This window comes from Phalangium opilio, unplaced genomic scaffold, assembly GCF_054372755.1.
Source record: "Phalangium opilio isolate 3A_F unplaced genomic scaffold, DU_Popi_V2 ptg000217l_1, whole genome shotgun sequence".
Classification (NCBI taxonomy): domain Eukaryota; kingdom Metazoa; phylum Arthropoda; class Arachnida; order Opiliones; family Phalangiidae; genus Phalangium; species Phalangium opilio.
In genome coordinates, this window is record NW_028324218.1 from 11903037 (window position 1) to 12019959 (window position 116923).

At 37.9% G+C, this 116923-nt stretch overlaps 3 protein-coding genes and 1 long non-coding RNA gene across 14 annotated transcripts; 1 reads left to right on the top strand and 3 right to left on the bottom strand.

The window, feature by feature from the left end:
* Positions 1–19617: 19617 nt before the first annotated feature.
* Positions 19618–21239, bottom strand: LOC149616326 (uncharacterized). 6 transcript variants are annotated; one of them, XR_016375809.1, is made up of 4 exons: positions 20581–21239; positions 20284–20470; positions 20128–20211; positions 19618–20052 (listed from the first exon to the last, which is right to left on the bottom strand). XR_016375809.1 is itself a non-coding variant. In XM_089856359.1 (2 exons), exons 1-2 carry the CDS (start codon positions 21188–21190, stop codon positions 20466–20468), a joined length of 615 nt encoding a protein of 204 aa, XP_089712485.1. In that variant the 5' UTR covers positions 21191–21239; the 3' UTR covers positions 19618–20465. The 6 variants fall into 6 exon arrangements, 1 of the variants encoding a protein (XP_089712485.1); XR_016375811.1 differs by having other exon boundaries at positions 20128–20149; positions 20240–20470; XR_016375808.1 differs by having other exon boundaries at positions 19618–20211.
* Positions 21240–45112: 23873 nt separating this feature from the next.
* LOC149616327 (potassium voltage-gated channel subfamily KQT member 1-like) lies at positions 45113–95703 on the bottom strand. 3 transcript variants are annotated; one of them, XR_016376125.1, is made up of 17 exons: positions 94882–95703; positions 65344–65532; positions 63791–63922; positions 60799–60889; positions 59609–59735; positions 58702–58780; positions 58537–58633; positions 57317–57457; positions 52609–52719; positions 52447–52542; positions 51242–51358; positions 50393–50616; positions 50073–50166; positions 49916–50010; positions 48909–49005; positions 47941–48232; positions 45113–47856 (listed from the first exon to the last, which is right to left on the bottom strand). XR_016376125.1 is itself a non-coding variant. In XM_089857609.1 (16 exons), the coding sequence occupies exons 2-16, from the start codon at positions 65520–65522 to the stop codon at positions 48092–48094; spliced, it is 1803 nt and encodes a 600-aa protein (XP_089713735.1). In that variant the 5' UTR covers positions 65523–65532; positions 94882–95703; the 3' UTR covers positions 45113–48091. The 3 variants fall into 3 exon arrangements, 2 of the variants coding, with proteins under 2 accessions (XP_089713735.1, XP_089713734.1); XM_089857609.1 differs by having other exon boundaries at positions 45113–48232; positions 50073–50148; XM_089857608.1 differs by having other exon boundaries at positions 45113–48232.
* On the top strand, positions 65903–68497 carry LOC149616328 (uncharacterized). The gene has a single exon (XM_089856184.1). It carries the CDS (start codon positions 65903–65905, stop codon positions 68495–68497), a length of 2595 nt encoding a protein of 864 aa, XP_089712310.1.
* A 6628-nt stretch (positions 95704–102331) lies between the features above and the next one.
* On the bottom strand, positions 102332–109010 carry LOC149616329 (uncharacterized). 4 transcript variants are annotated; one of them, XR_016376126.1, is made up of 6 exons: positions 108729–109010; positions 108600–108655; positions 108055–108451; positions 105534–107972; positions 104405–104488; positions 102332–103126 (listed from the first exon to the last, which is right to left on the bottom strand). It is a non-coding gene; the product is annotated as an uncharacterized LOC149616329 (long non-coding RNA). The 4 variants fall into 4 exon arrangements; XR_016376129.1 differs by lacking the exon at positions 102332–103126 and having other exon boundaries at positions 104384–104488; positions 108055–108182; positions 108245–108451; XR_016376128.1 differs by lacking the exon at positions 102332–103126 and having other exon boundaries at positions 104384–104488; positions 105534–105686; positions 106015–107972.
* Between the last annotated feature and the right edge of the window lie 7913 nt (positions 109011–116923).

A 116923-nucleotide genomic window follows, 5' to 3' on the forward strand; every position in this document is an offset into this window, starting at 1 on the left:
CAATTATCACATCGTGCAAATTTTTTCAAGTCTCGCGATAAATTTATTCAACACGGAGCGTGCCAAGAGAAAATTGTTGATAAAAAGGCGGGGCGCTACGCGATTGGTCGGAGATCCCTATTTAAAATTATCCATGAAATTTCAAACTAATTGTCGTTTAAAAATCGTTCGGTGTTATTTCCTGGATGTTTCACGATGCAGATTGGTCTTATAGAAGAATTAATGAAAAATTACTTTATTTTCCACTTCACCATCCCTTTAATGAACGTCTGATTTGTTTCAAAGTATTGCGCCAAAAGACCAATCATATATATATGCATAAAGTGTCATAACATCTAACAAGCATTATTACGACAAAGATTCGATACTCGATTATGAATTATCGCCAATCTAACCAAGTTTGCCAGATTTTGAATAAAGGCTGATTACTCGTGACCTATTCATCCGAATTGAATTTGGTGAACACTTTTCAAATATGAATCGACCCCAAGGATTCCGAAAATCGCATTTATATCCTCGAGAATCCAATATTTTCAAAGTTGATAATTTTGACATTTCCGGTTTCCGGTATAAGTATGCAAAGGACAACCGGGTAAAATATGAAAGAGAAATGCAAAACTTTTATAACGCACTTTATTCCAGAGCGCTAGCTTGAATAGTTTTTGAAATATTGTAAAATATGTGCGAAAAACGCAACGCGCAAAGACTTTTTTAACAGTCTGTACTATACGTATACTGGAATTTTAACTGGTGCTGTATCTGTACTTGTACTGGTGCTTGTATTTGTACTTGTACTTGTGTTCGTATTTATACTTGTACTGGTGCTTGTATTTGTACTTGTACTGGTGCTTGTATTTGTACTTGTACTAGTGCTTGTATTTGTACTTGTACTGGTGCTTGTATTTGTACTTGTACTAGTTCTTGTATTTGTACTTGTACTGGTGCTCGTATTTGTACTTCTACTGGTGCTCTTATTTGTACTTGTACTTTTGCTCGTATTTGTACTTGTACTTGTTCTGATGCTGGTGTTTGTATTTGTACTCCTAAATTTCCCGGAAATGAGACAGGCTTTTAGAGCACGTTCCGCTTAAGAAAGTACTTTCCGCGCATGATCGCAAATGCAATCAAAGACGTCTGCTTAAGAATAGAGTCAAGACATGAAAACGCACTCCGCGACGCAAGCTACTCGTGCTGTTGAAGCCCGTTCAAAGAATTTGTTTTACAGGCAGTATTATTCAAGCAAGGTGCGGGATAGCACGATTATATTTTCATGGGGCAAAATTTCATTTTGGTATATCTCACATTTTATCAGAAAGATTTTGAATTTGTTGAAAAATATACATCTGTCTATCTATATCTATATAAATCAATATCCTGACTGATTGACTGACTGATAGACTGACTAATAATCAACGCCCAGCCCAAACCGCTTGCTCTAGAAGGCTGAAAATTTGCAGGAACGTTACTCATGAGTAGTAGGCACGTACTAAGAAAGATTTTTCAAATCCGCCGCCATCTTTAAAAATGGCGCCCAGAAATGTAAAAACTCTTCTCTATGCAACAAAGTCCGCGCGTTTCCACCGATTTTACAAATATTTAGTACACGGGTTTCCTTTAACCTATAGACGGGCTAAATGGTCTTTTGGGTTCGATTTGTTGCCATGTTTTTAAATAGCGGCCAAAAACTAAAAAACCTTTCTTTATGGAATAATGTCCGCGTGAAAAGTAATAAAAAATGTCCCTAGGGGCTGACGGGCAACGCCGAGTGCCTTCGTTCCTAGGGTGCTACAAAAATATTAGTCATCAGTAAAATCCATCCATTCTTTATATCATTTTAATGGAAGTTCTTATTACACGCGAGCGACGCCGCGGGTAACAGCTAGTCATTTTTACCTACTAAGTAATAGATATGTTTCATGCCGTTGCTATAAATATACGATTTCAATGAGACTTGTCATTTAAGTAGGAACATGTGCTTGAACACACTGTACAAAACACGCTACTGCATAATCATGCTAATATTTTAGTGGGAAAATGAAGAGTTCTTATAGTCTGTCAAACGAAAGAAGAGCCCTGAGAAAGTTGTCCAAATTGGTGTCGCCACCATCGACCCCATAGTACTTTATCAACTTGTTTTCTTTTGTCAATAGTCGTCTGTAATATAGTCTGCTATATACAGATAGGCTTAATCGCAATAGAACCAATACATTTTGCAACATATGTTTAATACGTTTATGTTTCATGGTTTTTTACGATCATCGAGTATTAAAGAATATAAAACAAAATTAACGACAAGACACCAGTTTTATCTTTATTGAACTAGCATTGCAATATATTTTAATGACATAAGTTAAAGTATCTGTATATAGCAGACTATATTACAGACGACTATTGACACAACAAAACAAGTTGATAAAGTACTATGGGGTCGATGGTGGCGACACCAATTTGGACAAATTTCTCAGGGCTCTTCTTTCGTGTGACAGACTATAATAGTCTTTGCAAGCTATGATACACATAATATTTTAAAGGTATATCAAATAATCAAAAAAATTAAATAATTCTTTGGACTTCTGACGTAAAAAAACTCACCTCTGATATCGAAAACAGAGCAGTCAAATGGGAAAGAATATTACAAAGAACTAAAAGTTCGTTAAAAAAATTTAAACTTTGAAAAAAAAAACCTTTCAATTAACGTAGGTTCGTAATGGTCTGGCGTTTCGAATGCATTATGTTATTCAAAGATTATACGCCAGTTAGGTTATAGAATTTTGATTTAAGCAATTTTCTTTGAATTCCACAATCAGTTTAACGCTGGAAAAGTTCATAAATTAAAATTTGATTTGGAATTTAAGATTCATTGTAAAGAGCCTTTTTACCTCTCCGAGTGACGTATGTCACGGAGAGGTTCTAATTTCGACGTGTCTGTCTGTCTGTGTGTCTGTGTGTGTGTCTGTCTGTTGTTATTGACTTTACACCCCAGGGGACCGCGTTCGCAGTTTTCAAATCGGAGCAAACGTTTTCCCAAATTCCGGACCGCATTTACAGTTCCCGGAAATTTGGATTCCACTTACCATAGCTATTATCCATTACCTGTCTAACACCACCATCCTCTAGCCATTTGTCCATTTCATATGGACACCAGTCTTTACCCACTGGCTTCTATAGTCCACCATCATTTTGGCTCTTTTTCCATGCCACATGGACACCAGTCTGTACACACCACCATTTTCTGGTCTTTGTCCATCCCACTTGGACAACAGTCTGTACACACTGGCTTCTACACACCACCATCTTCTGTTCTTTGTCCATCCCACATGGAACACCAGTCTGTAAACACTGGCTTCTAATCCCCACCATCTTCTAGTCTTTGTCCATCCCACATGGACACCAGTCTGTACACACTGGTTTCTACACACCACCATCTTCTGGTCATTGTTTTTGTCCATCCCACATGGACACCAGTCTGCACACCTGGCTTCTACTCCATCATCATCCTTAAGGTTCAAGGTCCGTCCACACTATGGCTTTTTTTCGCGTCGCAAGCTACGTAACGCTCGCGCGCGCGGTAGGTCGCTTCGCTCGGATCGTTTACACTATAGAAATTCGCTAAGGTATACGCCCTCGTTTTGACAAACTTCGCAGCATATCAGAGAGCTTCATTGGCTGAATATTATATCCGGGTTAACTTTAGACCTTAATAAATAATCAAACTGAGAAGGGGGTTAGTCAACAATATTGAACATATAGGGAATCACCATAAAGCTCTTTATTTAACTGAAGTTTTGGAATTAAATTATGGTAATTACCAACTCTTTCTCTCTGCAAAAACTTCGCGAACCCATATCCTTCTTCTCGTGCAATTTCTATTAAGGTGATTTATTAATAAAAACGAAAATAGTTGTTGATTTCCACTCGTTTACGAGAAACACTAGGCCTAATAGCCGGAGACATATTTGTTTTCGTGAAAATATCTCGAATACACGGCGTCTGCGCCAACCAGGAGACCTCTGATTGGCTGCGAGGCTGCAATCCTTGCGAAAATCTTTGACACGCCAAAGATTTTCGCGAGGTTTGCAAGACCTTGCGAGCATGGCTTTGGCGCGATTTTCAGTAGTGTAAACGATCCGAGCGAAGCGACGTACCGCGCGCGCGAGCGTTACGTAGCTTGCGACGCGAAAAAAAGCCATAGTGTGGACGGACCTTAAGACATACGCGGCGATCGGCCAGGGTTACGAGAAACGTCCGGCCTCCCTAAGGTGGGGCTTCCACCAAAGGTTCACGCAATTGCGCTGTTCTTATCCATAGCTGCGATTGGAAACCTTTATATACTACCTATTTTAGTAAGGCGAAGCAACCGGCGTATGCTTCATTTCAAACGACAATATTAGTCAAGTCTCTCAAAAATGTTTAATTGTTCTTTTTTAAAACGATGTAACGTTCAATAAGGCGAATAACTAACGAAGAAAATATTAAATATTAATTATATTTATTTTAATATTTAAGATAATCGTGTTTCTCAATTCAAAATTAATACGGAAAGAGTTAAAAAGCAGTCTATGTTATTGCCTGTGTGTGTCCGTCCGTTATTACACTAGTGCCGCAGTGCGCTGCGTTAGAAGTTCGTTTTGTTTTGATGTGTAAAGAAATCCTACAGAACCATAATATTCCCTTTATCCTTAATATAAAGTGAATATGATGAAATATTTTTCGTAATTATGATGCATTTAGTGCTTTTGTAGCTTTAAAGCTCTGTTTCATTTTGATATTCCAAAGATTTTTTTAATATTATTATTTGAAATGGCTGTTTATATATTACTTAAGCTATACTACATATGTATATAGAATAATCATTGGTTTAGTAATTTCATGAAGAAAGCTAAGATCTAGACTCCGGCGGGTATATCTAGTATTATTTGCAATAAGCTTAGTGAAATATAGAGTAAATAATTGAGGCCTGAGGTGAAGTAAACTTTGGGTTTTGATTTTCGTGTCTGAAACGAAGAGACATCAACGGTTCAGAGTGAGCCGAAAGTTAAATACACTCTTAAATAATCAGGTTAAGATTTTATAATAGAAGAAAAGATCATGGTGGCAATTAGATTAGTAGGGCTAAGCTACAGAGTTTTTATTCTCTTTATGGTGCGCATTGGCTATCAGTGCGTCTAGCTACAATTTAGCTTTGGTATTATTTAACGTTAACACTCATGTTGGCAAACTAAAAATATTGTTGAGGTGAGACGAGACGATAGTGTTTACACTGCTAAAGAGTTGTGAATGTAGCTATCAGAATATAGGGTAAGCAGCTGAAGCGTAGACTTCATTTCCTGTTCTTTTTGCCATTAACTGATTTCCATGTGTCCAAGATTTATCCTTATTGGATGTAAAATGTCGTCTGCTTTACTGTATATTCGCTATGCTTGGAATACTGCTTCAATTTTTCGTAAATTTTACTTCAAAAAAGAGAAATAATTCCATATCTAGGTAAATAACTTTGTAGTAGTAGACCTCTTGACTCGGAGAGGTAATATTTTGGTTTTCCCAACTTGTTTAAGTATACCTTGGATTACGCCTAGATAGATGGAAAGTAAATTCCATTAAAATCTTGGACACTTTCGGCTCGTTGTCATTTTTGCGGTTTTACAAGGATTAGAACAATATCGAAAACTGTACTGAAGGTTTTAAAAAATTTAGGGCGTTGCCCAAGGAATTTGTTGAGATTTTCGCAATTTAGGACTATAGGAGCCGAGTCAAATAAAAATTATTTTTGTAGTGAGTATAACCATTTTACAATAATCTAAATTATTCTATAATAATCTGTACTAATCTATACTATTCTGTACTAATATTCTCTTCAATACTAAATTATACAAATCAATGCTATTCTATAGAAATCTTTTTATATTATACATTATTCAATTTTTTTATTCTATTCTAATCTATACAACTCCATACTAATCTATATTATTCTATACTAAAAATTTTATACCATTCTAAATTAATCTATACCATTCTATATAAATCTATACCATTCCATATAAATCTATACCATTCTATATAAATCTATACCATTCTATATAAATCTATACTATTCTATACAAATCTATACTACACTTTACAAATCTATAGTATTCTATGCAAATCTATGCAATTCTCTACAAATCTACACTATTATTTACTAATCTATACTATTTTACACTAATCCTTACTATTTTAATACAAATCCATGCCATTTTTTAATAATCTAGTGTGAATCCATTCTATATAAATCTATACCATTCTATTATGACCTATACTATTCTGTCCTAATTTGTACTACTCTATATTAATCTACACTACTCTATACAAATCTATACTATTCCATACAAATCTATAATATTATATACAAATATATGCTATTATATTCAAATGTATACAAATCTATACTATACTATACTATACTATACAAATCTATACTACACTTTACAAACTTATACTATTCTATACACATCTATGCTATTCTCTACAAATCTATACTATTCTATACTAATCTATACTATTTTACACTAATCCTTACTATTCTAATACTAATCTATACTATTTTACACTAATCCTTACTATTCTAATACAAACCCATACTATTCAATACAAATCGATACTATTTTATAATAATCTATTGTGAACTATAGTTATGCTAATCTATATTCACAATAACGTAACTCTATAACGATCTAATATTCTAATCTTTAGCTACACAGTTTATTTTAAAGACTTAAAATTTGATTGTTTTCTAGTATGTATGTAGACATAAGAAAATAAGGAACTTAGGAAGCCATATATTATTTTCTTATGATGTAGGTGGTAATGTCTGGAACTACTCATCCGATTCTAAAATCTCTTTCATTTGAATAAAAAGTTACAATATCCCTGAATAATATGGCTGAATTATGTTTTCATAAAACAAGTTTATAATTCCAAAGATCAATAATTATAAATCAAGCTTGGCTGCTTTATCAGCGTGCGCTTGATACAGTTTAATGGTGAATTTAACATATTATTTAAAATTCTGAAATATTATCTCAGTTTAAGGGCGTAAATATCTGAAGATGAGGGTTTACCTTGAAGAGAGAAATATATTATCGACTATTTAAGAGCCAGGTATTTTTTTTGATTTAACTAGGACCGTTCAAATTATAGAAATTGTTTATAAATTAATTATATGTATCGTATCTAATATTTGAATAAGGAATTTACTTTGCATATGTGGATCATGCTTGTTCAAGGATACTAGAGTTTATCGATTCGTAGTAAGAACTCTTAACAATTCTAGAAGTTTGGTTTGCACAATCAAAATTTGGTTTTAAATTGTAATTTTTCTGCAAAACCATAACATATTGTTATTGTTATTGTTGAAGGGGGTGACGCGTCGCCGCGTCGAGCACCGATACCAAGGGTATATTGTGCGCCCCGAACTGGTTAGACTGCGAAGAGTCCTGTCGCCTCGATGAATCGGAGAATCCGATTGACCGAGACAGTAGAGAACTGGTGAGGTTCCATAGTATGCATATCGAAATGCTCAAACCTCATGGCCGCGAGATAGTCGCAGCAACATAGGATATGGGAGGAGGTTTCCTCTTCCTCCCGGCAGAACCTACAGAGTGGGTCATCAACGATGCCCATTAGGTGCAGGTGTCTATTCAGCCGGCAGTGTCCAGTGAGGAGACTGGTGACCAGCCTAATTTTGCTTTTGGTAAGGGCAAGCAGTTCCTTTGCCCTAGTAATAGAAGGACCCGGGACAAACTCCTTGGCTTGTCTCTGCCCATCCATGTCTAGCCAGAGTTGCAGTTGAAGTGCAGACATCCGGCAGTGAATCCTATGGCGAATGATGCCATGGGGGATGGGAACCGCAGGCTCAGGTCCGAAGAACTTCGCCTCAGCCCCCCTTTTGGCATACATATCAGCCCTCTCATTGCCCAGGTATCCGCAGTGCCCTGGCACCCACAGCAATTGAACCTTGTTGCGGGCAGCCAAAGAACTCAGCAGATCCAGGCAGCTGAGCACCAGTCTAGAATCGACAAGGCACTGATTTAGCGCCTTGAGAGCGGCCTGACTATCCGAATAAATCTGAATCGTCCGTCCGCGGTAGTTTTTCTTGTTGCAGAAATCCACACATAAACAAATGGCCATGATTTCCGCCTGAAAAACGCTGGCAAAGTTGCCAAGGCTCTCGTAAAAACCAAACTTCTTGGTCAAGCAGTAGACCCCGGCACCAACTCCAGAGTCCGTTTTAGAGCCGTCCGTGAACCAGACGGACTCCCCCCCAGTTCCAAGGACTGGGGTGGTCTCCCAAACAGCGCGACTGGCAAAGTGCACGCTGAAGGGCTTGTCGAAGTGGTGTGATATAACAGACTTATCTGAGACCATCACAAGTGATGGCTCAGTACTGCTGTACTCACTGAAAAGCTTGGTGTGACTGAAGTCCCAGTGCTTGGGCTTCCACCAGCCGAGGTTGTTGAGCCTACAGGCTCCCATAATAGCTTCTTCCTCAATAAAGAGGTGAAGGGGAAGCATATTGAGAAGGATTTCCAGAGAGGCTGTGGGGGCTGTCCTCATGGACCCCGTGATACCGATGCACGCCAGCCTTTGAAGCTTGCGTAGTTCATCTTGGGCTGTCTTAAGGCGAACCCTGGGCCACCAGACAAGGGCTCCATAGGAGACCACTGGCCTGATGATCCTAGTATAAATCCAGTTTACAGCGCTAGGGCTTAAACCCCAGGACTTGCTGACTGAACTCCTTAAACGCCAAAATAGAATTTTGGCTTTCTTGATGCTCAGATCAAGATGGGATTTCCAAGTAAGCTTGGCATCAAGAGTCACGCCAAGGTACTTGACCTCGGAGGACTTCTTTAAAACCTGTCCAAAGAAGGAAATATCATTGAAGAGGTCATTAGTCCTTTTCCGGGTAAACGGTATAAGGACAGTCTTATTGGGATTGACGGTGAGGTTAACTTCCCTACACCATTCCTCAACATCATGTAAGACAGATTTCATCAGTGCAGCGATAGTTGCAGGGAACCTCCCTGTAACAATCACTGCGATGTCATCCGCATAGCCAAAGCAGTGACACCCCCCCTCCCCGAGTCGGCCCAGCAGCTCATCCACCACCAGGCACCAAAGAAGAGGGGAAAGAACCCCTCCCTGAGGACAGCCACGGTCGGTGGAGATCTCCAAGGATTCCCCGAGAAGAGACGCCGTCACCCTACGGTACGTGAGCATGGATTTTATCCAACGACACAAAGTGTCGTCAATACCAAACCGCTCCGCAGCGCGAAGGATAACTTCACTAGAGACCCTATCAAAGGCCCCCTCAATATCAAGGAAGATGGCCAAAGACATCTCCTTGAACTCGATGGCCCTGTCAAGGCAGTTCAAGATGCCATGGAGCGCCGTCTCTGTAGATTTGCCTTTCTGATAGGCAAACTGAAAAGTGGACAGGGGTGTGTGGGAAAGAACACCATCCCGCAAATACCTGTCCACCAATTTCTCTAAAGTCTTTAGGAAGAAAGAGGTAAGACAGATAGGTCTGAATGCCTTAGCCTCAAGATAGCTCGTCTTCCCAGGTTTGGGAATAAAGATAACCTTCGAGCGCTTCCAGATATCTGGAATATGCGCCAGAGCAATGCAGGCTCTAAATATCCTGCACAGATAGGGGCCAATGGCGTCTATGCCTTCCTGAAGGAGGGCGGGAAAGACGCCATCTGGGCCAGGGGACTTATAGGGCTGAAACGAATTTACAGCCCACTTAAGTCTAGAGTATGTAACTATCTTATTGGCGATGCCCCAGTCCGCCCTGTGTGCTCTTCGAAAGTGCACGGGGGGAGTGTCGGTGCTTGTGGGGTCAAAAGCCTCGGAGTCCGGAAAGTGTACCTTAAGCATATGCTTAAGGGTGTCAGTCCCTGACTTGGTAAACTCACCTTCTGCCACCTTGATGGTGCTGAGCTGGTGAGTGTTATCGTGAGCCAGGATCCTCATGATCTTGGCAGTAGCGGGGGCATCAGAGATGCTACCGCAGAAGTCCCTCCAGGAGTTCCTTTTGGCCTCCCGGATGGCTTTATTATACTTGTTAAGGGTCTGTCTATAAATAGTCCAGTCCCCAGTCCTCCTAGCCCTATTAAAGAGTTTACGAGTGAGCTTGCGAAGCTTGCCAAGTTCCGTATTCCACCAAGGAACGAGCCTCGGCCGGCTGGCAGGCTTCGCCGGACAGTTGTGGTGGTAGGAATTGATAATGGCTTGTTGCATGAGATCAACTGCCAAATCAAATTCCAGCACCGAGGAAAGCTTTGGAGCATTACCTCTGAGTAGGATGCAAAGTTCCTCCCTGTAGCCGGACCAGTCGGTCCGACGGGGATTACGCAGTTCCGTCTTAACCGAAGTTGACTTGACCGCGACCGAGAAGCAGATGTGCCTATGATCCGAAAGAGACGGTTCATTAGACACATGCCAGTTAGAAACCGACAGACTGATATTGCCTGTGGCCAGGGTGACATCAATGACCTCCTTTCTGTTAGAAGTAACGAAGGTTGGCTCATTGTGCCTGTTGAGAATATGCAGGTTCGTACCGACCAGATATTCTAGCAGTTCATCACCACGTCTGTTGCAGTCACTACTGCCCCACGTGACATGGTGGGCATTGGCATCGCAACCCAGAATGAGCCTGTCCCCCTGCCTCTCACAGCGGTCGACAAGAGTGACAACCTCCTGTGGTGGAGGGGAGCCAGTGGCATCATGGGGAAAGTAAGCAGACGCCATGATAAGGCCAGTTGCCTCTCCAGAAGAGGAGGGCATTACCTTAATCACAGCAGTATCCCTAGTGAGGTAGTTCGGAAGCGGAATGATGTCAAGACCCTTCCTGGTCAGAACACACGCCCTGGGGTTGGGTGAGGTAAAGTCATAAGAGATATTACCTGCATTCTTTAAACCAAGGATTTTGCCATTATGAATCCAAGGTTCCTGAATGAGGGCCACATCCAGGCCCTCTAAGGCAAACCTCCGGCAGAGAACTGCCGAGGCTGCTTTGCAGTGATGCAGGTTGATCTGGATCACCTTGATGCTCATGACTTAGGGAGAGAGGCGGCCCCGGCTACCGCTTGGCGGTAGCGTGGAGTCCCGATCCAGGACCGGTATCTCCTTCGCCACCACCAGCAGCACCCTCGGCCCCCAGCTCCATCCCAGTAACAGGAGCGCAGGTCCTCTCGGTATCAGAGTCCTTCAAGAAGTCGGACTCTGTCCCGAGGTCAATGTCTGAGCTATCTGGAAGGGATGGCTCTAAATTAATACTAGCAATATTTGCTGCCAGCTCCCCACTCACGCTGGCTGCAGTATTACCCTCTTCTTCAGAAGCCTCAGAGGCATTCTGGAGAGGGTCCTTTGGCGCATTCAGGACTTTAAATGTCCCGACATCTACACCAGTAAGACCCTCGAAGCCGGCTTCCTTGATGGCCTCCATGGAGGAGCCATCAATTAGGAAGATCCAGCGTCTGGTGCTCTTCTCATCGAACGACTTCAGGCACCGCCAACAGTCGGTCAGAAACCTTCCATTGTAGGCCTTCAATCGCCGGAGAAGAGCCGCCGGATCAGTGGTGCGACGGTCCTTGGTCCGGAAGGACACCTTGAACGGCTTCGGGAGTTCACTGGCCTTCATCACTGAAAGCCGTGTTCCCCCTATGGCACGCTCAAAAAGATCATGGTGGCAATTAGATTAGTAGGGCTAAGCTACAGAGTTTTTATTCTCTTTATGGTGCGCATTGGCTATCAGTGCGTCTAGCTACAATTTAGCTTTGGTATTATTTAACGTTAACACTCATGTTGGCAAACTAAAAATATTGTTGAGGTGAGACGAGACGATAGTGTTTACACTGCTAAAGAGTTGTGAATGTAGCTATCAGAATATAGGGTAAGCAGCTGAAGCGTAGACTTCATTTCCTGTTCTTTTTGCCATTAACTGATTTCCATGTGTCCAAGATTTATCCTTATTGGATGTAAAATGTCGTCTGCTTTACTGTATATTCGCTATGCTTGGAATACTGCTTCAATTTTTCGTAAATTTTACTTCAAAAAAGAGAAATAATTCCATATCTAGGTAAATAACTTTGTAGTAGTAGACCTCTTGACTCGGAGAGGTAATATTTTGGTTTTCCCAACTTGTTTAAGTATACCTTGGATTACGCCTAGATAGATGGAAAGTAAATTCCATTAAAATCTTGGACACTTTCGGCTCGTTGTCATTTTTGCGGTTTTACAAGGATTAGAACAATATCGAAAACTGTACTGAAGGTTTTAAAAAATTTAGGGCGTTGCCCAAGGAATTTGTTGAGATTTTCGCAATTTAGGACTATAGGAGCCGAGTCAAATAAAAATTATTTTTGTAGTGAGTATAACCATTTTACAATAATCTAAATTATTCTATAATAATCTGTACTAATCTATACTATTCTGTACTAATATTCTCTTCAATACTAAATTATACAAATCAATGCTATTCTATAGAAATCTTTTTATATTATACATTATTCAATTTTTTTATTCTATTCTAATCTATACAACTCCATACTAATCTATATTATTCTATACTAAAAATTTTATACCATTCTAAATTAATCTATACCATTCTATATAAATCTATACCATTCCATATAAATCTATACCATTCTATATAAATCTATACCATTCTATATAAATCTATACTATTCTATACAAATCTATACTACACTTTACAAATCTATAGTATTCTATGCAAATCTATGCAATTCTCTACAAATCTACACTATTATTTACTAATCTATACTATTTTACACTAATCCTTACTATTTTAATACAAATCCATGCCATTTTTTAATAATCTAGTGTGAATCCATTCTATATAAATCTATACCATTCTATTATGACCTATACTATTCTGTCCTAATTTGTACTACTCTATATTAATCTACACTACTCTATACAAATCTATACTATTCCATACAAATCTATACTATTCCATACAAATCTATAATATTATATACAAATATATGCTATTATATTCAAATGTATACAAATCTATACTATACTATACTATACTATACAAATCTATACTACACTTTACAAACTTATACTATTCTATACACATCTATGCTATTCTCTACAAATCTATACTATTCTATACTAATCTATACTATTTTACACTAATCCTTACTATTCTAATACTAATCTATACTATTTTACACTAATCCTTACTATTCTAATACAAACCCATACTATTCAATACAAATCGATACTATTTTATAATAATCTATTGTGAACTATAGTTATGCTAATCTATATTCACAATAACGTAACTCTATAACGATCTAATATTCTAATCTTTAGCTACACAGTTTATTTTAAAGACTTAAAATTTGATTGTTTTCTAGTATGTATGTAGACATAAGAAAATAAGGAACTTAGGAAGCCATATATTATTTTCTTATGATGTAGGTGGTAATGTCTGGAACTACTCATCCGATTCTAAAATCTCTTTCATTTGAATAAAAAGTTACAATATCCCTGAATAATATGGCTGAATTATGTTTTCATAAAACAAGTTTATAATTCCAAAGATCAATAATTATAAATCAAGCTTGGCTGCTTTATCAGCGTGCGCTTGATACAGTTTAATGGTGAATTTAACATATTATTTAAAATTCTGAAATATTATCTCAGTTTAAGGGCGTAAATATCTGAAGATGAGGGTTTACCTTGAAGAGAGAAATATATTATCGACTATTTAAGAGCCAGGTATTTTTTTTGATTTAACTAGGACCGTTCAAATTATAGAAATTGTTTATAAATTAATTATATGTATCGTATCTAATATTTGAATAAGGAATTTACTTTGCATATGTGGATCATGCTTGTTCAAGGATACTAGAGTTTATCGATTCGTAGTAAGAACTCTTAACAATTCTAGAAGTTTGGTTTGCACAATCAAAATTTGGTTTTAAATTGTAATTTTTCTGCAAAACCATAACATGGTTCGTATAAAAGAAAAACCCGGCAAAAAAACCCCAATTTATAAAACTCATCACTAAGATCTTCAATTTTTATGAATTTGAATGCTAGAATAATTTCGTTTTATAGATAGTTTAACATATTTATTGTTTCAACTTTAAAAGACTATCTATTTATATTTATTATTTTTAATGAAACATTTTAAGACTTTTTATTACTATTATGCAGTTACTTTTGAATGACAATTTCTACCATGCGCGCAACTGCTAAAGATTAAAAACCCCAAATAACCCAAGTACCCAATAAAACACGGTGGGCTGGGGACTTTTTTCAACCCTGAAAACTAATCTCGAAAGATTGTAGTCGTATCTCACATACGTTGGAGAATACAAAGTTTGAGAATATTCATTTAGGAAAAGTGTGAAATTGCAAATAAGTTATTTCTTAATACAACTGAGGCATGCCGAAAACTTGGTGTGAAGAAGTATATAGTTAAACAAAAATTGTGATTTTTATTTATTCCAGACCACTTATGCGTGCAAATATTTCGGTCCAAATTTTACAATCTGCAAATCTAGGATAATGGCAGAGGATGCCTTTGATTTGGTACAATGCAAATACCGTACGGTCATCGAGAATAAGCCTTGGGTCAGCTTAACGACCAAGAGTGAACTTCTTGATTTCATTAAAGATGAATACCAGTGCAAGCATAAACTTAAATTGGATTTTTACGTTGGAACCCACAGATACCGTAGGAAATATTTTTTCCTTCACATCAAGTCCTACCGAAAGAAATATTCATCAGATCGTAAGTGCATATTTCACTGATTAACTTATCATTCGGCTTTGGTGCAGTAGCGGGTAGTATTTTTCATACACTCGTAGGAAGACGGTCTTAGGTTAGATATATTATTGAGGAACGTCTGCGTACACTGTACGTCAGTAGCTTTGCTAGGGTTTGAAATTTGGGGGGGGGGCTAAATCTGGGCAAATATAGTTATTATAAGAACTTAATAGAACAATTGCATAATGGGTTCATGGGAAAATGTGTAGACCTTTAAAACTATCCGTAAATTTGTGTCAACGTCAAATTATTCGTATTTTAAAGATATACAACCTTTTATTGCTAAAAACTACGGAACCGATTATGAAGGATTTTCTCTCGTCTTAAGTTTATTTTTAGTTTTGGTTAGCTTTTAGTCCACACTATTGGGACTTCCTTCGAAAGAACATGAAACATTTTACTTGTCTCCATCTGTTCTTTTCTTCAAAATTGTACTGTTTGATATTGAACGAATCTATCATTATAATTTTTAATATATTGCTACAGAATTTTAGGTTACTAACAGCGATTTTTTGGTAGGTTTTACGGATTATTTTTTTTGGGGGGGGGGAGGGGTTAAGGTTGGAATTGGGGGGGGAGGGCTATAGCCCCCCAAAAAGGCCTAGCGACGCCACTGCTGTACGTTCTCTCCCCACTTATTAAAGGAGTCTACCTCAGCCTGCCTTATTAACAGTTTTCTTTTTTCCATCAAATCTGCTGAGGTAAATGGTAATAGTCGGTGAGCTGTGGCTATCCTCTTTGTATTGTAAAGGAACCCCAGCTTAATATGAAACCGTTGGGAAAAAACCTTACATTATTAACATTATTGGGTGTATTTAAAAAGCCAAAAATGTGGATTTAATTTCTATATTATTCATAGAGTCATGAATATCATGGAACGCAACTTTATCCACTATAAATCAATACCGAAGCAAATTATTTACGAGGTGTCAAAATGGAGACGACCTCAGGAGGAAATATCACCTTTGACACTCAAAGTTGTTAGTGGATCATTTTTCTTATGGCTAATGGGTCTCCCTATTTCAACCTTTGCATTCATGGCAGAATTGTTTGGAGCTACAAAATTTTTCTTAAGGACATGTGGAACTGAATCAAATGGGTTGCGATGAAAAGCTTGAGATTTTAGTCACTATCTTGCCATTGCAAATACATTGATCAAATGAATATGCAATTTCTACCCTTTCAACTGTGGACTACAGAAAAATGTCTACAGCTTGTATCCGCGCGACATTAAGAATAATTTAAAATAGTTTTCCCAAATATGTTGTTACTTAGTTTAAAAGGCATGAATGAAGAAAAAAATTTTAGAAACCTGGAGGGGGGGGCTCTATACTAGGCTATGAGTCGGACTGAAGTAAATACTATCAGTTCTCCATTCCTACTTATAAAAGTAAATCTATCCCTGATATTTTACAACAATTAACAACAAAAAAAACGCTTTGAAACATCAGAGTCGTTTTTTTATTTAAGAAGTTATGTTTGCAAGGTACGCCGTGTTTTGTAAATTGTAGTTAAGCGGTGTCAATGGTCTCTTAATGTTTTCAAAATTTTGGTGCTACAAAGGTTTAAAAATTTTCATACATATAAATAATACATTTTTGTTATTTACAAATGTAATTGGTTCAAGAGGTATAGCTATTTGATTAACAATATCAGTTTTGACTTTTCTAATTTATTTAACTGGAGTTGAACAGTTGGCAAATATTTCAATCCTTCCAAAATTGTAACCTTTATGGCCTTGAGAGCACTTACAAGTTATTTGTATATTGTTACGCATTGTTTTTAGTTGTCCACTAAATTCTCGGATATGCGCACTTTCCACGTCATACTAACTCAGAAAAGCGACATCTAGCGGCATTTGTGAAATCCTAACTGCCACCCCTCTTTTATTCGTATTGGAAGGCCTAGTATTAGTGAAGGCAGTGCATAGCCTATACCACAAGGAAATTACAAACATCAAGGAGATATATTTCCAGCCTACGAATCGGGTTTACCAAAACATCGACAGCGATATTCTAAATACGCGGGAACTATTTTTTCCCCATCCGCGTTATAGTTACGTTAGAGGTTGTCCTACTCGCCAGTTCTCGCTCATCGCGCGCTTCAATTTAATGTTTAAAGGACGTTTAGCAACATTTCGTAAAAGATTAGGCTTTTACCATTTTAATGTGACTTGTCCTTTAAGTAGGGATAGGAACATGTGCTTGAAAGTACTGAAAACGACACGCTACTGAATAATCATGCTAATTTTAATGAGAAAATGAAGATTTCATAATTGTCTTTGCAAGCTATATTATGCGTTGAATATTTTAAAGGTATATTAACTGATCAAGAATATTAAACAATTCATTTGTTTTCTGACATGAAAATTTCATTCTTTAAGTCATCACTCTGATATCGAAATGAAATGAAATCAAATCAAATGGGAAGCGATATTAGAAAGAACTAAACATTCGTTTAAATATTTAAAATTTTAGAAATTTATCTATAAATTAATTTAGGTTCATAATGGTTTTGCGTTTCGAAAGGTGTTATGTTTTAGGATTCAAATAAGAGTATAGAGTCGTTTTAAGTAAGCCTTTATCTAGGCCTAGAATGATATTTAGAGCAAATATTCTATCGAAATGAAAAGTAAATATTTCCAATAAACTCTCGGACACTCTCGGCTCGTTGTCACTTCCGCGAACGCTATTATAAGGATTTAAACAATCTCAAAACTGTACTGGAGCTTTTAACAAAATTAGGGCGTTGTCTGAAGAATTTGTAGAAATTTTCGGGACTTAAGACTGCAGGAACCAGTTGAAGTAACAACTTAACAAGTAATTTCGTAGTGAGTTTTCGTGAGTTTTATCTAAATCAAAACTTTTTATAACAATCTAAACTAACCTTTGCTGTTCAATAATAATCTTTTCTCTTCTAAAAAAAATCTATACTAGTTTATACAAATCTATACTAGTTTATACAAATCTATACTAGTTTATACAAATCTATACTAGTTTATACAAATCTATACTAGTTTATACAAATCTATACTAGTTTATACAAATCTATACTAGTTTATACAAATCTATACTAGTTTATACAAATCTATACTAGTTTATACAAATCTATTTTATTTTACACAAATTATTTATTTTATACAAATCTACACTATTTTATACAAATACTACTCTATACAAATCTATACTACTCTATACAAATCTTTACTAATCTGTACAAATATATTAAATTTATGCTAATCTATACTATTCTATACTAATCTATACTATTTATACTAATCTATACTGTTCTATACAAATCTATAATAATTTATAACATTCTATAATAATCTATAATATTCTATAATAATCTATAATATTCTATAATAATCTATAATATTCTATAATAATCTATAATATTCTATAATAATCTACAATTTCTACATCTAAATCTATACTAATCTATATTTATACAAACCTTTAGCTATACTTATTATCATAAGGACATCATCTCTCTAAGGGCCCAAGCGCATCTATTAGCAAAAACATCTAGTTCTGCTAGATGTGACGTAGATTTTGTATAGGGACTCCTTCCGTATTTTTCGTGAAATTCGCGGGAGAGAAAAATAATTTTCAAAATCAGCCACGACCGATATCCTAAGCCGGTTGTGGTCTAGACGCGAGCTCTGAGATAACGCTCCCAAGCGGTTGGGAATCAAACTAGAACAGGCGGGTAGGCGATAGAGGAAGGACTGAGGGGAAGAAATAAGTAAGAGAATTTCCACAACCTCCCAGCTCTCTCAGACACAAGAGGTAAATTCGCGCTTAGTAAAAATCACGAAGAGCTGTCGTGAGAAATCTTTGAAGGAGGGAAAAATGTTCAATGCCGGGTTACTCTGCAGCGAATGCGCTCGGCCTCTGTTTAGGCTATACAATTTTTATACCACTTGAGATGAGACGGATGGCTGACCAAATCGGACATACATACATTTCAACCGTAACATAGAATCTTGGGCCCTTAGAGAGAGATAATGTCCTTATGTTATTATTTTATGGATGAAAAAAGTGATTGTGTGCTTGTTTCTATTTAGGTGGTAATGTCTGGAACTACTCATCCGATTCTAAAATCTCTTAATAAAAGCTACAATATTCCTGAATAGTATGGCTATATTTTATTCTCGCAAAAAAAAGTTTATAGTTGCAAAGATCGATATTTGTAAATCAGGCTTGGCTGCTTTATCGGCGTGCGCTATATCCAGGGTGGCTTCGGTATTTGTTCCCAATAGCTTCTATATGATAGTATTATTCCTCTGTAAATAGTATTCTTCCTACTATTTGTAACGTAATGCCTAACGTTTAATAATTCCTTGTTCATTGTATAATAAGTATTTATTTGATGCATGTTTATTATTACACCAGGCACTGCACCAGGGATAAGGGAGGTGAGATGGATTGGAAATGATGATGGGCGACCTGCGGCACCGTATCTCTCCCAGTGTACCTCGCGCACGCCCCTATCTTCGGTACGCAATTGCTAAGTGCTGCGGCGTAGCGCCATTTTATTTGTATGAGAACTAGCTTTTATTTTTAAGATTCGCAATCGCCACTACATGACCCGCCACCACGCGGTAGTGAGGGGAACTGTCGAAAAGGGGGTTGTTGATTTTGGGCCTTGGACTATAAAGATTGTTAGTTGTTAATGATAGTAGAACTGTTGAATATAATTAAACCATTTGAGTTAATTATGCCGAAAATAAGTTAAAAATTTTAATTACAGAAATAAAATACTAATTACAATCAGTAAATCAATTTATTTATTTTTAGCTTTTGCCAAAAAGGTCATTTTAACTAAGCGAGGGAGTAAATGCGTAAAATATACAAATTTTAGTTTTTCAATTAAATTTGAGATAAATTTAAGATCTGCATGTACAACAATATTTAAAAAATAATTACTTTTTTTGCTGTAAACAACAAAATGAGTCTGATTTAAGTTTAAAACTGCCATTCCTAATTGAACTTGGCCATAATATTTGTGATTTTTTTTTAAATCGTAGCCTTTCTCAGTTTTTACTAGAAAACTAATTTTTTTCATTTCTACCAGTTCTGCGGATGAAACATTTTCTGCTTCAACAGGGCATTTTACTTCAAGCAAGATTGAAGGTTTTTGATTTTCAAAAATTACACCGTCAGGGCTAAAAGCTAACCAGGGAGCTGATGCATTTATCACTGTTCCGAATGATTTCAAATCATGCCCATAAACTTCTTTATACCGCTTGGTAGCCAGTTTTTCAGTTTTCTTACCATATTCTGTGTTTTTATTTCCCTTAAAATTATATGATTTTAAATGCTTTTCTATTTTCATTTTCCAAGCACCTTCAGTTCTCTCTACGTAAGTGAATAGAGCATAGCATACTGATCCTGTTATTCGTCTTTTACGTTCCCAAAGCCAGGTCTTACTTTCTTCGTCATCACCTTGAAGTGCCGTTTCTTTACAAAGCTCTATGGCTCGCTCTTTAGTTACTCTAACGTGAGCATTAAACCAATCTCTACACTTCTCATCCAATCTAGCTAGTTCTAAGTTCCATAGTTGCGATGTTAAATATTGGTTTTCAGTCGTTGAATGAGCAATCAAGACATCTTCACTCTGTGAAACATTTAAAACTCTATTCAGAGCTTCAGCTTGGTTTGTATTTTTAGTTAAAATGTCGGAACAAGGGAAGTCCAAGGAAAGGTTTGAAATATTCCGAGCTCTACCTTTTTTGTGGAGAGCGAGAGCAGACTTTGGGGCGCTGGCCAACAGTTTCTTTTGTATAAGAGTGTTTATCTCCTCCGTAGGTTTCTTATGCACTGCTTCTATCTTTTTAAAATGGCAAAAATGTTCAACTGGTATGGGCTTATACATATTCTTGCCAGAGTCTTTTAGTTTTCCCCATTGTTGTTTCATATCTGTACAACTGAGATCCTCAAGGGAAGAAACTCCTTCTCGGTTCAATAGTATGAGTAACGCAATGCAATGTTTACATTTAGAACTTAAACCAGCCTTACATGTACAGGATATTTCAAAGTTTGAATCTTCCTTTAATTTGCAAGATAACTGATGTGGCTGAGCACACTGTAAATCACTAGACTTCAAACATAGACCCACTATACTTAAGCCTTTGTCGTCTCGACTCTGAATACCACAGCATATGATATGTTTATTTTTAAACACTTCTTCTCCTTCTACTAAACAGCGTTTGTGGTCTCCATTTTTGAATTCGACATAGGATAAAATTGAAAAAAGCGATACATAATACTTATCCAAACTTAAAACCTGTTCGCTCGTATCCATTTCGGTATCACTAACCCCCTTTTCAGCCGCCATTTTGTGGAGTCGACGCGCCCCCTATATTCGGTGGCGATTGCGAATAGAGGGAGTGTTTTTTTCAATTTCATTCGGTACGACCCTACCAAACCGCTGAGGATGCTGGGAGGACTACGGTAACGTAGGTGGGGATACAGAGACAACGCTATAGGTATGGGGGTTACCACTCCATTCCTCTTTCCTTCAAGATTACACTGGTGTCAATTCTAGCGACCATCTAGCAACTGGCGGACCAATACACAATAATACGCCATCCTACTAATAGACCATATTCCGTATTGTCGTCGGAAGCATCTTTAAGGTCAGTTTGCAGAAAAATGAGACAACGGGTTGCCGTCAGGATATCATAAAAAATGGTCCTATGGTAAAACCACAACGGAGAATTTTGTAGACCTAACACGTTAACTAACTAATAATAATAAGTACCTATTATATGGTTCCCCACAATTCCTCCCCAGACATTGTATCCCTCCGAATCTGGGGTTTATTTCCACGAAGACAACCAACCAACAATGTTTTTTATTCAGACCTATATTAGCATGACGATGAAACGTTGCTTCGTTCGAAAACCAGATTGTATACAGTTAGTTCGGTTCTTCAATACGTTCTGGAAGAAAAACGCGAGGATAAATTCATTTCAAATTATCACCGTCATGCAGTAACTGGTGCGAAATCCGTTTTAAGGGGCGATAGTGATGCCAATATTGAGAAATGAGTGACTGTTATACGATCAAATAGACGTATTCACACTGCATGAGCAGTTACAATGTTTGGCGGCATGAGTTTTACGCTTCTATGGAGTTAACATGTAAACTTAACTACGATGGACGTGTGGGAGAACTTTTTGTTATTTAATATTAAAATAAAATGCCTAGTAGGTACCAAGAATTAATTTACTATAAGAATGCCTAAGTCGCTAGATTTTACGCTTCTACTCTTACGCCGGTGTTAGTGGACAAGTAAGCCCCACCCCTTTCATGTTCGTCATTGCTCTGCGCTTTCCTATTGGATCCCGTGGAGATAGGTCATACAGACGCGATTGACGTATTCCGAATAGAGAAAAAAAACATCGAGCAAAGTAAACGGAAAATGGAGGCTGCCAGCGGTGCTGAAACGGTTAGGGAATGGTTTTAAATTGCCATTAGGAAGTTACTTAAAGGTTTTGAACCTAACTTAATGAATTTTGAATAATTTGTCTCTACGTGAAAATCGTTCGTTCTATAATTGTTTCTAAATCGAATCAAGTGTACTATACTTATAATTTCGAGAGTTCCAAAAACCAAACTAAGGCTTAACGAAAAAGTAAAAGAGATAGCTGGTGAAAATATAGAGTAAGATAAAATATTAAGTCCCGCCTTGGTTTCCAGCCTCCCCCCACCGATGAGGGGGGATTGTCGACTATCACGCGCGCACCGGACGCCTTTTTAGGTCTTCTTATAGTAAATTCCTTCTTGCTAGTACTTAAAACCAAGAAAGTACAATTAAAATCATGTTTAGAAATGTAGTTTTTAAGTCTTAGTGGAAACGGTGCATTGATATTAGTAGGCTAAGACTCACTAAGCCTCGGCGACGGTATGGTATTGGTATCATCGCTTCATCGGCGATGTGACGATGTCCGCCGAGTGCCGACGATGCCGTGTCGGCGTGCCGAAAGGGCTACTTATAAAATGCTCGTAAGCCTTGGCGCCCAATTTGGGGTGTAGAATTTCAATAACCACCTTAATCTTACATCTATCAATTGAATTCGATAAAATTTCGTAGGAAGTTCAATTAAAACATTTGCAACCAGTAATACAACACTGTTTTATGAAAATAAACTCAAACGCGTAACAAATAACGCAAAAGCAATGGTTACAAAAATACGACTGGCAACAAACATTCTTTCTGCGCATGCTCATCTCTCGAGAATTTTACACCCTTTTTACCCTCGCTCTACCGGTGAAAAGTTCTATTCAGACGCAGCACCTCGACTACTTGTTCGTGAGTTCCAACAGAACAAGTGCCGCCTTAGATTCCTGCCGTCCGTCTCTTTCAGCACGCAATTGGTGTTTACGTTTTCTGAACCATAGCCCCCAGGATCACGCGACTCGCGGACGCAGGCTGCTCGCGCTATAGAAGCCCGCCCAATGGGCCCAAAAACGCGTATCAAGCATTTTAAGCCGAAAATCAGCTTTTAACATGGTCGTCTATGGGAGGAACACCCTTTTTTGGCCCTAATTTGGCAAATAATGGCTCAAATCTCTTGAAATTTTAATCGGATGTGTAAAATAAGGTTTGTGATTTTTGTGCAAAATTTCAAAAGATTATATCGTGTAGTTGTTTTGTAAAAAAAATTAAAACTTAGCCGAAAATCAAAGCCGTCAGCTTTTAACATGGCCGTCTATGGGGGGAACTAAGTTTTTTGGCCCTAATTTGGCAAATACTGGCTCAAATCTCTTGAAATTTTAATGAGATGTGTAAAATAAGGTTTGTGATTTTTGTGCAAAGTTTCAAAAGATTATATCTAGTAGTTTTTTGTAAAAAAATTAAAACTTAGCCGAAAATCAAAGCCGTCAACTTTTAACATCGGGACCAGGTTTTTTGCCCCTAATTTTGAAAATACTGACTCAAATTTCTTGAAATTTAATGAGAGGTGTACTAAAGGAATATTAATGACCGAGCAAAGTTTCAAAGCTCTAAAACCAATAGTTTTTTCCCTGAAATTCAATAAAGCTTTGTTTGTACATGAGCACGACCATTATTCATTTTAAATTTCCCGGTAAGGTTTCGGCACGAAACTATTGGTTTTAGAGCTTTAAAACTTTGCCCGATCATTAAAAATCCTTCAGTACACCTCTCATTAAAATTTCAAGAAATTTGAGCCAGTATTTGCCAAATTAGGGCGAAAAAATGGTGTTCTTTCCATAGACGGCCATGTTAAAAGCTGACGGCTTTGATTTTTGGCTAAGTTTTAATTTTTTTACAAAAAAACTACAAGATGTAATCTTTTGAAACTTTGCACAAAAATCACAAACCTTATTTTACACATCTCATTAAAATTTCAAGAGATTTGAACCAGTATTTGCCAAATTAGGGCCAAAAAACTTAGTTCCCCCCATAGACGGTCATGTTAAAAGCTGACGGCTTTGATTTTCGGCTAAGTTTTAATTTTTTTTTACAAAAAAACTACACGATATAATCTTTTGAAATTTTGCACAAAAATCACAAACCTTATTTTACACATCCGATTAAAATTTCAAGAGATTTGAGCCATTATTTGCCAAATTAGGGCCAAAAAAGGTCGTTCCTCCCATAGACGACCATGTTAAAAGCTGACGGCTTTGATTTTTCCAGCAAAATCCCCGATACACGCTTTAACATAGGAAAATAATTCTTTGGGCGGGCTTCTATAGCGCGAGCAGCCTGCGTCCGCGAGTCGCGTGATCCAGGGGGCTATGTCTGAACGAACCACCAGTCGTAAAGTTTGACAAGCACGTTTGGTGGACTTTGGACAATGTTCGGGTGAATCTGATGTACATGCAGCAAATGCATCTTCGCGTGAACTGATTCCACTGCGAACAATTAGTTTAGTCATTAACTTACAGCACAATAATAATTTAATTTACAATGAGCAACCAATTCTTCAACGTTAGGCAATACGTTGCAATTTATGTAGATTAAAGGAATCTATTAAATTGCGTACCAATTTTTCATGTTATCATTCTTGCAACACCAAATAGTAGAAAAAATACTATTTTGAAGAGAATAAAACTATACCATAGGAGCTAATTGGTACAGTAGCCATCCTGTATATGCTATATATATATTATTATTAATGCGGTTACGTTAAAACGAATGTAATCACTTTCATGGCGAATGTAACATAATATTTAAAATTCTCAATAATCATCTCAGTTTAAGGCCCTAAACATCAGAAGATGAGGGTTTACCTTGAAGAAAGAAAATATATTATCGACTATTTAACAGCCAGGTATTATTTGAATTTAACTATAGGACCGTTAAAATTATAAAAATTGTTTATAAATTAATTATATGTACCGTAACAAATATTTCAATAAGGAATTTACTTTGTATATGTGGAACATGCTCGTTCAAGGGTTTTTATAGAGATTTTCGATTCGTAGTAAGTACTCTTAACAATAATATGTTAGTTTTCGAGAGGTTTTGGTTTGCACGAAGTTTCTCTTCAAAATTAGGTTTCTAATTTTAATTTTTGTGCAAAAATAATCTCGAGAGATTGTAGTCGTATCTCACATACGTTGGAGAATACAAAGTTTGAGAATATTCATTTAGGAAAAGGGTGAATTTGCAAATAAGTTAATTCTTAATACAACTGAGGCATGCCGAATATTACTTGTGAGGGATTATGCCAACCTCTCGGACAAAGTGAGTTTGAAAATTACCGAATGTAAGCTTCATTATTGCCTCTCCGATTGAGAGATTTAGAATATTGTATTTCATGAGGCGGCGATTGGCTAGGGTTAGGAGAAACGTCTTTCCTCCCAATGGCGGGGCGTCCACCAAAGTTTCCTCAATAGCCCCTTCCAAAAAGTTTTGAAAAAATGTTCTTAGTCTGAGTCAGTTCAGTTCTTCCTACAAACAGGGAGTAGTTTCCCCGCATAGCCTAGTTCACAACCTAGATATGACGTTTTTAGCTCCAAGTGCGCATGCGAGAAGAACTTAAACAACAAGATGCACAAGGAGGTCAAACTTTTTGAAAGGGGCTATTGCTGTGATTCGAAACCCTTACAACAAAAACCACTGGTTTTTCCCAACGATAAATTATCTGTGAAAAATTTTTAACAAACATTTTTAAAGGAATGATTATGCATATATTTATATTTCCCCTACCCATAAGTGTAATTCCTCTAACTTAACGCGAGCGAGACCTTGTTTGTTGTAAAAACTGTTGTCAGGTTAAATAAAAAATTCTATCTATATATTTGATTATACAACAAGCTGGTCCAGCAACCAGAACATTTTGCACACCCAATCAATTTATAGGACAATTATTTCTTTAAACCAATTCGACATTTCAATCTCCCGCGAAACACGCAAATGTACGTCACTTCCTCTTTCATTGCATAATTTTATTTCAGCATAAATAACACTAAGGCAGTAAATTAATTACCTACGATAAATTAATTTATTACTTTAAAATTAGAATTTTATTCATTATAAAACTAAGCTTTTCCTGAAGGTTTTGAACCGTTTAATTGAAATTATTTAAACTATTAGTGATGATCAATTGGCCAATATCGTAAATTAACCGATGTCAATACCAATTTATTTAAAATCAATGAAACGAAAATATCAATATCAAACAATTACCCACTGGAAAAGATATCAAGCTATTATTTAATTTAAATTTCTCAGGTTAAGTTTCAAAAGATGATGAATTTTATTATTTTCTGACACCAAAATTGGCAGCTTCTTTGCATAATTCCCGAAGTTTTTCTATTCCAAAATAGAAATGTTAACGTTTTGTGATATTAAAGGAGAAATATAAATATAATTTTCGTTTCTATTGAACTAGTTTCTATAAAGGAACTTTAATCAAATGGCCATTTGTATGAGTACACTTACCGATAATGGATTTTAGTAATCTAGACAATTACTACGTCTTTTAATTAATATTTTATAAATACTACCTGAATATTTTTTTAAATATGAAAGATTATATTTTTATTTTAGATTAATGAGTTAAAAAAATTGGTATCCGTGTTTCAGTTAAGCTTTGATATTGACATCGGTTAATTTACGATATCGGCTAACGATCCTAGTCTGTTTATAACATTAAATCGGAACTTCAAGTGTCACTAGACAGTATATAACTTCAAAATCGAGAGTTAGGAACTTTAAAACAATCTCAACAGGATATCCGTGGTTAAACTTATCATTATATGTGATATTGTAATAAGATAATGTGACGAAGCGGCTCACTGAACGTTGGGCAATGGCCTCAGAGTTTTGCTTGCAATGGTCAAGCTAAAATTCCTCACTAAACGCAATCTTCTAAGGAGCTATTAGTAAAATAATATATTACGAACAAAAATGGTCTCACTTAGACCACAAAAATTATACTTAAATGTCCTAAAATTTTAATGAGAGGTGTATCTAAGAAGGAGATTGACATCCGTTAATTTACAATATCGGCTCGGCTAATGATGCTAATCTGTTTATAAAATTATATCGGAACTTCAAGTAGTAAATAAACAACACTTGAGCTATTAGTATAAGAATATATTACGAACAAAAATGGTCTCACTTAGATCACAAAAATTATACTTAGCTTAAAAAATTAATATTTAAATCAAAGTAGAAAATTCAGTTAAGCAAAGGCTTAGAGCTGCCGACTGAAAATATTAGCTTCCCGCGTACATTACTATAGACTCCCGTCTCCCGATAAAGCTGAGGCGCCCCTAATAGCGCGCGGTTCTTCACAGCTGCAATCTCCACTCAGTATCATCTTAAGCTTAAAATACGAGGTTACCTACGTGCATAATATCGAATCGCCGTGATAGCGAGGCGCCTAGGCGAACTTCGCGAGCCCCGAACATCGCTCGAAAGAGTCGAAAAGCGAACAACCTCGTCCGAGGGATCAGCCACTGGCGTATTCCCCCGGTATTACCTCTTTGGAAGTTTTAATGCCGTAAATTCGGGCGATATGCCTTTAATCCGTTCTAATATTGAAATAAAAACTGTAAAAAGTAATCCCGAGTGTATTTCCGCGTTAAATGGCGTTATACGCTTCCCATCTTACACCCTCAGAAAGACTTTATTACAGAGTGGCTTCTCCCTCGTCAAATTTTCCGTATAGAGTAATATTTTGCAAACGCCATCTAGATGTCGTGTGCAAAATAAAAACGAGTTTTGCTTCGCAGTCCATAAAAAACTGTATTTATACACAATCCTTGGCGACACTTTTTCAAACCCACAAAGGGCCAGTAATTAGAAATTATTAGTATTATTAATTATTATTATTATTAATTATTATTATTATTATTAATAATAATCTGGATAAGATTGTGGAGAAGCTGGAAAACGTGGAGAAAATCTACTCTAAATTCGAAGATAAGATCAACAAACTCGTGAAACGCATTGATTCCCTAGAAGAGGATAATGCTAATTTGCGGCGGGAATTAAAGACCAACAGACCACTGGTTCCTGGAACACATTTCCCTGACCTACCTCGACCACATTTACAAGGTTCAACTGCTGGATTGAATGCTAACGCTTCGCCTTGGTCACATGGAACATTTGCCTCACTTGCTGGAGGGTTACCACCTGTAATGGCTCAACACTCTGGATCTGGCCAGCCTGTGGGCAACTCCATTCGCCATGGCCCAAGCCAGGTTGCACGAGCGCAGAAACCAGCAAAAACTGGAACGGCGGTAAACTCACGGCTGAAGACTGCGGAACGCCCACCACGGGTCAATAAGAGTGCCCGTAAAGCACTTTTTGTCAGCCGCCTAGACAAGGACTTACTCTCCACTGACCTTAAAGAAGCCCTGGCGGAAGAATCGGGTATCAATTCAGCTCTATGTATCCGACTAAAGCCCAAACATCCGGGGGCGAATCATTCATCATTTTATGTCTCTTGCACGGATGCTAGCGAATTTGATAAATTATCTGATTTATCAATCTGGCCATTAGACTGCATCATTACTGACTTTCATGGTGAACCACGGGACGCTCATAAACACGCATCGGAGTTCTGTACTACCACCGAAGACGATGATCACCAACCATCATTACTGTACCAACTAACACCTAATGAAACAAATCTCTATAGCCTATCAAAATGTTCGTGGTCTCCGTACCAAATCAAAAGAGTTTTTAAATAATATTATAGCTCAGGATTTAGACGTCATCTGCTTAACAGAGACGTGGTTAAATAACACTACTTTCACGGGTGACTATTTTCCTTCTACTTACCAGGTTTTTCGGGCCGATCGCCCTGATCCATTATTTAAAAATGTCCGGGGAGGAGGGACTTTGATCGCCATTAAGAAATCGTTGTCGCATTGCAGACGTCAAGACTTTGAAGGAACTCCAGAATGTGTGTTTCTGGAAATTAATCTTGACAATTCGCGCTCAATTATGTTGGGAAATTGTTACTTTCGCCCATCTAATGATGATTTACAATATAAAAACTATAAGGATTGCTTACTTACGGCTACCCTGAATACTGATTGCGACATTCTGCTACTCGGCGATTTCAATCTTCCAGGGATTAACTGGGAGATCTTTGGCGATCACGGTTGCACCTCCCCTGTTAAACATAAAGCAGCCCACGTCTTTGAAATATGCTATAGCTTAAATTTACACCAAATCAATAAGTGTCCAGAAAACAAAAATTTACTAGATTTATGCCTTACAAATATAAACGGTATAGAAACTATTGATCTTGAAGATCCTTTCGTCAGGATTGACCCTTATCACCCGCCCTTTTGCCTGAAACATACCGATACCTTTCGCACTACTTTACCATCTATCAGCCCCGTCTTTAATTATAGGAAAGGCGATTATTTTAGACTTTATAATTCGCTGTACAATACGGATTGGACACCAATTCTGGGATCTGATGATGTTGAATCTTGCGTTAAGTATATAACGGACCGTATACGCTCTGCCATGTCCACGTGTATACCGCGTCGACCTGGTGGAGGAAGATTTCCCCACTGGTACTCAGTAGAACTACAACGGGCAATAAAAAATAAAAAATACCTTTATGGGAAAAAGCTTCGCACTGGGTTATTGCAGGATGCTATCGCATTTCGTAAGAGCAGGGCCATTGTCAAGCGTTTGGTAGCTCGTGACAGAAAATCTTTAACAGAACAGGTTTGCGAAAACGCATTAGCCCACCCTAAACAATTCTGGCGTTTTGTCAATGGAAACCTTAAGGACTTTAGCTCTACTATTACGCTCAATATAGACAAACGGCTCGTTTCTGAACCGTATAAACTGGCTGAATGCTTTAAAGACCTATTTTCAGGGGTTTCCGTAGACAACACTGACCGGAACGAGACCTATTCCCTTGACTCGCATGACATTGCTGCTCATAGTTACTTAAACCAGATTATAACCCAGTCTGACATCTTTTGGGCCATAAAACCCCTGCCAAACAAGTTTTCGACGGGGGTTGATGGTATTCCCGCGTTCATTATCAAGGGATGTGCGGATGTCCTTTTACCCCTACTGGAACATATCTTTAATCTGTCAATACAGCAGCATTGCTTCCCTAGCCTTTGGAAAACAGCTGTAGTGGTGCCCATTTTCAAGAATGGATCATCCACAGATCCCAAGAATTACCGCCCAATTTCACTTTTAAGCGTCTTGGCTAAGATTTTTGACATGATTATGCATAAATTTATGCGGGATTGGTTCGAGTTCTTTCCCAACGAATGCCAGCATGGCTTTTCAACGGGAAAGAGCGTTGACACCAATCACGCTTCCTTTATGGATATGGTGGCTCCTGCGGTCATAAATAGAGGGCAGGTCGATGCAGTTTATCTGGATTTGGCGAAAGCCTTTGATAGGGTTTCCCATCGGTTCTTAAGGGACAAGCTAAAAGCTCTGGGTATGGGTGGCAATCTTTTATCCTGGGTAGTAGACTACTTGAGCACTCGGGTCAATGTCATAAAATGCAACGGTGAACTAACAAATGTGATATATCCTGTCCAATGTGGCGTTCCTCAAGGGTCATCATTGGGCCCACTTTTATTCAATGTTTACATTTTTGATTTGCAATTTGCCGTACATCATTCCAAGCTTTTCCAATTCGCCGATGATAATAAAATATGCAAGAGTATAAATTGTAAATCTGATAGTGCACTATTGCAACAGGACCTTGATTCGTTAGCCCTTTGGTGCTCTAAGAATAACTTGCCAATAAATCCAGTCAAATCAGTCCATGTGACCTACACGAGACGCATTTGCCGAAAAGTGATCACGAATTACGTCATCGATTCTAACAAAATACCTCGAAAAGATCTTATTAAAGATCTGGGCGTACAGTTTGACCACAGACTTTATTTTTATGAACATATTCACTTGTGTGTAAACCGTTGCCGGCGAACACTCGCGGTTTCATACAAGTTAACCAAGAAATTGAATTCTCTTTCGCATTTTCGGCTTCTATTTCTAAGTCTGGTCAGATCGCGACTAACATTTGGCTGGATTGCTTGGGGGGGTTGTAGCGCCTACCTTCTCGCTAAAATAGAGGGTGTTCAAAAAAAATTTGTAGAGTATTGTTTTCGAAATTATCTTAAAAATTTAGAATATAACTATGAAGGTATCCTTAATCACCTTGGACTCCCTACTATAAAAAGTGTCTGTTTACTCGCTGATTTCAAATTAATTTTCAAATTGTTACATAATTTAATGCCAATACCCTCTCTGCTAGAAAAATTAAATTTTAATGTTCCTCGACTTTTAAGAATCAACCCTGATACATTCTATGTTAAAGGCTCAAGCCTAATCCCTATTAACAGGATGCAAAGGTCCTGCAATCTTTTGAAAGAAAAGTTAGACATATTCTCTGTCAATTTTGCACAAATACATAATTATAAATGCAACTGTTAATTTTCGAGTTCATCGTCTTGTATATATGTAATATTTCTGTTATTATGCTATGATGTTATCACTAAGTGTATATTCTCGTGAATCTTTGTATGATTCTTTTTATACACATTAAACACCTTTTCAATTCAATTCAATATTAGTAGTATTGCAATTGGAATTTAGGTTTAATCGATATGAGAAATTTGGTTTTAATTGCGTAGTTCAAACATTTGTGATCACAATTTGATTGAAATGTTGAAATTGATCGCGAGATTTGAATTCAAATGTAGCGAGTGAGATAGCGCGTGGTTTAAAAACATTTTTTAAACCTTTACAAAAAGGTCAACTTAACTTTACACTACGAGAAATGAGATACTATATCTTTACAGCCTTTGCTAAGTTAAGTTGTTAAAAAAAGTGTACCCCCTTGGTCGCGAAACCTTGGCCTCGTAAAATTTATCCACCTCGTAATGTTAAAGGAATAGCGACCGTGTTTTAAAATTATCTGAAATCTAAAGAAAACCTTACTTTTTTGAGCGTTTAAACTCTTCTGATTCCAAAAGTATGCTTGATCAATATTTAAATATGAGGGAAAACACTTCGAAAACTTGAAATTTGGGGGCAAAATCTACGGAGAAGATTTTTGGCGGGTTTTTACCTCTCCGAGTGACGTATGTCACGGAGAGGTTCTGTAACGATCGTGTCTGTCTGTCTGTGTGTCTGTCTGTCTGTCTGTCTGTCTGTCTGTTGTTACACCCACGTGACCGCGTTCGCAGTTTCCAAATCGGAGCAAACGTGTTCGCCATTTCCGAACTGCTTTCACAGTCACGGAAATGGCTCCTCTACTTGAGTTCTCACACCACCATCTTCTGGTCTTTGTCCATCCCACATGGACACCAGTCTGTACATACTGGCTTCTAATCACCACCATCTTCTGTTCTTCGTCCATTCCACTTGGACACCAGTCTGTACATTCTGGCTTCTAAACACCACCATCTACTGGTCTTCCGTCTATTCCACATAGACACCAATCTGTCTCATTGGCTTCTACTCCATTATCATCGTTTGGTTTTAGGATATACGCGGCGATCAGCTAGGGTTACGAGAAACGTCTAGCCTCCCTAAGGTGGGATCGCCACCAAAGGTTTTCGCAATTGCGCTTTTTCCTTACTATTATAATGGAAACGAATCGTATATATACCCCAAAATTTGAAGAAAGCGGGCAAGAGGGGTACCCTTCACTTTAAACGTCAATATTAGCGAAGTTTGAGATGATAATAGGTATAACTTTATTTTAAACGATTTAACTATTATTAATGTTAATTATTGAAGATTAAAATAATTATATTTATTTAAATATTAAAGATAATCTTGTTTCTCAACTCAAAATTAATACGGAAAGAGTTAAAAAGCAGTCTATGTTTTTGTCTGTGTGTGTCCGTCCATTGTTACACTAGTGCGTCGCGTTAGCAGTTAGCCTTGTGTTGATGTGTTAAGAAATCATACAGAACCTTAATATTCCCTTTTTCCATAATATAAAAAGGATGAATATGTGGAAGTATTTTTCGTAATTATGATGCATTTAGTACTTTTGTAGCTTTAAAGCTCTGTTTCATTTTGATATTCCAAAGATTTTTTTTAATATTGTTATTTGAAATGGCTGTTTATATATTATTTAAGCTATACTACATCTGTATATAGAATAAGTCTTGGTTTAGTGATTTCATGAAGAAAGCTAAGACCTAGACTCCGGCGGGTATATTAAGTGTCATCCGCAATAGGCTTAGTGAAACAAAGAGTAAATAATTGAGGCCTGAGGTTAAGTAAACTTTGGGCTTTGATTTTCGTGTCTGAAATGAAGAGACATCAACGGTTCAGAGTGAGCTGAAAGTTAAATACACTATTAAATAATAAGGTTAAGGTTTTATAAAAGAAGAAAAGATCATGGTGGCAATTCGAATAGTAAAAGGGCTAATGGTAAACGGGTAGTAGCTACAGACTTTTTATTCTCTTTATGGTGCGCATTGACTATCAGTGCGTCTAGCTACAATTTAGCTTTGGTGTTATTTAACGTTAACATTCATGTTGGCATACTAAGAATATTGTTGAGGTGAGACGAGACGATAGTGTTTACACTGCAAACCAGTTGTGAATGTAGCTATCAGAATATACGGTAAACAGCTGAAGCGTAGACTTCATTTCCTGATCTTTTCCCCATTGACTGATTTCCATGTGTAGAAGATTTATCCTTATTGGATGTAAAATGTCGTCTGCTTTACTGTATATTCGCTATGCTTGGAATACTGCTTCAATATTTCGTAAATTTTTACTTCAAAAAAGAGAAATAATTCCATATCTAGGTAAATAAGTTTGACTCGGAGAGGTAATATTTTGGTTTTCCCAACTTGTTCTCCTTGATACGCCACACGGCATCTCGCGGAAAAGCCAAGCGCGAGCGCCCGAGACTCCCGAGTCTACTAATGCCAAGCGAATCTGAATAAAATAGGCTAAACACGGCGACACTAACAGGAGTCTCGTGAGTGACATCTAGAGAGAAAATTTCTCCTTACCACGTCATCAAACGAAACAAAATTTTTACTAGGCTTTTTCCAAAAACCATACTTTGATTGCAATTTTATAAATTGCTACGAAACCAAATAAAGAAGTAAGCATATCATAATAAACTAGATTTTTGAAGGATTTTTTTGGCATTTTAAATTTGTGGATGACGAAAACCATGTCACTAACACTTTAAGCTCCATAGAGATTAACATTACGATTTCGGATTGAGTATAAATAGAAAATCCCGTAACTAAGTTGTAACTTCTTTCGTATTTTTTACAATTAGCAATCAGGCTGGAAAAATTGAAGTTTTGATAACGTTGTGTAAATGAAAACCTAGTTGTGAATAGAGCGTGGATAATTCCTAATTGTAATTTTATCGGTAGTAGCATATCAGTAAATTGAAAAAAAAAAAATATGCATATTCATTGGGAAAAAATGGTGTGATAATATTCCACTTAACTCGGAGAGGTACAAATTTGCTTTTAGCATCTTGTTTGAAAATGAACTTGAAGAGTGTACAATAATTTACTCAGATTCTGCACATTGCGAAGTTACCTTTTTCTGTTGGAAACATTTTGAGGAAGAAAACTTTGACACATAAAACTATGGGTACTGCGCAAATATTCTTAGATTATGATGAAGCTATCACCATTTCTAATCCAATCATAAAAGAAACCACAAGCCTGCAGTTCCTAGAGATAGACTGGAAAGTAAGAAAATATTAACTTTGTTATATATGGTCTGCATTAGCACCCGCAATTCCTAGAGAGGGAGGGCGGTGGTGAATGTATATACATTTCCGGTTTAAGTGTTTGTCAAATCGGAGCCTCCGAGATGATCTAGGCCCGTGCGTGTCGATTTTTATGTTGGGAAATATCCAGTTTCATAGAGGAAATATTTTTACCCTATATGAGTACTAGATGGCGCTTTTATTAACGTTGCGACCGGGCTCTTCCATAAATTATCGTTGATATTTTAGGGGCCAGTTATAAAAGTTTATGAAAGAGAAAGGTTTCACCCTTAAATTAATGTAATTGCTTTAGGGACTATTCACTTTTTATTAAATCTTTTGGTTAGATTGTGTGGATAAGGGTATTTTTAAGCTCATACAGCCCACGGAAACCACTCCAACCGCTGCAGCTGAGTCTGCGGCAGCGGACGGGACCAGCGAGCTAGGGGATCTTGCTGTAGAGCTCGCTGGTGTCGCTTTAGGTACAGAGGGAGAGAAAGGAGCTCATTCGGAAGGTTTATCTTCCATGGATGAGTCCACCCTACTGGAAAAATCGGATGCGACCCTTCGGGGTCCAGACGATGAGCGTTCTAGTGATCCTGACGGGGGGGCAGAGGATTTTGAGACTGGGAGCTGACCTGTCAGGGGGGAGGTGCTACTGGACCTCTGGGGACTGATGAGTCGTAGCCAGGTCCCTTCTGAACCCCTTTCTTAGGGAACATGGGGACGCTACGTGCTATCTGCAGCATAGTAAGGCGGCCTCCACGGTACTCTGTAGGAGGTTTGCTATAGAGGGTCTTCATGTGGCCCTCATACAAGAACCGTAGATTTGCCATGGCAAAATCCTCGGTCTCGACACAGCGGGGCGGCTCTTCTATGACCGTACTGCTGTTAGACCGAGGGCGTGTATTCTGGCCCGGAAAGATCTCTGCTGTATCTCTCTACCGCTATACACGTCTCAGGATACGGCGGCCGTGAAGTTGGTACTGGTCTCTAGGCGGGCCGAGATCACGTTCACGGCTGCCTCTGCTTACTTTGCCCACGATGCGGGCTCTCTCCCGACATTAGAGGTGATCAATTAGGTCGATCAATGTGAGAAGAGAGGGGATAAACTTTTCATTGGCTGCGACGCCAATGCTCATCACGTCACGTGAGGCAGTTCTGACTGCAACAGGAGAGATGATCATCTACTGGAATATTTATTTGGCTCTAAACTATATTCTTAATCAAAACAATGCACCTACTTTTGTTACTTCTAACAGAAGGGAGGTCATTGACCTTACGTTAGCCACGGAAAACCTTGCGTCTTCTAAGTCTAATTGGCATGTATCTAATGAGCCGTCTCTGTCGGATTATAGGCATATTTACTTCACTGTTGCGACTACTTTTGTCCCGGTAGGGACGGAGATACGCAACCAAAAACGGACCAATTAGGCCGGCTATAGGGAAGACTTACTCCTACGCTATGGGGATGGTCATATCCCTAAGCTAACTTCATCTAAGGATCTTGAGAGGGCGGCTGGTGTCCTACAGTGCTCTATCATTGAGTACTATCACCAAAAATGTCCTCTTAAGACCGTAAACCGCTCGAGACTTGATCCTTGGTGGAATGCGGATCTTAGCCGGTTTCGGAAATGTATTCGAAGGCTTTTAAATAAAGCCAAGCGTACGGGAGACTGGGGAGTCTCTTAATACCTACAACAGGGCCATGAGCTGCCAAGAGGGACTCCTGGAGGACCTTCTGTGAGCAAGTCTCTAGTGTCCCAGCTACTGCAAAGGTCATGAAGATTCTCGCGCATGATAATGCACATCGGCTTGATACTATTAAGTTGCAAGAGGGTGTGTACACTAAGTCGGGGGCTGAGACTCTCAAGCATATGCTGGGGGTCCATTTTCCTGACTCTACTTCAAACCAACAAGACCTGACTCTCTCTTTTCCCTGTTCCGCACAGGGCGAAGAGGGAGGACTGGCTTGTAGCCAGGCAGGTTGTTACGATTCCTAGGCTTCGTTGGGCTGTCAATTGTTTTGAGCCCTACAAGTCTCCGGGACCCGATGGGGTCTTTACTCTGCTTTTGCAGGCGGGCTTAGACTACATCATCTCTCCGTTATGCAAGATCTATAGACTTTGTATCGCTCTCGGTCACATACCTTGTGACTGGAAGCGCTCTAGGGTCATCTTTATTCCTAAGCCTGGGAAATGTTGCTATCTCGAGGCGAAGGCATTTTGACCCATATGCCTGACCTCCTTCTTCCTCAAAATTCTAGAGAAGCTGGTGGACAGGTACATTAGAGACGAGGTACTCTCGGTAACTCCTCTTCATAATTTGCCTATCAAAAAGGCAAATCCACTGAGACGGCCCTTCACTGGCCTCACGAATTGCCTGGATAGGGCATTCGAGTTTCAGGAAATTTCACTGGCCGTTTTCCTCGACATTGAGGGGGCCTTTGATAAGGTCTAAAGCTCGGTTATTACTGAAGCTCTTAAGAGATTTGGTATCAGCGACACTCTTCGCCGTTGGATCAAATCCATGATTACCGACCGTGAGGTGACGGCGTCCCTCCTTGGACACTCTCTGGGGGTGACCACCAGCATGGGCTGCCCTCAGGGCGGAGTTCTCTCCCCCTGTTGTGGAGCCTGGTGGTTGACGTGCTCTTGAGGTTGCTCGAGGGTGTAGGGGTTGCCGGTACTTCGGTTATGCGGACGATGTGGCGATAGTGATTACCGGGAAATTCCCGTCTACTATAGCCACGCATATGAGCTCTGCTCTCTCTGAACGTGGAGCAATGGTGCCGGGTGATTAACCTCAATGTTAATCCTGGCAAAACTTCCCTTGTTCCTTTTACGAGGAGGAATACTAAAGCCCTGTTCAATGATGTCTCTTTTTTTAGTCAGGTCCTGACAAAGTGTCCTCCGAGGTAAAATACCTGGGGGGACTTTCGATTGTAAACTTACATGGAAGCCGCACCTAGATCGGTGCATCAAGAAGGCCAAAATACTTTTCTGGACAACCAGGAGCTTTGTCGGCCAGGCTGGGGCCTCAACCCAAAGCCGTACGCTGGCTTTACACTGGGATCATAAGACCCATAATATCCTATGGGGCACTTGTCTGGTGGACGAGGGTCCGGCTCAAAACGGTGCAGGCTGACTTGCATTGGTATCACGGGGCCATGAGATCTACCCCGACTGCTTCCCTGGAGGTACTCCTTGACATACTTCCTCTTCATCTCTTCGTTGAGGAGGAGGCTGTCATGGGGCCTACAAGCTCTACAATAATGGCTGCTGGGCACCCAGATTCTGGTATCACAGACATACCAAGCTCTTCCGGGAGTATGCCGCTCTTGAGCCATCGCTGACGATGTGCTCTGACAAAACCGTTACCAGTTTTGATTTTACATAGCCATTTAGCATCCATTTTCCCAGTCGGGCCGTGTGGACTAACTTGCTGCCTCTTCGTACAATTTGATTCACCCATGGTTCTAAGACTGATTCCGGCGCTGGTGCCGGCTACTACTGCCAAACCACAAAGGTCATTTTTTCAGAGAGTCTGGGCACCTATGCAAGTGTGTCACAGGCGGAAATTGCCTCGATCTTTTATTGCGCGGACTACTGCATCAATAGAAGACGGACTGTGAGAATTTACTCTGACAGTCAGGCCACCTTGAAAGCGCTGAACCAGTGTCAGATCACTTCTCAACTGGTGTGCAGTTGCCTTTATCTGCTTGCGCGACTGGCGTCCCTCAACTGGGTCCAGTTGTACTGGGTGCCGGGGCATAGCGGACATCATGGCAATGAGCAAGCCGATAGGTGTGCTAAAAGGGGGCGGAGACCAAGTTTTTGGGACCGGCGCCGGTCGTCCCCATCCCCTAGGGGTAGGCTAGACGGAGTCTGAATGACAGGTTGACTTGTCAATGGCCCCTGCAGGTCTCGGGCTAGGGACCTTATTGCACTCAGCAGATGGGACATTAGCCTGGCCACCGGTCTTTTGACCGGACACTGTCGGCTAAATAGACACCTCCATCTGATGGGCCTTGCTGACGACCCTCTCTGCCGGTCGTGCCGGGAGAAGGAAGAAACTCCCTCTCACATACTGTGCGAGTGCGATTACTTCGCCTCACTTCTAAACATTTCGGGACTCTTCCGCTAGGGGCGACGACAGGCAATGCCATTAGAAGAACGGGGGTTTTAGCATATCATTCCAGTTCATCTGTGTTTGATGGTCTTAGATTGAAGCAAGAGCTATTATATAGGGAGTTACTATGAACAATGCTCCTTACTGTGAACAAGTGTTGTGCAACCGTTACACATTTGAGACAACGCAAAGTATTCGTTTCTGATGCCAAAGTTTCATACTACATCATATTTAATTTAAAGATTCACCTCGGGCGAGATTTTTCCTATTTTAATCGAAAGATTAAAATAATTCAAAGTGCTTTGTGGAGAAGCTTAATGCGTAAAAACATAAGTTCTTATCTACTTATGGTAAAAACTATTAAGGAAACTTAATTGCGGGTATTTACTAAAATGTACATATAGAAACATGGTTCCAATTGATGTATTCATTATTTTATAATCTGTTTTGAATTAAAAAGAAAACTTCTAGCCTAAAGGTTTCTTTAAAACAGGCAAGTGTTCTTCTCGTATGTGCAATTGCATTCTTCTGTCTCTTGCTGTGGAAAACGAAAGACAAAATTGTCCTCAAAGCGAGGAGATCATTTCATATTTCGGATATGATTCTCTTGCTTCTGGAAGTGGTTTCGATTTTTTTCTTAAAAGGTAATTGAAAATCTTTAAAAACCAATGAATTTAATAATATTTAATTAATATCTTTGATTAATATGACAATACTTAATTCCAGCTTTCAGCAGACTATCTAAGAACTTTTCTTGGAAATTTTTGTGCGGTTCTTGGCTACTTGGAGCTCTACTTTTGACCTTCGAAATGTCTGGATATATGAAAACAAAATTCACTCTTAGAGAATACTTGGTAGTTGACAGCTTAAATGATGTTATAAACATGAGAATGAAAAGGATATATCTCAAGCTTCAAGAATACCACTCCGAGACAGATTTTTTTTGCGACATAGCGTCACCAGTGAGATAGAAGGAAAGATAAATAGTTAAACAAAGTTTAAGATTTAATGTTTTTGTATTCCAGCGCACGATGGCATACAAACATTTCGATCCAAATTCTACAATCTGCAGTTCTAGGATGATGACAAAGAATGCCTTTGATATATTTAAATGCGAATTCGATCAGGTCATCGAGAATAAGGCTTGGGTCAGCTTAATAACCAAGAGTGAACTTCTCGATTTCATCAAAGATGAATACGAGTGCAAGAATAAACTCAAGTTGGATTTTTACGTTGGAACCCACAGTTACCGAAGAAAATATTTTTTCATTTACATCGAGTCCTTCCGTGTCAGGCAGGATATAAAAGAAATACTCATCAGATCGTAAGTGCATATTTCAGGGATTAACTTATCTTTTGGGTTCGGTGGCGTAGCGGTTAGGCTACCGCTTTTCATACCCTCGCAACAAAATGGCCCCGCAGGTTGGATTTATTATTGAGGAAAGTCTGTATTCTCTCACTACTTACATAGTTTAAAATTATACTCTGCACCGTATTGGAAAATACATATCAGAGTGTTTTTTTTTAATTTAAAGTTTTGGTTAAGCAGGGTTCGAAACAGGGTTGGCACGCTGGTAACCAGTCCGGTTTTATCCACCTGGATTAAACCGGTTTAAACCACGTTGAAAAATCCAGTGGATTTTTCAAAAAATATGATAATAGAGTACAGTGCAGGCACCATAAAGTGAGATGGAAGGAAAAGTTTGACACACATGTCTTTACCTCTTTACTTCATCGAAATGGTCGATTCCCATATATTGTGGGTTAGTTTGACGCGCCCTCCTCCCACTGCCCCACCCAAAAATCATGAGACTGAGTTGAACTTTTCGCAACGCTAAATTGTTGGGTCGGACCGCGCATTTAGAAAAATCTTTATCAGACCCTGCCCTATTGAAGATCACAAAAAAGCATACCAGGGCCCGACCCTGCCCTATTGAAGATAATAAAAATGTCTACCCGGGCCCGACTCTGCCCTATTGAAGATAATAAAAATGTCTACCCGGGCCCGTTTCTGCCCTATTGAAGATAATAAAAATGTCTACCCGGGCCCGACCCTGCCCTATTGAAGATATAAAAATGTCTACCTGGGTTGATGGTATGATAACCCTATCCGACCCGACCAGCAAAACGTTTTAAGTAATTTTCTAACCCAACCCGACCTAGGATTTTTCGACCCGATATGGGTCGGGTTGCATTGAAAATTCCCGATTAAATTAGGGGCCCTACTCATCTCTAAGGGAAATGATTCTCAATCAGACGGCAAAGCAGAAGACAACTAGCGCACAAAATGTAAAAAGAAGTGCTAAAATTAAGCACTAGAGAGTAGTTTAAAAAAGCCGGATAAATCCAATAAAATCCGGTTTAAACCAGCAAAAAACCATACCAGTGGCTTTTTCAAGAAAAATCCGGATTTTTGCCAACCCTGCAGCTTAGCGATAATATTATTCGTAGAAAAAACTTATATTATTAATATTTTCATTATTGTGTCTAATTAAAAACCCTAAAATTTGGATTTAATTTCCATATTATTCTTAGAGTCATGAATATCATGGAACACAACTTTATCCACTATAAATCAATACCTAAGCAAATTATTTATGAGATGTCAAAATGGAGACGACCTCAGGAGGAAGTATCACCATTGACTATCAAAGTTGTTGGTGGATTATTTTTCTTATGGCTAATTGGTCTCGCTATTTCAACCTTTGTATTCATCGCAGAAATGTTTTGGAACTACAAAATGTTTTATTAAGGTTGCGACGAAAAACTTGAGATTTTAGTCACTTTCTTGCCCTTGGAATAACATTGGAGCTTGAACCCATGCTACAGTAACAATACTTTAAAATTAATCCCTATATATTATAACTTTATTTAAATGTGTGAATATTCGATGTACTACCCTACCTTCGAATTAAATAAAAAAAAATTTACGTTAGAAATTTTATTCATATTTTACTACGTTTTCCTTAAGATTGAACAAGAAACCTCTTTAAAACATCGGAGTCTTTTTTTTATTTAAGAAGCTATGTTTAGAAATTTAATTAAAACTTAGTTTCAATATATTACAATAATAATTCAGTTCGAGGCAAGTTAGAAATTTTTAATACTTATACTTCACTCAATAACTTATTTTTAGTGAAAATTCTTCAATTTTTCATTAGCGTTTTTCTTTTTAATGAACTTCAGAAATTTATTAAATAATTTGTTACGTAGGCAGTTTTTGATCTACGAATAGTTTGATGCTGATTTGTAAATTTCCCTGGCTGAAAATCAGTGCAAATAGGTTAGCTTTAAAATATACGGATTAGAATAAATTTGAGATAGTGTTCTTCGATATTAAAGGGATGTACAATATGTTATGTATAGGGGTGTGGACTATCAAATAGTCCTCTACTATGCATGCGTGAATTTTGTAGCATTGGGAAATGTCATCGGCGCACGTGACATTGCCCAGTCAATACTCCAGAAAATAGTATCACTGGTATCATAAGTTTATAAGATATGTTCCATAAGTATGTCACTACCCATACTTCGTAATGTTAGAGGCTTAATGAGAGCTAGTTCAAGAACGACGTGAGAATTGACTACACTCGGTTTTGCAGTCCATACTCCTCATTAGTCTGTACTAAGCCTTTGACAGCGCCTCACTAGGCGTCGCTTTACGAGAATCTATGACGTTTCACCTACGTCACTTCATGACAAGCTCTCATTAACGAGTGACACACTTATGGAACATATCTTATAAACTTATGCTGGTATCACTACTACTTCATAATCTAGTTCTTGACATTCCCCTACAAAACGGATTGCAACAGAGATAGATGTAATTTTAGAAGTAGGAATGGAGAACGGTTAGTATTTACTTCAGTCCGACTCATAGCTCCTCCCTTCAACACGCAATGAAAATTTTAAATGATCTTATTGGCTCACTTAAACTACGCTTTGATGACGTTGCTGACGGGGACGGCGAAAAATACATAATTCCTTTTTACCTCTGTCGCTATGACCCGCCTCTTCTTTCATACCCATCCCATCCCGGGGAAGGGGTCCGGAACTTTGACGCGCGCCCAGATTACTCTGCTCTCCATTCCAACTTCTAAAATTAAATCTATCCCTGATTGTACGTACATATCAAAGCTAACTAAAACACTATTTTTAAATGTTTTGCAGTGTGGTATCGTCCACAAAATATTTTACAATTGATGTTAATTTGGCAAAGTTGTTTTTGAAACTCAATGTCTTTTAATGTATATCAATAAAAATACAATTCAGCATACGATGAGAACTTTAAATTAAGACGGGTTGATTTGATATTTGTTTAGTTTTTACTGTATTAACTTTAGTTTTATGCACATAAAATCCGTAGGTAATGTTCAAAATGTTGAGGCACGGGAGTTAAGATATGTGTCGTGATTTAGTCAGTGTTGTGATTAGTTTTTTAAGTTAGCAAAGCATAACCATCGTTAATTTTGACAAGTTGTTATTGACATATCATAATATATCGATACACAATTGGATATGGACTTCAAATGAACTTTTGTTTATATGTTTATAGTCTTAATTGATTACCCGGGTAATATTTTAATTTCACGCACGTAAATTTCAAAGGTAATGTCCAAAATATGAACTTTTGAGGCACGGGATATAAGATATGTGTCTTAATTTGTTCTGTGTATTAATTAAAATTTGGAGTTAGCAAAGCATTACCATCTTATTTTATCACAAAAAGCGTGAACTAGCAAATATTTCTTGTTCTTTATTAAATACAAGGCAATAGGGACGTTGTTTTTGTGGATATGCAAGGTACGCCGTGTTTTGTAAATTTTAGTTAAGCGGTGTCAATAGGCGCTTAATTTTTCAAAAATTTTGGTGCTACAAAGGTTTAAAAATTTTCTATCTATTGATAATTCATATTTGTTATTTACAAATGTAAATTTTTTCAAACGGTAAAGCTATTTGATTAAGAATATCAGTTTTGATTTTTCTAATTTATTTGACATTCAACTGGAGTTGGACAGTTGGCAAATATTTTAATCCTTCCAAAATGGTAACCTTACATTGGAACTTCACATGCGCAGGAGTATCAAACCTTTAAGGCGTTGACCACACCTTTAAGTTATTTTTATATTGTATTGTTACGTAATGTTTTTTAGTTGTCCAATAACCTTTCATTATCAAATTAATATCCAATTTGTCGAAAGAGTTTTTGGTCACTTTAAAAAAAGGGTCTCATATCGCTTCATCTTCTCATATTTTTTCTCGGTATTTTTTATAGTTTTAGCGTTGTAGAGGGACAGCAAAAGGGCGGGGCTTCAAGTAGGATCCTCCCATTTACATCAAGAAGGTGGAGGATTTTATGAAGTAGAAGGTTAGTGGGGGAGTAGATATTATTGGGTGAGCGGAGGCCTGACGTTATGTAGGAGGTGTTTATCCCGTATATCTGCTACCAAAAACGGATTTATGTAAGAAGAACGTTGAACGTAGCAAATTCACTACCCTCGCATACATTATTGAGAAACTTCGTCTGCTTATATTTTGACTCCTCCTACAAATTCTGTATATAGCGACTTCTAGAGATCGAAAATGTCATTCTTATCTCTATTTTCGTGGTTAAATATTTTTTTCCGAAATTGCACTAGTGGTAAAAAAGAAAAGTGGACAACAATGCGATATAACTCCCGATTTAGTGGAATTAAGTTTTAAAGTTAAGAATATAAATAATTGATGTTTCTTTTTTTAAGTATCTAGTTTTTCTTTCTTTGTACTAAAATTACTATTGTAGTACAATTAAAAGTTATTATTATTATTATTTCGCATTGTTGTCCACTTTGCTTTTTTACCACTGTGCGTAATTTCGGAAAAAAATATTTAACCACGAAAATAGAGATAAGAATGACATTTTCGATCTCTTGAAATCACTATATACAGAATTTGTGGGTGGAGTCAAAATATAAGCAGACGAAGTTTCTCAATAAAGTATGCGAGGATGGTACTAGAGGCTAAAGCTACGATCCGACGTTCTTAGTACATAAATCCGTTTTTGCTGCTACCCTATTGATAATATATTTCACTATATGACTCCATTAGAGAATCAGTTTCAAATGGAAGTTCAGGCTGTCGTCACTGAGACAAATTCTCTACGCTTTGTTCATGGATACATGTATCAAAAATAAATTGTCAATCTACATTCCTTGGAAATGAATTGAGGCATATCTTGTGTTAAACGTCCAGTCGGTACCGATACTTTCGTTTTAAGTTGATACATGGACCATATTCATTGAAAATCTTTTTGCTGGGTATATATAACATTTCGTAAATTTAGTTTTTATGTCTGGTAGCAGAGAGAATTTATCATAGGGAGTGGAAACTGAGGAATATTATGTAGCTCAAAAATCACGTGATCAACAAAACTGGCCAGGTCTATTTCCGGTATAATTTTTTGTGGGTCTCCCCCTAGGGTGGGTCTAGAATGTTGGGGGAGGGTCTAGGGGAGATGCGCACTACCTTTTTAGGGAAAGGGAAACGTCTGACTTAAAATAACTCCAAATGGCGCCAGTCGCACTCGAAATTGCGAACCCTTATTGGGTAATTGTACAACCAACAGGGATTAAGGGCAAACATTAAAATTTAGAGGAGAGTCAACTGATCGGAAATTTACCTGGCCAGTTTTAGCGTCGCAGCCTACTTGTTTGAGCTACATTGTATTTAGCGCTGTCAAATGCAAGAGCTTCCACTCCCTATTATAAATTCTCTCTGCTGGTAGAAGACAAATTTGATAATTAAGTTAAGTATTTTAACTTTTTAATTGAAGCAATTAAATTCAGAGTGGTTGCCAGTGTATAGACGGATTGTTTTATTATTTTAACCATATGGCATTTAAAATATCGATATCAGATTTTTATGATAATGAGTAAAGTATCGGTATCGGTTTGCTATTAAAATCCCATAATGTAAAGAGTTTACCAACGGTCAATTCACGATAAAATAACCCTTACAATATGCTTTAATATGGAAAAATAAGATTAAATCTAATGTTAAACTCAAAATTAATAGCGAAATAATCATTTTCTTTTCGATTTAGTAGATAAAATCATGATAAAACCTATCATGGGAGTGTTTAGACTTCGACAACACCGGCACAGACCATTAGGGACAAGATTTGATCAGTTTCAATACGATCATTTGATCGATTAACATTTGGACGATAATTTTTAAATGCATTTTCAATCGATTGAAATTTTTACCATCATCGGTTTGAGTTGTATCAGAAGTAATTAGGGGAAGTACGAATCTCCAGCTTAAGCTAGAGTATACGCCCCTTTCCCATAAAAAATACGGTTTATTTTCATAAAATAGGTTTGGAGGGATCTTTTATAATCTTGGCCTCATCGACTGAAATCTGTTAGTGTAATGTAAATGTTACCGTCATGTTCTACAAATGGATTGTTTTGAGAAACGAAAACGGAGCAGGTCTAACTAGCAATCGCTGTGTTTACCCAATTATATGCAATAGATGTTAAGGTAATTACTAGAGCTCGGCATTATCTATCCATTATCCACAAACTGGTGGATAACCGATTATTTATAAACAAAGTTGTGGATATAATACGATTTAACATGTAAGTTCTGTGGATAATTTTCGAGTATGGATAAAGATAAAATGACGTGGATAATGGATAGATAATGCCGAGCTCTAGTAATTACACAAAACGTTTTAAGCAAATATTTACTGCTAAGATGCTCAAAGAAGAATAGCGTGTTTATGATATTTTGAACCCTTAACGAATTAATAAATTTTTTGTCGTTCACATAACCCACAAAACACCTTTTTCCACGCCATTTAGTTAGGGTTCTCAATTGTGCTTCTAATTTGGAATGTTTTCTTCTTACAAATGTTTCTGTATTTCTCAATTTCAGTGTTAAGATGCCTTTTTACAGACACCCTCGGTTCATTTTTTTTTCTATTTAAGGCTTCAGTGTTTTCGAAGTTGAAACACATATTTTGCCAGATTATAAAAATATGACACATCATTTCATAGAATATTTTCTGTTTTTTTGCAATTATTTTTTTGCCCTTAAGTATGATTTTATACCTGTATTATACAAGAATACTAGATATATGTCTCCTGGAGACATAGAGATTATTTTGAGACCATTAAGGACTTCAAACAACCGTGAGGCATAGACATCACCTTGTCTATCAACTCTGTTTACGTTTGAAAGTTGACCAGAAATCTCACGAGACAGCGTTTGGGAAACCCTGATTTAAGGGATCACCACTATTCCTGGCACTCGTTCTTCATTTAGTTGACGATCTTCGATCTGCAATCAGTTTCTTCAGTTCTCTTTTTTATATACAAAGTGTAATATATTATGTTTGTTTGTTTTTTGAGTATTTTTAGTTTCATATTCACATTGTGTATGTCTATAATAAGTTACAACTATAATATACAATATTTACAAAATAATTAAATCTAGTGCTATAGCGATAAAAATACGCTTTACGGAACACACCACGTCCTTGGGTATCTTTTTAAGTATCAAGTTCACTTCTTAAAATTTCTCTTAAAATATTGTATCATTTCAGTGGTTTTCATCTATTTGTCAGTTCAAAAAATACTGCAACTTTTTATATAACCATTTTGTTAAAAATCTCATTTTTGTGTCGAAGCATCTATGGAAATACAATTGTTAACCATTATTGCTTAGTAACCAATGATGGTCCTTTCTTAGAGAGCTAAATTTATAAGAAATATACTTTAAATATATATCTACGCTCACGCGCGGAATTCGTATGGATATGCGTTATATTTCGGTAGTGGTGGTACATCCAATTTTGGATTCCAATCACACGGTAAAAAGTGGTGTTGTTTGGTACAAGATGAACAGTTGCAGACACATGTTGACTATTACATGTTGGTTGTTTCTACAGGTGGTATATCCTCTGTGAGTGCTGGGTGAATTGGTGATGCTGGAACGACGGACACTCGTTCCACTATTGTATGCAAGGCTTGAAGAACGGCGTCCATCTTTCTTTCAACTCCCGAAAGCTAGATATAATATGGTAAAGTGTAAAGTTTGTCGCAATTGTCTCGAAAGAGGTATATGTGGTCACCAATGGTTAATAAAACATGCAGATTGAAAATGAAGTCAGTGCCATCTAGTTAACGAATAAACGAAAATCTTATATATCGGTTATTTAAAAGAATTGTAATTGCGTCTCTGCGCATGCTCAGGTGACCGTTGCGAATTGTGAATGCGTATAGTCTTTGATCAGGAAAGTTTTTATAAAAATAAAATGTTAGGTTATCTTGCAGTTTGACGTCACATAAAATTGACATAAAATTATAAGGTTAATTCAATACCGATTGTTTAAACTAAACTAAGCTTTATCTACGAATGAACATCCACACTAAGCCCGTGGCTTCATTTCGGGTGGGTCCCTTTCTATCATAAGGGATCAATCTCCATCTAAACGGAAAGTTCCCAAATGCACCTACTTCCGGTTACATGTATAAAGCTCAAGAAGTAAATTTTAACTGACAAGAACTATTCCGCAGACCACGTGTCTTTTCGGGACTCAATAAGATTCTTGAAAGGACCATCATATTTCAATTTGTCCTTTCAAGATTATTGGAAACTTTTTCCAAGTGGAAGCGTGCTTTGTCATGCGCATGCAAGAGCAATTATTTTTCAGTGAAAATGTTTTTATACTCAAAAACTCACTTGCTGTTCAAGTTGGTGCAGTCTTGTGCCGATAGTCATAGGCTTCATGGATTTCTCTGTTAGGTGTGATCCAGGTTTTCCTAATGTTTGATCTAACCTGCGAATTTTAAATTTTAAGGGTTAACATTGCATAATGTGAAATAGCACTTACTAAATGTTTTAATATTCTTAGTATATAATCTCAGAGCGTTGATAAACAGTTTTCTAGCGAGACAGTTTTCTTTTATAAAATTAACCCAAATAATTTGTTATTTCACTTAACTAGGAAGAAATAGACTTCATTTAGGAGAATTTTCCTTGAATTAAACACAGTTGTGTTCGAATAGCCTGTGTTAAACAAAATTTCACTATACTAGCTAGATTCCTAGAAACGTTTTACCTCTCCGAGTGACGATAACGTCACGGAGAGGTATTACACTGGATGTATCTGTGTGTGTGTCTGTCAGCGCGTTTGCAGTTGGCAAATCGGAGCAAACGTGTTCGCGGAAGCAATATTGGCTTCTACCCCAATATCATCGTTAGGGTTAATATGTGCGCGGCGATGGGCTAGGGCTACGAGAAACGTCTAGCCTCCCAAGGTTCACAATTGCGGATTTTCAGGAATAAAGTTTCTTAAAACGATTTAACTAAAATTAAGCTAAATTAATGAAGATTAAAATAATACCAATTATATTTCTTTAATTATGTAAGGAAAACTTCTTAATTGCGTCTCTACTCGGAGAGGTTTATTTTGGTTTCCCAACTTGTTTGTATTCTGCAGTAGGCCCTTTTAGATAAGACTTGACACCGACCCGCAATGTTAAAGGAAAAAAAAATACTTTTTTTAGCTAAATTTTACATAGAAAAAGTGTGCGGTTTTGCGTGGTCTACTCCATCCAATAACTTAAAAATTATATCGAAGTTACGTTTCGGAATACTTTCAAATAAACAAGTAATTCCAATGATGAGTTAAAACTTCAAAAAAGCGTCAGAGAAACAGTGGCGTAGATGCTAATGACGCACAATACCTTCTTTGCAGTTCTTTTATTCGCACCATCATATTTAAATGACCCTGAGAATATTGTTCGATGACGTCTCGAACGTCGTAAGGCTTTCTTGCTTGCTGCAATGAAAAGTTAAGTTGCTGTTAATACGGTGCTTCAATAATTTGAGCTCGGTTCTTACTTGGAATTTCCTTCTGGATACGAAATATTTTATCTTTCTAATAGCTCTAATGGCATTTTTATGGGCTTCGGTTAACCTGGAAATAATAGTACATCTGTGTAGAAAAACGTTTTGTCAATATTCCGCCGAACACTAAATCAAGTGTACTAGCAGAAGCCTGTGCAATAAAATTGTATTGTATGTCAGTGCCTTGTAGTTATTAAATCGTCAAAACGTTGTGCACAATACATGTGTATGAACGCCTTGCATTTTACGTACTATTTAGTTAAGGTTACGCGGAGGCTATTGAAACGTGAATGTTTCCTGGTGCGACAACTCACGTGGTTATTCTGGGAGGCTCGTCTATATCTATCTCTATTTCATCGGATACTACTTCGGAACTAATTTGTGATTTTGTTTCCCTTCTGTTTCGAATAGAACCTCCGTCAGTTTCGCTCTCAAACTCTTTGCTCGGCGTTTCTTGGATAACGCTCGGACCAGTGGCGTTTAATTCCATCTTTAACTTGGATTTGCGTCTTTTGAGTACACTGGCTTTTTTTGCTGCCTAAAAACACACAAAAATTAGTTAAGAATACAGAAAATAGATCCTTTTCAAAATGTGCAACATAGTCTGATAAGACCAAACATTGGTCCACAAAGTCCTTTTTTTCAAGCCATATCTAGCGACTTTGGAAACAAATTCCTGGTATTCCATTTAAAGACCGACTTCCATCGAAAACAGTTCTAGCGAACTGAAAACCGAGCATCGAGACTAACAATGGAGCGACCATGCCGATTTTCGAATCCCCGCTGGGGTAAAAGATGGAAGGGTTCTAGCAAACTGAAAGCCGTGCAATGTGGTTCTAGTGAACTGAAGATACGCAATAGAGAATTTCCTTCAGGGGAAAGCAAAAATTCGAGAGGAAATAAATTTAAAAGGATTTCATTTGTTCGTCTTCAGTTCTCTAGAACCACATTGCACGGCTTTCAGTTAGCGAGAACTCTTCCAGCTTTTGACTCAGCGGGGATTCGAAAATCGGCACGGTCGCTTCATTGTTAGTCTCGATGCTTGGTTTTCAGTTCGCTAAAACCCTTTTCGATGGAAGTCGGTCTTTAAGAAACAAAGGTGGTCAAACACCAGACTCTAGTTGACCCCCGAATTTTGAAAAGTGTCTGTAATCATGAATTACCTTAATTAATGGTGTACTAAAGTTATTGGCAGATGGTGTTGGCTGCTCCTTTAAATGGAGTTTCCATGTGGCGACGGATTTGAAAGACCTGTCAGCTGCGTAACACCTCCATAAACACTGCAAAAAAATTCAAATTTCCATATCACTGCTTCCATAAGTTTATAAGATATGTTCCATAAGTATGTCACTACCCATACTTCGTAATGTTAGAGGCTTAATGAGAGCTAGTTCAAGAACGACGTGAGAATTGACTACACTCGGTTTTGCAGTCCATCCTCCTCTTCAGTCTGTACTAAGCCTTTGACAGCGCCTCACTAGGCGTCGCTTTACGAGAATCTATGACGTTTCACCTACGTCACTTCATGACAAGCTCTCATTAACGAGTGACACACTTATGGAACATATCTTATAAACTTATGCTGCTTCCTAACTTATTGTTCACATGAAAAGAAAATTGACATGAACACATGGATGTGCACTACGCATTATCAGAAGTATATAATTCTTCTCTTCGAGGGACGTGTACCTCAGAGCGGGGTAATTGTAAAATTATTCTTCCCGACATCCCTTAACATTTGGAGCAATGTTACTAAACTGAATCACATACGCGATAAATAGTTCCCTTATCATTAGCGCTTAACTATTTGCCAAGGCGCACTTGTGGATTTTTGTCCCACGTCAAGACGAGGGTTAAGGGTTGATTGCCGAGGATTTAGTACCAGATAGTAATAGAATTCACCCCACGGTGCAATGCCTATCTGAAGTTTTTGATAGTTTGATGAGCAAGAGAGAAAGCATGAAGGGTGAGCCTGGGAAGAATCATGATACATAACTAAAGTATTAAGAGGATACAGAGTGTCATCCTTCTTCTATTATCCCTTTCAGGTATTATGGATACCCAACTTGGCCCAAATGCCGGCCACCAAATGTACGGTATTAGGTCACGTGGGGAAAAAGAACTAAAGCTCTCCGGAGAATCCCGAATGGTCAGTTTAAAATTTCGCTCATGCGCAGAGAGAAAAAATACGAATTTGTGCCTTACTCACAAATTTTGAGGGTAGGAGTCATATTTTTTCTCTTCTCAATGGACGCCTAAACGAAATGCCTCGTGAAAGGAAAGTGATTTCAATCCACAATATTTACACATACCCATGAACAAATCAACATATTCAATGAAAAGCAACCAGAGAAGCAATAGAATTTACCTGTATTAATGTTGCAGCAGCAGGGATTTGTCGATTGAAGTGTTTCTGTCTTTGTTTTTGTTGCACCTTCAGAGCAAAGCCAGAACCTAATATGCCCTAAAGAAATTGCCACGACAAAATTTTTAAATAATGTACGTTTAAAATTAAAGATGTGACACTTACCGCTGGCAAAGCGAAGAAGGAAATTGCAAAGACGGAAAAACATGATGCAACAATCTTTCCAATCCACGTTTTAGGCACAGTGTCCCCGTAGCCTATCGTTGTAACGGTTATCTATAATAAAGCAGCGATTCCTCATAGTGATATATGGGGTTTTTAAGAAAACGACCATCAATCAATAACAAAGTTTCGGTTAAAATCTGTCACTTCTAAGTTTGGTTTCAAAGCAGGTAATAAGTATGACACTCAATGGCCTATTTAAAGGGAGGGTGAAGTAGAAAATCAAGTGATATTTTATCGATTCTTCAGCAAATTATAAGACCAGTCTGCACAGTGAAACATTCAGGAAATACTTCCGAATGATTTTGAAATTGAAATTAGGTTCAGATTTTAAGAATAATTTGAAACAAGCCCCTCTGACCAGTCGCGTAACGCCCTGCCTTTTTATTAACAAAATTCTCGTGGCACGCTCCATGTCTCGCGCCACGATTGTCACGTCGCGCGCAAATTTTATCAAATCTCGCGATAAATTTCATTCGGCACGGAACGTGCCACGAGAATTTTGTTAATAAAAAGGCAGGGCGTTACGCGATTGGTCGGAGGTCCTTATTTAAAAATATCCTTAAAATCTGAACCTAATTTGAATTTTAAAATCATTCGGAAGTATTTCCTGAAAGTTTCACTATGCAGACTGGTCTTAAAATTTGCAGAAGAATCGATAAAAAATCACATGATTTTCTACTTCACCCTCCCTTTAGTGGGTGATTACGAGTTAAAACATTAGAACTCGGCATTTTTAATCAATTATCCACGTCATTTTATCTTTATTAGCTTGTACTCTAAAATTAAATATCATATAACACCCACAACTGTACGCCTAAATAATCGAATATCCACTACCCAGATTGGCAATAGGTATAAACATTAACAAATGGTGATACGTTTCTAGAATTGGCCGTATTTTGCTGATCCCATTCTCAATCAAACCCCAATGCCTTATAACATGATAACAAGTCTTCCTTTATAAATTTATAGCATAACCAATGGGAGATATCTTACTTTATGTCAATATTTACTTAATTTTAATTTGGGCGCGTTTACAAAAGTGGCTCGGCATTATCTATCCATTGTTCACGTCATTTTATCTTTATCTATACAAGAAAATTATGCAGCGAACTTGCACGTTAAATCACATTATATCCACAGGATTTGTTTATAAATAATCGGTTATCCAATAACTTGTGAATAATGGATAGAAAATTCCGAGCTCTACAAAAGTGCAATATTCTTTCGACGAAAAATTACATTATTAAGATTAGCAAGCCTTTCAATGTCGTACGAGCAAGGTAGCGTACGTTCATTATGTTTTTATAGAGATTGTAGTATTTTATGGTTTTGAATAAAAATTAAAACCATCAAGGCAATGTCAACAAGATGACCCAGTCATATAGTTTTTACCGCCTTCTAGTGACAAGAATTAGTATTACTATATGCATTATAAGATGACCCCAGCTAATTTAGCATTTCGGGTTTTTTTTTTTCATTGTTTGTAAAATAGCATTCCTATTATGAATAAAATCAATCTAGTAATAAACTACAGTAACTTACTCATTAGGTTCATTTTAAACTTAACCTACAGAACTTTATCTTAATTAAATTACAGAATAATATTTTTTAAACTAGGGTCGGTACTGGTAAATGTGAACGATTCTATTTTTTCTTTAACATTTTGTAGCTAATTTTTGGGCGGCTTAAATTCCTTTTAAAAGGGCTCTATTTGTAGATTGAATATTGAGGATTACGATAAAAATGGTATGAACATTGTAGGAATACGTGGATGAAAGATACGAACCTATATACACACCAACTCGGACTAATCAACTTAAGTTGATGCCAATTTTAGGTGTTGCTTAATACAATACCATCGGGGAATAAGCTCTAGGAAGAGTTAAAATAATCCCACGATAACAAACCTTTAATCGTTAGATAGATCACGTTTTTCACTATAAAATTGATATTAATATCTGTGGTTTCGATTCGGAATTCGATTTTAGAGTTGGAAAAAACCAGGTAAAAATTCAATTGTTTCAAGGTTAATTAGAATCCTTTTTAAGCTATTTTACTAAAAAATAAAAGTAAAAGTTATAATATTAACTTTAAAATACATCATTGACCCAAAAAAGACTCAAATTTCGCGCCATTAGTAAGTTTATCAATTTAGCGGTAAGAGGGCGGTAGCTACGACTACTTATTGGGCGGGAAAGCGAGAAAATGAGACAGCTGTTATGCGAGGTATCCTATTATCACTTATCACATCTGCGTAAACTTTAATCTAGGTGCATGGATTTAGGCCCTACGTAATGGTAGCTCCTTCAGGGTTGCCACGGAATTTTCAGAACCAAATTCCCTGACCTTTTTCTCAGATTTTCCCTGACCTTTTAGGCCGAAAAAGTGAATGTTTACTGCACGTTTCAAGTGGTTATAATTAAATAAACTCTCAACATTAAATTTTCCCATGTATTTGTTGCACCAATACAAATAAGAAACATTTTAACTATAAATAACAGTCTAAGAGAGCATTTACTTTACAAAAACAATTCTAGACATTTTTAAGGATTAATCTAGAGTTTTCTGTGTTGAGAGAGCATGAGGAGAAACTTTCATTACTCTTTCAATAAAGACTTATTCCCAGAAGTTTTACCCACTAAAATCAAATTCCCTGACTTTTCCCTGACCTTTTCGGCCCATTTTTAAATTCCCTGACTTTTCCAGATTTTCCAGGATTTCCAGGTACTGTGGCAACCCTGTCCTTTCCTAGGGCCTTTTTTATTCCTCCCATTTGATTATCATTGTTGTTCACATTTGGGTCCAGTGTTCATTCACTACCTCCTTCAGTATTTAGGGTCAGGGTGTTTACATTTACCAGCGATTGTTCACAATTGGGGTCCTCCGAGGGGATTGGGAAATAGGATATTGTGCAAAATTTAAGAGAGTTAAAAAGCTGAAAACAGCGAATTGTGTATAAAGAATCATATTTCATATCCTGAAAGTTTCTGGTGTCTAACGTTAGCTCCACGGAAGTTATTCAAAGATTTGCAAAAAGTGTCCATAATTACCAGTACCAACCCTATAGTAACTTCCTCAATCGGTTAGTTTTAAACTTAACTAAACTACATCATTATTTGTAAAGTTATCATAAACTATAGTATCATGATAATATTAATTAAAGTATAATATTAATTAAATTAAAGTATAATATTAATTAAATTAAAGTATAATATTAATTAAATTAAAGTAAATTCCTCAATTAACTTACTTGAAACATCATTATTTATAATTATCATTAATCTCACTCGTGAATTTATATTTATTTTAATCTTAATTAAATTACAGAATAATATATATTGAACTATTGTAACTTCCTCAATTTTAATTAAATTAAAGTATAATATTAATTAAATTAAAGTATAATATTTATTAAATTAAAGTATAATATTAATTAATCTACAGTGAATTCCTCAATTAACTTACTTGAAACATCATTATCTACCATTATGATCATTAATCTCACTCGTGAATATATATTTATTTTAATCTTAATTAAATTACAGAATAATATATATTGAACTATTGTAACTTCCTCAATCGGTTAATTTTAAACATCATTATTTATAAAGTTATCATTAATCTCACTTGTAAACGTGGACTGCTCGCTTAACTAAGTAGAGTAGCAGACGAGTTTTCAAGAGACGATATCATTGGTTAACTCATGGTGAACTTTGCCTGCTAATTCGTTTCTCTCTACATTCAAGACTGATAAGGTTTTAGGAAAAGAACTCTAAGCTTCAGACGTGACTTTGAGGCCGACTTAACGTCATATTAACGTGGTAGTGGGCGATTATTTAATTTCTCTCTCTTAGCGCGAAACGCCGCAAACGCGCCTAGACTCGAGATGGATTTCTATCCCAGCTTATATCTCATGAAAGCAAAGGTTTATATAAGCATTCTGTGGCGCAGTTCTAGCGTACCGGGTTTCCAAACCGTAGCGTTGACGTTGGAGCGTTCGAGTCCCGTTGGGGATTTGGAAATTTACGAAATAAAATAATATGAAGCTTAGCTACCCTAGGTACATCTGTTAGCGTTTTAGAGCATTATTTATGAATTATGAATAAATTTGAATAAATTAACGCGAAAAGGCGGGGTTAAGACGCCCAACCAGCCGTAACATAGGATATAATGGGGGAAAAAAGGGGGTAATATAGGGGGGAAAGGCACTAAAAAAAGGGGGAAATGGGGGGAAAAGAGGGGGGAAAGGGGGAAAAAGTGGGGGTGAAAGGGGTAAAAGTGGGGGTAGTAAATTTTCGGTATAAATGCATTAGTTTTTAGCCATCAATAGATGGCGCTAAAAACTAAAAAAGGGCCAAAACTGTTTTCCTGTCATTTTGAAAATAATTTAGGACACAAAACCCGCATAGAAATTAACATGGTGGATAAGGGGCACATTGATTCCTTTTACCTGCATATATTCATGCCTTCATCAATTCTCTTGACAGAGAACATAATAAATTAATGAATGACTGCTGAATCACAGTATTTTAACTGACTGAAATTTGGCTATGAGGGATATTCCACTTCATAAGGTAGGTTATATATCTCCTTCGAGTTATTTTTCATATTGCACATAAAGTATTAAAAATGACATCAATCTTACCACTCCCCACCAGAGAGCGTCTGCATAGCTGGTGAAGTCGGAAGTAGTACCTTCGCCTTCGTCATCCTTCTCTGCGAGGTACATGAAGTAGGAAGAAAATATCAATCCAAGAAAGCCAATATACAAAGTTGTGATCAATTCCTGCAATGAACGATAAACATTTCTATACCATTTATATTTCAACAATATTGATTTACTTATTCCATGGGGTAAGATTGATCATTGTGTTATAAAAATACAAAAATGTTTCTTTTGTATTCCAGGCCCTAAACTTTTTTTAATAAGATATGATATACCCTAGGAGTACTTCCATAACTTGTTTACGTGTACAAAAACAATAATTTTAAGTAATAAATCGTCCGCTACATATTGTGAACTTTATTGTTACCATGGATACATATAAATACTAATAGGCGCCCGATGAGGAGAGACAAAATTACTTAAACCACTTTGCGAGTGAGACGAAAAATACGGATTATTTTCTGCGCATGGGCAGATTTTCAAACTTCACCACTCACGATGCTCGTTAACCTAGCTAATTCCTTCTCAATTTAGAGCCGCCTTACATCTGCGAGTGTAACGTAAATTTGTTGGCCACTTTTTGGCCTAGTTGGGAGTCAATTTACTATTTAAACATATCCACGTCGTTAGTAACCATAGGACTGTTCACGAGCCCTAGTGGCGTCTCGATTAATTATGGTGCTAACGAACTTAGTCAAAGAAATAGTCCTTTCTTTTTATTCTATTATCTCTTCACAATAGTGTTCCGTTGTACTTTTTACATGAAAAAAAGTGTGGGAAATTTTGCTTTCTCTCGCCTTTAACTGTAGGAACATAACGATTTCTTCACTTTTTACCGAGATATTTATGCTAAAACAATTTCCTAAACACTGGATAACATTTGGAGTCTGATATTTTTCATTTCGATTATTTTCCCATTAGTTCTGAGATATTTTACTCAAAAAGTATGATCACTATCGTTTCAAATTAAATCTTGTATCATTTCAGATCATTTTCCCTACAAAACTAATATCTTTAGCCAAGAGTACTGAAAATGCAATAGTCCATCAAAGAGTTCTCAAACATATGCATGCATAGATTCAGGGCATTGAATTTACTAGTAGCCAAATACGAAATATGAGATATGGAACCTTGGTTTGTATACTTAAGTTGGCATTTTCCATGGCACAGCAAAAGCATTCAGTTCGAAACCTGCTTACCTGACGATGGACGAAAACAACAGAACCCAATAGGCGCCAGGTTCCGCCTTGACGATCAACATGTAACATTCGGAGAATCTGCAGGAAACGAATTCCCCTGTGTTGAATAAACGTCAATTTATTACAACAGTTAGCTCCTCTTTGCAATATTTAAAAAAAAGGCACCTAATGGCTGATGTTGCAAACACTTGACCGTTGGATCCAACTGAGAGTACAATTACTGATGCTGCTACGACAATTAAATCTGAAAAAAGGTTGTGAATTTAATAGTTGACTTCGAAATATATAAAATTCTTCATCGGGTAAACCCTCAGTAACCTCGGTAGTACCAATTGTCTGCGATAGACATAAATGGATGTGTATTGGTCTAATTTCTACTCAAAAAAACTCATACAAAATGATTACAGAAAAAGATTATAAAGATACTTGTTCGTATAGCTACAGATCCTTTTCAAACAAGGGTAGTGGCCGGAAATAAGAAAAATTTCTTATAGAACATGTGTTTATTGGACATTTTACACTGGAGTGTGCATAAATAGTGTCGCATCTTCATAGTCAAGCTATCAAAACTTCGGAAAAATTTATTGGTCAAAATGTTCTTTAACCCCCTTAGATTTTAAAAATATCATGGGACATTTTAAAATTTTATTGAACAATGTCCAGTCTCCTGTGCTTATTTCTGGCCCTGGGAGTGGCTGCAGTATCGTCTGCTTGACATGGGGCTAAGACTACATATCCGGTTTGTGGGTCTAAGGACGTTATATAAGACTTAAAAGACAAAAGTATTTTTGTGGACTGGCAACTTTGAAGCCCTATATAACGTTTTTGGATCCACATACCGAATTTTTCGTCCTACTCCCACATCATTCAGACGATACTGAGCCTCCCTCTCCTCTGTAAAGACTTTATTGAAGTCCTACTACATTTTTCTTAATTCAATATTTTAATATAAAATATATTGCTAAAGACGAACCCGAATGAAGCTAATAAAAATTGTACGATCCCCGACCCAATTTCTAATTTCCGGTTTCAAAAAGAAAATAAAAAATAAAATTGAGAGAAAGTGAATTACCTATAATTGAAATGGGTTTCCTGGCGAATCTGAGCCGTCCCCAAAAGCCCATGTATTTGCTGCGACATCCTGCCGCCCATAATCGAACCACGTATTCCACCCCGAAAAATACAACTAAAACCGTTTCCTAGGGGAACAGACGAAAAAATGAAATAAGAATAAATTGCAATCGAATGATGCGAATAAAAATCAAGCTTCTCTCCAGGAAATTGAAAAATCTATTATACACGAAGAAGCAAAAAATCTCACTAGGCTAACCTATTTTGATCTACTATATACATTTCCAAAAAGTGGGTTTTTTTTGGCCTCTCAGTCTCGCATTAATAGATGACACAGTTATACAGTGAACGGTGTAGATCATTCTCCCAATGCGTGGGTGTTACGCGGGGATACTGTATAGGGATTTACAGTAGGATATAGTTTTAATTGAAATTAGCTCATTTCAATTCTGTTCTTTCAAACACTATAACAACAAGGTTTAATGTATCTCTTTAAACAATGGGTTACAAACCCATGCTTTTTAGATCCCGTGACAATGATTATTGTCTAAATTTTTGGCTTTGTAATTATGTACTAAGTTAATACGTGTTCCGTGTTCCCCAAGTTTTTTGTTTTGGTTAATTAATTTATATATTTTACTGATGTTTTAGCTTTACTGATTTTATTTTGCTATTTCTATGTTTACAGAAATGCCAGAGTCAACAAAGTGGCAATAAAGTGAATAAACGTATGGAGCCCTTGAGAAGAATATCCATACTTGGTTGCCCCGTTTTTAATATAACCGTTCCTTCTTCTCATAAACGACTAAACTTATTAGCAATTTTATATATATATATATATAACCCAAAGGGCAATTGAGGCAGTCCACACACAGCGCCGAACTTATCTAGTAGTGACAATAAATGTTTTATTGCCAAAGTGCTATATCATAAACTGAATTAAGTTGCAAAGCGTTGCTTATGGCCATCTATTTTGTGAGATTAGGATGTTGATTTGAACTATCCAGAATAATATTGAAGGTTTACACAGGTTAAAGGGCTAAAATAAAATTTTAAGCCATGTTTATTGATCAAAACTCCGCACTGCTAATCTGATAGTCTGACAAACCGAGAAAGCTTGTGAACTGATATTTGTATTTTTGAGCTTGACTTTTATAAAGTTCAATCAATACTGAACGTCTCGAAACGTACCATCCAAAACAACGTGTCAATGGCAAAATCCATATAATCGTCAATGGTAGAGAGAACACTCAATATGAGGCATATAAGTACAACTAAAAACCTGAAAAGCAAATATATTGATTAATTGAACCAACTATGTGCATCTTTTCAAAATCTCTCATGGAAGAAAGACTTTTTAGGAACCTTGTCGCTTCACTTCCTTCTATAGCCTCTTTCAGACAACACATCTCTTCAAATATAGAACCACAAGGTGAATAATCTAATGTAAGATTATTCTACTTGTGTTTCTGATGATTGAGCTCATTCAAGTAATTTATCCAAATTTATGGAAAACAGCACTTATTTTAATGGATGTACAATGTGTTTTGTAGGGGCGGGGCCTATATCAAGCTTAGCAAATAAATCTCTGGTGGATACGCCTGAATTTAATAGAGTTATCAGCGCATTAGTAATAATCTAGGCTTTGTCTATGAAGGGATTTCCACACTAAGCCTGTGGCTTGTTTACAGGTGGGTCCCTTTGCAATGCAGATAGAGGGGTGGTGGCTAGCCCCTATGCCACAGCTAACCTACAGCTCCCTATACTAACTACTACCGTTCACCTCTGCAAGGTTTGATGGAAAGGAAGGAGTTGTTCCCAGGTTTTCACCCGGTGCCACAGTCCGGGATCGAACCAGGGATCCTCTTGCTGCGAGGCGGAAGCGCTAACCGCTACGCCACCCCACTTAATTAAGAAAGGGCATCGGCATTACCGATGAACCTATCCGCTGAGTCTTTCCACGCTCACAGTCACGTGACGTTTCCCAGTCACTAACATTACTTCTTCAAAATATAGTTCTTGACACGCCCATACATAAAGCATTGTGCATTCCTTTTTGTCAGATCTTAGCTCCAAATGGTGTAACGCGTTGGGGTAATGGCATTTCTTCACATGAAACCTTTGAGATAAGATGGTCATTCCAAAGTCATCTATTAATTCTGGCCTATACAGGTTACTAAACCAGAGTTGACTAAAAAAATATAACTCAAAAAGTTGAATCAATAGAAAACCACATGGCACAAAAGATAATTTCTTTCTGGCACTAATCTTTCTATTTGAGCTAGTTCTCAGACGATAAAAGGTTTATCAATTAAATTTTCTTTTCTTTCTCTAATGCGGATAAAAGAACGCAATCATTTATTCGTTTCCCGAATGAGTTTAAGAAATCCGTGGAGAACGAAGGCGTAGTACCATAAGAAAATAATATATAGCTCTCGGGAGGGGGAGTCCGGGGGTGTGTAAATTCGAAACGTCACATCCTCTTGTCTTGTGATTGGCTATTAGAGCTACGCAAAACGCGTCAAAGCTAGGAAGGTAACACCATAAGAAAATAATATATAACTCTCTCCATTTAAGCCATGTTAACAGCATTTTCTTCCATTGAAAATTATAAAAAGTTTCTAATGCCACCTATTAAGAGTTTTTGGCGTTAAAAAGATGAAATATTTGCTTAGAAAATTTCAAATTTTTCATTGTAATTAAATAGTTAAAGGTCTAGACGTTATTATTATTATGATAATTATAACTGATTAAGTACGTGTCAAAATTATCATAATAAATTAATAGATGGCGCGAGATTTTGACGAACGAGGCTAGCGCCTACACTGGTAGAGGTAAGGAGTATCTTGTTTCTCTACGGGCGCGGCGATATTACACCGGCCCATCGTGCCTTTCGCGGACACCTTAAGTGGCGGCGGTGGTTTCGTCCCCCTTTTACTCGTAATACCGAAACTTCTCCCACGGGGCGTAAAAACGTAAGCGCGTCAAATTTGGGAAGCAAATGCTGTAGTATGAAAATGTACTACGTTTCATACTTATTGGGAGCAATATATAATTTTCCTATGGTAGTACCCAAGATAAAAGCGATTTAATTTCGCCTGAAGTCCATAATACTCCGTATTTCGAAAGTCGAAATTTGTTAAGTTGGTTCCTCCGAGATTTTACAAGACCTTGAAAGTGTTAAGCCTAATAGGCCTTTACAGAAAGTTTTAAAAGAATTATGGGTACTTGGCCCCTCTTGCAGTTCAAATTGAGTCAGTTCAGTTCAGCCAGTTTTGTGTTATAAAAAACACGAACTGGAGGCAAGATTTGGAGAGATAAAGCAGACTGATAAAATGGTGGGCTTTTTTTTAACGCGTTTGTTCCTCTAATTAATTAATATTTAAAATAACTTACTCGTTCTTCTGTGTATCCATCGCTTAAAATGGGCTATGGAAGCCTAGGCTTAACGGTTAAGGTTAGTGACGTCACGTCAGAGAGAATTTTGGTGACGTATGGCTGTTATAATACGCAGGCGCGGAGGGACAAATCAACAAGGTGCGCAAGCCGTAAAAACTTTCTATAAAGGCCTATTGAAAAGCGTCAGTGCTTTTTCTGGATCGCTTAAGGTTTTAAACTAATCTCTCAGTCAATTTCGTAAACTCCGGAATATCTCATATTGGGGAAAGTTAAGATAACGTAACATTAAATTATAGCTTATAAGAACGGCCTTTTCTAAATATAAAAGCAAAAATACAAAAAAAGTTTCTCTAAATACAAAATAATTAGCATTTAATTAGGCTTAAAAATTAGGGCTACTGTGCCATCCGCCATTGGTTTAGTGGCGTCTGCCAAATGGAACCTCTCACGGCGTGATCAAGTGGACTATGCCCTACCTTATCCCTTACCTCTCTCAGCCTGTGAGAATTCAACCAATCTGTTTAGGGGTAAGAGGTTCGATTTAGCAGACGCTATACTAAACCAATGGCGGATAGCTCAGTAGTCCTTGTTTTTAAGACTAATTAAATGCTAATTATTTTGTAATAAGAGATTATATAATTTTCTTTTTATATTTAGAAAAAGGCCCTTTCTTTTAAGGTATAATGTTATGTTACCTGCACTTTTCCTTTTAGCATTTAGATAAAGCACACAATTTGGTAATCGTAAATGAATTAGAGGATGCTAAACGGCACTGCTAACTTACACTGTAAAATGATATACGAAGCATTTCCAACCAGTCGGTCTTTCGAGGAAGTTGTAGACTTTTCCCTGAAACGTCATCTTCAAATTCCTGCGCATCCCTTCCCTGAAAGCGTAACGGTTTTCCCACTGAGCCCTTGACAAAATTAGAACAAAATGCGACATTCAATGGATAGCATGCAACAACCATACCGTACAATGTCTGAGTAATTCATCACCACTGTTACGACTTTAAAACTATATTTACAAGTACATCACCTAAAATAAATATTTTGAAAATGCAGTTTCAAATTTTACATACAGTTTAACCATTAGTATGTCATGCAACGTACAGTACGCAATTTTATGCATAAATTTGTACCATACATGATAGCTACAACAGTAGCTATCGTAACCTTATTTTATTGCCAGAAACTTGGCGTATAGACCATAACACCAATATACGACCAAGCATGTTTAATGCAATTTTATTTCTATGTACAACGAGCGAATGGATATGTTTTCCCAAAGCATGTTTTTGCTTCTGGAATCAGGTTTTAAATTAAAATAGCTATCACAATTTGGACTTCATGATGCCCTAGAAATGTCATTCTAAATTAAGAAGAAAAAAAAAAGAGATGAAGCTATTTGTAGAACCCGAGTTATGGTCGCTTGAAAATGTTAAAATCTATGAGGCTTCACCTTCAATAGATATACATAAATAAAAAGCCCCCTCCATAGTGCCCTATGTTGGTGGGGCTCCTGGGCAAGTGCCCATCGGGTTCAATGGTTAAGATGGTAATGCACAAAATTTCACTAAGAACTGTATCTAAATCTTTGGTTAAACAGATTCAGTACAAGAGTTTTACACCTTACAATTCAAGGTTTTGGATGAATGACAGTAAATAATAACTATCAATGGCGATATGAATTGTAATCGTATCAATCATGTAAAACCAAAGTATCATGCTGTCACGTTTACGAAATGTTACTACACATATGGTAAGCTGTTCACGAACGCACACCCCATAATACTTCTCCTATCAAATAACTACCCTGCATTCATGAAAGAAAAAGCTTGGATTTATCGCGAATTTTAGGAAATTTCAATGTCTTATTTACTATTGTAAAATTAAACCATGGAAGGAGTATATTTAGCATAGAAAAATTCGGTTTTCTTCCAATACACAATATTCCCCTTTCAAAGTCGGTAGTTTGACAACCGTCATGTTTGTCCATAGACAACATGGTTTCAAACAAATGGACTTTCATGAACTGCTAACGATGAAGCCCTTTCTAACGACTTTAGATCCAAATTCTGGATGTTCCGTTTTAACCCTACGCCTATATCAGCAGACAATAATGTGGCCTCCATTTGAAAAGGATGTATTAATATGAATATCGTGTTTCAGAATTTTCATTCCAGGCATTTTCTTTCATAGAATGAGAGTTGGTTATTTGCATTAGTTTTTACATTGAAAACTACGAGTAACATTTTGTTATACACTATGTTTTTACCAAAAATTAACATTCTCTAATGCAACTACTACATTTTTATGAACTTTAAAAGCAACATACCTGTCAAAAATGGCTCTCATATCCAATGCCGTTATGTTAACGGTGGACTCGGCTCGGCTGGAGGCTTCGGTAGTGGGCTGTGCGGTTGTTTGACCCCGACTCTCGCCCGGAACTGGGTCGGGGTCCTGCAGTTCCATGGCATCCGGGGATTTGGCCTCCCCGTTATTGTCCAACATCATATAGGGCCTCCTGCACAAGAAACAGCAGATTTTCATAAGCGACCGTGTAAAGTTGAAAATAATTGTATCAGATGCATAAAGAGGAATGGAATTAGGCCATTGAAAATGTTTACCATAGCATTTTTAGTGCTGAGCGTGAAGCAGCAAATCGGATATAAAATTGGCTACCACTAGAGAATACATTTCCGGCATATGATTAACCTTTAACATAATAATCAATTCACAACCAGTTTCAAACTAACCCGAGTTTGACGACTATTGGAAGGTTTAACCTCTAATTACAGAATTTGTAAGTTTTAGAGAAAAGCTTGTTTCTAAACAAATTGAAACAGCCAAAATATTACCTCTCCAAGTTAAATGGAACCTCATTTTCCCTGAATATGCATCTTTTATTTTTATTTAATGATAAACTACTACCGATAATATTATTAAGGCGGCATGATCTTGAGGGCGTTGCGGAGTGCGTCTTTGCTCAAGTAAAATTGCACTCCGACGAGTCCCTCATTATCGGTACCGTTTACTTTCCCCCTTCGGCCAATGATGCTAATTATTCCACGTTCAGGCAACGCCTACTACAGGACTTACCTAACCAGGACACTAATTTACTGATTCTTGGTGATTTCAATTTACCCGGCGTGCACTGGGCCACTCATGACACTCTGGGCTGCACCACCCCTACTGTTAAAAAGACTAGTCATATATTTGAAATTTGTTACTATTATAATCTCAGGCAATTCAATGATTTAAAAAACTCTTGCGATAATATCTTGGATCTGTGCCTAGCTAATGTTAACACCTTGGATATTTTCTCATTGTGTGATCCTTATGTCACCCCGGATGCATATCATCCTCCCTTTATAGTAAATTACCCTGTACCGTCGTCTCCTCCACATTTCATGCCGAACAAATTTTATAAATTCCTGAAGGGGAACTACAATCATCTCTACTCTACCTTGCGCGATTCAGATTGGCCGAGCATTTTAAATTCCCAGGATGTTAATAATTGTGTAACCTTGTTAACACAATATATTAAACGCGCTATGGATGCTGCCATACCTATGCAAGTCGGTAGCAGATTATCTTCGTATCCCAAGTGGTATTCCCCTGAATTACGCTCTGCTATTCGTAGGAAGAGGTACTACTTTGATAAATTCAAGCGTACTGCTTTCCTACCAGATTTTATCCACTATAAAAGACAAAGGGCTTTAGTTAGACGTTTTGCTAAGCGTGACCGCAACTTAGAAAGTAAACGTGTTTGTGAGGAAGCATTGTCCCATCCTAAGAAATTTTGGAGTTTCGTCAATGGTAACATTAAGAATAAGACGCATCATATCTCCCTCAAAATCAACAACGAAATGATTACTGATACAGACACACTTGCCAATCATTTCGGTGATCATTTCTCACGAATATCGATCGATAACACGCCTGCCCATGATCAGTACAATTATAACTCGTCCCATACTGAACATCACCTGTTATCCTCCATTATTATCACACAACATGACATTCACAAAGCGATCTTAAAACTACCCAATAAGTTGACTACAGGAATAGATAGGATACCGGCATTTATTATAAAGGGCTGCGGCGACATTTTACTTCCTGTACTAGCTCACATTTATAATTTATCACTCAGGACACAGATCTTTCCAACTGTTTGGAAACAAGCGGTGGTATCACCCATTTATAAATCAGGCGCTGCATGTGATGTTAAAAATTATCGACCAATTTCGCTTTTGTGCACCCTTGCTAAAATATTCGACATGCTTGTACATGATAAGGTGCAGGTATGGTTCAGTAAATTTCCCTTTGATAGTCAACATGGCTTCGTGCCGGGTAGGAGTGTAGACACTAACCATGCAGTGTTCATGAACTATGTTGCTCCGGCGGTCGAAAATCGTGGCCAGGTCGACGTTGTCTATCTCGACCTGGCTAAGGCTTTCGATCGCGTTTCTCATTCTTATCTTCTGGATAAAATGCGAATCTTGGGTGTTGGCAATGAACTGCTTGGATGGTTTCGCTCCTATTTATGTGATCGCACTAACTTAATTAAATGTAATGGTGCCTTAAGTTCCTTTACCTACCCTATTTCATGCGGTGTGCCACAGGGCTCATCTTTAGGCCCTTTATTATTTAACATATACATATACGACCTCCAGTACTCTGTTAAATCATCCATGCTAATCGCGTTCGCGGACGACCATAAAGTTTGTAAATCTATTAATTCCCACGATGATTGCACTCAACTCCAAAATGATCTCAATGCTATTGCTTTGTGGTGTGACGCCAACAACTTGCCAATTAACCCTACCAAGTCGACTCAGGTAACCTTTACGAGGAGAGTATGCCGAGAAATCGTTCATACCTACACCATCTCAAATTCTATAATACCTCCGAAACTTCAGGTAAACGATCTAGGAGTTATCTTTGATCGTGCCTTGATTTTTCGTGAGCAAGTGTCGAATACAGTGAACCGTTGTCGCCGGACTTTAGGAGTTTCATTAAAAATGTCTCGTGCTTTAAGATCGTTAAATCACTTTAAACTACTCTACCTCAGTCTAGTTCGGTCGCGACTTGTCTACGGTTCCTTGGCATGGAGTGGCTGTAGTCTCTACTTACGAGAACGAATAGAGTCTGTACAACGTAAATTTATTTCGTACGCGCATACTTTTTTCTTGCGAAATCTCGCTTATGATTACCAATTAATACTGAATCATTTAAACCTTCCGTCTTTGGCTCGCCTACTTGATTTGATTGACATTAAATTTCTCTCCAAACTAATTAATAATGACATAACACTAAGCGACTTACTCGCCACACTAAACTTTTTAATTCCTAACTCTCTACGTCATAACAAGACTTTCTATGTACCGCCTAAATGCCTTAATCCAATTATTCGCATTCAAAACACTTATAATAAACATTCCCAGGCCATCGATATATTTTCGGTCCCAATTAAAAATATTCGGTAATACCGTATAACCTCCGTCCCTAAATATTTATATATTATAATTGAAAATACTCGGTAATACCCTATAACCTCCGTCCCTGAATATTTATATATTATAGTTGAAATACTCGGTAATACTTCATAATCTCTGTCCCTAAATATATATATTATATAATTAAAAATATTCGGTAATACTAAATAACCTCTGTCCCGAACTATACATATATCTGGCTGTATATAACACAAATATCAATTATGTAATTCTCCATAACTATTGTATAACGGCTCAGCGACAACGTGTGTGTATATTCTAGTGAACTATATGTAGTTTTTTATATACACATTAAAAACCTATTTCATTCATTATTATTAACAGAAGTAGAATGATGGCTAAAATTTGGATGTAACCCTATCAGAGACCTGCACGGGCCGAGTTTTTCAGGCCCGACCCAAGCCCGGCCCGGTTTTAGAATTTTGAATAAGCCCGAAACCCGGCCCGAGTCCGAGTACATAGTTGGTTTTTCGGCCCGGTCCGGCCCGGCCCGTTACATGCATTAACCAAGCCCGGCCCGGCCCGTTACATGCATTAACCAAGCCCGGCCCGGCCAGGCCCGACACATTGAATGAATTGAACAGGCCCGGCCCGGCCCGGCCCGTTACACGAAGTTCAGTTGTAATTTTTATATTTTTTTACATAAAATCAATGATTTGAATTCATATTTGCCTTAGCGTCGTGTATTATTTATTTCTTTTGATAATTGTTCGTTACATTTGTTCTTAGAAGCTTATACTCATTTAAATAATCTTTCATTTGAACTTTGGATTAAATGAGAATCAAGTTCGGCCCGGCCCGGCCCGTTAACTTCCAAAATTTTAAAAGCCCGACCCGGCCCGGCCCGTTAATTTCCAAAATTTTAAAAGCCCGACCCGATAAATTTTCAAAAGTTGAGCCCGGTCCGTGCAGGACTCTGAACCCTATTCCTCGCCCGGCATAAATTAATTTACTGGAAATGAGACGCTCCAAGCGGAAAATGACCAAACTAAATGAGGGAGGGAGAGGTAGGTTCTCCCGATAGAGGAGGCTGAGATAAAAGTGTTAGATGGAACTCGACCAATGTTTGTTTCAGAAATACTCACGACGGAAGCCTCATTAAATGCTGAAATGCGATCACTAGTGCCAGGAATTATACCAATTCTTCAGCCCTTTACTTTCAGTCCTCATTCTACTTCTGTTGTGAACTATTTAGGCGTTATAAAAAGTTCCATTCACAGCTAGTTTGGCATTTACACAGTTATCAATATTTTAACCATCCCAGTATGATTTCTTTTTTTTTTTTTTTAAAAAAAAAAGCAGGAAATATGCGGATAGAAATGGAAGCTATAGTCAGTCCCTTGGTTCAAGCAGAAGTGGTATGAGACTAGAAGTATTGAGCTAACCAAATTCTTCACTCGGCATTAGTGAAAAGACTTGATAACGCAAGAGCGGTTGGCCCTCTAGTAGCGGTTTCTGAATAGACCCTAAAAGAAAATAAACAAGCTGGACACCTTATATCGCCGAGTCGGGATTTTTCGAATAGAGTACCAACGCCATCTAGTGGCGAAACATTTCGTTGAATAAATTTATTCGTCTGCTCTTTCAATTTCAAAGAAGTTCAAGGCTTAGTGAATTACTGTTAGTATATATTAGAAGTATTTATAAAGTTGGAAGTAACATGAAAAATTAAACAAATTATTAGCAATGACTAGTCACCGTGGTACAGCATGTTGTGTACACAACTACAAGAGTTATTCACGTGTTCACCGTGACCTAGTTGATAAAAAGATAAGTTTTTCTGTTTTTCCTAATGATGTTGCCCTTAAGGAAGAATGGATCGCCAGAATTCAGCTTAGTTTTGATATCGATGGCGATAATCAACCTAGATCGTCGAAAAAATTAAAATGGCAACCAAAAATATATAGTGCCTTTGCCAAAATCTGAAACTCTGTAATTTCAATGACAAGCTTAGGAAATCTCCTTACCTTTCGACGATTTGAGACTCCATTGCAAAAACAACGAGGTAATTAAGTTGTGAGCTTGTGGTAAAGCTACATCTGCTCTAAAACAGTTGCTAAATTACTTTTACCCGAAACTTCAGCTCCCAAGTTCCGCCATTAAATTTTTAAAGTACACTTCCTTGCCACTACTGCGCAAAATCGGCCCATAGCCGTCTAAACCAATCAGATTAATATACTGATTACCCAGAATGCTCTTTCAATCCTCAAAAGACGGTTAGGAAATTTGAACGATTTTCTTTAAGGGTGTATTTTCCCTCCAAAACGGTGAGACGCTCGCGGTGGTAGACGGCCGAACTAGATTCAAGGAGCCGCGTCGTGTTCGGGCGCTTTAGGTTGAGGGGAAGGGGGTGGGAAATGTTTTTGGAACTCGACCAATTTTTCTCTCTCTAGTTTTAGCGCGTGGGAATCGGCATAAAATCCTCAAATTTGTTCACTAGTGCCAGGATGTACTATCAATGCTAGAGCCCTTCACTTCTAGTCTCATCTCGCTTCTGGTTCAAGTAATGATATAAAACTACTCATTTTATTATGAAGTTAACTTTGGTCTCAAACCGAACCGTTAAAGTTTCTATAAGATAACACGCATGAAAATGCCTATTTTTATGGTTTATCTTTGTAAGTACAGACATAAATGATGAACATAATTAAATCACTTTGATTGCTGAAACATATCACACTTTGATTGCTGAAACATATTTAGTCGAGATCCAATAAATACAAAGTTCGATATGAGCTTAAAGGCAATCCGTATGTATTTTCTGATAGAGAAGTATTACATAGTTCTGATATAAGTCAGTACTGACTGACCGACTGACTGCCTGACAGAAAAATAATCAACCAGCCCAAACCGCTTTGCCTAGAAGGTTGAAATTTCGCAAGGATGTTACACTTAAGTAGTAGGCACGCACTGAGAAAGATTTTTACAATCCGCGGCCATGTTTAAAAATGGCGGCCATAAATGTAACAAACATTCTCAATGGAATAACTTCCATGCATTTCAACAGATTTCTGTTATATTCAGTACACTGGTTCCCTATGTCCTGTAGACGGGCCTTGTGGCTTTTGGGCTTCAATTTTCCGTCATTTTTTAAAATGGCAGCCCGAAAACAAATAAAAATGTCCCGACGGGCTGATGGGCCTTTACTACTAGTACTGTATATAATGTTTTGTTAAGCGGTGCAATGTGCGTCGCAAGCAGAATTAATAAGTGCGAGTCATCAGTTGAGTGACTGAGTTAAATTTATCACAAATTACTCACATTATTTCCAACGCTTTGCAAGGCAGTTTGACGCTTATTATTTACAGAACTTTCCAAATGACTTTTTCTTTTTGTCAGATTAGTCCAAACAAGAAAAGCTCACTACAACTCTTCTTGGAAATTTTGAGCATGATCAATTGGAATGAATGCACGTGCATCGGATAATAAACGTATCTACATGTAAAATATTATAAAATCTTTTGAACGTTTTTCAGACAAAACTGTAATTGCTTATACTACAATTCGTAAAAGGTTGTTGTACGGAAAAGTGACATTATGAAGTTAGCGCTGTTTTCGAAAATGGAGTTGAGAAAATGTCTTACTGGCCCTCAAAATGTTAATATTAAAAATTACGTAAAGGTGTCTCTATAAGACATACACTTTATAATCAGAAAAAATACAAGCGACACAGCTAGTCTGTATGGTACCACGATAATATTTAGGAGCTTGCTTCATATAAATCAGAGAGCGCAAAAAAAAAACTCAGCCCAAAAAACACAAGGGGTTTTATTGGGTTTACCATCATAATAAATCCTATGAAAAACATTAACATGTACAAAAATGGGCCAAGCCTCGCCTCGTGCCCTTTCCGCCGTAAAACGTTCTGAGATCCCATGTAGAGCCAAGTCTGCCTTTTGTTCTCATTCAATCGCCAATTGAACAATTATGTTATAAATTAAGTCCTTTTCCTAATTAATAACCAATATTCTTTGACTCTATCATTATTATACATCTTTGTTCGTATCAAAAATATCGTGACTTGGCAATCGCATGTAATTACCTTATAAACGTGTACATATCCACTCGACCATAAACAATTTAGTGAACATCCCCTCGATTATTTTAAAATCGGCGACGATTTAGTGAATATCCCCTCCACTCCCTTTTAATATTACTTACCTGCGATTGCCAAGTCACGATATTTTTGATACGAACAAAGATGTATAATAATGATAGAGTCAAAGAATATTGGTTATTAATTAGGAAAAGGACTTAATTTATAACATAATTGTTCAATTGGCGATTGAATGAGAACAAAAGGCAGACTTGGCTCTACATGGGATCTCAGAACGTTTTACGGCGGAAAGGGCACGAGGCGAGGCTTGGACCATTTTTTTACATGTTAATGTTTTTCATAGGATCTCACTTCTTTTTGCAGAAACTCTCGTTATACTTCGGTAGTTATATTAAAACAAGACCTCTCGTTGTTCTTCGTTTGTCAATATAATTGCTAACGCTTGTCCATATTTACGCTGAATTACCCCTTTCGACCCCTAGAGAGTATTCAAAAAGATAGTACGCTATATCCTAATATAAGAATGTAGCATCAGTTACTACCTTTCTTTTACGACACACTATTTCTGTTGAAAAGACGGCAGCGCCATCTGGTTTTAAAATAAAGAACTAAAGAACAATTTTATAAAAATTTCGGGATGTTTTAATTTTTCTGTGCTTTATAAAATAAATGAAAACTAAATCCTGAATTTTAAGTTTCTATCTACCCTAGAAGTACCTTAGAATTTTGATGATCGGTGAGTGAGTGAGTGAGTGACAAAACAAGGTAGATTTCACCTTCGATATTTCGAAAAGTATATAGGGTAGGAACTTGAAATTTGGAAACTATTTCTAGGATTGACATTCCTCGCGGCAAGCAAAATTTCACACTTTTACCTATACCCATCACGAAGTTACAGTGGTCTTAAAAGTGCCGTGAGTTGCTTCGAGAAAAGGATGTCAGTGCTCGACTTGGCGGGGAGCACTGCCGTGCTCCCAGAACCAATCACTAAAATATTAAATTTTCAACAAGTTAAAGAGTTATTGCCATAATTTTCGTCATCCACAAACTTAAAATACGAAAAAAATCCTTGAAAAATCTAGTTTATTATGATATGTTTACTTTGGTATTTGGTTTCGTAGAAATTTATAAAATTGCAATCAAGGTTTTGTGTTTGGAAAAGGCTTAGCTAAATTTTGTTTCGTTTGATGACGTAGTAAGGAGAAATTTTCTCTCTTGATGTCGCTCACGTGACGCCTGTTAGTGTCTCAGCGCCGCGTTAAGCCTATTTTATTCAGATTCGCGCGGCATTGGTATACTCGGGAGTCTCAGACGCGCACGCTTGGCTTTTCCGCGAGATGCCGTGAGTGACGTAGCAAGGAGAAAAACCCGCCAAAAATCTTCTCCGCAAATTTGCTTTTGCCCCCAAATTTCAAGTTTTCGAAGTGTTTTTTCCCTCACATTAAAATATTTATTAAGTATATTTTTGGAACCAGAAGAGTTTAAACTCTCAAAAAAGTAAGGTTTTCTTTAGATTTGAGATAATTTTTAAATCAGTTCGGTATTCCTTTAAATGCTAAAATTATTTCTTTTTGAAGATATTTATTGTTTCAACTTCGAAATTATTATTTAATATTATTTACTTCTTTTTATGAAACATTTTATAATATTTATTATTAAGCACCGACTTTTGAATGACAATTTCTACAATTCACCCAACTTCTAGATGTAAAGAACCCAACAAAACCCGGTGGGCTGTATTTTATTTAATTTAAAACCCGGGATTTTTGGAACCCAGGGTGAAATAAGTAGAACATAAATTAAACACCATGAAAATAATCGCAAAATAGGTCGGACAAAAAAAAACTCAAATGAGATCGAATAAACATGATTGGAGGACAGTCATAGGTATCTATGAACGTTCGAAGACCGATTTTTTTTTAAATGGGTTTTTGGGGAAATCAAGACGCATGAAGGCAGTGCGTCATAAGCTTTCCACTCTAATATTGTATCGTCGTAGCGCTTTGATTAATTGTCAATAATTGGAGGAAAATCGGAGTACCAACGCCCTAACTCAAACTTAGTATAGAGATGTTATTTAGTCAATCAAACTATAATGATTATACTCTGTTAAGCTAAGGCCATCACTTTAGGAATGTTAATCAAAATTTATTAAATTATATACACACAGAGGCTTAGCCAAAGCAATTCATGTGTCGATTTTCGGTGGTTACCGAAGTTTAACATTGTAATTAATTCAGTCAATAATTCCTACATAGTAATTGTAGAACTTAGGAATGCTGCATGGTTTTACCTGAATCCATACAAAATTGAATATACATCAGGAATATCGTGCCATAGAGATGACAGAGCAATAGATGAATTCAACCATGCAGTGGAAATGATGCGGCACTGAAACTCTCAGTGTACCCTTCAGTAGGCGATTGTTAAGGGCTGACGGGTAGCACCATTTTATTTGTATGAGAACCAGCTACTACTTCTTCAGACATAGGGGGTGTCCTTTGCGATTCCGTACTGTACGACCCTTCCTAAACGCTGAGGATGCTGGGAGGACTTCGGTGTAGTAGGTGGGGATAGAGGCAACGTTATAGGTATGAAGCTTTTCACTCCATCTCTCGCTCCTTAAAGATACAACCATATCACTGAACCCCTTCGCGTGTGTGTTTTAGGTGTGAAACTGGTGATGCTATCTACAAGCGCCGAGGTAAACTAGAATATCACTAACAATAACACCATGTTAACACTCATCCTATCACTGAAGTTGAACATCGTCGAGCTCAGTGAGTACTTGGGAGGGAAACCACTCGGGATCGAATCCAACCGTTGTTCATTTAAGCTTTATTTTTTCCGTATAATCTAATGAAAGGCAGCGTGTTTGTAGACAATTACAAGTTGGGAAAACCAAAATATTACCTCTCCGTGTCGAGAAGATTATATAGACTTAAGAATCCAATGAAAACGTCGACGTTTTTGCCCTCATCCTTTCCCGCGCTTTGCGCTTCCGCATTTCATCTTTACTCTAAACATTATCTTCCTCCATTTTACATAAAAAAATCAAATACTGACCAAAAGAAGCGGCAAAAACCTGCTGGCTCTTTACAACCACTTAATTTGACTTAATATCCAATTTCCAACAACAATAATATACCGGTAGTTTAATTGACAACCTACTAGCATCGAAATTCTCATCAAGAATGGCTCCCGCGGATAAAAAAGGGCAATTTTCTACTAGGTGGGCGTTATCTCATTAGATTTGAAAAATATCATTTGTCTTTTTTACCAATGCCTAACCGTTTGGATTTTTTTAAAGCAATCTTAGCACCAAAAAATATTTTTTGATACAAAATAAATGTTTTATATTCTTATTAAGAATAAAAACAAGAGGATAAAAAAGGTCTGTCTCTGTCCTCTCGTAATTTTTTAAGCTTTTATCATGATTACTCTATTCAACAGTAACAAGGAGTATAAACCCATTAGTGGAAGCAGTATTTTTTTTAAACAATCTCGCTTATGTTTATCCTCTCTAGACTTCGCTAAAAACGTATTACTCCTACGTAAAATATTAATACCATTATCCATTATTAGTATTATCCATATTTTCATTTCATATACAGAGAAAAGAAATTATTATGTTTCTGAGAGGAGCTTCCCATTTTGGTTGTTGTTTTGAAAAGTATATCGAAATGCACGGGCCTTGATAGATATAGGAGGCAATGAATGAAATATATCACAATGCACGGGCCTTGATAGATATAGGAGGCGATGATAATCTCTCTCTTTGCACGAGAGGTTTATCTTTAATATTTAAATAAATACAATTATTTTTAAATATTTTAATCTTCAATAATTAACATTAATAATAGTTAAATCGTTTAAAATAAAGTTATACCTATTATCATCTCAAACTTCGCTAATACTGACGTTTAAAGTGAAGGGTAACCCTCTTGCCCGCTTTCTTCAAATTTTGGGGTATATATATACGATTCGTTTCCATTATAATAGTAAGGAAAAAGCGCAATTGCGAAAACCTTTGGTGGCGATCCCACCTTAGGGAGGCTAGACGTTTCTCGTAACCCTAGCTGATCGCCGCGTATATCCTAAAACCAAAGCCAGTAAGAACAGACTGGTGTCCGTGTGTGATGGACAAAGACCAGAAGATGGTGGTGTGAGAACTCAAGTAGAGGAGCCATTTCCGTGACTGTGAAAGCAGTTCGGAAATGGCGAACACGTTTGCTCCGATACGCAAACTGCGAACGCGGTCACGTGGGTGTAACAAAGGACAGACAGACAGACACACACACACAGACTACGTCACACGGAGAGGTAAAAACATTCGCGTGATTAAACGTTGAAATATTTCTTTATTCTCAAATTTAATAGTTCCTTCACTCGTCGATAGATGGCGCAACAAAATGTACATTTTATCACACATGAGATGGGGGACGCTCTTCCCCCCATAACAAAGACTCTCGAGCCCCGCCTCGAAATAGTTTATCTAGGCCATTAACGAGGCTATAAATACACGTCGTAAGTTTTTCCTCGTATTTCAATAAGAGGTCAAGAGGACAGTGAGTGGCAGCTCTTTAGAGGCAAGGCTTACGATTTCGCTAATGACTCTGAGTTCTAGTATAACGAAAACATCACACGCGCTTGTTAAAACTTATTTTAACAATTAGTTTTTTTTTGTTATCGCGACACGTGACATCATTTGAAAATCGCTACATCCTGAAACATGACGCGTTAAGAAAAGTTACTTTATAGATAATCTTAAAGTCCTTTATTGCTGGTACAAGATAGAGAAAGGGAAGGACAATACGAAGGAGGGACTAAGCGTCTTTGCGTGAAACGTTTCAGTCGTGAAGGCCAGTCCTTCGTGCTATTAGTTGTATATTACCAGAAGTAAGATAAGGGACTAGAAGTATCGAGGTGACCAAATTCCTCACTTGGTGAAAGTGAATATTCTTGATAACACACAAACGGTTGGCCCTCTGGTAGCGGTTTCTGAATTTTCCCCCCAAAACGTGAGACGCTCGCGACGGTAGACGGCCGAACTAGGTTCAAGCACCCGCGTCCGTGTTCCGCGGCTTTAGGTTGAGGGGAGGGGGTAGGAACTTTTTTTTTTGGAACACTACTAATTTGGTTCTCTCTAGTGAAGGCCCGATGGAAGCGGCATAAAATCCTCAAATTAGTTCACTAGTGCCAGCATCTATTACTAATGTTAGAGCACTTTACTTCTAGTCCCTTATCTTACTTCTGATAATACTGATACACTAAATAAATAATAGTAGTGTTTCCATGGAACGGAAACTACCTGATGATTTACAGGAAGTTTAGAGCAGTTAATCTAGATCAAAACATAGCATATAGTGTTTTATAACGGAAATCCATTATTTACTTCTATGTTTATACACGGAATAACACGATATTGTATTTCAATATCAATCTTTGTTTCAAATAAGAAAAATAACACATGGCAGCTTAATATAAAATTATTTTCGTACTTATTATGACGTTGTTTGCTGTTCACGCCATTCACAATAAATTTTGCACTAAACTAACCTTAATATAACAAGCGTTGAAACATTTTTTTCATAACTAGTGTTTTCGAGTGTCTGAGGATTCCTTATCACCAACACCCTAACCTGGAATGACCATGTCGATCTTAGGATGTGGCGACTAAGACCCCTTCAAAAGCACTTTCCGACACAAATCCTTAAACACGCTGTACATAGCTCTGATTTTCCCAGTCTCAGCACCGATAGCAAAAAAAAAAAAAAAAAAAATATGAAAAAGAAAAAAAAACAAAAACGCTGGATAACCTGCAAGTTATGCATAAGTAGGGAGCTCAATTAGCAAAGTACCAGAACCGAGGGGGGGGGGCGTCGCTCCTTCAAATCTCGAACACCTAGGTTTTTCAAATCACTTCCCAAATCTAGCAAATCCCTAAAATCGCTGTGAAATCAATCAAATCGTTCAAATCGCTGCACAAATCAGTGAAATTGCTAGTAAATCATTTAAATCACTATAAAAATCAGTGAAATCATTCGTAAATCAGTCAAATCAAGAAATCATCAAATCATTAAAATCACTATGAAATCAATGCAAAACCACTCGAATTACTAGCAAATCATTATAATCACTATGAAATCAATGCAAAACCACTCGAATTACTAGCAAATCATTATAATCACTATGAAATCAATGCCAAATTACTCGAATTACAAGCAAATCATTCGAATCACTAGCAAATCATTCAAATAGCTAGCAAATCATTCAAATCACTAGCAAATCATTCAAATCACTAGCAAATCATTCAAATCACTAGCAAATCATTCAAATCACTAGAAAATCATTCAAATCACTAGAAAATCATTCCAATCACTAAAAAATCATTCAAATCACTAGAAAATCATTCAAATCACTAAAAAAAGCATTCAAATCACTAGCAAATCGTTCAAATCCCCTACAAATCATTCAAATCAGCGACAAATCATTCAACTTATCGTTAAGTCACCAGTCATTGAAATCGTAAAAATCATTCAAATCACATAAATCGGATCGAAATCATCGTAAAATCGAGAAATTGTCTCTCGTACGCTCTGATGCGTAATGACGGCCCCCTCGACCAGAACGCTCTTCTGCCAACGCGGTAAGAACATTCGGTAAGTGAATCCTAAGACGTTAGATATTGCTTAAAAGAAGAACTTTAGTGGACCGGTAACTGTGAAAGCCCATCTAACATCTCTGGATCCACTTACTGGATATTCCGTCATAACCCTTTATAAAGCATACGATACTGTGGCCAGTGCACCCTTTATGTCTAATATGAAAAATGATGGAATTACATGGAGTGTGTCAGATTAAATTCAACATGTAAAAAAGAAGATAAATTACATGACAAACTATGTCGGAGTCCTAACTACAACAAAATAGGAAGTTAAGTATAAAGTGCCTTCCTACAGAACAAAAGAAACCAGTTAAGATGCACGCTATAAGATTTTGTACTCTTAAAATATTCATGGCCGCCTTGAAGCATACTTGAGAAACAACTTCATATTTCTTTTAGTTGATCGTGAAGGCTGGTGTATAAACGTCTTTTTCACTTGCCATAAGTATAGTTTGGTGGCTAGCTAAAGTACCTACTTGAAAATCATATAAGTTGCCTATATAGTTTAACGTTGAAAAAGGCCCATTGCTCATGGCACATTGAGTCAAGATATACTGAGACGGCGTCCACACGCTTTTGGCATTTTTGACGTTGAAACTGAACTGAAGCGAAGGTAAAAAAGAGCGTTTTAGGCTTTATAACGTAGGTTTATATGGAAAGGTTTCCCGCCTACAACTCAAGATCTAATTCGCGGTGAAATTATTTTTTCTCACGTTCGATAATTCTATAGAGCGCGCAGGTACATTACAGTACGGGGTCCCTTAATGATAGAATGCACGCAGAAAGTACCGAGGATTGCGTTTAAAGAGAAATTACTTCGCGCTTCAGTTAACTAGCCATGAAAATTTTCTCCCCGAGTGTCGAGCCTTTCTTCATGAATAATATATATAAAATAGCTTGCTTGAAAGTAGGAAATCTAACCCTTTTTACACTAAACTTGTGCCTTAGAAAAGCTCTTCTAAAGGCCTTTTCAGACAATATATATTTTGGCTAAGTTAGATGGGCCAAAAGGTTGAATCAGCAAATATTGGTCAGTGATAAATTTTTCATTTGTGGTTTAACTTATCCTACTTCTGTTCACATGCACCAACTAGTTTATTCAATTCAAGTTAAGTCATCTAAATAAGTCAAAAAGTTGTACTGTCTGAAAAAGCCTTTAATTGCGAATCCTGAAAGTTAGAATTCTGCTTCACATCGATGTGAAAGCAGTATTTTTTCACATCCCTAGCACATTGAACGTAGGGAAATATATCCCATTTACTTCCCCCACCCAAGGGACCTCCTTTAACCAGTGCTTTGAAATATCAAGGGAGATTTCATGGTATTGGATTCAGGATGTAATGATAGACATAGGTTACAACCCCTTTATAACGGGGCGGTTCACCAGAGGTGTTTATTAACATGGCGGCGACGTTTATAGTGTAGGAAACTTGTGAGGAATGCGCCTGACTAAACAAAACCTTTGCGTATCAATTATATAATTTTTCAAAGGGTTTAAAGTTGACATGCTAAGCTTACCGCTCATTTTTGAAAAACTAAGGCTCTATTTTATAAACACCGAGGTAAAAAACAGTTGTCAATTAGCGAGCGACACCTCACGTGATTTATTCGGCGATTAAAAGCGCGTGCTACGGATTTATTATGGTTTAAAATGTATCGTTATATATTCTTACTAATAACAACATCTTAAACGTGAGCACACAAAACCAGACTCTATTTTTAAAAGATTCTAGTATCTCTTCATGTTTTAAACAAAGAACAAGATTTGGTTATGAAGAATGGGATATGTTACATTGGGTGATAATTTAGACGGAGGTTTTACTTTTAGCTATTTGTCTTCTTATTTTTCTGCTAGAGACACGGTAACTGTGACGCGCATGCGTGGTTGAAATGTTTCTTTGGCTTCAGCGCCGGTTTACGGATATCAGAGATGACTCGTAACCGACAGACTAGAAAGTATTCATAAGAATAAGTACTTGTTTATATGAACTGAAAAGACGACCCATGCAGGAATGTGGGTAACAATTATTTGAATTACGTCACTGGCGCCATGCGACGCCAAGGTCAAAAGACTCTGTATGAAGTGTGACGGCACCTAGTCAATGTTCGCGAGATGGCAGAATTTCATTTAACCACGCCTCTACTCGGTCACGTGCCTCTGACGTATTTGGAATAATTTTCACCACCCACAGCTGCCATCATTTGAGTTCCACCTGGGATAGAATTAATTTTAGAAGTAGGAATGGAGAACAGAGTAATCTGGGCGCGCGTCAAAGTCCTGGACCCCCTTCCTTGGGATGGGGGTATGAAAGAAGAGGCGGGTCCTAGCGAGAGAGGTAAAAAGGAATTACGTATTTTTCGCCGTCCCAGTCAGCAACGTCATCAAAACGTAGTTTAAGTGAGCCAATCAGAAAATTTAAACTTTTCGTTACGTGTTGGAGGGAGGGGCTCTATACTTGGGCTATGAGTCGGACTGAAGTAAAAAATATCCGTTCTCCATTCAAACTTCTAAAATTAAATCTATCCCTGGTTCCATTTAACAGCTATATAAAAATTGATAAAAAATAGCTTTTTGTAAGACATAATTCTGTCTTCATACAATTTAGTCTCAATCCAAGACTGCTAAAGATTAACTTTCAAAGCGTTCATTATATTCGATCACATTGGTTTATTAAAGCCACATTTCAAACAGAAGAGAGGTTATGAAAAGACGGCTAACGCCTCAATCAAACCAATTTGAAAAGAAGACGTTAACTGAGACACCTTGTCGACAGCCCCCCTTTCAATACACACATCAATGACATAAAGAGAAAAGGATCGTGCACATAGAATACAATATTTGCTCGAACGGAATTAAAGGGTGTGGTTGCGCTTTCGGTTCAATGCTTCTTTCACCGTACTCGTCTCTATGTGCACACTTTATTCTTGGAAATATTGCGTTCTACAATGTCACAAAACCTTTTCTCAGTTCGCGGTTTGTTTTATTTCAAACGTCAGCAAATGCTTTTCACATCTGTACACTAATGTTTCCATTTGTTCTAAATTATTATGGCATGACTGCTCGCAACTAATTTAAATTATAGCCCAGGGTAACGTTGCTTTCGACAACGTTAAACGCGAACTCTGCATTATATTAAATATATTTTTTAATGGTTACATTTTCTTGAGTATGGTAGAAAAAACAATCGGTACATAACATTGGGAATTGTATTTTTATTTCTTCAGACCAGTGATAGATTTAATTTTAGAAGCAGGAATGGGGAACAGAGTAATCTGGGCGCGCGTCAAAGTCTCGGACCCCCTTCCCGGGACGGGGGGGGGTATGAAAGAAGAGGCGGCTCCTAGCGATAGAGGTTAAAAGGAATTCGTATTTTTCGCCGTCCCCGTCAGCAACATCATCAAAGCGTAGTTTAAGTGAGCCACTAAGATAATTTAAACTTTTCGCTACGTGCTGGAGGGAGTGGATCTACACTGGGCTATGAGTCGGACTGATGTAAATACTAACATTTCTCCATTCCTACTTCTAAAATTAAATATATTCCTGATCAGACTAATAATAGTAATAGAAATAGTTTGAAGCTTGCTGAATCTAAATTTAAATTTACACTTTTAAGTTACAATAGAACTCGTGTTTTCTGCGCTACGCTCTTTTTGAACAGTAAGACATCTTCTTGCACGATTTTATATTTATTCGCTGTCATTTGTCAACAAGACTCGTGCTAGGTACACGTAATATTAGGATTTTAATAAGATTTTTTCTAAATAATATATTTTTTATTTCTGTCCATTCAAAACAGTATACGGACTAAATACCCCCAAGACAAAAGACCCCCGGTCATAATCCCCCCATTTTTAAAAACGTACAAAATCCCCCTTCTCTCAAGACAAAATCCCCCGGTCATTTTCCCCCCATCCAAGTTAAGAGTACAAAATCCCCCCACTATCAAGACAAAATCCCCCCACTCTGTAGACAAAATCCCCCTACTCTCTAGTCAAAATCCCCCTACGCTCTAAACAAAATTCCCCGGTCATAATCCTCGGTTACGTTATGTTAGGTTAGGTTAGGTTGCGTTGTGTTGTGTTTGGTTGGGTTGGGTTGGGTTGACATGCAACAGTTCTTGAACTGTATCGGAAATAATTTGGCTTGGAATTAAGAAAATCTACTTTCAATATTAAAGAATATAATTATTAAACGCATGAGTTGATGTTTTTTTTCCTTATAAATCTTCATATAAAACGAAATCGTTCTCTAGGGTATTTTGTCGTAAACACAGTTTGGGGGATTTGTCCTGGGGCTGGGGGTATTTTGTCTTCGGCATCCATTCGGGGGGAAATTGTCGGGGGATTTTGTCTCCTACCTGAGGGGATTATGTCCTTTTCTTCTCAAATGGGGGATTATGTCCAGGGGGGATTATGTCCTACATTCATTAAAAACAACTCGGATTGACTATCTGCTTTTACACTTTCAAACTTTAATTTCTAATAATATTTATTAAATTTGTAGTGTTCGTCCATCGACCCCGACACCGGTACCCATGAGAGGCTAAGATGTAAAATGTAGTCAGGTTTTTTTTTGGCGCTAGATTTTTGTACTAGAAAATTATTTCTTGTACTGTTCTAAAAACATTCGTCCGATTCGTCTCGTATGAGTTGTCTTTTATAAAAAGCAAAGAAGGTAACAATTAAACAGACACCAGTAACAAAGGCCAAAGTTCACCTTCCTCCTTTTCGCTGACCTGCGTACCCCTCCCCCTTCTTTTATAATGGAAATGACCCTTCGTGGAAATTGTCGCTGCAACTGCATAGCTTGGAATTTAGTGTGCTTTTTGTAGTTACTAGCCTGATACCAGAAGTGAGATGAGACTAGAAGTATCGAGGTAACCAAATTCTTCACTCGGCGAAAGGGAATATTCTTGATAACACACCAACGGTTGGCCCTCTAGTAGCGGTTTCCGAATATTCCATTCAAAACGTGAGACGCTCGTGGCGGTAGACGGCCGAACTGGATTCAAGCACAGGCGTCCGTGTTCCGCGGCTTTAGGTTGAGGGGAAGGGGGTAGGAAATTTTTTGGAACTCGACCAATTTTTTTCTCTTTAGTGTAGGCGCGATGGCAGCGGCATAAAATCCTCAAATTTGTTCACTAGTGCCAGGATCTACTTCCAATGCTAGAGCCCTTCACTTCTAGTCTCATCTTACTTCTACTGATACTAGCACAGGCATTTTATAATCCTCCTTATTAATAAATAAGCTACTTTCCAAATAATAATGCATTTTACGACTTTTCATAATTTTTCTACATTTCTTAAACCTACGTTGTCTTATCCCGTCGTGTGTAACCCACTAACCCCGACTTGTTTTTGGGGGGGGGGAGATACCTTGACCCTGACCCAGATTAAAATTTTACCCCGTATGAACTCTAGTAATTTGTTATATTAACAAAGAAGCATGTCTGTGCGTTTTGTTGCTCATTCATATATAATTTCGATGTGACTCAGACATTGTCGTTATACCTTACTTACTTTCACTGACAGGTCCTTTATTAGATCTGCACTATCCTTACTTCAATTACTTCATTTGATATGAACCTTATTGGACCCCACCCAACTTCAATCTAATATTTTAGAAACTTTCTCCATTTCTTTCAATGGGTCAATGCATTTTCGAGGCGCAGGTGCAAATTCACACCTCTAGTCGTAACTGACACAGATGTGTTGTAAATGAAGAATTGATTAATGATATAACTGACTTGTGATAGAACGTTATTATAGAGCGATTTTATAGGATATATATATCCTCTGAAGATAGTAGTATATCCCTAACGCTGTGTCGTGAGAGCCTCAAATCCATTATTAAATTCCGAGTGAAATAATAATAAATAGAGGTTTTTAATGATAATATTAATCTAGGCTTTAAAGACATTATAGGCCTACAAATCGCCTTTTGGAGTCAAGTCTAGTGATCTTGTTTAGCACTGGCTATAAAATCATATTTTCGCCAAACATTTTGGTCATCTAGAGCAAAGCCAAATATAGAAATTGTTTAAATATAAAGTCCTCTCAAATCCAAAACAATCCGGCATAAGATGTGTCGCAGATTCAAAAATTCGGGAAACACTGCTATATGGGCCGCATTGTCTGCAAAATGAATTTGATACAATTGTCCACAGCGGTTATTAACAGAGTCGGTTCCGGTGTAACGCGACGTTACACTGCACTCAAATATTTCTGAATCATGAGAAGGACGCAGAAATGGGAACAAATCCTTCTGCGTAGAGTTTGCAAGTTCTCTCCCCACTTGTTAAAAGGAGTTTTCCTCCGCGGTCTAACCCGGTTTCTCCTTTCCATCAAAACTTGCTGAGGTTAACGGTAATAGTTAGTATAGGGCGCTGTAGGTTAGCTGTGGCATAGGGGCTAGCCACCACCCCTCTATGCAATGTAAAGGGACCCACCTGTAAATAAGTCGCGAGTTGACTTAGTGTGGACATCCCTTCCTAGACCAAGCTTAGACTATTTAATGGCAACGTATCAACTCCCTTGTATGTTCCAATACTGAGGGTTGCCTACACCCTTTTTTTATATCAAAAAGGTCTATTGGAGTAGGGTGAGTCGCTAAACCGCACTTTGTCTATCCCTTAAAGGGTGATTTCCAGCAAAAAGGGTTCAAGCGAACAGAACAATGAAGCTGGGTCAAAATATGGAAGGGTTCTCGCTAACTGAAAGCCGTGCAATGTGGTTCTAGCGAACTGAAAATGAACAATAAAAATCCTTTTAAATTTATTTCTTCTCGAATTTTTGCGTTCCCCTGAAGGAAATTCTCTATTGTGTATCTTCAGTTCGCTAGAACCACATTGCACGGCTTTCAGTTAGCGAGAACCCTTCCATCTTTTACCCCAGCGGGTATTCGAAAATTGGCACGGTCGCTCCATTGTTAGTCTCGATGCTCGGTTTTCAGCTCGCTAGAACTCTTTTCGATGCAATTCGGCCTTTAAAGAATTATATAAACTGAATTTAAAGAAATCAAAACTAACTGAACACATTTCAGACTGTCTTTGGTCCGCGGTTAATTCTTTAGTTGTTTTAATCGGGAATTGGTAAAAAATCTTTAGTTTATGAACCTCTATAGTTTTAATGTTATTTAGGTTAACTTTAACCTGTTTAAAGCAAATCTCCCCTAGTGGGAAAATATGAATTGCCTTTAACTTGGATTTGGCAGTTGAATCCAAAACCATCTGTACGTATTCCCAGTCATACAAAACACGTTACAAACAGACGCTTACTTGTACACGAAGATAAATGGGTTAATATATCTGACGTTTAGTCGATAAAAGCGCCTTTGAATTTATATTTTCGGTGTCACGTGTTCATTCACTCGTTTTACATCCACTTCTCCATAAACAAACGGGCACGTATGATGCCTTCACTAATACCATTAGTTTGTTGACAGTTTCCTGCGAAGGTAAAATTATTCACCCGAATCACCCCACTTCAGTTTGGGAATATATAACGCTTTATCAAGAAGCGACATCTAGTTTACTAGGGAGAAGGTATAAGATGCCTAAGTATTCGAGCGCCATAGTCCCAGTCCCCCTTTCAAAATACAAGGGGGGACGTAAAGGAGGCCGGGCTAATTCGCCTCTCCTCTGTCGGAAAATACGTAAGTTTCGTCATTCGTGTCGTGCTGACGTGAGTTTTCAAGAACCAATGATACGCTGGTTGTAATTTAGAGGGGGGAATTAACTCCGGACCTACGTTTGGACTGGAGATAAAGCTAGAAATGTGGCGAATTAATAGCTTCTCCCTAGTTAACTAGATATCCCTTCTTGGTTTTATGTTGTTTTTATGGGTGTATTTGTTTCAAAATTTTTAGGCAAGTTATATATATCAATGATTTTACTATTTTTGGCGCTATAATTCTACATGTAAACCACAAATTATTATTAATTATCAACGAAATATTAGTGCACTTTTTCGAAAATTTTGTTCAGTAATTTACCGGCAACTTATCAACTAAGAAAATACTGTAAATTCACATCAATATATCCGTAGATTTAAAAGTATCATATTTTACAAAACATTGATGATATTAAATTGTATCAGAAGCGTTTAGAAATGTCCGTTTTAGAAATCTACAAATGGTGGAACACATTGCGGGTGGGTATTAAACTTAGGCAAACGCTTCATTTCGAATAGTAATAATCTTAACCCACTAATTGGCTGCCAACATTAAAGCGAAAGAGAGGAAAATAGGGTCGCTGACACATCAAAATGCAAGAGAGGGAGGGGCAAATCATGGAGTCCATATTTTAAAGGGAGACTCTCAGCTGAAAATCTTAGTGCCATGTTTTATTTTTTCCTGGTTCGTTTCAATTAAATATGAAGCCTCAAATTTGTTTCTGATTTTTCAAACAATTTTTTCAATGAAAATTAAATTTTTTAAAATTTGTTAGGCTTAGCAATGGGTCTCGATTTTAGCACACGTACCTACCGGCCAATAAAAACCTCTTTAGGGATAGAGCCAAATCAGCCAATCCCGTGAGGGCTAGAAAATATTAAGTGGTATGCTGTCTGCTTCAAACAGGAAAAGCAGGGCGGGAAATAAGTATTTTTTCAGAGTGGGCTCGTTACCAGTGACTCCGCGGGGCCCGTCGTCTGCTAAAGTTTGTGGAAGATAGTAATTGTGTTGCAGCTTGACTCTGCTGAGGTGTAAAAGATGGGTTTTTAATTTTTTCCATCTCGAAGATCACAAAAAATAATAGTAACAATAATCTAAGAGCACAGATCTTCCCATTCCAAAGGCTAATAACTAGACACTCAAGATATACAACAAAATACGACCCGCCACATTTTAATATAATAAGATTACGAGAGTACTTTGAGTTTAAGTGAAACGTATAAAAGCATAAACCTGCTAATTACTAAAGTTTCTAATCCGCTTATCGTTAAACGATCGAAAACGCGTATTTCTTTCGAGTGCTAAAAAGTAGAATACATATTTCTGAACATAATGCAGACGACGCAAATGAGACTCGCCCGAGAAAACCTTTGGGGGTTGACTCTTATAAATCACGGGCGCTGATTGGCCGGTAGGTCACTTTATCAAAATTCAAATGCATGTTTTGGATACAAAACTTCAAATATTGTTTAACCCTATAAATAGCGCTTCAAAAAATCTGAAAAAATTCAAGGCGGCATATTTTAACATAAGGAATCAGAATAAAAATACTTAATTTTTGCCAATAGTGTCCCTTTAAGAGGAGAGGTAGCCCCCTACGAACCTATCACTATCTGAGGTGTAATTCAAGGTCATTTTAGATGGAAATCGCTGTCCTATATAGTATTTACGAGAGGTATTTCTGGTGGCGTTAATAAAACTTGTCGGTAAGCCGCGTGTGCCTTTTGTTAGTAGCTAACATTCCCTGAGAGGCAAATTGTAAGAGAAAGGCTGGCCCTTTTACTGTTCCTCTTAAAATAACACTCCATGGGTTAATACAAAGGGACTAGAGTGGCTGACACATGAAAGATAAAGAGCAGGGTAAATACCAAGGGGACCAATGTGGCTGAAACAGAAAGATAACAAGACGACCCAAGGGCTCGTAATAGTAGCCACATCGTACGAGTGAATAGCCCCTCTATACCTACCCTAATGAGTGGATAACCCCTCTATACCTTACCCTAATGAGTGAATAACGCTATCTTTTACAATGCTTAAATGTTTTACCGTGCATAAAATCAGAGTGAATAGCCCCTCGATGCCCTACCCTAAACAGTGATAAAAACTTCTGCCCGGTCGGTAAAAATTTATTTAATATGCTTTTGCCTCTCCAACCGCGAAGTTATATCTCCTGGCGTCCGATAAGATCATGACTCCTAGTTGAAGAGATAGAGAGAGAAGGGGACCGTGCTTGCGACAAACCTCTCTCTCCGAGTATAGCGCGTTATTCGAGACCGTTTCTTAACAAGCGATTTTAGGCGAGACTGTATAGTACTGGGCTGGCAAGTGAAAGGTCCGCGGTTCGATTCTCCGTGGAGGAAGAAGAGTTAAAAAAAATAATTTCTTTCCTGTATTAAGTTTAAATTCCACCTGTGAACTGCAACGTTAACTAATAGCGTTTTCCTTTGGGTCCTCGCGGAGCGCTCCCAAGGAGCAATAAAAATGGTAGTAGTAGTTTCTAGCTTCGTTAAAGACAGTTTTTGAAGAATAGGATCTCTTAGTTTTATTCCTCCATGGGAGCGCTCCGCGAGGACCCAAAGGAAAACGCTATAAAATGAAAAATATTTTCTCTCGACGTTCGAAAATGACTAACGAAAAATTTGATACTGCCAAAGGCAGGACTGTGACACTACTACAACAGGGCAGGTCAAACTAAGAGCCTCATCGTAGATGTACATCATACGATGTGGCTAAAAAAGAGGCAAATACGAAGGCAGGGATAGATTTAATTTTAGAGGTAGGGATGGAGAACGGTTAGTATTTCCTTCAGTCCGACTCATAGCCCAGTATAGAGCCCCTCCCTCCAACACGTAACGAATATTTAAAATTTTCTTATTGGCTCACTTAATCTACGTTTTGATGACGTTGCTGACGGGGACGGCGAAAAATACGTAATTCCTTTTGCACCTCTGTCGCTATGACCCGCCTCTTCTTTCATACCCATCCCATCCCGGGGAAGGGGTCCGGAACTTTGACGCGCGCCCAGATTACTCTGCTCTCCATTCCAACTTCTAAAATTAAATCTATCCCTGGTTAGTGATTATGTCCCGTTTGAAATTATTTTCCTTCATCTGCATTTCGTTAAGTTTTGACTTGCGTGGGTAATTTTTTAAGATGCCATAAAGCCCTCTTTAAAATTGGGAGTATTCTCCTGAAACACTTCGAACTTTATATTGCTGGCCCCTATGACGAGAAACCTTTACTCTGGAAGCTGAATACTATTCTTACAGAGATATCAATACACTCGACCCTTTCCTTGAGAGGTATTTTGTTTTGTACCTACCTACCGAATCGACAGCATAAGCTTTCGGGCAGTGCTGTCCAAGGCCACAGGAAGTATAAATGCGCATCGTACGCGGATGATTTAAACATCTTTATCCGGTCAGACTTAGATTTTCAGGTATTACGCTCCGCTCTAGACCTTTATTGTAACATCTCAGGTGCTTCTGTTAACTATGCTAAATCCTTTGGTTTGTGGTGCGGCGCGTGGCGCACTCGCTTAGATTGTCCGTTTAATATCCCTTGGCGCGCCGAGGGTGGAAAATTCCTGGGTGTTCATCTCGGTAATGAACGTTCTTACGAAGATAGAAATTGGCCGGAACTTTTGACGCGTCTTCAACGCACACTAGGACGATGGTACCGTCTAAGACACTTATGCTCGGTTTATGGCAGGGTCCTTATTATTAATCAGCTGGCCTCCTCTGTTTTGTGGCATCGCTTAAAAGTTCTTGACCCCCCTTCTGAGTTTGTTCGAGATGCACAAAGTCGCCTTTCCCGGTTCATGTGGGATGGTGTTCATTGGGTATCCTTTAAAACCCTTACTCTTGACAAACGTTTTGGTGGACTAGGTTTGGTGGATGTAGCCACTAAAATGAAAGCTTTTCGGTTGGCTCAAGCAGCTAATATACTTGAAGGAAATCCCAACGATTCCCCTCATATTGACATTGCGCACTCACTGCTTCGACTTAGTTTTCCCAATTTTACTACGATACGTACCCTTTTCATGATGGAACCTCTAACACCCTGCTCCATCCCGGCATATAACACATGTCTAACTACGTGGCAACTCTCACCATTGACCATTTCCCTCGACCTATGTCTTCGGGAAACGGTTTTCTCTTTTCCGATTTTTGACAATCGCTTTATTCGGGATAGGGATGGTGAAACGCTAAGCGGAATTCTACATTCCCGTTTTACCCTTAGTGGTATAAGCTCGATTGGTGACCTGCTTCACCATCGTTCACTCCGTTGGAAGAACTTTGGTGAAGTTATTCAATCTGATCGACCCTCCCGTTTTCTTCTTAAAACGTTTGACACTATTAAAGAATCAATTACGTTATCATTACCTCATATGTTTAATGAGTACGGAATTGTTCATGGACACATTTTTGGGGGCTCTTGTGACCCAGTTTTTAATCTTAAACCCGACCTTCGTTTTAGCCGAAATGTTGTCCCGCTGATAGATTTCACCGTCACAAAAACAATCTACCAATCTATGGTTCACCATAATATTGACCCCCCTACACCGTTTGCAGCACTTCCCTTGGTAACGCGCTTACCTCGTTTTAACATCTTTGGTGTATGGCAACCGTCACGCCGTTCGAAGTTTACGACTCGAATGGAGAACTCCCTTCAATGGCGCCTAATGCATGGTAGTCTACCTTGCCCTACGCGTATGTACCATGTCCATACTGATTATGCCACGCCCTCATGCCCGTTCTGTCCATGTGTTGGGTCTTTAGATCACATGTATCTTACTTGCCCGCTTTATGAGACAGTCTCCTCTCGCGTCCTTTTTTGGGTTCACGAGGTCCGACATCACGCTCACGATGATGCTGATATCTGGTTCCTTCCCTTAGGAACGAATCATGACTTTTGCAACCTAGCCTTTATTTTGCTAAAACGCGTTTTTTACGAGTTCTATAGCGCCATCCCGCGCAATACCCTGAACCCCTTAGACTTTGAAATTATAGTTGACCGCCTTGTTTCCAGGCATCGTCGCCTTACCATTGCTAGAGTTTCTGCTCTACGCTCTGGGAGTGACGATCCTGATTTTCTAAACGCCCATGGAATATCACCAGGGATTTTTCGGTTCGCCAGTACCCTTCCCCCTTAGTAACTTTTTTACCCCTTTTCTTTTTTTTTATATTTAAAAAAAAAACAAAAAAACAGACAACCCCTTAGTTTTGGATTTCTTAATTTAAATTGCTTATTTTGATTTGTAATTTTGTACCTCATTATTGTCATACATTGTAATTATCATCATCATATTGTCATACTGACATATTAAATGATCTGTCGCTATGACCCGCCTCTTCTTTCATAAGGGAAGGGGGTCCGGGACTTTGACGCGCGCCCACATTACTCTGTTCTCCATTCCTACTTCTAAAATTAAATCTATCCCTGTACGAAGGGGACGAAGGTGGCTGACACGTGAAAGAGAAAGAGAGGATAAAATTTGAAGGGGACTAATGTGGCTGACACATGAAAGATAAAGAGCAAGGTAACTACCAAGGGGACTAAGGTGGGTGAAACAGAAGGGAAAAAAGGGGGTAAATTCAAACCCGATGTGCGTTTGAGCTCTTCTTAAATAAAAATATCTATACATTTCTAACTGTACTGTTTTGTAATGAAATTAAATTTGTCGTTGATAACCACTATTTCATGAAGATGATATTGTTGTCGATAAGAATCTGGGAAGGAACCGGATTTCTATGCAATTTTAGCTAATTTTCAAGACTGAAACTGAGACTACTGATTACTCACAGAAGATAGGCCTATTGACTGTGTCATCCTTGTAGGATTTAGTTTCCTGCAATCGGAGGATTGAACAATTTAAAGTTTTATTTCAGCTTGGAAATTAAGCAATTATTTCATCGTATATGATTCTTTCAACCTAAATTTACAGCCATAAATTATGCACAGGATCTAACTTCATACATTTACTATTAAAAATTTGGTTTCGAAATAGATTATCTGAAAATTATTACAGTTGACTTTGTAAGCTACCGCTACTTTCCTTGAATTATATTGATTATATTTTGCCAAAATATATCGAAGCGTTATGAAATAAGGTAAAGTTGACTATAGTTTCAGAACTTTTCTGGACCTCCATAATTTCCTTTCGATTAAGTTTTACAATCGCTGATGAACACAATTCTTTAAGAATTGCACAAATTAAGAACACAGCCTTATATCCTTCGTTGATATAGACCCTTTTGTTGTTTGATGTAGGGTTAAGACGGTGCTATTTCACTATCGAAGGTTCCGTCTTAAAGGCCGACTTCCATCAAAAAGAATTCTAGCGAACTGAAAACCGAGCATCGAGACTAACAATGGAGCGACCGTGCCGATTTTCGAATCCCCGCTGGGGCAAAAGATGGAAGGGTTCTAGCGAACTGAAGATACGCAATAGAGAATACCCTACAGGGGAAAGCAAAAATTCGAGAGGAAATAAATTTGAAAGGATCTCTATCGTTCATCTTCAGTTCGCTAGAACCACATTGCACGGCTTTCAGTTAGCTAGAACCCTTCCACAGCGGGGCTTCGAAAATCGGCACGGTCGCTTCATTGTTAGTCTCGATGCTCGGTTTTCAGTTCGCTAGAACCCTTTTCTCTGGAAGTCGGCCTTTAAGAAAACATAGTGGTTCAACGCTAGACTCTCTTTTACCACCGACTTTTGAAAAGGATCTATTCGTCAACAGATTTTGGTCTTCAGTATTTTATTTAGTAAAACCTGGTTTAAGTAATTTATTTTAAAGATTGAACTCGACTGTAACATGTGGTTATTTTAACGACCGGATATTAATATCATTTACTTTCCTCAAACGCATAGTTTTAAAAAGAATGACCCTGTTTTTGACCGCTGATTCTGTTTAATAAAAAGTGACTACTAGATCATAAAGGTTTCATGTCTAATACGGTCCTGAACATCGTCGGTTTATTCGACCTTTATCGACAAACCATTTATGGTTAATTTCTACTGAAACCATTTTCAAACCTTAATACAAGTAAATTTAAATTATTACTGGTGTGATGTTTTAGTTTAAACCATGTAGAGACCATTTTTAGACCCCAGTGTATGGGTTTAGAATTTCAATTTAATCGATGACTGCCACGTTTTATGCCCGAGTTCAAATACATTCACTATATCTTATTTCAGAAAGGGGTTTGTTTGTTTATTTATTTATTCTTTATGCACAGTCACAATTAGTTACTGATTTTGATCAAAGTTTATGGTACAAATAAGTAACACCTGGGTAAGGTTTTAGAAGTGGTATTATGGTTCTGATGCATGGTTTTTTTAAATTATTTTTCGAAATTTAAAATTAGTACTGCTACATCACGGAGTTATTAAAATGTTTTGTTTAAATCAAAACTTTAACTTGGGAGGTTTCGGATAGAGCTCGGCATTATCTATCCATTATCCACGTTATTTTATCTTTATCCATACTCGAAAATCATCCACAGAACGTCCATATTATTATCCACAACTTTGTTTATAAATAATCGGTTATCCACCAATTTGTGGATAATGGATAGAAAATGCCGAGCTCTGGTTTCGGACCGTGGTCCATATTTAGCCGTTATTCATTCACAATTTATGCTTGATATAAGTAACACCATGGGAAGGTTTTTTAGAAGTGGTTTGGTTGAGTTCCTCAAAGATGGATCCGCAAACCCCAAGCCAATAAGCTTGCAAATAACATCCCATTATAACTCGTAACATTCTAGCACTATGATTAAAATAAGAAATTAATTGAATTTGAAAGCTATAAATATCTCTGTATCTTAACAAACCATTTCAAGCACTTAAGATAACTTAGTACTTAGTGCTTAAAATCATAGACAGGACACTAGGCCCATGAACACCCGATCAACACCTTGAAACTTAACAAATTCAAAAATACAACACTTACCTAAAGTACCGTGTTTAATCTTGATTCAACGTTTTCACTTGTTACTCTTCGCCATTTAACACATATTGCGCTTTATCATCCAACGTTTATAAAATCACTTTAAGGTAAACCTTCGTTTAAGAATACGATATTATTAAGAATAAATCTTTTCGAATCAACAACACTATCACGCGAGGATTGCGAAAATTATGATTCACGAAAATAAAAAGGATTTTTTCTTTATACAAGTTAGCAAAAACGAAAACCGAAAATCCTTTAGAAAAACTCCCTAATCATAATCCGATTTTGGATTTTGAATAAATTTCACGTCCTCCACAATGGCTTTTATCGCTGGCATCAAACGTATCCGCTATGCCCTTAGAGATAGGATCGGTATCACACGTCGGGTTTCGCGAACGGCAAGAATCTCCAACAGGTTTCGATTCTTTCCAGTATCTTCTTTTGTAAGTCAGTAAAATCGTTAACACTACCATAATAGTTCAATTTTCTTGTACAATTCTGGCCAAAATCACGAGTTTAAAGCGTAAGATACTAAGCCTAACATGACCTACAGATTTAAACGTTACGACGACAAAGCGCCATATTTAACAGAAGGAAGGGGGTGGTCGGGGTCTACCTACAAACACACGTTCAATTCAATGTGTGCGAGCCCCGACGGGAATGTACTGTTTGCTTCGAGGAGAAACGGACTACCCAACGACCTAGCTCTAAAACCTTGGCGTTCACCGACGCTCGTTCGCGCGCTCTCTCCCCTAGAAATTCTACTTCTCCTTCTAACAGATTCGACCCGTCTTTCCTCCCGTTATTTCACGACATGGATGGTGTAAACGTCTTGTTTACTGGATTGGTCATGCGGTAATGGAATTCAAAGTATAAACTCATTTGGTATATTTACCATACAAGAAAAATACACGCGTGAAGACATAAATTAACCCAGGTCTTTTGTTTTTAATAAGTCAAATAATTTCTATTGGAAGCCATCAATTGGGGCATGAAAAATGCGCTGCTTTTCAGCTATGACTTAACCAATTTCGATAATTCTCTTTTTATTAAATGAATTTCAAAAATTATATCCGTAACATTAGAACTCTTTTATTATGTTTGTCAATATTATTTTTATACCGTGTTTTGATTTGTCTTTTGTACTTCCAATTAACATAAATAAACCTGCCATTTTGAAAACCAAAAAAACTCACCCAATAGGGAGCTGCCAGAGAGGTGTGGCTTAAAATGGCTCCTCCCCTTTCCACCAAAATGGTGGCAAATTTGTCAGAGTAAAAGGCTATTGGGGGAAGGCGCCTGATTGGCTAAGTGATGGTCTGACGCTTAGTAGGGAAGATTTTCACCCCTTTGCCCACTCCCTATACCAAGTTTAATGTGAAATTGAACCGAGGTTTTCGGGCGGAGCTCAGAATTCAAAGCAATTGCATTAAATATGAACAAGATGGCCCAAGGGCTGGGCTCATGGTACAGAAATTTTGAGTGAATTGCCCTCTCGATGGGCTACCTTTAACGGTGCTAAAATGGTTACCTGCAGCGCCACGTAACCCTTAATACCTTGCACAGAAACTTTGATTGGATAACCCTTCGGTATTTTAACATTAGAAAAATCATTACCCGTTAACCAGCTCTTTCAAGGCACTTAACCATTTCTTCAATCCCAAATTAAAACGACAATGGAATGAATATTTGTTCAAGATGGAATTTGTGTTTCTTCGCGGACCTGGAGGGACTTCTGGAATCCAAAGTAATATAAAACATGGTCTCTCAAATGTCCCAACACGAGGAAATCACTCAAACTGCATTCCTATTGGCGAACCAACCATATTCTTGTTAACGGGGTCAATGTTTATGTAGGAATCCATATCAAAGTAATTGTTGTTTAAAAATTATTTTTTTTTCTACCATTGATACAAAATTCAAAATACCCACTAAGGCTATGAATATCATATTTAATTGTTCTTTTAAATTCTAGGTCAAGATCTTAAATATAGAGAGCTTTCAGTAGAATGCTGAGTAGTACGTCACACCCTTCTAAGTCTTACCAAGGTTCTGGCAGCCATATTGGTGGGTATCAGCTTTCGTTTTGCATTCAACCAACCAGTATGGCCGTGAAAATTATCTCACGAATCTTAGCTCCTCCCCCAACAGAAAGCTCCCTTTAGTAATACCCAGTTCACCTATCAGCTTGAGTTTCAATCTTCGATTTTCTGGAAAAACAATCCTGTACCCGTTTGAATAATTCCTCCTAGTGTCAGCCGTCAGCCGAGAACGACCCGGTCGATCCAACAACCTTTCTTTTTGGGTTCGAACGGCGTGCATGCACATGTAGGTTAGCATTTTCTATAAATATCCTTTACAGCTTAGGGTTTACATTGAAGGGGTGGTTGGTTATATGGTATGAAGTAAAAGTATATGCACACACACGCTTAATTGTCGCGATGAGGGTTTTTACGACAGTTATTGCAGGTGCAAATTACAATTATACCTTTTTTATTTAGCAAATCGAACGAACTTTAGTACTCAAATGTAACTCCATGACGCCAAGCGTGTTAAGGCTCGTTTTCACCGACCAATGTTTCAGGAAACCGTAATAATGTTTTATAATCATTGTGCGGAAAATTCGTCGGAAAAATAAACGCCGAGTCACCGTTTTCACTGAAACCAGAAGTAAGATGAGACCAGAAGTACTGAGCTAACCAAATTTTTCACTTGGCGAAAGTCAATATTCTTGATAACACACCAACCGTTGTCCCCCTGGTAGCGGCTTCTGAATTTTGCCTCCAAAACGTGAGACGCTAGTGGCGGTAGACGGCCGAACTAGATTCAAGCACCCGCGTCCATGTTCCGCGGATTTAGGTTGAGGGGAAGGGGGTTGGAAATATTTTTGGAACTCGACCAATTTTTTTCTCTCTAGTGTAGGCGCGATGGAAGCGACATAAAATCCTCAATTTTTTTCACTAGTGCCAGGATCTACTACTAAAGCTAGAGCTCTTTACTTCTAGTCTCATCTTACTTCTGCTGGATCTTGTAGTACGAGAGAGCGTGAGCTCGTGGAGACCTAGGCTTACCCTTCATGTTGCAAATTGCACCAGTAATAATCCATCGATTTTCTTTATAGTCTTTGCAAAAACAAAGTCTTCGGAACAGTACATTTATAGAAATTTTAAACTGGACAACCAAAACGTCTTTACTTGAAAGAAAAAGCAATGGCATTGAAACAAACTTCTCGTGAAATGACAAAAAATTACGCCTATGATGTCACGTATTCGTCGCTTCCTATTGGCCACCGCTTTGCACTCCTTAAAAAATTGAGGAAAAATAGAAACCAAATAGACCTTTTTGACGTGAAAAGGGGGGGCAGGCGCACTCTCCCGATACAGAGAGACTACAGCGTCGGCGCCAAAAAGCGAGATGGAAGACCCTCGTGTATTTTCCTCTTAGTCACATCGAAATGGTCTATTCCGTGCATGATGTCTAAAAATCTCAAAATTTGGTGGCAAGTTACCTCTGAAAAATATGCGTTACACAGGAATTTTACCCTATTTTGAGCCAGTGAAAACCAGCCTTTATAAAGGGAGGATCAAAAGAAAAAATCTAGTGATTTTTATCGATTTTTCTACTAATTATAAGACCTATCTGCATAGTGAAATATCCAGAAAATACCTCCTAATGATTTTAAAATTCAAATTAGTTTGAGGTTCATATATTAGGGTTTTAGAATTGGACGTTCTTCGCTAGGAGAACTCAACCAAACCACTTTTAAATATCCCCATTAAGGTTACTTATATGGATGCACTTGTTAAGTTCGGAAATAGACGAATTGGGACTGTACATAATGATAAAAAAAAACCAAACTTTCTCAAATATACAGGGTCTTTCTGATAAGTCTGCCATAAATTAAGGGGGATGTTCTTTGGGAAATATTGAGTAGAAAATGCTCTGTGAAATTTTGCCGTCCGCGTAACTGTTTACGAGTTATGATTTGAATGTTTTAGAGATGACCCCTTAATAAAATTATAAGTCATTGTCTTTCAGTTTCTTAAGTCAATTTAAGCAGTCATCCGTAAAGTAGTCCAAAATTAACTTGAAAACAGTTGACTGGGTGGCAAAATATTATATAACAGTTTTGACCCAAAATTGCCCAAAGAGCATTTATGGCAGACTTATCAGAAACGCCCTGTACATAACACTTTAGCGTGAGAATATTGTCCCCTTTTTGTGAATTAATTTTTCGCAAGATAAAAAACTAATTGTGACTGTTTGATCCCGAAACTGCGTTATTGTATACTATCTGTTGCCCGCGGCGTCGCTCGCGTGTAATAAGAACTTCCATCAAAATGATATAAAGAATAGGTAGATTTTATTGATGACTAATAGGCCTATTTTTGTTACACACTAGAAGCGAAGGTACTTGTCGTTGCCCGTCAGCCCGTCGGGACATTTTTTATTTCTTTTCATGCGGACATTATTCCATAAAGAAGGGTTTTAAATTTCTGGCCGCCATTTAAAAAGATGGCAACAAATCGAACCCAAAAGACCATAAGTTAAAGGAAACCACTGTACTAAATATTTGTGAAATCGGTTGAAACGCACAGACTTTGTTGCATAGAGAAGATTTTTTTTTACATTTCTGGTCGCCATTTTTTAAGATGGCGGCGGATTGGAAAAATCTTTCTTGGTACGCGCCTACTATTTATGAGTAACGTTCCTGCAAATTTTCAGCCTTCTAGGGCAAGCGGGTTGGGCTGGGTGTTGATTGTCAGTCAGTCAGTCAGGACTTTGATTTATATTATTGTATATTAGCTGTCTATCGGATCGAAGATATGGCATATTGGCATCCCGTCATTGCAAACAAAAAAGAAGCCTTTTTTTAAGAACGTAGTAATGGTATAAAGAACTGTTGGGTTCAATGGGCCATCGACCCAATAACGTCTACTTTGTTTGCTCCCATATAAAGGTTATACTTGAGTAACATAAACTAGATCGTATAGCCTCAACAAGTGAAACCTGTTGAATTCCTAAGAACGTTATCCCTTAAGTCGTCGGAAATCCGTAGGGGGATTTCCGACTCGCCCCATAATCGGCTAGAACTCCGGGAAATATTTTTCGAAACCTCATGCTACCGCCGGCCAAAATGAAACGCACTTGGTCGATTGCTCGTGTGGACAAAGGTTTCACCGTAAATTCTGCAAACAAGACGCAACGTGCAATAAGTACCACAGTAGCAATAAGAATGACACTTCGAATTGCCGTAATGCAAAATTTCTATAAAGTCAGGAGAGATTCAAGTTCTTTGTTTGACTTTGAGTCGAAAATTAACTATGACATCTTGACATCCGGGCCACTGTTTTCAATAGGGATGAACCGCTACCGATACCATATCGTTATTGGCACCGATACTCGGGGTTTCCGATTAGTATCGAATTAGTTGGTTTAATATGATAATAAACTGATACTCATTTAAAATGCATTAGATGGCGCCACATGACATTTTTAGGTCTTTCAGAAACGTGATTGATGGTGATAATATCTCATTTCTTCGTGATGATTTCTCATTTGTACGAATGTCAATCGTGGTGATTCCTCATAAGCAAAAATAACTATAAAACTGAACTTGATAAAAATAAAAATAAATATTTTATATCAAAATATTTTGAGATGACAAAACTTAGAAGTTAGTTTCGCAAATATTTTTGTAGTTTTGAATTAATTTAATTTTTTGCTTTCAATACTTCAATGATAAATCACTAACAGCAGAAGTGGATCATATTACAGCTCCCTAATATGATCCACTTATGCTAACAGTTACTAGAATTATAAGGGTAAAAGGGTATCTCAGCATTTTATTTTGGAAAACCTCTAATCATTATACCACAAGTAGAATAATCATCTCCTTTTGGTATTTTTGATACATATGTAAATGGCACTGTCCTACTAAAAGTATCGGAAATCGGTTGAAGTATCGGGTTATTGGATCATAGAGAGCAAATATCGGTATCGGTTCCTGTTTGCACCGGTATCGATCGGTATCGGCCATCTCTAGTTTTCAAGTTTAGATTGGATTATTTTACGGATGGCCCCTTAAAGGAAAGGACCAACACTTTTGCACATTAATTTTAAATCAAAGGCCATGAAATGAGGGTCTAAGGTTTGCTAGTAGTATTGTGTTTTTGAAATAATTTTAATTAATTATAATTTAATACCAAATTAGAAATGGAAAGATATGAAGCGCCATTTTTAAAAACCATCTGTTCGCTCCTTTCCTGTGATTGGACGAAGTGCTAACGAATCCAAACGCTACATGCGTCTGACATCACAGTCTCTTTAAATTATTAGAAAAATGGCGCTATGGTGAATGGGTTATTTTGCATTTTAAAAAATAATAATATAAATAATTAAAGACAAATTATTTATTTTCGTTACCATTTTCGTATTTTTTACTAATTGTGGACCTTTCCTTTAATTAACTTAGCAGTGTCTATTAGTTTCTAAATTAATTTTAAGGGGTCATCCGTAAAATACTCAAACAATAAATCGAAATCAGCGACCCGGACGGCAAAAGTCATAGGAATTACATTTTCACTCAAAATTGGGCAAAGAACAAACCCTCTTGATTTATGGCACACTTATCAGAAACACCCTGTACAATGTGCACAATTTAGTTAATGTAACTAACAGGGGAGCTCATAGAAATCAAAAACATATATTCACTAGCTAAGGTATTTAACGTTGCTTGGGTGTTCAAAGAGACTGAAATTAGGAAAGTTTCCTGTCCATGTAGACAACAAAACACTAAATAGTCCTTGGTTATGTGGTTTTTTAACATATTTTGCATATTTTTTAACAATCCAACGAGACTTAATTAGTGGTTGATCAGAAAGCTGAAATGCTACGCGTCTTGAATACAGCGTTCTTAACAGGCTTAACGGGCTAGGAGTTCACTGAACTAACCTTGAGGAACTAAACTTTTCCCTAGTGTTACTGATGCTTGTTTCCCAACACGAAAATCTAGTACAGTAAACCAAGGATTGTGCATAATTTCAAAGCTAAAACGGGTCGATTCTTGAAGTGATATTTACCTGGATTCAGCTAGAGCGCATGCATTGTAACATAGAAGACTATGACCTAGGTTTTAATCGATTTATTCACATTTTAGTAAGTTTTCTACGCGAATCAGAGTGTGATATAGGACAATAGGGTTTATAAGACGAGACTTAGAAGTAATTTATATAAGTAAAGTAAAAATAGGGTTTTCACTTAATTAATTGTCGTAAAAAAATATTTTTTTTATGGAAGCCAGTCATGTCACTGTGCCTTAAGAAAATAACAAGTTATTTAAACGCCCGAAGTATAGAACGGTAATGATGGGAGAACAACCGTGCCGTGAAAACCTGTGCTCCTCTGTTTTTGATTAATTCTATACTACTGTGAAAATAATTAAAATATTTAACTGTTGAATATTCATGTTTAAAAATAAATCTTTACAGTGATTAGTCATGTTTAGGTTAAAGTGTTTTAAATTAATTAGAAATTTTTTCTTGGTGATATTTCATTCTGGGCAAAATGAATAGATTATTTTCAAAAGTAAAATAGAGTCATGTTTTTCCAGTGTTTTCTTTAGACGGAACATCCGCTGTGTGGATCCAAAGACGTTACACGTGGCTTCAACAAAGGGACTTAGGTGGAGTGGCAACTTTGAAGCCCCACCTAACTTCTTTGAATCTACATACCGGAGGTTCCATCTTAACGTTCGTACTGCGAGGCCCTTTGAAAAGTGTCTATAAAACGGAAACGCTCATTAAATCTTCCATGTAGATTCAAACACTCAACTTTTCGGAGAATCAGTAGAAAGTGTCTCAACAGAAAAAAGTTAACACTTGACTAAACTATTTGACTCACAAAATGAGGTTTCTGCTTCAATGCTCGAAGATCTACCATGGCATGATCTTTTGTAAATTCTTGTTAAAAGTGGGGTGGCGAAGCGCTTTCGCCTCGCAGCAAGAGGATCCCTGGTTCGATTCCGGACTGTGGCACCGGGTGAAAAATCTGGGTACAAACCCTTCTGTGTAGTGTATGCAAGTTCTCTCCCCGCTTGTTAAAAGGAGTTTTCCTCCGCGGTCTAACCCGGTTTCTCTTTTCCATCAAAACTTGCAGAGGTTAACAGTAATAGTATAGGGCGCTGTAGGTTAGCTGTGGCATAGGGGATAGCCACCACCCCTCTATGCATTGTTAAGGGACCCACCTGTAAACAAGCCACAGGCTTAGTGTGGAAATCCCCTCATAGACAAAGCTTAGATTATTATTAAAAGCATTACACTTAGTTAACTAAAAATACGTTTACTGTCAACTATATGACTAAGCCAGGCTCGTTAAGTATACAGGAAGGGAACTCGTGTTCTTTGGGTCAGACTGAGTTAAAAGTGTCAAAGAACATGGGGTCTAAAACATTCAGTTTAGAATATCCTAAAACCAGGAAATTGGCGCACACGAGGAGTAAGACATATCCGAGTGCCCATCTTGTTTAGACAATTTCAATAGCCTCCAATCTAAGAACACTAATGAGCCTTTATCTAGCAGAAGAAGACGTTTAAAGAAAGAAGTGTGCCTAAGCTGGTATTGAAGTGTAGTTGCACAAGAGTGGATATTTTGAACAATGCCTTTAAATAACGATGGTAACTTGGTACGAATAAAAGAAACTTGAACTCCAACCTCTTGTGCTGTTACACTTTGAACTACTTTACATTACCAGCTTAGGCACACTTCTACCTTTAAACGTACCTTCTTCTATGGATTTATAGTTACAATGCTTAAACTTGTAGATAAATTATCAGTTTGGAAATGCGTTAGTAAAAAATATATTTTAAAGGGACTGTTAAGAAGGCATCGGCATCTGGTAAAAATTGTTTTAAATACGTCAGAGGCACGTGACTGAGGAAAGGCGTGGGTCAAAGAAGCTTAGTTCCTTTTATTTCAAAAACTACTATTTAGGAGAATTAGCGCTGGAATCTCCCAAAAATACGAGAACCAGGTGTCCAGTCTCACTCCATGTGGACTCTTTGTATCTTGTTGTCACGTGGTGCCCGTGACGTATTTGAAACAACTTTTGCCCACCTGCCGATGACTTCTTTACAGTCCCTTTAAGGCATTAAAATGATTAAAAGCTCTAGTTGGAAGCAGAACTCGAAAGTGCAACGCAATATATAATTTCTGGAATAAGTGAAATTTAGTGAGAGAAATTGAGAAGCTCAACGTCTGAGTATAATTGAATTAAGTTTTATGAATTTTATTAATCAAATTATATTAACTCTCCCTACCCTTCTAAATCAATTTCCAAAGGAAGGGTTATCTTTCGAATCATTTTAAGTTGGTACCGATACGTGTGTAGGAAAATCTATAGCAGCAATGCATAGTTGCAAGGCCACGTATCGCCAAAGGGGGCGATAAATTGAGTTACGCGGCTACCTTAATATAAAATGTGTACAGTAAGAGTGAAGGTTATTTCAAGCATAAGTGTACATACCCATGTAAGTTACCACTCTATAATACAGTATGTTTCAAAAAGGGTGTTTGGACCGAAGTACAGTAGGGTCTTAGGGCGATAAACCTGAAATGAACTGGGTTTTAATTTTGAAGAGATATTTTCTCATGCATGTCTATACTCCGCTATAGTATAACCTCTATGGTACCTAGATATTTTCGGATCAAAATTAAAGGGATTCTTCGCCCTACGCGTTAGTTTTCCTGCACGAAGCACTGGGATGTAACCCTATTGGATGTCTTGTACCACCTGATGGATATGGGTACGTCCCAGTGCTGCGCGTGAAAGCCTGACGGGTAGTGTCCATTACGCGTCATTACGGAAACATAATTCCTCGTATGTTCTTTAATATTGTAGATAGAAACATGGTTTCAATTGATATTTTCATTATTTTATACGCTCTTTTCGATAAAATGTAAATTCGAGCCTTCAATAAATTATAAATTTGGTTCTTGGAAAAAAATTGACATTAAATATAAACAATTCACGTGGTAATTTTAATTAATTTTTGTCCGGCAAATTATCTCACTGTCTTCTCAAGTGGTCTAACCTAGTGGCCGTCCTAGTAAAATCATACTTTCACCAAGAAGCGATATCTAGTTTACTTGGGAGAAGGTCTAAGATGCCTAAGTATTCGCGCGCCATAGTCCAGCCCCCCTTTCAAAATACAAGGGGGTACGTAAAAGGAGACCGGGCTATTTCACCTCTCCTCAGTCGGAAAATACGTAATTTTTGTCATTCGCGTCGGGCTGACGTGACTTTTCAAGAACTAATGAGATACTGGTTGTAATTTAGAGTTGGGGATTAACTCCGGACCTACGTTTGGACTCGAGACAAAGCTAGAAAAGTGGCGAATTTATAACTTCTCCCTAGTCAACTAGATATCACTTCTTGTTTTCACCAAGCATTTAAAATATCGCATAGCACAAAGCCAAATTTACTGTAGAAATTGTACAAAATACAATTCTTTGAAATCAACGAAAAAATATAAAATAATAAAATGTAAATTATGATGATTGATGAGCAGAACCTGTTTAATAATTTCGAAAACTTTGGGAAACAGAAGCATAACCTACTACATTGAAGTCTTACAGGAAGAATATTTTGTCACCTTATGGTTGAAGGGACCTTGTCACATTTGGAGTACTCTAGCTGCCGCCCACCTCCTGAATTGATTTTCGTTATCATTTCCCTGCAGGCATCTTGCTTCGAGAGAGGCAAGGTGTCGGTTACGTCAGATTAGACTTCACTCAATCATCGGGCCCTGCGCAAAGGTCTCACAGTTAAGGGCCGAGCCTTATTGAAACAGGGTACTGGTCTAAATATTGAAAAGATTGGCGGTGATAATAAATTGTTATGGAGATGAAACTAAAGAGTTCTAAAGGAATTTTAAACAGAGGATAAAAAAGTCACAAAATTAAGGCGATGTTCCATGCATTAATCTAAGAAGCGAGGAACTGAAAAGGAGAGGTATTGTTTAGACCAATAACCGCAGTTGTTAACTCCCACAATGGAAAATACAGGGGATGGGGGTAGAAAATCTTTAGAACCAGGAATACATAGATTTCATTAACTTGTAATCTTTAACAGACCACATTCTGGGCTTCTCTGCTTGAATTAAAGAGGAGGTGTAGAAACCGTCACCCCTGACGTCCTGCTTAATGTATTTGAACTTAGAAGCCACGTGATTTTGACGTGGCTACCGACTTGTGCCGAGATTTCCGAGACCTATGAGCGTCGAACCCGAATGTAAAAAAGGTTATTTTTGCGTGTTTTGAAGGATAAACCTAGGATCGACGGTTGTCTCAAATACTATGGGGTCTATATGGCTTCTGAAAGATTCCAAAAAGATAAAATTTATGTTTAGAATATCACGTGGTCAATGGCATCCGCCGTATTCTGCAGGCTTAGCCTTCCGCGCCCACTTGGATTCTCGTCGCTCATTGGTCCATAGAGAACTGGATTCTGGCTTTTGATTGGCGGCTTAGGTTTCGAGGCGAAATTGGATTCTGGGCTGAGATTGGATGTTCATGCAAGCACGGAAAGATAGTGGTTCAGTTCAGTTAGCTTTTCAATTGACACTGAACGTACGGTGTAATGTCAGCATTTTGTGTCGGTTATCGTCAAAGGTCAGTGCAATAACCTTTAACCTCTATGTTTAAGTTCTTTACGCCATCTATTTCGTGAACCTTCAAATAGCAGACTATTTTCCCCAATTCCCACATGTTTAGGGTTAGTGTACTGTATCTCGGTAACATGACTCTGGAATGGAAGTTTGTAACGATAGTGTACTTTATGGTAGACGAAGTATAATTTTACATTTTAATAATATAACTTCACAATCTTTACTAAAATATAGCATTGTAACAGGGGTTAATTCTGGTCGTCAAAAACCTTGTAGCAGAGGTGTTTTATCATTGAAAGGGGCGTATGTAGCTGAACCATGCAAGACTATCTAAGATATATTGTGCGCAATACACTGGTTAGGCTTTGGAGAGCCTATTTGTCTTTATGAAAGAGAGATTCCAATGCACAGAAATTGAAGACTTAACTGTTCTGATATACCATTCCAGTTCACGGGTAGAATGTATCATGTCACCAAGTAATAAGCTGAGAAAAACGAGCGTAAAAACGCTGCTGTAGGTTGAAGAAGCCTAAAACAATAGATTTTCGGTTATAATTCCCGGGTTTAATCTTGGCATTTCTAATTTCTGTTAGTCCTGGATGAGTACTAATTGTTGGTATCGAGTACCTTGATCGAATATCAATACAAGTACTTGTACCAATAATAAGTGATACATATCGTGAAGATTACCAATTACATGAATGAAATTCGACATATAAATGCTCGAACGAAAGGACACCATTAAGACTTCACCCTGTTTCGATAGTGTCGCACACTCTATGGTATAAGCTTGAATGAAACGTATCTTATTGATTGCGTTCAACTTATTTTCGCTTTTCAACTAACGATTTAACTGACGTTGTAGCTTCTCCAGTTTCACATATAAAGACGACACACTTCTATATTAGGCAAACTTACACTCTACTATCACTTAAATCTAAGATTTGCCTAAATGGTCAATTAGGCAAACGAAAAAGTCGAAACAGGAAGCTTCTTGTAATATGTCGGCTTCAATCAGTTTTATTGATACTTTCTACCAAAAATCTAATTTAACATTATAATTATAATAAATTTATACAGAATGATATTTCAGAAGATATAGCTTTATTTTGACCCGTTTATGAAGAAACGTCGCTACTCTCATGACAAGAGAGCAAATTTTTGCCGTTGTCATATAATTGCTTATTTATAACATTTTACATCCAAATGTACCTTCAAACATTATCTCTTATCTTTTACACAAGCAGGCTGATGTTACTTCATTTGAGGTGACATTAAGTAGCAGCAAATCCTGTATATAGATAGTTTACACAAATGGAGCATAAATGAAACTTACACCAGAAGGCCGGGCTGCATGGAGGACAAAAAGAGACGGGTTTCTGTCCTCCTGGTGTAAATGGTATGATTCCTCCAGATGTGCAAATCCTGTATATTAAGATCAAACCTTTGTGAAGCCTTAAAACATTATTAAATTTTTGTAATATTTTCTAAATAAAGTGGTAAATACATGGTATTTGATGTTAATTATAACAATTTCAAGTTAGTATTATAGATTGAAGCGTGGACGTTATCAATATTGACTGTAGTAGCCCATTCGTGTGACACTGTCAATTATACCACTGTTTTATCCCAAATCTTTAGCACAACAAAAACTCATTCACATTTATATTGTTAGACACTTCAGTAACCATATTTACCAGTTGAAAGTACTGCAACATTAACTTTTAAACCCATCTATCATAATTTCTTTCTTTGATTATATCATACGTACAGTTAATGGTATCCCATAGGGGTAGGATTGCCTATGGGGCTGTGATACTTTGAATGTTTATACTGAATGACGTTTTTGTCTCATTACTCTTGAGTGAACCCACTTCAGCATATCGGTAGGATGTTATTATATACTATAATTAATATTCTATATTGCATTAATTTTATAATTATTATGAGTATTGAATGGCTTTAATAATGGTCAGTTGGCTCATTCGATGCTCATGTTATTTACTAACGACGCAGAACGATAAATGAAGTCACATTAATGATTAAACTTACATAACACCTAAGCCTTGGTTGAAATAATTTTCGATCACGAGCTGAAACGTCTTACACTATAAATGAACGTTTACTTTTATTCAACTATATTGTCACAGATTATTTGCAATTGATAAAATAAAAGCATACCCGTCCAATGCGACGATTTAAGTAAATCGCTCTTCTTCAAATAGGCATCCGTACTTAGCAAAATATTAACCGTACCGGTGTACCCAAGTCGCCTCTAACAATGATGAAGTGTAGTCTGCTACGTTCAGCATCAGAAACTAAAGCAAAAGCACCGGTGAGTTAACCGGTTGATGGCGCTGAACGATTTACCTATCGAAAAACCGTATTTCAAATTTGGTGGACATCCGCAATTCAATTTCGTCTTGAAAGTCGAAACCTAAGCCGCCAATTCACCACTTTAGAGATAAGAACTGCGCATGACCAGAACAGTGGCGCGCTCGTGTGAGGAAACAGGGAACTTAAAGTTATGTCACTTGCATCGTCTGCTTTTTTACCATGCCGCTTGAAGTTCTGTTCTTGAGTGTAAGCCTTGCACGGATGATATATATTAAAGGGGGGCAATATATGAAACGCGTTTTCGTTACTTTTGACGTTTGAGTTTCTGATAGTAAAACTGTTAAGTGATCAACAGCAAAACTATGTTCGATATTTCTACACTTAGAAATGTGTTAGATACACCAAAGGATTATAAGAAGAATAAAGCCTGGGTTAAATCTTTACAAGATTTTGCTGGTAGTACCGAAGAAGAATTTATTCGATTATACCAATATAATCGACCAAGGCAAACGAAGGGACACAGTTTAAGGGAGGAAGGCTATGTTCAGAAAATATTTTACAACCCAAAACCTTTTGAAGAATACAATGATGTTTGTGCCGTGAGGGCTAATGTTTTTCCTTCAATGAAAAAAGGAAACTATTCCGTAATACTAGGGTTCCTTTACGGACCAATGAGCGAAGAGAATCCAAGTGGGCGCGGAAGGCTTAGCCTGCAGAATACGGCAGCTTATCTATGTTATAACCGTTATCACAGTAGACAACCTCACAAGGGGGCGTCTACCAAGTTGTAATCTAGACTGGCCTATTCGGCCTACGGACACACTCGCTAACGCGCTGAATAAAGCTAGTCAAATCTATTATCGGCCTCTCTAATTTATACCCGTAACATGGTGTCAGAAGTGGGGTACCTCTGTTTTTCGCGTTACGCGTCGCGTTGCAACTAAGTCGTGAGTTTCGATTTAGTCGGCGGTTACCCTTGGTCTCTACGTGTATACGTCTTCAGCTTTCAACGTTTATCAACCCGACATGGCTGCATTCAGGGCCCCGCCGCCCTTCCTGCCTGGCGACGCTCCCGCGGACTCTTGGGAAGATTGGAAAGAAGAATTTGAGATATTTGCCAAGGCAACCGAACTGGCGTTAAAGCCGGCAGACACGCAAGTTAACACTTTTTTACATATTATTGGACCGGAAGGGCGAAGGCTGTACAAGATATTGGACTTTGCCCCACTCTTCCCACCGGCCACTACCAGGACATTGCAAGATATTTACGATGCCTACACAGCATATTACGCCCCGTATAAGCACCTGAATGAAGAGATTCACGACAGGGTACGTACCAATCTCGACCGTAAAGACCCCGATGACGATTACAACACTGAACAGCTATACGTACAAACATTAACAATAAACGCCACCTCGTTCGACAACTCGGCCCAAGACTGGGTAACGACCATCAAGATCAATAACCAACGAGTTGCGGTCAAAATGGATACCGGTTCCCAGGTGAATGTACTACCAAGCATCCTCTTCCAAAATTTACCCGACACTCCATCCATTCGACCAGCACAGAGGAGGGTTATGTCGTATTCAGGTCATATCGTCCCGATGCTGGGATTGGCCGACATAAAGACTACCTCTGAGAATGCACAACGCGTGTGTACATTCTACATTACTGCACAGAACACTATACCCATCCTGGGTGCAACCGCACTAACAGAGTTGGGAATTATACAGAGATTGGACAGTCCAGCGGAAAAGGTTCTAACAGATAAACAAGTATGCCACCTAACTCCACAGAAGAACCTTCTCCCTTGTCAGATAATACAACAATTCGAAGACGTTTTCGGACCCATGGGATGCCTACCGGGGCAGCATCATATCGCCTTAAAGGGCGACGCCCAGCCGTGGATAGTTCCAGCCAGAAGTATACCCCATGCATTCCGAGAACCTCTGAAGAAAGAGCTGGCCCGCATGCAGGATCTGAAAGTCATCGTCCCAGTGACCGAACCTACTGACTGGGTTCACCCATTGGTGATTGTCCCGAAGGGAGATAAATCTATCCGTGTATGCCTGGACCCCCGAAGGCTGAACAAATCAATAAAACGTGAACATTATAAAGTCCCGACCTCGCAAGAAATCTTCAGCAAGTTGCAAGGCTGCAAGATATTCTCTGTCTTGGATGCGACGTCTGCATTCTGGCAAATAAAGCTGGATGAACAAAGTTCCCGACTATGCACTTTCTCCACTCCATACGGGAGATTTCGTTTTCTGCGCATGCCCTATGGAATATCAAGCGCCTCCGAGATATGCCAAAGAATCATGAATGACTTATTTGGTGATGTACCCGGGGTTGACGTGTCAACGGACGATCTTATAATAGCGGCCCCCACAGCGGAAGAACACAACGAAAGATTGACAGCTGTACTTACACGGGCAAGGGCTGCAGGCATAACATTTAGCAAGAAGAAACTACAGTTGGCAGTTCCAACCATCACCTACCTTGGACACAGAATCTCTCAGTCTGGGGTTCATGTTGACGGAAAAAAGGCGTCAGCAATTGAGGCACTAACACCACCCACTACCAAGAAAGAACTTCAACGATTCCTGGGTATCATAAATTACCTTAGTAAGTTCATTCCGTGCCACTCTGAGAAGGCTGCCCCGTTACGACAACTACTAAAACCAGCGGTGGAATTTGTGTGGGATACGGTCCCTCAAAAGAGCTTCGATGGCCTTAAACACGACATCATGAAGGCACCAGTCCTAGCCTTTTACAACCCTCAAAAGCAAAGCGTACTGTCCGTAGACGCTAGCCAAAGCGGTATAGGCGCTGTTCTACTACAAGGAAATCAGCCGATAGAGTATGCGTCCACATCTCTCACCGAAGCCCAGCAAAGATGGGCCCAAATTGAGAAAGAGCTACTTGCGGTAGTCTATGCGGTCGAACACTTCCGCTATTATATAGTGGGCACTAAAGTTCTGATTGAGACTGATCACAAACCACTACTTGCCATTGTCGAAAAACCACTTAATGACCTCTCGCCCCGCCTACAGCGTTTGGTTCTGAGATTATCCAAATACGAATTCAAGATGGTCTACGTACCTGGAACACAAATGTACATAGCGGATGCCCTATCCAGGTCTCCGGCCCTATCAACCGATATAGATACGAAGGATATGGAAGGACCCACTGCCAGTCTGCATTCAGTCAGAAAACAAATTAAAGGAGTTCCAAGAAGTCTCAGCTAATGATAAGGACATTCAAGCGTTACGCAGCTACATTCGGAACGGATGGCCTAAATACAAGTCCACCAGATCAAACATAATCCAAGCGTACTGGACCATAAAGGACGAAATACACGAAGACGAGGGCCTACTGTACAAAGGTGAACGGCTGATAATCCCAACAGCGCTTCGAAATGACATCATTCGACAAATACACGGAGCACACCAGGGAGTAAACTCGTGTTTAAGGAAAGCCAGAGTCCATGTATACTGGCCAGGAATGACAAATGACGTAACGAAACATATTCAAGCATGTCCAATCTGCCGCATGAAGGATAGAGCAAACACGCACAGAACAACAACACCACACCCTGCTCCGGAAAGGCCATGGGAAACAATTGGGGCTGACCTGTTTCACCACAATCAGAAGACAATGTTACTCTGCGTCGATTACCACTCGAAGTTCGTGGAAATTGATGAGATGAGAACCACTGATGCGAAAGCCGTAATAAGGGCCATGAAACCCCATTTTGCGAGATATGGAATTCCTCAACGCATTGTAACGGATAACGGTCCTCCCTTTAACTCGAGGGAATTCGCGGAATTCTTGACTCAATGGGGAGTAGACCATAGCACCTCAAGCCCGTACTTCCCTCAATCTAACGGTATGGCCGAGAGGCACGTTCAGACGATTAAGAATCTCCTGGAGAAAGCCAAGCACTCGGGGGTTGACCCCCAATATGTCCTTCTGGAATATCGAGCGACACCTCTGCCAGACCTCCCAGCGCCATCCCAGATGTTGATGGGTAGACTAATCAGGACTCAGAACACAATGGCGTCCCACGCACTGCAACCGAAGTACAAAATAGCCGGGACCTATAAATCCTTGCAAGATCGCCGTAATAGGATGATTAAAGAAACGAAAAGTAAACCCCAAGGAAACCAAATTAAGCAATATCAAATTGGTGAGCCTGTATACTACAATGATGGACCAAGAAGATGGCTTCCAGCCAGCGTAATAGACAAGACACAATATCCCGACTCTTACATAGTTAGAACAACTTCAGGGGCAATCTACAGGCGTAATAAATTCCATCTCCGGCCAAGGATACAACTTCCTAGTACAGATATACCGGTTAACCTCACGTTTGGCACGAGCCAATTCAAACACAGGAAACCTAACCTTCCAAACGTACCCAGTCAATATCCCGAACGTGAAGAAACCAGTTCCTGTGAAGTACACATGCCCATCTACCGACCCGGACCTGGTTCAGTACTAACGACAGAAACGACAACCCCTCGACCAGTCACAGCCAATCAAAACCAGCCTCTACTAACGACAGAGCCGACAACCTCTCGACAAGTCACAGCCTGCAGTCCAAATCCGTTACCACTGACTTATCCACGTTCGGAGGCTAATCTACAAACCACCCGAACATTACCGGAAAGAATGAGAAAACCACCTGTGCGATATGAAGATTACGATATGCTGATTTCGAAACATACTTAAATTTTCTAGCAATTTGTAAAAATCGATGTTAAAATTGTTAGCTTTAATTTTCTATTAATTTGTAAAGTTTTATTCGAAACATACTTAAATGTTCTAGCAATTTGTAAAATCGATGCTAAATTTGCATTTGATGTTAATGCTTTATTGGCGAGACGTTATTTTTGTTTTCAAAAAAAAAAAAAAAAAAGGGAACGTGATACGTGGCCTATTATCATGCTGCGACCTTATCTATGTTATAACCGTTATCACAGTAGACAACCTCACAAGGGGGCGTCTACCAAGTTGTAATCTAGACTGGCCTATTCGGCCTACGGACACACTCGCTAACGCGCTGAATAAAGCTAGTCAAATCTATTATCGGCCTCTCTAATTTATACCCGTAACAACTACGAACTGCCTTCTCGTGAAAATCTGACTAGGCCAGTGTGTACACTAACTAACACTCTTGCCTGGCCAATTTTGAAACTACTATTTGAGTTGAGGAGAGGGCGCAGGTCACAAGTACAAACTAAGGTAGCGCCCCTTTTCTATAGCGGCCCGCTTTCTCTCAAAAATACGTCACCATTTACACTCAAGACTGCTTTACACCTTGCTAGTTTTGTCAGGTCAGTGCGACAAGTTGACCATGAAATTCTATTCCCAATGGCGCCTGCCATAGCAGAAACTATGCTATATAGAAGGTTTATAGTTCAATCATTGTCACATTACAGAGTTTGAAAGCACTTAGAACCGTTCAATTTGAACTAAAAATAATAATTGCAAGATTTAATCCCTCGACGCCCTAAACAAGTTATCTTTGCTTTGCGTGAACGAGTAAACCCACGGGTGAATAGCCAATGATACGCGAGGAAGGAGGAGCAGCCGGTTTAAGAAAGTTTATAGCCCTTCCCTACGGTACGCGACAATTTGGTCTCGCCGTTATGGTCTCGCCGATTTGGTCTCGCCGTTTTGGTCTCGCCGTTTTGGTCTCGGGACAAATGGGTCTCGGGACAATTGGGTCTCGGGACAATTGGGTCTCGGGACAATTGGGTCTCGGGACAATTGGGTCTCGGGACAATTGGGTCTCGGGACAATTGGGTCTCGGGACAAATGGGTCTCGGGACAAATGGGTCTCGGGACAATTCGGTCTCGGGACAATTCGGTCTCGGGACAAATGGGTCTCGGGACAATTGTTTCTCGGGACAAATGGGTCTCGGGACCTAACCCAACCCAACCTTGTTTGGAGGTAAGAAGATTATTTATACGAGTATTAAAAGCCCGCCTCTTACCACGATCAATTTATTAGCAATAATAGAAATATTTTGGAAAAGGTGTCAGATAATTAATAGGAGAATATTTTGGAAAAGGTGGCAGTTAATTAATTGGAGAATATTTTGGAAAAGGTGGCAGCTAACTATTAGGAGAATATTTTGCAAAAAGGTGACAGCTAATTAGTAGGAGAATGTTTTGAAAAAGGTGGCAGCTAATTAGTAGGAGAATGTTTTGGAAAAGGTGGCAGCTAATTATTAGGAGAATGTTTTGGAAAAGGTGGCAGCTAATTAATAGTAGAATATTTTGGAAAAGGTGGCAGTTAACTATTAGGAGAATATTTTGCAAAAAGGTGACAGCTAATTAATAGGAGAATATTTAGGATAAGGTGACAGCTAATTAATAGGAGAATATTTAGGATAAGGTGGCAGCTAATTAATAGGAGAATATTTTGGAAAAGGTGGCAGCTAATTATTAGGAGAATGTTTTGGAAAAGGTGGCAGCTAATTAATAGTAGAATATTTTGGAAAAGGTTTCAGCTAATTAATAGGAGAATATTTTGCAAGAAGGTGACAGCTAATTAGTAGGAGAATGTTTTGGAAAAGGTGGCAGCTAATTAATAGGAGAATTTTTTGGAAAAGGTGGCAGCTAATTAATAGGAGCATATTTTGGAAAAGGTGGCAGCTAACTATTAGGAGAATATTTTGCAAAAAAGTGACAGCTAATTAATAGGAGAATATTTAGGAAAAGGTGGCAACTAATTAATAGGAGAAAATTTTGGAAAAGGTGGCAACGAATTATTGGGATCATTGCTTTGGAAAAGGAGGCAACTAATTAGGTAACCAAATAATCACGAGACCAAATAGTCCCGAGACCAAATAATCACGAGACCAAATAGTCCCGAGACCAAATAATCACGATACCAAATAGTCCCGAGACCAAATAATCACGATACCAAATAATCACGATACCAAATAGTCACGATACCAAATAGTCCCGAGACCAAATAGTCCCGAGACCAAATAGTCACGATACCAAATAGTCACGATACCAAATAGTCCCGAGACCAAATAGTCCCGAGACCAAATAATCACGAGACCAAATAGTCCCGAGACCAAATAGTACCGAGACCAAATCGGTGAGACCAATTAGTCCCGCGACCAAATCGGCGAGACCAAAATGGCGAGACCAATTCGGCGAGGCCAAATTGTCCTGCTCCGCTTCCCTAACCTTCAATCAGATATAAGTATGGGGTCTATGACTTCCCAAGTAGAAGTAATATATGCATTCCTGTTACAACTTTACTTACTTCGGTACATTTCATCTTATGTTGAAATATTTGGTTTCAAGCCAAAGCAAAATAATTGGTTCTATAAAATAACTCATGAGGTCTTGCACGTCTTGATGAAATCCTAAAAAATCATGAGCCATTTTGAGCTAAATCATCGTATAATTACATGACGTTTTCTGGATTTTGAAAGGACCGGATGCGTCACGGGGTCCGCTAGAATAGTGCTCACAAAGTCTTCTAATTGAACTATTAGTTTTATTAAATTATTACTGATTATTTAAATCGTTAATATTTGCTTAAATTTTGCACAGAAAGGAAGAAGTATTGCTTATACTCAGCGGAAAGGTGAAGAGGAACACGTGAAAGAATGGATCATTTTACATTCAAAAGTTGGCACACAACATGCAACTTTACATAATTTTGAAGGAATAATTCCCTTGCCAAGAATGTAGATGCTTTTGTAAGCTCCTGTTCGAAAAATAAAGAATTTACATAACTTCCCCGGGAAAAATTTTATATATTTCAGGAAGTTTTTTATTTGATTGTTTTTTGAATGTTTGTTCTATATACATAATCAGAATTCGTTAATTTTCAAATTTGACCAAATTGCATAGTTAATATCAGCAACACTAGGAAAAGATTTAGAAGTAGTTCGGTTGTGTTCCTCAAGAACCCTTAAACGGCGGTTGTGGTATAGTTCAAACAAATGCCACTAGATGTTCCCATAGTCGAAGGGTGGAGTTTCACTCCGCCGTCGTGGACGAA

What these genes read in the sequence shown, in the direction of transcription:
- LOC149616328 (XM_089856184.1), top strand. Translation starts at nt 65,903, where the DNA reads ATGCATCTTTTATTTTTATTTAATGATAAACTACTACCGATAATATTA.
- LOC149616327 (XM_089857608.1), bottom strand. Translation starts at nt 65,522, where the DNA reads ATGATGTTGGACAATAACGGGGAGGCCAAATCCCCGGATGCCATGGAA. An exon ending in ATGAGAGCCATTTTTGACAG is followed by an intron (nt 63,923 to 65,343) that starts GTATGTTGCTTT and finishes AATTTTGTCAAG; the next exon opens with GGCTCAGTGGGAAAACCGTT. An exon ending in TTCGTATATCATTTTACAGT is followed by an intron (nt 60,890 to 63,790) that starts GTAAGTTAGCAG and finishes TTTGCTTTTCAG; the next exon opens with GTTTTTAGTTGTACTTATAT.
- LOC149616326 (XM_089856359.1), bottom strand. Translation starts at nt 21,190, where the DNA reads ATGGCGGCTGAAAAGGGGGTTAGTGATACCGAAATGGATACGAGCGAA.